A 140,303-nucleotide genomic window follows, 5' to 3' on the forward strand; every position below is an offset into this window, starting at 1 on the left:
AAGGGGGGTAAATTTTGGAAAAAAAAAAAAAAAAAAAAAAAAAAAAAAAAAAAAAAAAGAATTTCTTTCGATAACAAACTGGGACTTTGCTGAAAGCAAAGTCCCACAATAAACACATACTTACCATTTCTAAGGCACCTTTCAATACCCCTGTTAGGATATTGGAATAATTTAATGAACTATGACCTTCAGGTAACTCTACAAAATCTATTAGAGGATTATTTTCTATTAGTAGAGAAAATTCATCACCAGATGGACTCCAATTACTTATTACTGGAGTTATACCTAAATACATTTTGAATGCTACCTGAAATATATAAGAAATGCAATGTAATCTGTGATCAATCCATAGCTTAACATTAATCACTAGTTACATTTGTGTTATCTCAAATTGATGATTTGTAAAAAAAAAAAAAGTCCATGAACTTATCAAAAGAATATCATAATCAATGGAAAAAATGGATTGAGATAAGTACATATTTCTAATAAATCTAAATTTTAAAAGTGTTATAGTTCACCTTTGAGATAATATCAGCTGTTTCTCGGAAGTCATTACATCTATTAGAATTAGCTCTGGCTAAAAAATCTTCTATTAATCGCACACCAATATTATATCCCCTGAAAAAAACAGACCCTAAAAATTTAATATCAAGGGCTGAATTTGTTACCATTATACTTGTAGTCAGTATAGTATAACTTCATGCTTTTGTTTATTAGACACAAAATTTCTGAATTTTAGACAACTCATTCTGCCACATTTGTGTATTTGCATATATTTGTTTTGTAAAATCTGTCAACTTGTTTCACAATTTACATCAGCAAATCACTGCTTATTCTTTCCAGATAGTGGCAAATTGAACTAAGTGATACAAAAACCTCTTATCATTTTCAAGTTTACAAAGTAAAATACGGTAAATACTTTAATGTTGTTCCCAAAAAGGATTTTATGTTAAAAAATCTCTTTTGATAAGAGAAGTGAAACTTACATTTTTTCTAACTGTTTATTTACTTCTTCATCATTTTCATAATCTTTCATTAACTGTGACACAAGAGCACCATATGTCAAAGTGAATAATTCACCATTCTTAAAAAGTAAAAGATGATGGCAATGTAAATTGTTGAAATGTTGTGTACAAGAAAACTAAGGAGTAGTATATCAAGAAAATATATACAAAATATAAGCTCAAATTCGATCTATAGGCCTATGCTACTAAGTTCCATCTTATACCTTGACTGCAATAGCTACTATTCATGTATCACAGAATCCAGCAATAGACACTAGCAGATACAGCCAATCAGAGGTCTCGGCATGTGGCTAGGTAGCAGTCAAGGTATAAGACTAGGGTCGTAATAGGGGTCCATAATGAAGATGACGATACTATAAGGCTTAAGTAGTCTTTTGACTCTGATAGTCTAAACTTAAAGGGACAGGTGCACCATTTTGTGACCATTCATACTTTAGTCTCTGAAGGGACTTTTTAAGCTCAGCCAGTGTCCAAAATTATCCACGTCTTTTTTGAAGAAACTGCCATATACAGAAAAGACATCTATAGTAATAGGAAAGGAAGTTCCTAGTTTAAGATTATATTTATGAAGGAATTCATACATTTCTACCACTTCAGAAGACCATTTACATATATATTCAAGTGTCAAATCAATACCCAAAATGGCCCACCTGTGCCTTTAAACTCCTTAAATGAATTATAAAAGATGTGAAAAATTAGAATTTGGACTAGTGCACTTGATTTACTGACCATAGGAAAAAACAAAACAATCCCCTAACGTCAGAATTTTCGGACTATTATTATTGTAGGTCTTGATAATAATCTGTTTCGGTATTCTGAATCACATGATATAGTTCGAGCATTATTAGCATGTCGACAAAAACTCACCACTTTCCGGATGTCTGTACCACGGGCTGACTGTCTAGACATGATTAATTTGATGTTGAGCAAGAAGTTTCCAAAAAATACCTTTGACTTGCGACTCGAATTTCCAACAACACCGGAAGTCGTAAGGTTGAATGTAATAAGCCGCTTTTCCGATATGCGACTAGCCTAGTCCGAAACATCTGCATCTGATGGTATTTTTTATATAAATATGGTCCTAAATATCAGCACTTCGGCTGAACAGTAGTTATTAACGAAACACGGGAAAGATATCGATACAATAAGAATGGTCTGTGCCAAAAATCTATGGACAATAATTTGCGGCGAAGTTGCTGATCATGATTACCATGAAATAACAAAATAGATGACTATGCGCACAACTTTTCAATCGGTGGAAATGTTTTCATCTCATGTTATATTTCAATACCACGACCTAAACCTGTCAGCATACGTCTATATTAGACAAAAAAATATTTATGTATTTTATAGTACATCTATTCATTTCCAAATTAACTGTAACTTAGGATAAATTCTGATGAAGGATCAAACTCCTCGTGAGAATAGTCCAAATCCATCAAACCGGAAGCAGTATGGCAACCCTTTGGAAATTTTGACACATGGGTTACTTTATGAGAGCAAAAAAACAATAGTGTATTATTATGTTATATGAGAAGTTGTCACAAATCTAAGCACAATGACAGATTACAAAGAAGAACAGGCCAGTGAAATTGAGGCCTTGCAATCTATATATTCTGATGAACTGGAAAGTAAGTTATATATTCAATAAAACTTTTATCGGTCGGGTTAAAAGATAATGAAAAGAAATACCAAAATCAAGTACACATTGTCAGGATCTCCCACAAAAAATTTCAATTAAAATAAGAGATGTGAATCTTCACTCTATGGCAATGCAGAGATCAGTAAACGTTTGATATTAATTGCCCTGAGTCTGAGGTGGTTATATTCAGCTTGGCACTTTGAGACTGAAATGGCCTCAAAAGTCAAAATTAGTCAAATGGGCACAAATACAATAGTCAAAATGGCCCACAATATTTTACCTAGATGAGACCTTCTCAATTAAAAGATATAAAGACAGGTCTGACACTGGTGAAATTAGCCCAGTGCGTCTCTTACTACTGGTTGAGGAAGTACATGGGCCGGTTAAAGTAATAATGCGATACTGTGGTAAACTGATAAACCGGGTTCTCACAAAAACTATCAAGAAATTCAGGGAGCAATGATATCATTGAACTCAAATTGATTGGAATTAGGACTACATTGTAACTTTTTGTTTCAGTAACTGAAGTTGATCCATATCATGTGTTTTCTTTGGAGATATCGTCTGCTGCAGGAGATGAACACCAGGATGACACAAGTTAGTAGGGCATTCCTTCATAGAATAAATATTTTAGGAAACAATATACATGTAAAACAAGTATTTACTGTTTCTTTGAACTTCAAATTGCTGTTAATAAAATCTGTGACATTATGCCAACCCTGTATAGTGTATGTGGTCAATATACTCCTCATATTGACAATATTATGAGAGTGGATACCCAGTACCATTGAAGCTAATTGGTATTTTGTTGATATTGATGTCAATGTTGTATTCTTTTCAACCCCCTTGACTGGTATGATTCATTACATGATATCCATTGATGAGCAAAGAACTAGCATATTATATTGATATGAAAATGTAAGTAGGCTCTCTCTGTACATGAAGATTTGATTGAAATAAATTGTGATATATTCCTTTTTTTTAGTCACCTGTACCTTAGAATTCACTTACACAGAAAAATACCCAGATGAACCTCCTGTCATTGAAGTAACAGATAGTGAAAATTTAGATTTTGACCAAACAAAAGAATTAAACAAATTTATCAGGGAACAGGTAAGGGGCTGTATTAATAATTTATCTGCTGTGCCATATATATTCTTATTGTACTTCCAAATAGAAATTGAAAATACTTACCGGTACTTCGTTTTGAATTTCTTAGGTTGAAGAAAATCTAGGTATGGTAATGGTCTTTACAATAGTTTCTGCTGCTCAAGAAAAATTGGCATGTATGATAGAAGAAGCTAAAGAGTTAGAAGAAAGAGAAAAAGAGAGAAAATTAAAAGAAGAAGAAGAAGTAGCCTTTGTAAGAATATTCCCTTTAAACATAATAAGTTTTAGCTGAAAAAGGCAAGATATACCCAAATAAGGACTATGACGTTTATTTGACCTTTGACCATTTACCCCTCAGATTTGGATTCAATTAGCTCTAGAATGACCAGAAATGATTCACTTCTACCCCACATGTTTAGTGATTCCTCCCCTACACTACCTGGTCTATATCAGCTATATATGAAAGTGATAAGACTACTTTTATTATTACATTTGTACTTATGTCACCTATTGATGTAAGGTCCAAGATTTAAAATGATTTATTAAACTCTTGTCATAAAAATATTTGACTGTGAAATTTTGTGTGAGCTGGTTTTCCCTTAGGATTTTTTTGTCCAAATTTGATACTGTTTAGTTTTTATTGATAACTTAATTATCATGTCCAGCTACCATAACGAGATAATGTAACATCTGTAACAAATTAAGTTAACAAGCAACTGCAAATTTCTTATTGATTTTTATGACATTGTAGGAACATAGTAATTATGATAATTCTAACCATTGTTAAGATGTTTTAGCATATTGTTTATGTGAGAGACACAAAAAAGAAAATCTAATATTTTACATGATTCAGATTATAAATAATGACTTGAATTGAAACCCTATAAAAAATTGTTCTGAGCCCAAATATCAATTATCACTGACAGAAATTATCTAGCAGTTCATTGCAGGGATAGTTGTCATGCTCACCTTCAATGTATGACTATTTGAGGAATGCTTTGCCCATTTGTATCTAGACAAGAGGTTTGTTTATCATTGATCAGGATTATTATGTATTGCAGAAAAAATTTGAAGGAACCCGAGTGACAATAGAAAATTTCATAGCATGGAAAAAGAAATTTGATGCAGAGATGGCAGAATTAAAGAATTTAAAACAAAATTCAGAGCCAACATCAAAGAAAAAGACAGGTACATAGAGACATTTGGATTTCGTTACAAGGACAAATGTTCAGGATTACTGTCAAACTTCTGGAATGGCAATGGCCTTTCCTAATTTAATCTAATCCATTAATATTTAAGATAGGAATGATAAAGAAAGATGACATGTGGAATGTTATCAGACTTTGGTGTGCTGACAAAAATTTAGTACCAATAAACACCAGCTTTACCGCCAAGCACACCTCATAAAGTTTCATGAGCCTACATTCTACAGTGTCTCAAGACAATTTGCTTTTGTTTTGAAGACTTTTATTCTGACTGTTTTTTTTTTGTATGTAGGTAAACAATTATTTTTAGAAGACAAGTCACTGAACGATTCAGATGTCAACTTTTCAGGTAATTATAATTTGAGATAAATGGTATACATACCAATGCTATGTAGAATAATAGAAAGGCTTTCTAAAGATATGATATGTACATAAGATAATAACAAAATTGCAATATAGTCTAATGTAATGGATCGACCAAATTTACTACAGAATGAAATTCTTTTTTGAAAATATTGTCAATTTCTTAATTTATAAAGAGACTTTTATTAACCCATTAATTATTGCTACCTTATTTGTATTGCAGAAGATGCTGCAGTAGAAGTTGATGAATCATTATTTCAAGATATGGAAGATTTAGATATAGATGAGGAAGAATTAGAAATTGATAAGGATGATTAATGTATAGGTATTTTATATATTAATCTCTGTAAATAAAAATACTTTTATTTATGTCCTTGTATTCTATTATTCATCCCAAAACACATTTGTATAAACAGCAATCTGTAGTTGACTCGAAAATACCCAATTTGACTCCCCTTTGGTTCGATTTTAAATTCTTATTTGCTGGATGCTTCCATTCAGATCAATTCATTCAAAAAAAAAGATTCAAAGCCTATCAGTTGATGTCTGAAAATAGACTTTAACAATGCACATTTTAGGTTTCTCAAATCGCATTCATCATAAATTGTAACATAAATTAAGAGTGTTGACATTCCTTTTCTTTTAAAAAAGTGTCAAAAAATCAAAGGCCGTTCCAGGTGGATTTTTCTTTCTAGTTCAGATTGATTTTTTGGTATTCTTTTGTGGTCAACAAGTTGATTCATAACACAATAATTTCATGAGATTAATTTATTTTGAAAATGACAGTCAATAGTTGAAATTGACAAGATAAGTACAGGTTAGTTATTGCACAGACTAATTTGGTATGTTAAAGCCATTTTGATTTATTCTGCCATAGGTTGTGTTCAGTCACATTTAAATTCTTTGAGCATCCAGTTTATACTGACATATTTTGCATTGCTTGTGCTTTCAAATACTTATACAGTTAATTTCAGTCATTGGCAAATCCAAGTAATACTGATCCCCTTCTGAAAATTGAAGATCGTCTTCTTTGTCTTATATCCCTGGCAATAGCTAGATTCAGGGCTTCTTCAAAAACTTCAGTAATGCCTTTGTTTTCTAGGGCTGAGCACTCTAAATATTTATCTGCACCTATAATGGTAGACATAGTATGACCTATCCTTGAAACTAATTTACATTTTTCACATCTGTCCAATGAGGCGGACTCCGCTAAGTCTGACTTAGTACCCACAAGTATAATGGGTACATCTGTACAATATTTACTAACTTCATCTTTCCATTTGTCTTTTATATTGACTAAACTGCATGGATTGTCTACTGAGAAACAGACGATAATAACGTCACTGCGGTAATATAGAAATGGTCTAAGAGAGTCCAGATCTGTTTGCCCTGCTGTATCATGAATCACTAACATCATCTGAAAAATATTAGGGAAATAACTTATAGCTGCTTAATGTGCTCAAGTTACAATAAAGGACAATTGGACCTCTTCAGACTGAACATTTGATATACAGCAAAGAAAATAAATGTGAAACGTTGCTCCCCAGAACAATTTCTGGTACGAAATGTTTCACACTTATGAGAAAACCAATCTTAGCTTGCTTCGTTAGCAAGAAGCTTGTTATTCAATCTGTATTGCTGTGTACTCAAACATACTTCAGTTCAATTCAGTTCTTGGATAAAGGGGAATTACCGCTATTTGTTGGTACTCCCCCTTAGGTCATAGAATTCATCACGACGCTGACGAAAGAATAGGTGCATACACATCGTTCCAAATAGGAACACACAAAGTTCGGACATGGCCACAAACCAAACGCTATGGTCCATGGACTTAAGAACTTGTTTGATTTGGAAGCGATGATTGATCGCAGGTGATACAAAAATTGCAGCAAACAAAAAAGAGGACGAAAGAATAGGTGCATACACATCGTTCCAAATAGGAACACACAAAGTTCGGACATGGCCACAAACCAAACGCTATGGTCCATGGACTTAAGAACTTGTTTGATTTGGAAGCGATGATTGATCGCAGGTGATACAAAAATTGTAGCAAACAAAAAAGAGGACGAAAGAATAGATGCATACACATCGTTCCAAATAGGAACACACAAAGTTCGGACATGGCCACTAACCAAACGCTATGGTCCATGGACTTAAGAACTTGTTTGATTTGGAAGCGATGATTGATCGCAGGTGATACAAAAATTGCAACAACAAAAAAAGAGGATATTATATACGAATCTACATTTTATTCTGTACCTGGTCATTTTCGGTTTCAACTTGTTTTGTCGAGACATCAAATAAAGTTGGTATATAATGGTCTTGTAAAAACTCTTGTTGTATATATCGTCTGATTAAACTGGATTTACCACATTTCCCATCACCTACTATCACCAGTCTTTTCATTCTAGGTTTTATTATAATATCTTCTGTATCATTCCCCTCTATATTTTCTACAAAATAACAGAAATATAGAAACGTGTATCAATGGGCTTACTAGGAATCATCAGGTGGGTTGGCCAAATAAGGGCAACAGAATGGTTAAGACTTATATGCATCAAATAGAATATATATCTATTTGTACGGTACTTACACAGGGTCAATTGTTGGACTATGTGGTTGGGGCCCAAAAGGTCGCCCAGTGGTATTAGTAATGAATCACTTACAATAAAAAGATAGGTTGTCAGGCAAGGTAATATACGCCCACTGACAGCTTTGATTTTAAACAAAAATATTTGGCAGTACAGTAACAATCACCAGTATGAAATATTCAACCTTCAGACATACACTTCTTTTGAACTTTTTTGGGGCGATACTGTATAATATTACTAAGTTTCGTCAAAATCTGGGCCTTTTTGGGCCTTTTAGAGTTTTTAGAGGCGTTTTCAAGAACAAGGGCAATAACTCATACTTAATATTTTTAAATTTTTCTTATTTTCGATAGGGTTCATCCTCGGGTGATAACAAACATTCCCACACGTTCAAGAACACGTTTTCAAGTTTTGTCCACATTTCATGTGGGCGTATAAAAATGAAATGAATGGATAAGTCATTGTTCTGCAAAAACTTTCTATTGAATTTGTATTTTGTCAAAATATGTTGTGCGAATATGTATTATGAAATCACCATCCGTTTAACCAATCGTAGCCTACCCTATAGTCACAGAAGCGTGATTTTCTGAGCTACGTTAATCAGTAATAGTGTTGGCAGCTCACCGTCAAAATTTGAGCCTTGAAATTCGTGTGTGTCCAAAGTTAAAATGACAATTCGTCGTTTCTTTAAGCTCCACATTACATAGAAAAGACATGTACATGTATATAGAATTAGAACGTGAAATTTTTAGTTTGAGGTATATTGCAGGGATGGTGTGATTTAAGTACAGTTTTTATACTTCTGAAGACTAATAAAGACCCAAACCAACCACAGAAAATAGCGAACAATGACCTTTAACTTTCCGAAACGTCTATGCTTTTTATCCCAAAGGACTAATAGTGACTTTAACAGAATACAATTAGGTCCATATGCAGCGCTCGTACTTTACCTAAACTTTGACTAAAGTTTGACTTAAGTCGAACTTTAGGTATACACCGGTCGATCTTTACGAAAGTCGTCCTTAAATTTGACTATCAAATGGAGAAAATGAAAGCCTTAATCCTAACTTTTTAAAGTTCGACTTTAGCCAAAGTTCAACTTTAGTCAAGGTAAGAGCGCTGCATACGGCCCTTAGTACCAAATATATAGACTTACCTGCTTGTCGAAATCTTTTTAACAATTTTTTGAAAATTCCCATGTTATACGTAATATCAAGTGAGTTGAAATTTTTATATGGTCTTTTGAATAAAATTGATAACAATTGGCACTTGTTTTCAAAATTGGTATAAAAGCACCAGTTCCAGACAATGTTCCTGTAATCGGAAGTTTGTATTGTTAAAATAATGAACTATCATATTGATGTGATGTGTTAAAATGAAAGAAAAATGTATATAGTGAACGTTTTATAATATGTCTTTATATAGAAATATTACTCATACAAGTTGCCTCGTAACCAAACCATGTCTAAAGGTTTGACGCAGATGTTTGTTTGATATATCTCTCTTCAACAGATTAATATATCTTTCCTCAATCCAAAATCCTAATCCCAATTATAGTCTACATTAATATGATACCTCATAATGTTAGGTTTTTGAACCAGTTACTTTCTCGTTTCTCGCCCAGTATGCTTTACCAATACCAATTTTCATGTACAGAGCAATTGTGACGGGTTTGTATTTTAAGAGGCATTTTCCTTTCCGGAAATTTCTGTATAAATATTACTTTTGTCGATTACAATCATGTGACAATTTCAAAATTTCCCAACTACATTCTAAAAAGCAGTTTTCGCCTTCAGTTTATTGTGTGATTTAAAAAACCGAAAAAACCTTGTATTTGCACTGTTTACCCTTTCTAAATACCAATTGACCCACCAATTGACTTCGTTTTACTTGGAAAGATCGAAATGGTTTATTTGGTGTTTGAGAGAAAATCTGAGATAAAGAAAGGGAATTGAGGCAACAGAAGAATTTTACTTGTTGATTGACGTTTACTTTTTTTAACCTTGTGATTTACCTTGTACCTGTCAATCATCAGTGAATGCGCATAGGGGTAACGTAAGTCCACATGAAATAGGCTACATCCACATGAAGTAGGCTCATTCTACATATTTGCGTCCACATGATCTCATCTTCACAACGCCAAGCTATTACGAGCTTCGTCTTATACCTTGACTTGCCATCTTTCTTGTATCACGGAAGTTTGTGAATTCAACGATTTGATTGGATTGTACTCTAGCGTAAACAAGCAGTCAAAGTGGGTCAACAATAAGCCATTATGATTACAGTCTTTCTGTCGAGGGTTCTGATTTGCTATATTTGCTGACATAACCCAGCTTGACATTGTGACAGGTAAATGACAAGTTAACTTTAGCTTCCAGTGGATGTCAATTTCAGAAACTAGGTAGTTGTTGGTAGTCGTAGTTTGATTGGTTCAAATTGGGTGATTTTGTGCTGTTGGTTTGGTAGTTGATAATTCTTGAGATCCGGTCGGGTCGAATGACATTGCGAGGAAACTCGGCCCTGGTGTGAGTTACTCGTTCTTTTTCATTCTACCAATCTCGTTGTGATCGTGGTAATTCTTGTTGATTGGTAGTTAAATGGTAGACGCTGGTTTTGTTTGGATTATCTAATAACCGATGGAAAACTGGAAGAACACATCAGGGACTGCAGTTGTTATCTGAATTTTTTCAAGTGGTCATATATTGATGAGATCTTGTTTATATTGGACAATTTTTTTTTTTTTGGTGAACGGTTTTTTGAGTAATTGCCCGTGACTTAGTAAAACGCATCAAAATATGTTTGTGAACAAATATGAACACAATAGAGACTATTGTAATGAAATTTGTTGCTATCGATTATAATAATGAGATCTTCCAACTGAGCATCTTATTGCGGCCGCATGATTATATATCCATTATTATGTGTGATTATTATGATTAGTTTGAATAAAAATTATAGAATTAACAATATTTTAAATGTCCATTGTTTCGGGGGTGTGTGTGGGGGGGGGGGGGGGAGGGGTTCAAATGATTACTCCAGGGGTATGAAGGCTGAAAAGGGTAGACTGATCTATAGCAATGAAATCTTGATCATGTTTGAAGTTGACCATTTTCCGATGAACGGAATTTGATTTAATGTTCTTGACCTATAGTAAACACACGTCAAACTTTTTTTGTGAACACAATAGAGACTACAGTCTTTATCCGATTTTAATGATAACTAAATAATGTATAATGTGACTTGTGAATTTGAAAAAGGTGAAAGTTTATATCAGAATTCTATGAAACTTTGGGTGTTGATTTAAATGAACAATATCTTGGACAATCTAGATTTTTCAGATAGACGACCGCCCTTGATTTTCTGAAAATGTATCCGTGAAGTTAGCGATTTTACTATGCAACCACTTGTTTTATGTCCACATGAACTAGGCTATTTCCATTTCATCCACAAATAGTCCATTCTTTTAAGGGTTCGCCATCGGTTTGACCAATTCGACCTTAGTCTCAGTAATGGTGTTCACAGCTCATCATCGAAATGGGAGCCTTCCATGTGTTTCCAGAATTGAGAGCGTAAGTAGAAATGACGATCTTTTCTTGAACGGTTAAATGGCGTACCGCCCCTCTTTAATTGCTATATGCTAATCGTAATGCTTTATATTTTTCCATATCTAGGAATCTATATAGAACTACATGTATATAGCTAATCGTTTGAGTATTTTATTTAAAAAAAATCATTGTAAAACACATTAATCACAGACTAGAAAATAAATAAAAACATTAAAACCTTAATAAAATTTGCCATTTTTGATAATGAAATCTATGAACAGCACAAGATGCGATCGAGGCAACCGATCTGTGGTGGTCACCTGATGAACATATTTCTATTTGATCGCATTGATTATAAACAACCAATTGTGTTCCTTTAACCCGCCATCCCGTGTAAAATTGCACTGACCCGATAAAGGTTTGTTTTCTTAAAAGAATCGTTTCTTTTTCTGTTTTGTGATAGATGCCTTAATGGCTGCATGGAATACATCTTCAACACCTTTATCTAATTTTGATGAACACTCAACGTAAGATAGAGCATTAATTCTATAAGCCATCGCACAACCATCTTCAAATTTAACTGGTCCTACAGTACTATTACAGTTCACTCGTAAATCGGATTTAGTACCCACCAAGATAATTGGTACAGAACCACAAAAATGTCTGATTTCCGGTAACCAATTTAGAGAAACGTTTTCTAAACTTATTAAACTGTTAATAGAGAAACACAAGATAACCACGTCAGTTCCAGGATATGATTTTGGTCGAAATGTTCCATAATCTTCCTGTCCTGCTGTATCGTGAAGACATAACTCAATCTGTAAAGATAAAAATTATTCCAGAATGCTACAAATATCAAAACATCTTTAAGAACAACTGTCATTTTGGTGCGTATCACTCTTTCCATATATGGGGAAAAGTATTTATAGTGTTGACATCTTGCAAATAAAAAGCAATTTATGAAATCACGAATCACTCAATTAAAATGATAAATTACTATAATAAATGTATAGGTCTATTTATATACATTGGTTATATCAAAAAGCAATAATTATCGATTTTTCAATCAAGTATTTAATTATGTAATAAGATGAATAATTCGTCTATAATACGTAATCAATTCGCTATATAAAATATTGAATATGGCTATTAGATCATTACAAACTCATACACACAAATCAATATCTCGGTATGTTTGTTATTCAAAGTTTTGAAAAGTAAGTCAGTCAATGACTAAGGAGAAATACATCCAAGTATTGATTCAAAATGATGCATTTATAAAATAAATTCAGCTTTCATTTACATAACTGAAAGCAACTGCCTACAATTATATGATATGAAAACAAACTGCATTTAGTGGCAACGTCAGCCTCAAGAGACTTGGGGTACAAATAAGGGGCATATGGACAACTGTTAAGGTTGAAATTCAAGATTGAACTTACCGGTGTTTCACCATATTGTACATTTTCTACTGTAATGTGAGAAACAGTTGGTATGTTATTATCACTATAGTCACCATATGAAAATCTGTTTATTAAACAAGTTTTACCAGCATTCCCATCACCGATTACTAAAATTTTCTTTTTCGTCAAACATTTCTGAGGATCAATAACAGCCAGGCTGTCTGCAAAAGAGAAAAAAGAAATTATATCGAAACGCCCTCTTTGAGTCTATGAACTTTCTCGGCGTATAGCTTAAGTCTAACATTCTTCATTTTGGTAACTTTCGAATAAGAATATTCTTTTACCCTAAGATGGTGCAATTTTTGGTTTGCGTACGTACACGTGTATGAGGATCTAACTATAATAAGGAAGATCGCTCGACTTTTCTCGAAAGCATATCATTTATGATGGCAAAAAAGAAAAAAAAGCTGACTTTGTGACTTACCTTGTCTTGTTACACACTTAAACATGGTTTCACTTTCTATTAAATACGTATAATAACCGAATGTGTTATATAAGCGTTTGGAATCACATGTATGAACAATATAAAATTTATAACTCGTTTATATACCACCTTATGGACAATCTAAATATAACTTTCATTCCAATTGGCTTATATTACCTGTGGCTCTGCCTTCTTTTCATGTTAAATTGTAGGCGTTGTTTACAAAGGACTCAGTGGTTTGTAAAGGTGACTCATTTCTTTCGATGTATTGCCTTATGTTATGTTTGATTGTTTAATTCGAGTTAAAAATGACACAAAAAAGTTTTTAAAAATTATTCACGTAAATTGTGTACGTCACTGAATTCAGTCAACAATCCTACATTATTGTGAATTATTTGTTCAATGAAGCTTGGGATTGTTGAATAGATGTAAGCTGCATACTTTACAGAACTCGGTCATATGCATACCTTTTAGTGAAGTAGAGGCTCTACGAGTATCTCCAATGTCATCAGTGGGTCTCGGGTCTTTAGATGAACGTGTTATTTAAAAAGAATACTGTATACATGTCTGAGGATGGTTAAACTCTCCCAGGGAAATAAAGAAATCTGAAGTTACATTCAGAATATAAGGTCACATTCGTAAAAGTCGTTTAAAGATCTACAGTTATCTATATAATGATATTATGAAGCCATTGGTAATCGTGAAATATTTCGGCATTAAACTGATTTAAAACGATTTTATTGAATACTTGTAGTAGAACTGGACGTCGTTATTTGGCAATATTTTGGATAGCTGAAATTGAACTTTATCAGTTGGTAAAGGAAATATTTAGAACGGACTCTTTTTCAGGTTGAAAGACAAAGATGACGACAAAGAAGGTGTTAGTGACATTCTGCAGAAGAACTTCCGCAACAATAACATTAAGACATCTTCAGAAAGTCTGCAAACCATAAGCCATAATGTTTCTGTCAATGTTTCTGTGATTGCCTGTATTCCATAGCGTACAATCCAATCAAATTTCTGTATTCCGTGATGCAAGAGCAATTGTCATGGTATAAGTAAGAAGTTCGTAATAGCTTGACAATGTGAAGATGTTTGACTAACCTATCTGAGAGACTGGATTTTTGACGACTACTAGCAAGAGAATCTGAAGAATCGCAAGACGTACCCAAACTGATTGCAACACCAATTGCCACACATTTGCTCATGTTCTACTTTCTTGCAACAATAGAATCTTATCGTCTACATACGTGAATAGATTCTGCGACCATCGTATTATTACGTCATGCAACTGCAGTTGCTTGTAGACGGCCAATTTGTTGATAATATCTTGATAATAGAGTTTCGCGAGGAATCTGGTGAGATTCTTTGAATTGCCAGTCGACCTGAACAAAGATTATTTAAATATTCAAACTAAAACGAACCTTTTCATCAAATGGTTTATTAAAATATGCAAATATCACAGCAAATCATTTTCAATAATATACATATGGTAAAGAAAGGTAACGAAACAAATATTTTTAAGATAATGAAGATAAATCAATGAATTGCACGCATTCTCTTCAAGTGGACCTAAAACCACATTGGATGAAACCACGCTCGGATTGTCCATATCTGATGTTCATGTCAGTCTCAGTCAAGTCAGATTGTGTAACGACAAATCCTTAATAATGTTTCTCGAGTACCATGGATATCCTTATCAAAAAGGCTTGGGATAATGGTATGGTAGATTCAGGATTTGAGAATTGGTTTTCGCTTCTTGGATTTCTTGGTAAAGCAGTTCTTGACCGCTTCTTTAAACACTGTTTCAACACCAATATTTGTTTTAGCTGAGCATTCCAAATATGTCATTGCGCCTATTTCATTGGCCACTTTCACAGCATCATTGTACTTGACTGGCCCTTCCTTAATAAACACCGTAGATACGGCATCAATGTCACAATGTTCATCTCTAATATCACTTTTTGTACCAACTAATATTACTGGTGTTTTACAACAAAAATGTCTGATCTCTGGTGCCCAGTTTATAACCACATTAGTAAGACTGTCCGGGTTGTCTAGAGAGAAGACTATCAAAACGATATCAGTATCAGGGTAGAATATTGGTCGTAATCTATCATAACATTCTTGTCCAGCAGTATCATACAATAATAAATCTACCTGAAAAATAATATAACAATCAGTTAAACATATTGTATATTTTTCCATCTCTGAATAACAACTGACGATGTATATATACATATCTTCACAATGCCAAGGTACAAGTTTGCAAATGTAGCGATTTGGTTGTATTGTATGCTAGCGTATACAGTCAATCCCAGATGGATAGAATTTCTGTTCGCTTCTATAACGGTTAAGATCTATTTGACCACAATTCTCACATTTCTATGACGTAATTAATAATAATCTTACATGTGTTTTTCCATACATAACTTCAACAACATCGTTTTCAAAAACTGTTGGTAAATAACCATTTTCATTGAATTCATTTCTGACGAATCTGTGTAATAGACATGTTTTACCACATTCACCATCTCCTACTATCACTAACTTCTTTCTAGTAACTTTCTTACAACTACTGTCTGAAATAGTTTTAATAATACTTTAATAAATATAAAAAATAAAAACCCTCTTGAGTACAAACGATCATTGCAAAAAAAAGGAATAAAATAAAATAAAGTCTGGCAAAACAATGGAACAATTCATATGAGAAAGTTTATCAATTACAAATGACCATAAGCATTATATCGGTCTAATAAATTCAGATTTATTCTCTGTTCACTTAAGCGAAATGCATTTGATCGAGATAACTTACTAATTTGAAAAAGTCATTAGTCTTATTATCTTTCAATGAATAATTTTGATTGTTTTGAATTGCATATATCATAGGCCTACTAGAACTATAGAAAACTTTTAATTTATAGTAGACATACCTTGTCTTGTAATACACTGGAACATTTTGAACACTTTAATCATGAGCTTTCCATATAAGTTGGATCCAATATGAATCTGATTGATAATTATATACATGTACAGTTATAATATATAAACTATACCTATATCTAAATGTAGCTCTCGCATTCTATTGGTTAGAATGAAGTAACTATTTATAAATTCCATTCACAAACGTCTATTTTGAGCTAGTGTTCTACTTTCTATTTAAAGAAATTATAAGAATTTCAAAACTTAATTAAATAATGATAATAATTGTTCAGTGTTAATTTTTCAACAATTTTCCAACGTCTGGTCATATAGACTAGTACAAATTTTCGTTTGCAGTAACATACTATAAATATGTCTACACTTTTCTAATGTAAGTTGTTGTAAAAATAATTGTAATGTAATGACATTCAAGGATTATTGGAAAGGGGGTGGGGATGCTTTTGCTTGTTTTTATAAAGTTAAAATAAGTTTTATAAAATTGAAAGCTGTGCGCCTACAGGAATACAAATTTACACATAGCCTACATATCGAGCTTACCAGAGCATTTTATAGTTGAAGACAATAAAAAAGGTGATTTACAGTGACAGTGTGATATTTTCGGAAAATTTTTTGCCCCTATTTATGATAACTATAGGCCTAATCAAAAAATGTTGATTGATATAAAAAAAAATTCTAAATATTATGAACTTTTTCAGAGTTTTTCTCAGAGTTGTCAAATCTTACAATATTCAAGTATATTGAACGTGATTGTTACAGTATCACCCAATTATAAATACTATTAATAATAGACTGTGATAAATCACAACAATCACAAAGAAACAGAACGGATAACAATGACGTCATAATCAAATGAGGTATAAAAGTGGGGATAAAAACGAAAATGGCGAATTACAACGGCCCGTTGTACGAGAGAGCATGTTCTGTGTTTCAAAGACGAGTCAAGCAAGTCTATTTTCAACTGAATCCATTTCTAGAGAGAACTAATTTGAAAGACGAAGAAGCTGAATGTTATCAACCAAGTAGTAAATTCGTAATACCATTGTCCTCAATTGTTGTTTGTGAACAGTTTGATTCAGATGAAGCTCTAGATTGGAAAGTTTTAAATCCAGGTATGTTTGTCAGTCTCTGATTTGGAATTGATCCAGATTAATAAGGTGGTCTTCGAAACAAACCCTTGTGGCTAAGTTTAAGTTAGAAAAAGCATCTGAAGTCTGAATCATCTATGATATTGAGTTATCAACGTGCCAGTGACATTGAGAGACAGCTATGGTGAAATTGGTGCACCTTAACCATTAGGCCCCCATACCTCGTCCATGGAGATGACGAGAATCCACACGTAATCAAGCTTAATGTTTTTGATTGATTTTATAATCTAATCTCTGGGTCAAAATCCTGCAACATGTCCTTTTTCTGTATTTCAGAAGAATTTTGGGAATATCTCTATTCAGATGGTTGGGCAGACGACTGTTCTTTGCGAGTATTAGAAGGCGAACTTCTAGAGCTACTGAAAACGATATTATGTGTTTTGGAGAAAAATGAAGAGGTAACAAGTCACAATACGTTTGCATATGCGAAAAATAAAAGACGAGTCCACAGGTGTTATGTGAACTCTCAAGATGCTGTAAGTAGGCTATCTTTGATTTTTTTTTCTGGTTGAAACAGGGTTATCATACAGTAAACGTTTCTATCGCCGGCAAAAATTTTAGATATTTTTTTATAAAGCGTCCAAAGAAGAGAAAATTAAAAAAATCTTCCAACGGCTAGTGGTCATATTTTCATAATGCATCAATTCCAAATTACTATCAACGGACCATCTAAATTGTTCATTCAGGCAGATTGACACAGGTTTTGAATTTGAGTGCTTCCGTAGCTATCATGTGCCAACATCATCTTCGCATAATCAGCATTTAAGTGTTATCATTGTTGTTTTTCAGAAAGAAGAATTTACAGATCAAACATTACTGGTAGAATTTATATATTATGGTGTAAATCAGAAGATGAGTAATGAAAAGAAGAAAAGGGAAACATTAGTAAGTTGGAGAGATTATAAAGAAATGGCTGCTAAGGCTGCTGGACTTACCAGGTTGATAGATATAGTCGATCTTATGGAATCCAACAAGAAAAAGAAGAAAACAGGTGATTTTATGTCTTTGGTCCGTGCACCTAAATCAACATATATTGGAGCTCAGACAGAGAATAAAGATGTAAGGATGGAAACATTAACAGCTATGAGATGGGCTGAGGGGTTTCGAGCAATGAATAACTCAAGAAGACGTAGTCAATTGATGCAATCACCCCCAACCATTGGATCAGGTTCAACAATTCTACCTTCGTCGGATCAACTTAGCACTATTACAATCGAACAAAATGCATCCACAATATCGGGCAATGGCAGTGAACGTTTAGCTAAAATGGATGAAATATTATTTGATAAATCGAAAAAAGTAGGTCGATCCCGCCGCGCCAACACATTCTTTGGAGGTTTGGTCGGCAGAAGAGTACCGCCCGGTGATGAGTTTTATATCAATCAACTTACCCCAAAACATACAGAACCTTTTCAAGCTTCCGAATATCTACGAAAACTGAAGCAAGAAAGAATGACAGAAAGAGAAAGGGAAATAGAGGAGGTCAAACATCTTACTGATAAAATGAAAGAAAATAAACTAGAATGCATTGATGACTCCCGTCAATCATCTGATGGATCATACAAACCCCTCATGAGAATCTATGATAGAAGAGTGTCATTCGGGGAGTTCTATCGTTTTCTTCAAGATGAAAATAAATATGATCCACGATTTAAAAAGGGGGCTTCAAAGAAAAAGAAACTATCAGATGGTATAAAGGTCCGGAGATCTACAAGTATCGGAATAAAAAAGAGTTCCAGAGCAACCGCTGTCGTGGAAAAACCGTCCAAAAAGATCGTAACTGATAGACAAAGGTTTGCTAATATGGTTGGAGGTGTAACTGATAGTGATGCTGCAAAAAATCATTGTCTTAAAAATGTTAGCTCTGATCACAAAACTGAAGGACACGTGATTACCAAACCACCATCTTCAGTAGGACGGGGAAGACGTCAAAACTCGATGTTCTCTGATACAGTCCCAAAAACTTCCCACAGGCGTTTTGATGAACAGTTTTATACTACCTTACCCAAAATAACCTCGCCTATTTACGAAGGAGTTTCCCGAGTTGAGAGTATCGGTGAAAAATACACGCCAATGGGGAACGTTGGAGAACGACAAAATCGCGGATATAGAGGTGGATATAGCAAGAGAATACCAACAGCAACAACTGGAGATAGTGATTCCGATGTAGAATCTTTAGACTCGCCTGTTTACGATGAAGAAGATGATTTTGAAGATACCGTTTTTGATTCCAATAAACTTAACCGCAAGTACAGTATTGAGAAAATCAAAGCCATGAAATCTAAGAAGGAAAAGAAACCCCCAGTTTTAAATATCCTCAAAAAGTTTTGTCGAGTGAATAAGATGATGACCAATTTAGGTCCAAAACCTAGTAAAACCCCTCGTAAATCTGTTGCTGATGCAAATAAAGCAAAACAGTCTGCTAAAGCATTTGGTATGTTCCGTCGATTAAACAAAAAAGGCTTGCCAGAAGTTAAACCAAAAACAGAAATAGGTAAAATGAAGCATTTCGAATTTTTAAAACACAAAGATTATGAGCTAAAAATACCAGATGTAGTTAAACCTGATTTCAAAACTTCATCAATCGAGAACTTCAAAGACAATCTATTACAAGCAATGGATTATTTTGTTATACGTAAAGAAATGATAACTTCCAGTCATAATTATGAAACTGTTACTACTATAACATTCACCCGTCCAGAGGCTTATGTTAGATTACATCAAGTGCCTAAAGATTCCTGATAATATCATCTGTATTGTTTGTTGATCATATCTTGATAATAATAATAAAAAAATATTTTCGTAGATTTTCTGTTTTATATTATGCATAAATGAATAGAATTTGTATAAAACTGTATAAAAACTATTCTTGTAATTAAACTGAATGGATCATGAACTGAGAGTACACATCTTTATTTTTGTCTCACTTTTTTTAACGGTATTGCAACGTCTTAGGGTGACCAAAAATTTTAAATGTTTAAACGTGGCCAAAGTGAGTCTTTGTTCTTCAAAGGGCTTACTTTGTTTCATAACGATATAACATAATCCAAAAAAAAACATAATATAGTAATCCACTAAACTAAGTAATTTTGAAACATGTGTTTTAATAATTATTTAGTTTAGTGGATAAATCATCTTATGTAGAGATTTTTAGAAATGGCACCTGTTAAGTCCAACTGATGAGTATATACACTTGACCAAGTTTGAGACTAAAAATTGTATGTCCAAAAGGTAGTATTCCTTTAAAAACTTTTACCTATCAATGAACCGTTGAATGATGTATGAAATGACCCCAATGACAAAACCTGAGGCGAAACGTCTCTAAGATAAAACCGGAAGTAGATAGAGCCCTCTCTAAACAAAATACTTCTACTTCCGTTTTCTAAATATCACAGTTATCTTAGTCATTGAGATTGTTTCGAAATTTACCATTTTATTTTGTTTTTATTTGAAAACTATTTCGACTTGATTTTGTATTGAATCAGTATTCTCAAGATGTCTGGATTTTTCAAGAAGAAACCAACCATTGAACGTAAGTTAATGAAGTTTTCGTTGGTCCATTGCCTTCTTGCCGCTCTTACGTCTTAGATGACAGACACTAGTCCTATTGTCAACTGACGGTGGCAGCAGTAATGACAACCACATTGTAACTATTGAGTTTGACATGAGGTTGACCCTCTTTAAGGTTCTGACATACAATAAATTGAAACATCAACACATTCAAAATCCAATTCAATCACACTGTATGAACTGTTACTTAATAACTTAATAAGGTAATCATATACAAGCAAATTTTGAAAATTGAGATACTACCGGTATTTAAGAATTCACCACCAGCACTATACGAGCTAGATAGAACTGAGAGCCTTTCAGATGGCAAAATAAACAAAATTGTCAACCATTCAAATCATTTATTGCTAGGTTGTTAAGGCTATTAAATTGCTAGGCTGTATGTAGAGGCTACTAGATTCATTCGTGTTATCTAAATATTCTATTAATAGAACAAATTAGAGAAAATGACAGAACAACAAAAAGAACTCAGAGAGGTGTTGAAAGAGATAGAGCTAATTTAGAAAAAGAGGAGAAGAAAATTGTAAGTAGTATTGTATTTTATCTTTAACTTTCATTAATTCTAGGTCTGAAAAGTTCAAATTGCCAGTTAGAAGAACAACTATTATTGTATATTATAATGTAAAATGATTTACAATGAAAGCTGAATAGAACAAAAATTTCAGTTTATAAGAGTAAAGATGTATAATAGTGAACTTACATATGGCCTTTTGTCTTTCAAAACTGATTGTATTTGATAGAGTAAACTTACTCTCTTTTTGTAGGAAATGGAAATAAAGAAAGCTGCCAAACAGGGAAATAAACAGGTTAGTATGTTAGCTGCTATAAGACTCTGATACCCCTAACATTAGTCTACAAGCAAATAGTCTGAAGTAAATTTGATTGAATGTTTAAACATCTCTTGATGTAGCCTTTGGCTTGTTTTTTTTTATTTGTGTAGTAAGTAAATCAATCAATATAAGAAGGCATATTGATCAATGCATTGTTTTTGGGGTAAAAGGAAAAAAAAAGAAGAACTCAATTTAATAAGGAGATACAATTCAACTAAATTATTTGTAAATATTTTTTTCTCCATAATAGTCTGTAGACTTTGATATTTCAAACTCATTGTTTTTCTAGGCTGCCACCATATTAGCTAAACAGTTAGTTGCCTTAAGAAAACAGAAGACAAAAACATATGCAGTTAATTCAAAAATAGGTGCAATAGGTAATCAACAAAAGGTATGTATACTGATATCATTCTTGCTTTAGAAATGTTACTCAGAGTTTCATGCTATGTGGTCTTTAGACAACTGATGTATTTCAGCCTGCATTCCTACTGAAGTTAGACAGGTATAACTTATTCTCATGTCTACACTCTGAGACTAGTTCGGAATGTTTGTTAAAAGATTTTTAATTCTTGCTTTATGATAATTGACTATTCAGTTTTGAAAGACTTTTCTTTTTTTAAACTTTCGATTTTTGCAAGTTATGGATGTACATCACATATTTTATTTCCATGTCCCTTGATTTTATTTTTTGCTACATTTCTTTTTACAGTTAATGCATTCTAATATGAAAATGGCTAATGCAATGGGAACAACAACAAAGGTTTGTGTTTTTTTTATATCTGAATATTGCTGTCTCCTATTAGATGGGGGAAGCTATAGTGATTTTGAAAGAAAATATTCTTATTTTAGGCTCTAGATAAACTGTTCATGCTGTTGTTAATGTTTCTAAAATATATTTTGAAAGAGGTCAAACTACATTTAATTCAATTAAATTCTTTCTTTTAGTCAAAAGTATTCATGATTATTTTGTTTCACATGTTTAGACTATGGTAGAAATGAATAAAGTTATGGATCCACAAAAAACAATGAAAATGATGCAAGATTTTGAAAAAGAATCTACTAAAATGGGAATGACTGAAGAAATGAGTAAGTTAAATATAAAAGTTTAATATATATTTGTATCCTGTAGTTGATACAACTTGGTATTAATATGGAAATATATCTTGCAGTTGATTCATCTATTTATTAGTATAGATTTATATCTTGTAGTTGATGATACATTAGATACAATATTGATATAAATTTATATCTTGTAGTTGTTGATACATTAGATACAATATTAATATAAATTTATATCTTGTAGTTGATGATACATTAGATGATATATTTATAAATTGTTGATACATTAGATGATATATTGATATGAATTTATTTCTAGTACAAGCTGATGATACATTAGATGTAGTTGATGATACATGAGGTGATATATCAATATAAATTCATATCTGGCAGTTTATGATACATAGATGATGTATTAATATAAATCTACACTTTGTAGTTGATGATACAATAGATGATATATTGATATAAATTGATACCTTGTAGTTGATGATATATTAATATAAATTTATATCTTGCAGTTGATGATATATTAATAATAGCTGATGATACATTAGATAATAATATTAATTTATATCTTGTAGTTGATGATGCATTAATTGATATATTAATATTAATTTATATCTTGTAGTTGATGATGCATTAAATGATATATTAATATAAATTTATATCTTGTAGTTGATGATACATTAGATAATATATTGATATAAATTTATATCTTGTAGTTGATGATACATTAGATAATATATTAATATAAATTTATATCTTGTAGTTGATGATACATTAGATAATATATTGATATGAATTTATATCTTGTAGTTGATGATACATTAGATAATATATTGATATAAATTTATATCTTGTAGTTGATGATACATAAGATGATAAATAAATATAAAGATATAAAGATGATAATAAATACCTTGTTGATGATACAATATTAATATAAATTTATATCTTGTAGTTGATGATACATTAGATGATATATTAATATTAATTTATATCTTGTAGTTGATGAAACATTAGATGGTGTATTAATATGACTTCAAATCTTGTAGTTGATGGTACACTTTATATCTTGCAGTTGATGATACATTAATTGATATATTAATTTATATCTTGTAGTTGATATACATTAGATAATATATTAATATGACTTTATATCTTGTAGTTGATGATACATTAGATGATATATTAGCTGAATCTGGTGATGAAGAAGAACAAGATGCTATTGTCAGTCAAGTTTTAGATGAAATTGGTATTGAATTATCAGGAAAAGTGAGAAAACTTAGTTATTACATCCTTATACATGTAGATAGCACATTGTCTTGCAATAGTGATTAAATTATGACAAAAAGGAAACCTCACTGTGCAGGAAAAATGAACATGGCATCAATATTTACTCAGAAGAGTTCTTACTAGCTGCTGAGAAGAGTTTTGGATCAGTAATATAAATTTGAAATTTATATTTCCCATGAGAACAAGAATCCAACAATGTGAATATTCTATTGTTCAAAACACTCATCTCTATATGTTGTAAATAACTGGTTATTTTATTTTCTTTCAGATGGTGAATGCCCCATCAGCACATAGAGGACAATTAGGTGAATCATCTAAAGCCAAAGGTGTGTCAGATGATGATATAGAAAAACAGTTAGCAGCATTAAAAGACTTATAGTTCAACCCTCCTATGTTTTTAATTGTTAAGTTTATGTGTATATAATGCAATAAATGCTGGTTTTTGTATATATTCTTTATTTGACATTTGATATAAAGGTGATATTAAACTGTTACCAGAAATCTTCAGGATATAATGTGATTGTATTATAAAATTGTTTGTGTGTATACATGTATTATATTTATACAAAGAAATTGGGGTAAAATGGTCTGATAAATCAAGTACTGCCAATTTCAAAATCTTTCAAGTATTCATTAAATAAATTCACTTTCAAATGAATTTATTTAATGGTTGGTTGTAACTTATACTGCGAGTACAGACTGAAAATATCACATTATTTACAAGATATTTTCAATGTTCAATTCACAATTTATTTTCTAAATTGTATAAAGATCTTCTTTCGAATCATAGCGTACACTGTAATATGTAGGTGATTTTTTATATAAAGCCAGTTTTCATATGCATTCAACTTTGGTTTAAATTGTGCATCAGTTTTTTTGTGTAAAGAAATCTGCCTATTAGTTGTGAACTATTTATAATCTGTCCATATGACTTTATAAAATGTTTTTGATTTCTTATCATGTTTTTCTTACTCTTCCCACATTGTGTGGTTCCTTAAAGGAACAGATTCGCCTTAGTCTTAGAAACAGGAATTTTTTATTTTAGCTTGACTAATAATCTGGATTTGAAAGTCAAAAAGACAATATAGAAAATAAGATATAGAAAATAAAATTCCTGGTTTTTAGATTTTTTTATGGAATTATTAGTACTTGAAGACTATTTACATGTTTTACACCAAAATCACCCCCAGAACTGGTCCCTTTAATGCAATTAAACCAGAATTCCTTTATATTTGGAATGTTCAGACTGCCCTCTGTTATGACAGATAAATTTTAAGAGTGTTTTATGATTACATATAACTTCACAGATTAGTGGGTATATTACAATGTCGTAGACCCATGATCCAGGCCACGTATTCTGCTACTATGTTAATGCTAGGATATCCTAGAAACAGTATTAGAAGTTAATAAGTAAGGACATCCAAACCTTAATAATAATATGCAGCCTGGTTTGATCTGAGTGTTCTAGATCCTTAGACATAAGGTGAAGATGTATACATAACTATTTCACTAGTTTGGATTTCAAACTAGAATGAATTGAACAGTTTTGATTTTCATCTTCCGCTAAATAGAAAAAAAAAATCAAATTCAGATCATTAGTGTCACATTGGCTACAAAAATGACCTTATTTGTTGAGAAATACAGACCTCTAAATATTTACCACCTGATATTTTCAGAAAAGCACTGTAGATATGTTAAACTAAGCCCAGTCAGCTGGTTTAAAAACACAAAGCAAATACTAAGAGGAGATTTTATTATGTCAAATGGAGAAAAATTATATTTCACAACATAAAAAGCAAATAACTAAATTATTACTAAACTAAATAAAGTATATAAAACATACATATATTATTCATAGATTTAGAAGCATAGTGTAAAATACTATTAAAATAAGGATCAAACAAAGAGCATCTCCTTGCAGGCACTTCAGCCTTTTATGTTGCTTTGTGTATACAGTATATAAGGAAAAAATATCAAGAGAGGAAACACCACCTCAATTGCATATACAATAAATGTAAATGGACATTAGTTTTGTTGTGCCAAGCCCAACATTAAGCATGAGTTTTAAATTTCAAAAAGTTTCAAACTGAAAGAAATAAAATGCTTAATCAAATTGAAGTTTATTGAGGAACAGATATCCATTGTAAAGAAATATAGTATAAAAATAATAGGAGTATTCAACATGGTTAATATATTAATTACATAATGAAAGAATACAATACAGACTAGAGTCTAGGATTTATTTAAAATAGGATCTGAATAACCAAACTAATAGAACGTTATAACCACATAAAATGCATAAAGATCTTACAAACTAAGTGAAATTTGATAATCTAATGTTAATCCAATTTGAATTTGCAGAAGGCTTAGTCTGCAGGGTTTCTATGATCCTACAGCTGGCGCTTCCCTACAAACGGTCCATGAGTATATCAGCATTCAATAGATACAGGTTATTTAGATGTGTAATAATAAACATATTTGAAAATAGATGTAATACTTACAGTGAGTATATGATAAGTTATTATGTGTGAAATAATACTGATCTTTGACAGGAAAATACATTCTTATTTCATATAAAACAACATCCAAATTGTTGAGATTCTTTTGACTTCATACCGGTATCATAAATATTTCAAATTATTTTGTTAAAATCAAAATTTGACATGATTGTTTGATTTAGTACAATCTTTAGTTAATGAAATATAGCACTAATAGAATTAGACACAACGTTAAGTTAAAAGAACCAAAAAGAAAAAAATTGTAAAACTTAGCAGCCAAAATGTGAAAATCTTAAATAATATTGCACAACAATGAAGTGGTTTGAAAATAAAACAAAATTTTGCATTTCATTTGAGTTTATCACTTGGTTAAAAGTCTGTGGGTTTTTTCGTTAAATCTTTTCTTGTTTTCTTGTTGATCTGGATCATGTCTGATGAAATAAGATCTGGCTCCCATACATACCTGGCAAGAATGAAAGCATAATTCATTAATATATAAGCTATATAATATAGCTGCATATTCAAAGCTGTTTTATTTTCAAACATTGTTGTCAATATTAAGGCAAGTTATAAGTAAAAGGTAGGTAAGGTTAGCACATTAAAACATCTACATCTACAAATTAATAAGCTTAAGAAAAGATAAAAAAGATAGACTGTTAAAAAAACTATGTCACAACTTTAGTAGAGTAAGCTTATATAAAGCAAATATATAACAAAACTGTAAAAATACGCTTATGAAAATATCTCTAATTAGTAATGAATTGTAAGTACAATGTGTGCAGAATGAAAGCTCAAATTTTGAAGTTTGATTATAGGCTTCCTATTAACCAGCAATGAATTGTGTGCATGCTGAAGGAGCATAAGCGCTTTATACTGAAGAGCCAGCATTTATCTTAGTCTACTATCCATATGATGATTTCAAATCAGGACAAATCCATTACCATTCGTGAAGCTTCAATCTTACCCACAGCCAGTGAATTTGAGAGTCTGTGACGGCTTTCATCCCAAATTCCTAAACCAGTAAACAGAGGTTCAATACAATGTCACAACATGTAACAGTCGTTTAAAATACATTGCTCACCTCAGTAAGTTATGAGAAAAAAAAGAATATCAAAGAAGATACACCATTGATTTAAATGAATATTAACATGCATTATCAGATTAAACTTAAAGGTAAAACATGCAACAAAGTAACATAAAATGTGTATGAACAAAATAAAGAATTATAAAAAACAAAACTAAAACGTAAAGAAAACTAGAGTATATAATGATATGAACAGCTTTGTATATGCAGCTATAGGTAATGATAGTTAATTATTAATATCAATAAGCACTAACTTTTAAATTTAGTAAGTTTTCAAGAAAAAGGCAATAAAAATTTATGTAGTTCTTAAAAACATATATAAAATATAACAACAACCCTATTACTGTATATGCGAACACAATTTATCTCTAAAATATTGATATATATACATTATGTTAACATAGTTACACTATGAACTTAAGATACAAGAGAAATTCTTTTCTACAGATTTGTAAATTTGAGCAAATATTATATCAAAATATCAACTTCTCCCAGAGAGAAAATATCAGAATAGAATTTGAATTTTCATATTTGAGTATGCAGGTTGAAAATTTTACGCTGTCCATAAGTGAAGTATTTAACATGATAATTTATATCACCAAATCTGTAGAAATAACTTCCAAGACTAAATATCAGACAAATCACGTCTCCTTGGACTCATATTACTTGTTTCATAACTGTTAGCCTCTTCATCTGATATTACTTCCATCTTCTCTGCATCAATAGTCTCACCACGAGCTCGTAACAACTCCGTTTTCAATACTACTTCATTTGTTATATAGGCTTCTCGACGGATTTGTTCCTTTAGTATAGTAGGCACATCAGGTATCATCCATGCAATAAGGCTGGTCACAACAATCACCACATTCTGTAAAATACAAAGTTAAATATCAATCTGATCAGTTCATGTTCTAAAAATAAAAAAGATTATGTTCTTGATCTATTTGGTTACAAGATGAACTAGTTGATACTACAATAAGTAAAAGTGGAACTTGTATAAATGAAAGTTGAAAAGGAGTTTTATTGCTAAGATTTTCTACTCCATGTCAGGAAATCAGTATTGTAGTGGCATTGCTACTTTTCATCGCAAATTTAATGCAAAAATTAAAGACAAATAAAACAAAAAGTTGGAATATTATAATTATATTATTGAGAGTTCAATATTGCATTTTAATTCAAACTTAACATTATATCTACATACCTCAAAAACAACAACAAATGCTAATCTGGCAGCAAGATTATGCCAGAAAACATCAGAGAACGCATAAGCGTCTTTATGGTCTGGTGGATTACGGAAATCTCTATATCTATAATAAACAAACACAGAAACTTATCATAACGTCACAATGAACAAGGACCAATCAACATTGAATTAAATAAGGTTTAATAAGAGAGTATTGAACAAGAATTAAACCTAGTCATACATAATAAATCAATAATTACCTGCACAACTCAACATGTCCAAATGCTGGATCAGGCATGTGACTCATTGAAAAGTGGCTGGTATTAAAAATGGCTAAACTATGGTTTAGATAGCCTTGAGATGTTTTATTTTCACTGTATGCCATCTTATAGACTAATCTTGGTATAAAGTCTGAGGTTAAAGATATAATAAACGCCTGAAACAGAAAATATTGACATTTTTATCATTTTTTTTAATAGCATTTTGATGAAAAAATTATAACTGCTAAAGCAAACTTTTCTGCTGTATTTAAGCTCACTTTAATGGAATCTCAGCAAATATCATGTAAACTAACTTGAAACTATTAGAGGCTAAAACAATATGTATGAATATTAGAATATTAGAGTATATAAGTCTTACATTAGATATCACAGCTATTCTAGATATGCCATACAATACACTATACCAAATACCAATATCAGCAGCTCTTTCAGCCATCGGACGTCTTAATCCAGTGATTAACTTATTAGCATCCACTCGGATTTCAATCACATTATTCAATAATGCAAATAGTGGAGCAAGGGGGAAGGCTGAACAAAATATAGTCAAAAATCCAAACTGTAAAACTGGAATAAAAATTAACATTCTATATAAATATGGATGAAATAAATAATATGAAAAAAGAAAACAGATTAACAATACACAGACGAGAGAAAGCTTAAGGGTAATTAAACTATTATGAAGAAAATCATGTAATATATTAGCTAGTGGTTGACTAACAAGATACACCCACTTCCCTGATACATGTTTAGGGTGGTGCCCAATAACTTGACCAAGATCTCACCATTATGAATTATGATTTATAATCTAAATCAGATGAAAACTTTAGTCTCTATTCCCAAACAAATTTTTATGCCCTTGACTTACAAGGGCAAAAAACACCAAAATTTGATCTCATCATTACGGTCTCTATAGTGTTCACAAACAAATTTTGACGTGTTTTTCGTATGTCACGGGCAATAACTCAAAAACCGTTCATCGAAAGATCGTCAAATTCGAATTTGTCCAAGATCTCATCTATATAATTGATCACAGCAAGTTTGATTAAAATCAAGTAAAAACTTTAGTCTTTATTGTGTTCACAAGTCGACTAAATGTAATCAAATTCGATTCAGTGATGTTTTTAACAGATTAGGACACAAACAATTATTACTATATCATTAAATATATTAAGAATTACATACCCATTTCCAAATATTCATAAAACAGAGATGTATTTTCAGCAGAACCAAGTTTATAATCTTTCTCCCAAGGTGTTTTGGCTAATTTCTGGGCTCTTGTTTCTTTGGATATCTTTTTCTTTATCATCTTTATAATTTTCCTGCAATCCAAAATTAAAAATTCATTGAGGTATTAGATATAAAAATATTTAATCTTTGTTACTGTTTCTTCATTAGATATTTTTCAAGTTATGAGAAAGAATCTTTTTTAAATGTCATTATTATAATATTAACATCATAGTCATATAATACTGTGGTCTTAAGATATCAAGTCTGTAATAAGAGTTATCTCCCTTAAAGGTTGAAATAAAATTTAGTAATAAAAATATTGAGAAAGATGAATAAACTTACGGTACAACTATTTCTATAAAGTTATTCTGTATTAGCTGTTTACCAACCATAATAATAGCTAACTGTATACATAACTCAATTAAACATCCTCCTGGTTCACACTAATAAATAATACAGTAGTTTGTTACATCATGGTCAATTTATCATAATATTGTGGTCTTAAGATATCATATCTGTATTAAGAGTTATCTCCCTTTAGGGGATAGGTGGCTAACATATAATTATACTCCAAATATGACAGAAAGTGAAGTGTTGATTGGGTGTGTATCATATAATTATGTAGCTGGTAGTACTGGGTATCCCCAATCATGCCGCAATACAATACATATTCCAATATGGTTTAATTGGATAATTTTAATACTTTATCTATGCAGTTTCAATATTTATTAATTTATGATTTTATAACTGTGATATTTGGTAATGAAGTTGATAAGACTCAAGTCACTGAGAAAATTTTTTGATTCCATTCTCCCTGCTTTTCATGTAATGAGCGGTATCGTCAAGTATTGATACACGACCTTGCGATACAATTCACATAACAATTCACATAACGTGGCATGTCCTGTCTCAAAAAACAGATATATCGTATCGCAGGAAAAACATAACTTAAAGGCAAAAAAAATTACCAACCTCTTCTTGTCTAGCACCAAAGATGGTACTATAATCTCCAGGCCTGCCTACAAATCTGAAACAAAACATATTAATACATGAATGTTTCCTTAACAATTGTCAAACAAAGCATAATTTGAATTATGACATTTCAAAGATTTAGAATCTTAACCAATATTGCCCTCTAGACCATGTTAAAAAAAAGGAAATAGAATTTCTTCTAGAGTAATAATAAAAATTCTGCCAAATTTCATAAGAATCAAGCAAGAACTGTGCTTTCTGGAATATCCATGATCAAGTCAAGAGACATATTTTTTCCATTTCCTAAATTTTCACAAGAGTAAAAATAAGACATTTGATTAATAGATAATTTACTAGAAACTATATCTATACATCAAAACCTAAACATTAGAGAATTTAATTGCAACTTGTTGAATAATTGTACATACCTTCCTTTGAAGAAGGCAACATACACAATGGAAGCAAAGTAATTGACAAATTGGAGGGCGAATAATTTGAGAGTAATACTATTGTCATATTCTGATTGTGTTCTTAAACATTCCCAATCTGTTAACCAGAAGGCAAGATAACCATAGACCTGAAAATATAGTCATTATTGGTATATTTTAAAAGATCAGCACAATGATCAATATCTGAATCAAATTACAAAAGTTATTTTTATAAAGTATTATGTTGAGTTCAATTGAATGGTTCTTACACTTAAACTTTCACATAGAATTTTGCATAAGGAATGATAAAATTTAAAAAAAAAAAGAATTTATAGATGGTCTCCTTAAAAACAGATCCAATCTGCTTGTTTAATGAAAAACCAATTTTAAAAATTTGCATGAAAATAAAATAGTACTTACAATATTTAGTATTAAGATAATAACTAAATTAATCAAGGCAGCTGTAATAGTTGTAATTAAACCAGCATTTTGATACACTAATTTTACAGTAGTTACAGCAGCATCACTTGAATTACCCACTATAACCTTCTCTTGTAAAATATGTAATGCTGCTAACATGGATACCCTGTAGGCTATAACTCCTACCACTGCCCCTATGGCTACTGCTGCCTACAATTAATTAGGGTAAAAATCAAATTATAAGTAGGTTATCAAGAAAACAAAATTAGCAAAATTTGTCTACTGAGCAGTAAATATTATATATTTTTTCTTTTTCTTCATCTCTAGATTTTCCAAAATAATTAGTCTACCCAAATAGCATCACATTTCGAGAGAGTAGAATTGATCGAACTCGTATAGATGTGACGCTTGGTCTTGTAATTTCTGATGAAAAATTTGTGAAATAAAAAAATCCTTCAAATTATAAATACTTTACAATTCCGAAGCTGTGACAGAAGAATTGCAATACTATAAAATTCTCTTACCAAAAATATCATCACACCATATGAACACAAGAATACAGGAAAACGCCTCCGCCAAAATGGTAAATATGGTTCTTTTATCTGAAACAGAAATAGATCGAAAACTGAGTTACAATAATAATAACAAAGTCATCTTTTTCATATACAAACTAAAATAGAAAAAATCTGTCAAGAAAGCTGGCTAAGCAGGGTAACATACACCCATTGGTAGCTTTATTTCATAAGTATATCATCATACACATTAAATACTGTGATATTATATATTAATACTTACCCCAGTAACTGGATTGACTTTAAGAGTTGTCCAGGATTCTAATCTACTGAGATATTCTGGACGAGGTGGTTCCTATAATACAAACAACAAAAATTTTCATGTCAATGGTCATAAAATCATATTCCTTACTATAATTTTGATTTTCTTCAAAAACTATGAGAACACCATTTAAACAATGTACTAAATATTTAATATGTATATTTCATATTTACAGTCTTCACAAACTCTGTTTTATAAATGACCAACCTCTTCTGATACAAAGTTAGATAAATCCCACTTGTACTGGATAGTAGCTTCTTTACGCTTCCAAAACTCCAGAAATAATGTACCTGGAATTATTAATCAATAACCTTTAGAAGTATTAGATCTTAGATCATTATGTTGACTAATACAATCATGTATAGTAATTAGATTTATTTTTATCTTCTTATGTTGATTTTTTTATTAATATTTTTATTAATATCAAAATACAATAAACATTCAACACATGATATCAGATTTAAATTGGTTAAAAGATGAAATATTAATACACATAAATGTTTACCAATATTGGTAAAATCTGACATTGAAAAAAATAATGCCTACCCCATAAGGACATGAATACAGCAAAGAATACTGTGGCATCATTATCAAAGATTCTACTAGCTGACTGATGAGAACAAGCTTCATGTATCTTCCAGTATGGACATTGTTTATCACACAATGGACACATGGTCATATTATTTGCTGGATCACACAACTCCTTGCTAAAATAAAGGACATATATAAACAAATCAAGTGAGAGACATAAAGAATTTTAAGAAATATAACAAATTTAAGCCAATCATTTAACATTCATGTAATTATGCCAATCGTCTAATATCTCATAAAAAATCTTATATTAAATGGTTATTTAATTATCTGGCAGTATTTGACTATAAATAAGTATTTATAGTAATAATAGTAATACCATGATATTTACCTAGATGTACTCGCATGCATAATAAATAAACCATATATAAATACAAGGAACCCAACTATGGCTGCTGGTACCAACATAGTAGTATAAAAACCTAACCAAGCAAAATACATTCCTATCTTCTCACCAAAATAACGTCTGCAAAATATCAACGAAACATTTTTTAATGTAAGAATAGCCATGTTAATAGGACTATTGAAATCATTAACAAAGCAAATTATTATATACCTTTTCTTTTATATATCTTGACATTTTGAGACAAGAACTAACCTTAAATATATAAAATAACATCAACAAACCTGATATGATCTAGTGGTTGAAATTTTAACATATTTTTCCAATGAGCCCAGTAATCATACAACAGTTTTCTGGCATTCATTGCAGAACCTTTTTTCCAATGTCCCTGAATACATAAAATAATACCTTGGGTAAATGAAATGAAATGAATGGAGCATTACGTCCTACTTAAAGGTAAGCATGTTGGTTAGTAAAGGTATCATTTAGAACATTGCAAAACCAAGCATTTTGATTGACAAGAAAATAGTGAACATCCTGAGCCATCAAGATTTTCATAAAGATGTATTGAGAAATATACCTCATGTAAAGGATAAACAGCAGAATAAAATTCATCATTGATCATTTTCTTAACACCAAATGAAAAAGCTTTCTTTGTATCGTCTTTAAAAGCTTTTCTTCTTAAAATATAATCCACAATTCTACTTCTTGCTGAATTAGAGAATTCTAATTCACCATTTTCATCTGTTTCAAACCTGAATAAAATTCATTAATAAATTCTATCAAAAATCAGAATCCAAAAATACTTCAATTGAAATTCCATGAACAAGACAGGCATACTTTCTTCACCTTCTTCATGCTTTTGATTAAAAAATTGTCATGTTCATGCAACAACAGAATACAGTAAACTATAGTTCTCTAGTTTTGTCTGACAATACTGATAAAAATATTTAGGACATGGTCTTAGGACATTTACTTATCAACACTGTTGTTATATATTTCACTGAATTCATAACCCTTGAAACATTGGTCTGTAACAATTGCAAGCATGGGTGTTGCAAGAAACAATTATCAAGTCTGGTAGATCAAAGTTTAATAACAGCTCAGGGAAATTCAAAGACTGTATTAACTAGTTGCAATCTATAAACTTACAAGTAATTTTTATCTGTGCTGTAAGGACAAGTGTAGTTTCTCTTTATCTTGGGGACAGCATCTCTGTCCAGTAGAAATGGTTTCAGGAATGTCTTGCCAAGGTTAGAAACTCTATAACACATTTGAATAACCACTGATGTACCAGGATGCTACAAAATCATTTTATATAAATACAACATAATCTACTGTTGACACACTTATCCTTTGAAGCAAATAATAAATAAGGAAATAAGGAATAAATTTCAAAAAAAATTGTCCTTAAATTTCAAGGAATATTCAGACCAATAAGAATACATGAAATTGAATTATTTGTACTTACAAAGTAACTTTATTACATTTAGAATTTGTATGCAAAAATGTTCATTTCACTTTAAAAACACTCAATTTATTAGCAAAATATAATAGGATTATCTATTTATTAACAAAATTATTCATTACAGAATGCTATTTAATAACCAAATGAACTGTGATTTTAATTGAAATTATAATTAGCATTATGTCCATACTAATGAAAGATAAAAAAGCAAATAAAAAATTGCAAATTGTTAAAAGTCAATAACAACTACCAATACCCTCAATGAATTATCAATCACACCCTTTCTCCAAAATGTTTATTAAAAAAAATCTTTAGTAACTTATAGGACAAGAATGATAGCTGCGCAAGTACAAAAAGTTAAAGGAACAGATGCGCCATTTTGTGTGGATGATTTTAGTCTTGAATATTTGTAAATAGTCTTCAGAAGTACTAGAAATGTACAAAAATTGCAAAATTCCTTTAAAAAAAACTTCAAACTAGGAATTTCAAACACTATTTCTATATATGGCTTTTCTATATATCACACAGTATCTTAAATTGATGAGTCATTTTAACATTCATGCGTGGATAATTCCGGACACACATGGATTTGCACGCTCGAATTTCGACGGTGGTCACTATTACTTCATGGCTTAGCTAAAACAATCTCACTTCTGAGACTAAAATAGGATTGGTAAAAAAAATGGCGGATCTTAAATGATTAATCAGAGGTGAAAGGTGAGTATAAATAAGTAGTAGATTAAATAGATTAATGTGAAATAGCTGGAGACAATGTTACTGTATTAAAATATGATACAACTTGTGAAACAATGAGATAGACTAGGTTCTCTTAGATTATAAATAACAATCAGATAATCTGAAAGAAATATTTTATAAAATAATTTTTTTTTCTTTGAGTCACTTCACTCATTCTACAATTTGGGGACACTTTGAAGCAATCAAAAGTTCTGCTTCGTAAAAACTATAATCAAATTTGTAAAGAATACTTTAAATTCTTTATCACAAATCAACATTATTATATTACAGATTTTTGTGAACTATTACACTTGAAGCACACCCCAGAAATTTAATGAATTGAAATAACTGAGCTGCTATAATTTATTTTACAATTAAATACAGAATCATTTATAATAAGAAATTTTAAATTTGATAAATTAAAAAGTTATTTAACAGAAAATAGAGGACCTGATCTTATTTAACAATTTGATATCAGTGGATTAATAACATAAGTAATAATAAGATATATTGGGTATTGAATTCAGATAATTTGTTAGCCTTTCTTGTAACAATTGAAACTAAATAATCATCCATAAATTAAAACATGCTGTAATTTTGCCGTTTAGCCATTTTGACCCCACTATCAACAAGCCATAATGAAACATGTCTCCATTTTCAAAATACATGGCCATTAAATCAAAAGCAACAGACAAAATTCAATTGATCAATTATTCAAACAAAACCCCGGCCCAGACATTAAAATTGACACAAACTAATATCAAAAATTATATTCATTAGACCACACAAACATTAATTTCATATCACTGCAAAATTAAAAAACACCAACATAAAATGACATAATACAAAACACCCACTCTATAACTCAAAAACACTACAGACCTTATCTATATCTAGTTTTATCATAAACATATACGAACATGAATGTTCAACAATACGATGCAGAAAAAGAGGCTATAAAAGGCTTCTCTCATTGCATTCAGAAAACGACAACATCTAATTTTTTTTTTTTGCATTTGATTTAAAATAATTCTAGTTACTTTTCAATTGAAAGTCTGACTCCAGATTTGTTTTCATGAAAGCCATCAGAATGACAATCTCAAATATTCAAAATCTGTTAGTTGATAAAAAAGTGAAAAATAAGACGTTTCTATCTAATTCATTCTGAATTTTCCAAAAGAAATCTCTGAGAAACAAATCTTTTGTTTTGTATGAAGTCTGTGATACACTTTTTGAACCACAGAAAAAAAATTTGATTTGCTAGATATAGAATTAAGACTTAGCAATATTTTTAATCTATAATATATATTTTGCTAACATTCAAGCTTGCAAATGATAAGGAAGCAAATCTACTTCTAAGTTTGAAAATCATAACAATGACATCTGTTTAACCCCTCTATAAATATAATTAATCCCATGCCTGACAACCATTACACTCTTACAACAGATAAAATACCTCGTAACCAACTGGTAAATTCTGGTCTTCCTGTCCAAAACTTAAAAACTGATATCTCTAAAACACACAATACCCTTTAAGATGTTGTCGAGAGACAAGATTGTTAGTTCCCAGAAACCAAAACAATTGCGTCTGCCTTTCTCTAGGACACAAATATGCAATAAAAAAAGTTAACATACAAATTTTAACACACATAGCAAGTTGCTATCAACTATCTTACCTAAATAGGAGAAGCAAGTGAAGCAGGCTAACATTACATAAATGCGCACATTCTAAAAGAAGCCAAAACTATTCTACGAATAATAAAATGCAATAAGAAATATTTGAAAATAGAATAAACTCTAACCTCTATTTCGTCATACTTTTCCTTGATATTCTGTAGTACTAGTGACTATAATGATTTGTGTATTTATAATACGCCAGCAATGGGATAATGATGAAATGAAAAGATAAAACCAAACCATTAATGAAAGAAATGTAAGTTTAAGAAGACTTTAGGGGGAATAACTGTGATCGCTTTAGCAATAAGCTTGCATCATGCACACTGAAAATAATGTTAATTTAACAAGATTTGAATGAAACAATGAAAAGCTCAAAAAAAGTTTTTGAAATTACTTATTTGAGGTGAACAGTTATAAAAATAATAAAGAAAACTATAGATTGTCCGTTTCTGATTCACATTATCTTATACGTATCAGACATACAAGAATTTTCCGAATTCTTTTTAAGCTTTAATGATACAGGTCATGAAAAATGATCCATAAAGCTATCACAGCCGCAAAAAACACCACACATGTAATAACTTACAGGTTAGTCATGCTCAATAATAAATATACATAAACAACAATGTTTCAATTATTTGTTGCATTTGCTGGGTGTTGTAATTTAAATGTTTAATACTATAAAAGGTTGAATTAAGAAATTATGAATTAATATTCAGTGCTTTTTCAACATTTGTTTGCAAATAATAAAAATTCAAGTCATTACCTCTTTCATAGGCATCCTTATAGCCAAAATATCAGCATATCTTATCAATACTTTGTATGGGGCATGGACCTTCGCATAGTGAATTTCAGAACCTTTCTGTAATAGAAACAAATAGATGATAAATATCCTCGACGTCATTTGATTAACTTTATAAGACAGATCGGAACTATATGTGACCAGCAAGCTAATTCCCTACTTCTGTCTCAGGATAATCAACATTAACATTTAACATTGCAGTCTATGGCCAGCGATGAAAACAGATATAATGGTCGAACCACATTTAAGTGTCTTATGTTTTCAATATTGTATGAGGGGCTTTGCTTAGTGATACCACAAGTGTTTTTAAAAGCTGGCACTGCAGCTTTGAATTTCCTAAGCCAGATTATAAAAACAAAAATGGCGACCCAAAGGTAGTTCGACCCTATTCACCGTATGTGTGATATTGATTCAATTATAACATGGGCCTGATTTTCTTTGTATCTATATAGTAGGATTAGACATGTATGTAAAAGAAGGCTTTACTACATTGACAGTTATCCATTTATCATATAGAACATTATTGAAAGCAAGTTTTCTCAGTTCATGGTGTAAGCGTATATCATGAGTCTGACAATTGTAAATTTTAACTCTTTGTATTACATCCTTTTTCATTGATTGTTACATACAACATTGTTATACTGAGACGGAAGTAGGGAATGAGCATGATGCACATGCACACTTATAGTTCCCAACTGGCTTAATAGCTCCCGTTATAAAATGTACTTTCTGTAAAATTTCAATGCTAATTACCCAATAAAAAATATTTTATCATACTTACTGTATCATACTCTATTTCTAAACCTTCTTTTCTTAAATTCTTCTCAAAGATACTTCGAGCATTTTTACCCTCTTCTACTTTCTTCTGTTTTCCTTTAATCGACCAGGCTAAGATGTAGTCAATATGTCTCTTCCCATCATTAAATAGTAACTTTCTTGGCTACAAAATATCATTTTTACATAAAATTCGGATGTCGTTTTAATATACAAAGAGAAATCCCATAACACCTTTGAACTAAACCATTATTTTGAGGAGATTTGTTACTTAAAAAATAAAAGAGAAAAAAAGAGTGTTGTGAAGTTGTATAGATATGGGAATATTAAGATCTGAAAACCTCTTTTGATTTTCTTTATATATTACTTATCATTCACACTCTTTTCATTTAATATTTTAACAGATAGTGACAAATTAAATATCGAAAACATAAGTGACATAACAGAAGCATGGGATAGCTGAAGTTAGGGATTGTAAGTACACTGTATATGAGATGTACATGAACAGATAATATATGAAAGAGGAAAATCTTGTATCAAAATTTGGCATGATTTTTTTTAACTTGACAGCATACTTTATTAGAATGTAGTATGCCTGCAGGTCATGTATTGAAAGTATTTGAAAGACTATGAAATCTAAATGAAAATGCTAAATAAAAATCTATCTTTTAATTTCTCACTGAAAAAGCTCAAAAACTCATTTTAACTACTCTAGAAATTTACTGTAGATAATATTTTCTTCTATAAAAATGTTAATTCTATAATAAATCACACTATAAAAATTATATTAGTTTCATTCTATCAAACAATAACTTGACCATTCAATATCATCTTCATGAGTAAACTACTTTATTTCAACAATTTGCTCAAGATTGCTCATCAATCCAGTTTGAACTAGTTTGAAGAAATACTCAGCGGAGGAAGGCGTGCGCATTGTACATACTTGCATACCATTTTCGCAATAATATAGTATAATTTTGTATCTTTTTTTCAAGTTTACAGGTACTGGTATATATAGAAAGCACAAAATGGACATTTCAGGTAAGATATATTTGTTGATGAAAACATGCATTGCAACTTTGGGACATAGGACATGGATGTTCTTCTTTCAATTGGCATCTATTATTCATTTAATATTCATTTAATATTCATTTAATATTCATGCATAGCAACAATCCTTAATGAAAACATGTGATATTGTTAAAATTTCATAAAGTGATTCTTTTCTACACATGACACAAACACTTGGTGTGAAGATAGAACAAAGGCACGATTCAATCTCATTAAATACAGCCCTACCATTTTTTGGATGTGGGTTCCTTCATTCAGAACAACCTTTCAATATAATATATGGAATACTGAATATGCTATGAATACAAAATTACTGAACTCCTAGTAAACACATCATTTGATTGGACAAAACATGACTTTCTCTCTAGGTCATGGAATGAATGAAGTAACCCACAGAAAATGTATGAAATGAAATATTTTGAGCTGTATATTTTACTAGATTGATACATATTAGAATAAAACACACAGGCCAAGCTCAAATTGCAACAAAAAAAAATTGGCTGAAAATTGGTAGCAGTCTACTTTACTTACTTCAATTTCACCCTAAACAAATGAAAATAAGATATTGTGATATAACATAACAAAATAAAGCTTGGAAATAAAACTTAAACTGAGATTCGAAATAAGGCCAGAAAAGGTAATTGGTTAGAACAATTTTTAAATCAAATAATAATCATAACATAAGGTTTAGAGTGTAAAAACAATATGGCACTTTTTGATACTTTGGGTGGATTTCACTTCTACGCAATGCTGTTGGTAAAATAACGATTTACACTAACATTCAATTAACATCAAAGTGCATTTTGAAACATAAACAATATAGCCAATGAGTAGAAGCAGAAGTTCATTAAAAAAAAAAACTTGACCCAAATAAAATAATAAAGAATGCATTTTGTGCATACTTCTGCTATTATTGTGCAAATTTGGTTCTAGATGGGTCATTATCGATCACAATTATCTCCCCTACCTTTGGTTTATTTTGTCCTGGCTCTGTTGTCTGTCCATCAACATCACCTGACGAGTGGTTATCATCAACATGGACTTCATGAAATCCTCCATTACCGTCCTCTTTACCATCTTCTACAATAGATATACACTCTCATTATAATCTATACTGACTGATCTACTATATATCATTCTAGTCAACCCAGCTGTATATGGGTATGGATAATCCAATGCTAAGAGGTTTAGTCAGAGACCAGCAGGTAGCCACAGTCCTAGTAAACCGTAGTTGTTATCCTAGTAATTAAATGCTGTTTCTTTTCTTTGATTGAAACTTTGAGTTTAGCTGGCATAGTTTAATATCATATAGTATATAATACTATTGGTATTCTATACAGTATCATGTATATATTCCTAATATCACACATTTTAAGATATGATAAATAACTACAATTGTTTAAAATAAACTTTATATCTAGGTAAAGAATCAAAATAAAGAAAGAATAATGTGGTAGTGTGTTAGCTCAGTAATGAGTAGAATCATCATCTGACTCATGATAACGTTTGGTTAGGTTAGTGTTACCCTGAAAGTAAGACGCCATGAAAAGTATTTAAGAAAGCTGTACTGTTTTTGACTTTGAATTCTTCTCTAGGAAAAGGGAGAAAATGACATGCCAGAAGTCAAATGACAGAGATACACCCCTTAACCAAAAAATCCAATGAAAAACAAAAAGCAACACTTGTCCTCAATCTGTAAAACCTCTACAAATTATTTAAAAAATATATAAAGATGGCCAATTCAAATTGCCAAAAACAGAAAAAAATGACTAACAATTGTGAACCTCATTTCTAGAATATCCCAAGATATTTATTTAATAGTTATTTATCTAATATCTTAAAATCATCTCTTCATCCAGAATGTAATAACTTACTACCTGATTTTTTATAGATAAATGTCTTGAAATAAGATATATATGAACTCCCTTGTCCACTTTCATTTTGGGTGTCCATTTTGTCAGGTCACCTATATTACTAGCTTTATTTTAGTGGTTTACTTAAAATCTACAAAACTTTACAAACACTATGAAGTACCTATAAGTGACTATAAACCTATCAGATTTCAAATTTATGTTTCATATAGTACTATAAAGTGAATATGGTCAGTATTTAGGTAGATAATATGGTGAAAATCAAAGGAAAGTTATGTGAAAATAACATTAGTAAGTAGTTAATTGTTTATAGCAATACAATAATTTAAACTAAAGAAATTCACAATCACCTTTACCTCAGCTAGTAGTATAACTTTTTTATTAAAATTTACTCAATTATAACATTTGAAAGGTTCATAGGGAAAATTGCACATAAAACTTGTATAGGGATAAACAACTCAACTGATTTTAATAATATATCAAACATTCCCAGACAAACTAACATAATGAACCTTGAACTAATTTTAAATAGGTCTCTTTTAACAAGAGTACGGTTCTATTTTTATAAGCACTGTGGTTTGATATCAAGGTGTTTTACTTCCTTAAATTTAAACAGATCAACAACAGAAATCAAAACTAACTTGTAAACAAAATATCAAAACCTTGCCAGTAGGCCTACTTATTAAATCTAAGCTTATACTACATAAACTTTTAAATATAGGTCTAATTTGATTGAAATACTATAAAGGTTATTCATAAATATCATTTATAAAGGTATGTAGTTTGACATGATCAATGAAGTGAAAAGTTTATTGGTATACTGACTACTATCTCTACTACCAGTACTATATAATATATCTATGGGTCTTCTTGACCATTACGTTAATATCTAATTAGAATTTTGAAAAAAATCATCGAAAAATTTCATAAATTGACATATATTCATGATTCAGGTAATTATTTTCACTGCAATTGAAATTCAAGAGAAAAGAAAAATGAAAGGATTTTGATGGTCCAACCCTTAAGGTAAGACAATAATATCAATCTATGGAAACGCCTTAATTTAAATCACATCTAGGTTAATGTATTGCAGAAAACACTTTCTTATATTTACAAGCTAAAGAAAAGTGAACACCCTATAAACTAATGAGAAAGCATGATAATAAACCTGAAATGAAAACTTACGACCAGGTGGGCCCTGTAATCGACCATAGTGTTGTAACTGAATATCATCAGTGTCTGCCATTTTGTTCTATTTTTAACTTTCTACTCTATAGTAACCTGCCACATATTTTACAGCCTTCTATTTCCTATATCAATTTCAGTAGAAACAGCCTTGTTTTAACAACTTATAGTCCAGTTTTCCCACACCTCAATCTTCAAATACCAGTATATTCAATTTTAATAAAAAGAACTGGTAGATATAGTGTTCACGCATGTGCAGGTGTCAACCCACACTGTTAGAGTTCATCCGATATGCTTCAACAAGTTTCTATTGACAAACAGCTATAGGGCGATTCACATTCTACAACCTAAACAAAACACACAAGAGAACACTGTGTCGTGTACATTTATTAACTTATTTTTTGAGTGTTTTAATTTTCAAACAATGAGTAGGTAGACCCACAATGTGTCATTCTATTAATAGATATTTCTATGGAATTACATAAGGCATGGAAATGTGTTTATAATTTCATTGGGTAATAACTTTGCTGGATTTAATTTTCACAGATAAAGAAGAAAGTGAAATTGTGGTTAAAAGATTAAGAGGAAGAACCTGATAGTGTAAGATAACATAGTCAATGCAACATGAATCATCTATTGGACATACATTTCTATTTGATTGTGTTGTGCCACTATGGTAAAAAAAAAAATAGAATCTGGAGTATCTTCTTACCTGTTTCATCATTGCCATTTAGCATTTTCATCTTCACCTCATCTTCAATTTTAGTTGCCATGGCAAACACTTATTTCTGTAATAAAAAATAAAAATTTTATGAAATGTTATTAGGCTTATAAGTTTAAGGGAAAATACAGGCCTTCCAATAAATCAAGCTATATGTTTCAATTGAGCTCAAATTAAACTATCCATAGAATTCAGAATTCAAATCCACCATTCGGAACCAATACAAGAAAACAAAAATTTTTGGATCTTTTGATATTGTATATTTCTTTTATCATTGATGAGGTACTATAATATATAATAATATCTGCAAGGGAGACCTGATAAAATGACCTGGAACTGACATTGGCTTTGATTATGGTCTGTGTATTTAGGGAAACAAACATCGGACTTGAAAGTTTTTAAAAATCAGCTTATGGTATGTAATACAAAGACAATATTGGAATATTGTCATTAGCTTTATAGAAAAACAACAGAAACAAAAAAAGGAGGAAGTAAAACTCCATTTTAAGTTCTAAATGGAAGCAGAATGTTGTAAACAGTTGGAAACAATTATGGTACTCAAATGATAGTTTATAATGGTCTATTTGAGAGTTAATTTAACATAAACAATAGTAAGAGGGGGTAGCATGTTCCTGTCTGACTGAACACAGCTACAACAAAAACAGCACTGTAATCAATTTTAATTAATAAATTACACTCAGACTGGATTCCTACTTTTACAGGTCTATCTGCCAACATAGTAAAAATCTACCAATTGTTATTAGGTCAGCTTTATAAGTTTATGACCAAAACCTTTTCTAAATCTTAATGTTTAGAGGGATATAGGCTTATATAATCAGAAGGTGAGACACAAAATAAGGATGCCATGAAGTATATTTTGCGAAACTGGTGTTCTTGTCTCAAGTAGGACTATATTCATAGCATACCTATCTATTCAAGTGCCATTTTACAAATATTGGCATTGATGAAGATATGAAGTATTTTGCTGGTACTGCTATAAAAGGTGTCCCAGTGAGTAGTGAACACCCTTGATCATTTTTAAATGAAGCTTACTACTCCAAAAAAAATTGTCCTTGTGTTCAAAAAATTACCCATGTGTAGATAAATTTACCTCTAAGTAGATGGATTTAGTTACGCGCACACACAAGCATTTGTTCATTCATGGAAAAAATTGTCAAACACGTTTGATTTTCAACCTTTTGTCAAGAATGACATAATTCAACTGCACACGGAAGCTATTGCACAAGTGCACAAATGAATCTGCCTGAGCTGATAGCTTGTGTATGCACCAGACTTAAAATTCTCAGTGGTATTTTGGTGATCGTGGTCTGGTTAGTCTACTGGCATTAGGTATTTAATATATCATTAGGCCTACTTAGTTGAAATGGGTGTATACCCCTATTTAAACAATAGATCACAGGTACTTGTTTCTTTTTCTCCACAGTGTAAAAACATAAATATAACAGGGTTGAATTCACTTCAGTCAGCACTCAGCTTGACCAACAGGGCACTAAAACCGAAACATCTGTCTCTATTCCAGCCTCTGATAGCTATTCGGACAGATGTTAGCAAGTGTAGAGACAGAAAAATAGGTGCAATTAAATGGGGACATTTCACATCTCTGCAGGTGTGGGGAGTTTTAAACCTTTTTATATACCTCGGATCTGCATAACGCAGATATATTTAGAAAGATGGACATTTTTGTAGTTCAGCCATACCATAATTTTCTCCCTACACAATTCATGTCACGTCCCCAGTTCTATCAAAGTTTTTCTTAACGAAACTGATCTACCATCAGCCATTTAAAACTGTGTGCGAAGCCAAAAGCTCCAAGGTCATAGAGTCAAGTTATAGTAACAAAACGAAAGTTACGGTGATGCCCAACACTAATTTAGAACATTCGGAGGTGTGGAAAATCCCCATTTAACAGGATATTTTTTTTCTGACTCTACTCCAGCTAGCAACTGTCAAAATATCCATCAGAGGATCGAGGTAGATGTTTCGGACTAACAGGGCACAAACGGCAACATGAAAATACCAGTTCAGTGACGGGAAAGCTGTGTAAAATCATTAAAATAATGCAACACAATGTATACCTGTACCGGTATTTGAATTGAATTTCTTCTCGCTACAAACCTTATATATAGATTTTATACATTTTGTGGGAAATGAAAACAAATGCCTGTGATATAGACAATGAAATTTAAGACAAAAGATAATATTTTTTAACACTCGATTCAGCAAGAACTATATCAAACTATGCTTTTATAATGCTGATACTAATATACACTTTTGAGTATATAACATTTGTATTTGAGGACAAAGCATGGTCTAAATATGTTCCAAACATGTCTAGAACAATAGAAGGTAGGACAATAGAAGGTTATTCATGACGGGAGGCCATCATTTATGAAATCATAGGTTAGAGGTAGGAGGGGAACCTGCAAATTTCAAAAGGATCAATGTTACTGCTGAGTGATAAATCCACCAAGAAATTATAATAGGTCATGAATTAAACTATTTTACAAAATACCTGTACTTTTCTCTCACATCAAGGATGGAGCCAAGAGGATAATTTCCATCCACAAATTCTTGAAAAAAGGGATTGTTGCAGATGTTGGCTTTTTTCCCAATGTTCACCTACAAACCGGAAAGGGAATTATCCGATAAGATTTGTCTCCCCTTTAAAACTGTTGCAACTGTTGTGAAAGTGCGTTCGATTCAATGTTCTGTACTATTCTGAAACTAGATCATTACCACAGAGTAAAAAGAAGTCTTGATATAATATGATAATTTGATATAAATTGCAGGTTGTGATTTCGATTCATCATGTTGCTAGATCATATCACATAGTAAATGTAGAATGATAGCTAGTATGACATACAATACAAGTCATCTTACACTGTAGGCTACAGACCACATTTATTTCATATTATCCCCCTTTGACCACACAGAGAAATGAAAATACGAGACCCTATATATTCAAGTAGAAGTGGGTGTGGCCCCTTGGTTATTGCTCACCAACATGAAGATATTGGATTCGATAACGATATATTTGGATTTAATATCTTAGTATTCATTGATGCAGGTGGGAGTTAGTCAGGAGCTACTAGTCTTTCGAAAATTGATCATTCAGTTTAATTACATTAGACCTTCCGTTTTTTATTAGCTTTCAGTTTAATTTAGGCACAGTGAGGGTCTTACACCACCAGCTGATCAGATTTCCGACAAAATTTAGGCTTGGTCGGCCCTCTAACATAATTACATTTTTTGAGGGAGGCCTATAAAAGATGGATAGTGACCGCCTTTATCTCTCCCTGGCTTTCTTAACCTGATAAAAACTCGTCCTCGGTCATTATCCTATTATTCATCTTTTGAAAACATAGACATTGAAATTGATTGATATTGATTGGCTACTGTGAAAAGACACATGTAGAATTACCTCCCCCATGGAAAAGTGTGAGACCGGAATCATAGGATACAAAATAAAAAGAAAATCTAAGTATGGACTTGTAGTATTATCCCCATCATAAGAACACGTATAGGCTACTTTCGATTGAATACTACAGGGTTAAAAATCCCCACTATTTCTAGATTTGTTGTCTAGAAGCCCAGAAAAAGATTGAAGGAGACAAAACTTTTTGTTTGTTGAAAATAATCATTCTTTTATTATACCTTTGAGCTGAAAATTAATACTGCAATCGAAAAACATCATTACATGCAGGGAAGTGGGCTTAACTTTTATGATTAAAATATTAACTTTCAAGATTTACACATTGTTTTTAAAGAGAGGGGTTGCCAATCCTTTTGACGAATCCTCGATACGATAATTCAATTTAAAGCTACCATGCTTTGATTACACACTATCAAGTTTTTTAGACTATGAAATCTTTAATCAATTGGGTTGTAAATGGTTGATCCTGAATAATATCTTCTTCACAGATAGAGCACTTTTGCACTTTTCTTTTAAAGGTTTTCTTGTCATCACTGAATACTATGACAGAGACTACTTAAATATAATTGGTGATTATTGACAACTTTTTAGCTTTTGCTAACAATTAATGACAACTCACATAAATAAGATACATTGTTGGTTCTTAAATTTGTTCATGTGAGGTCAAGCTATAACGGGATAAAAAGTATTAAAGGCCAGGACTCGTCATTTTCGGGGATTGGTTTGAGTCTTAAAAAAAATGTAAATAGTCTTCAGAAGTAAAAGTACATAATTTTTATATAGTATAAAAAGAGTTTTGGAAACAAGCTGAGGTTTATGTTAATTCGTCACCAAATACAATGCACTAAAATATAGAAAAAATAAATGAATATAAATAAATGAATTAGCAAACTAATATAAATATATAATAAGTTAACAATTAAGTAGTTTGATTATTTAATCAATTAAATAGTTAATTATTATATAAACATATGAAAGAAAATTTGCACCAAGTATTCTGTCCGTCCACAACCACAAACGAAGCTACAGACAAAGACAGCTGGGCTGGTCAATTGGAGACTGTGTTGGCTTTCAATAAATAATTTGATCAAAGACGAATTTTGAGATTTGGAGGTAGAAAACAGATGTTGTTCATGGCGGTATACTTATAGATGTAATAGAAATCGAGTAAAACTTGGGGAGCAGAAAGTGATTTGAATTTAATTTAGGATCAAATATAAAGATAGGCCTACACTACTAAGGCAAATATACAAGATACACTACTAAGGCAAATATACAAGATACACTACTAAGGCAAATATACAAGGTTAGTATACAGGATTCGCCAAATAGATGAAATATACGTTATCAACTAAAAGGGTTAATTTTATATAAGATGATGAGTATACACGATCAACAAGAAAGTATACAATACCATCAACAAATGTAAGTAATAAAGACCTACATTTAGAGTAAGTAGGTACGCCCAGCAAACTAGGGTAAACATACCAGATTCACAACTATATACGGTAGGTAAACAAGATCTGCGGTCAGTAAACACAATCAACAAACTTGGGTATGCATTTGCTGATTCAAATTTCGACAGTGAGCTTTGAACACTATTACTGATTAGATTAGCTAGAAGAAATTCCAGTTTCTGAGACTAAAGTACGATTGGTCAAACAGACATGGCTCTTTAAAGATGGAGGAACCAACTATAGTTTAGTAACTTTTCCATGCCATTGTTTTTTAAAGTCGTTGATATTTCTACATAATATAATACACCCCACATTGTTTCCTAGCAAACACTAAATTTAAAACTAAATGATATTGAAAATCATTGAATGATTGTTTGAGATTTCAAATTGTGAAAATTCTTCTCACTTAAAGTGATAGCATGTCTTAGAATGAACATAATTTATTTTCTGGAAAAGGTCAATATGAGTATATATTCATCAGTTAGCTTACCTGGTATCAATCCCAAATATTAAGCGTTTTTCAATAGTTAATTGCATATTTATGGATACTTACTAATTTGTTTGGATTTATTGGATTATTTTAAGGATCCTGTTATGTTATTTATGACACAAGGTATATCTACTGGCCAATTTAAAATTCTTAAATTTTATGTTACTTCTAATATTTATAGCTTACTTATCGATTCTTAAGAAATATAATTTACATATAAAAACAGGTTTTAGTCAAGAAATAAGTAGTTTAGATCTTAGATAGTCAACTGATTAGTGGTTTACACAGAACGAAATTCTTAAAGATGGCAACGAGTGGAGCGCATGTTGTGATCTTCGTGATAAGTATACTATAATAGTAAATATTTGTATTGGAAACCAATGTATTAAACCAGGTACCGATTTATCGTTATCAAACAACTTGAGAATTAACACCGTGTCGTTTCGTACTATCTCGTCTTTAGAACCTGTGGATTGTGTTAGAATATGTTACATTCATTGTGTAATTATGTGAATTTTAATAAACGGAAATTAGACTGTTCACTTCTGGCAATAAAGGGGCAATTGATTTCCGATAATGAATATTTTTATATTGAAGTCACCAAATGGAATGATTATATGCTAGACGGGTGTACAAATCACATTTGGACTAATAATACAATATGTATGGTAGAAAAGGGTGGATATTATTGTCAGCCAATAAGATGTAACGCTATATATGTTAACAATATCAACTTTGCCTCTTTTTCCAATAAACCATTGTGGAACTTTGGTGAAACGGTAGAATATGCGTGTACTCGAGGTTATTTTACAGTAACCAATGCTACTTGTTTAACATCTGGGACGTGAAGTTCTTTTACATGTAAAAGATTTGTGCAGTGTGGTGATAATAAAGTTTGTTCTGTGATAGAAAATAAACATTACTGGATTTACTTGAACGGAACTCAAAAACTACAAAAGGTACATTGCAAAATTGGAGTTGGTGCATATATAACACTAACTGAATACAATACGGCGTCCAAACCTGCATTCATACGAAACAACGGTTCCTGTGATTTGATTGACGACATTTCAAATGGTCAAGGGTACACAAATTACCAAAAAGTGAACTTAAATTGTTCCCTGCTAACATCAAAATTAAATTACGTCATTGCACTAATTCAACATACACAGAACAAAATTATGGCCATGCTGGAGACTGTTATGCCAGAACGAACAGCAGTGAATGTAGTGTTCTTGGTAGATTTATCATCAACACTCGCGGTACAGGGTTAAGAGTTAAGGCATCAATTAATTGGACGACTATTGGTACAAACGGAGTCATTGCATATATTACTAGATCCCCAGATGGTAATGTTATAGGGGGCTATTGTGGTGGTAATTGTGGGGGATGTGCACCCGACGGCGTCCTTTACATAGAGGCCGGCCCCAACTATACTCCACCACTTGACAGTTTTTATGTGAAGACATGTATACATGTACTTGTATAAAAATGCTGTCAAACATTTGACTATCGGACATCTATCATTGGAGTTGGTGATGTTTCATTTGAATTTAAATTGTGATATGTTCGTACCTTATCAGTGTGCTACATACTGTCCTAGAAAATATAAGGAAAAGACAGATTTATTTTATAGCATCTTTATTGCATTAAAAACCATTTTAAGGGTAGATATCATAATGTATATCATATTGATAAGTATGTGAAAATTTACGTATGTTATACGATTGTTTAGTTATAGAACACAAGAATTTGACATCTCCGGAGTCTAATATTAAGGAAACTGGCAAAGGGACAGTTGATATCATCTGGAATAATTCCAAGTTGAACATAACACGATATTGCCGAGATTCACAGAAATTACCAATAATATAAGTTACACTGTCCCCATAGTTTCTTACCACTAACATAAGACATTGCTGATGAAGTGGCACAATCTCGGGATCCACACCGAAGCCTTTTAAATTAGCATAATCTAAATTCAATGGATACGAAACATCCACACCACTAAGAGACGTACAACCAAATTGCGAAAATTCTGATAAAATTTTCTTGTCTTTGAAATCCAATTCTTTCATTTTGATATCAAAATTCCTGAGAGAACTGAAACCATTAAAAGCAATCTCCAGATCATTTATTTGGTAAATGGTCCCATAACGATCTAAATTGACATCTAAATCAAATTTCATTAATCGAGATCCACGATTATGAGCTATTCTTATATTACTAAACATCACCCCACTTATAAAACTACAGGTTGCGTTGTTTTCACTGAGCTCTTTATTTATAGTCCCGATAGCAAATTCCACAAAAGCAGTCTGAATAGAGTCGTTAGGATAAGAAGCGAAGACACCCTCACAGATACATAATAATGGTGGCGCGATATTTAATTGAGAACAACTTCGTGATTTCGTCAAGGGATCTAGCATAGAGTGTCCGGAACTAGCATCCTTACCAATGTATTCGCTACCAGATTTCTGAATCCTTGCCGACTTTTCCATCAAATCTATAATGGTTTCTTGTATATCTGCGGTTGATATGAGCCTAAAACTATTCATCTTTAAAATAGACGTCAAATCTTCACCCAAGCTTAATCTCAGTCGCTTTGGTAGTAAGATAAAGAACATAGGGTTACTATTCTCAACATGGAAGAACTCTTTACTTTTTAATGATAAAGTAGATGGTCTGCCAGCATCACTTGCTAAAATCACGATACTGTTCTGTTTAGCCAATAGTTCTGAAACTATATTAGTTAATGCTTTGTCCATATGTTCAATTTGATGCGAGCGAACTTCGGAAAGATTCACCATGGATGTACTGAGAAGCGTTTGTTCAAATGTATTAGTTATATGTGCCATTGTAAATAATGAATAAAAATCATAATAATATGAAACTCCTCCTTTAGTATTTGGTCCCTTTTGAGAATTTGAAATTCTGTTACAAAAACTTTGTACTAATTCGCGATTCTCAGCTAAAACGCCAATGAATTTTCTACAAGGACCATTCGAGTTGATCAAAAATTTGTGAAAGAATTTATGTCTTGGATAGGAAATATTACAAGCTAAATCCACAATATTAAAGCAAATGTTATTCAGTTTTGAATGTTGATCAGTATATATAATATCGGGTAGAACTCGACCCAACATTTTCTGTTCATCCCAATGTTCAGCCTGAACTCGTTTAAAATCAATCACTTCCACTTTCTCATTGACCAAACTCAAATGAACAGATGCGAAATTGTTGAATTTAGAAATGAACTCATTCCTGGAAATATGGGTGAAATGGAAAACACGGGCATCCAATGGAAACAGTTCTTGTGAGTTGTGTATATTTTGCAAAATTTGGTCGTTATCATAACAGAACTTGTTTTCAGAGTACTCAATATCTAAACTGAGTCGAACAGGTTGAAGAACTTTACTGAGGTACGTTTTCTCACAGAATACTTGTATTTTACTACCAATATCACCATCATGATCTCTATCACCAAATATCTGATCAAATATAATCTTCTCTAATAAATCCATAGTGATATTCGATTTGGAACTTTTATTCAAGGTAAAATCCACGCGATATTGCCCACATTCAGTTGTTCGACATTGCACCGTGTATGAAAACCGATCACACATTTTGATGACGTCACAGATGAGTTTGTTATCCTGTGTAGACAAATGTGAAGTTTTTCGATGCATTCGTCCTTGCAGAATAATTAAATCATTTTCACTGGGTTCTAATAAAGGACATAAACCCTCTATTTCTCGTTGTAATGATGATGATATAAATATAGTTGTATTTCTGCTATAACTTCTTTTCATAGTTACATGGTTATCACTGTGATGACGTAATAGTGTAGAATATATGAATAAGAACAGGCACGTTGATATGATGAATGGAGACTTAATAAATCTCAATAATTTGGTAGTTGGTACCATCTTGTATAAACCAATCTGAAGAAAATTAAATTTACAGTTACAATTATAGCACCAAGGGTGTCCGAAGGTCCAAAATAGACGCTCCCCTACGCTTATAATGTAAATAATAAATACATAATTGAGTTGGGGGAAATAGGGCTAAATGAAGATTCCAGCAGGCATACGATTAAATTATTCAAAGATTCTCCTTTACTTCATCAAAATGTCGATTTTTGTCTAATATTAGTCATAGATGTAATGTACAGAGATATCAGCCATAAGCACGAAAACATGACACGAATCTATGGGAATGGAATACCAGGTTCGAATGTTATAGGCCTATACTTTCAGGAGACGCTGGCACATTTCAAATCATAGGTATCCTTTAGGATTTAAAGAATTAGTGATATATCGTGTAACTCGATTCATCAAAAATTGAAACATTATTTTGTGCAATTTCATAAACATGTTACCTATAATGTTACATTATAATATTATTTTATCTATTCTATTGCTTGAAAGAAGTCCCAAATTGTCAGCTCCATTTCCGTACCAAACACTTAATATTAACCAATATAAAACTTACCACTGGACAGTTTGACGAATACATGAAGAAATAAATTGGGGTGAGGTTATCATGTTGAAAACTGTACCAGGTGTGAACAATAGTAATTGTAACCTTGGATATAGTCGAGTTTGTCACAAATTAACACCAACTATTACACCTGTTCACTTAAAGGACGACAATCCAAAAATATATAAAAAAAAAATATAATATATTTTATTTCTTTCAAAAACAGCCTTTAATGAATTATAATGGATAATAATGATGCCTAAGAAATTTTTTTGTGAAAATAAACTCTTATCATATCATTAGAAAAAAAATCATGTCATGAGCTCACAATAATCCTTTTTGCCATCTAATTTTTCTTATAATTAGCCAAAAACAAAATTTGTAACAGTGATCGGCGGCTTACAAGTCTAAGTAAGATTACGCAACTATAAACTTTGAAGAACTATGGAATGTTTTGCTGGATCTTATCTTTCAATAATTGATTATTAAATTATAACATGTATTATTATACTATTTTAGATGTCATTGACGAGATCGATTTGAAATCTACAACCAGAGCATTTTGAATTGTTACCGAATTTTTGTGAAATGAAATTTTTTTTATTTAGATATCAACGTTTTTCATACGTTCTATTTCAAGGGAAGTAATTCTTTGCAATTTTGTTTGACCACTGAGGCTTCTTATGAAAATGATTTAAATAGAATTTTAGTCGAAATTCACAGATAGTGTCGTCTCGGTTACAGAAATGACCAATAGAAAGCCTTCGGAGTACTGTAATTCGAAGCATTGCACAGAGATACAATAAGTATCTCTCAATATAAGAGAATACCCCCTCCCCCCGAATACACTTCTACAGCTCTACTCCCAACAAACGGCCTCACTACCATATCTTCACCTATCATCTTCTCACTCTGGTACACCGTTCTGACCTTGTCAATCGCATCTTTTCCCTCTGATTACCAATCTTGGGTATTAACCTTTAATTCCCAACCTCTCTACTTCCAGTTGACCCTTCTTCCCCGTGGTAATAGTACATCTTTAGTCGTTACCTTAGAACTGCTTCTTTCCATACTGTCCGATACTCTTAACTCCAGAGTCGTCCAGTACCTTACCCCTATACTCAACTTCCCTATAACCCGTATTTTCAACTGCCCATTCTTTTACCGTATTAATTCACTTCCACGTGTCCTTTGCCATTCTTCTTTCTCTCTACCTGTCCTCACCACTCTCTCCTTTTCAGTTTGTGAGTACAAATAATCTCTTGGCATTCATCTTTCCCGGATTTAACGTACTCATAGGAGCTCAATCGACGATAATTATGACTGAGGGTGATTTATTCAAATAAACTAACTCACGCATGTTTACTGTGACTTTAAAGCATGTCGTGTCCATTTTGAATTAGGTTTTATTTTCACATGCTCATGTTATAATGACGTCGTTGAGACTTCCATAATTTCCCAGACAGATGGACATGACCTATTCATCGACTTCATTGTGGAAAAATATTGAAATTTCTTCTGAAGGTATGGAAGTGACTCTTTAAAACATGGGTTTTCAATTTTTTTCTTTTGTATTTTGTCTTCCAGGGTCCTTGATCGATTGTATTACCCCTTCACCCTATAAATCCTTACTATTTCATGATTAGGTTTTCCCTAAAATCATGTCGGAGAATATAGCCTGGCCGAATAGAACGACTCAAATTAGGCATACAATTGTCCAAACATTTTATTATAGACTCATTACTGCTCAAAAATTCCCCAAAATTACTACCTTAGGGGTAATACAAGGTTGAAAACCCCTTCTTTCAAGACTCACATGAAGATATATTCTATCGGTTGTTTTTTTCTGTTTTCCATAACCTGTTCACCTGAACACTCTCAATGAGCAACACTTTTTTGAAAATAAACATCCAGGCGAGTTGTTTTATCTGTGGAGGTTTTGTTGGGTGAATTCAATAGTTTTCTGTAGGTTGTAAAGTGTCTATCATCTAATTATTTATGGCTGGGATTTGCCTTCTTTTTAACTGCCCACTCAAAAACCAAATGAAATTCTGACAACAGATTTCTAGAAGCTCCCGCTTACACAAATTATAATCACAATAGTTATTGAATAAACGTTTCTTATCAGCGAATTTCGTGAGAAAGCAGCATATTTTCTAGACTGAAAACTGAATCATTTTGTCACCTGTTATCAAGTTCGAAATGAAAAGGTGTCATTCGTTCCTGGCATGCATATTATATGTACTTGTACTACTAGTTGAAGGTATGTTATAACATTTAAGAGGTACAATTAACACTATGCACTGAGCGGAGAATGCAGAGATATTTTAACGTTGTCTATTCAGTCTTTACAAATATGATTGATATGGATATAATATTTTTAGTGAACGTTCTCTTTTGGAGGTTCTATTAATTCGAGATGGGATCCTATTATGATTAGTAGTAAGGGTAAAAGGAATTGTAACCTGATATATCTTTGCAGATTTTAGTGGCGTACATACAGTGGCATTTCAATTCGCCTTGGATCTCTAGATACTATGGACGACGTTAACTCCTTAAGAACAATTTTTATACGCCCACATGAAATGGGGGGCGTATATTGCCGTCACCCATATCCGTCCGCCCGTCGGTCCGTCCACAATTGCTCGTAAACAATCTACAAGACACAATTCTTGATGGATTTTAACGAAACTTGGCATGAGTGTTCGTAATCACCCAAGGATGAACCCTATTGAAAATCAGAAGAATCAAAAAAAATATTTAGTATGAGTTATTGCCATTGGTCTTGAAAACGCGTTCAATTTTTAGCTCGTAAACACTCTAGAAGGCACAATTCTTGGTGCATATTGACGAAACTTGACATGAGTGTTTGTTATAATCCAAGGATAAACCCTATTGAAAATCAGAAAAATCGAATAATAATTAGTTATTGAGTTATTGCCCTTGCTACTGAAAACTCGTTCAATTTTTCAGATCGTAAACACTCCAGAAGGCACAATTCTTGACGGATTTTGATGAACCCTATTGTATATCAGAAGAATTTTTAGTATGAGTTATTGCCCTTGTTCTTGAAAACGCTTTCAAATTTAGCTCTTAAACACTAAAAGGCATGATTCTTGCTGGATTTTGACAAAACTTGGTTTTATTATTCAGCCCCGCGCTGAAGATTGAATATTTGCCTTCTAGAGTTTTCACGAGCTAAAAATTGAACACGTTTTCAAGAACAAGGGCAATAACTCATACTCAATATTATTCAGTATCGCCCTAGAGAGTTCAAAAGAAGTGTATGACTGAAGGTTGAATATTTCATACTGGTGATTGTTACTGTACTGCTAAATATTTTTATTCAAAATCAAAGCTGCCAGTGGGCGTATATTAACTTGCCTGGCAAGCTATCTTAATATATGCTTAAAGATTGATCACATTACCTCACAACATTGATCTCTGTTGGCTTAGATAAGCATTTCATATGAGGATTTAGGTTCGACTCCGTGGTGTAGAATGTCTGTGGGTAGGCTAGGACAAAGAAACTGATGCTCTTTGTGTTTCAAAACTACAATTCCTATAATACTGTCCATAATCGGCAAAACAGGATTTCAGACGTGTATTTCGGATAAATGTATAACTGATCACAACTTAAGTCCTTAATAACTGCAGTTTTGGAAAGTAGTTAATTTTCCAAGAGATATATTTACATTAATATACTTCAGTTAAAGCCAACAGTAAACGTATTGTTGGTGGAACCAATGCTGTACCACATAGTCATCCTTGGCAGATATCATTAAGATCCACAATTAATGGTGTTACTGATCATATCTGTGGTGGTGTTATATTGAACAGTACATGGGTTCTTACTGCTGCGCATTGCGTGGATGGAATGTAAGTATACACGTGAAGTCTTTTGACCTAGAAATTTAATTCCTTGACAGCCAAATAAAGCAATCAAATCAAAAAGACAACACTGAATAATGGTATTCTTAATGGGATTGTGTGTTCGGAGAAATGAGAGCATCTATTTGCACCATTTCAATTTTCAATCAGACGTCTGTGGTTCTTGCAATACCACAATAACTAGGTTTTTACTAAGTGATTTTACTAATTGAAAAATATGCTGTATCACATAAGGTCGTTTTTGGTGATTATTGATTATCAATCACTCAGTTTTAGTGGAATTGCAATACACATACAAAAGCTCCTTACAATCCGTTTAAGAGGTTTTACATAAATGCTATCCGCGTGTGACTGAGAACAGAATTTCACGAGATAATCTTATATGGAATTTATCAGTTATGACTATAAAGCTTCATATACTTATCTAGTTCAATTGACAAAACATTCGCATGGTGTAACTCAAACTGATGTTAAGATATCTTATATTGATCATTTTAGACGAGAGCTTGATCTTCATATTACTGCTGGTGGTCATTTCTTGCAAACTCCATCGGAGCACCAAGTAACTTCAAATGTTCTTCAGAAATTTATGGTAATTTTTCTACTGCTTAATTATTAAGATTTAAAAAAAAACAAAGGACAAGGTTTCTTGTAAACATTTTCGATTGCTTTGCATTTTCATAAAGTTCTTTATGTTGTTACTGGGTGATGAAGCGCCCAGGCCGATAACATATTCCATCACAATAGGTTGTATCTTTTAATGATTTCATTATAATGACTTTTCTTGAAAAACCGCTTCGCTTAGAATTCTGGATCCAAGTATGAAAAAGAAAACGGCGTCTAGCAAAAAAACAAAAAAAAAAAAAAAAAAAAAAAAAAAAACAAAAAAAAAACAAGAAACATTTCGACCCCCTGAAGAAAAACTAAAACCGATCACATGTTTAGGCCTACAAGTTATATCAGAATCCATGGTCATACCCTATCTTGCGGGCCAAGTCATTGTATTTGTAATAGCCATCTTAATACGACTTATACCAAAACTTTTTTTGACAGCATCCAAGTTACGATCCGAATTTCACTGGTTATCCCAATGATTTAGCTTTACTGCGATTAGAAACTGCAGTGCTGGAGAATGTTGGAATAAAGTATGGAAGTCTTCCAGTTGATGACACTAATGATTTTATTGTTAACAATGGGTGTTATATTACTGGCTGGGGAGACACGGAAGGTAAGGCTCATCATTAATATGGATTACAGCTTTTTTAACTGAACATCTACTAATCAAATGGAATTGAATCGACACAAGGTAATGAAAACTTAACTATGGGAATTCTGTCACAGTTCATAAAGGACCTGAAGCTTCTAATTTGTAATTTTTGCCTCAATTATTTTTCAATACGCATTTGATTTTCATCTTGTAAATTCTCGAGGCACAAGTCTTGATGTATTTGGATGAAACCTTTTTATAATCCGAGGATTCAACCCTTTCATAATCAAAATATATTTTGCACTTGTTCAGCAGCATGTAAACACCCAAAAATGACTGAGTCGGGTATCTGGGGAAAATTAACCGTTTTCTGTTTTGCGTACAACATAAGCCAAGATGTCTGCTCAATTTTTAAAAACAATTTCTACTATCTACTGAAATAAATATTGTAATGACATGTCAGGTTTTACTAATTCCTAAAATAAGTAATGTAATGACATGTCAAGTTCTACTATCTACTGAAATAAGTATTGTAATGACATGTCAGATTGTACTAACTACTGAAATATCGTAATGTCATGTTGATTTTAATAACTCCTGAACTATATAATGAGATGTCAAGTTTTACGGACTCCTGAAATAAGTAATGTAACGGCATATCAAATTCTACTATCTACTGAAAGAAGTATTGTAACAAATTGTCAATTTTTTTTATTCTCTATTGTAATGACATGTCAGAAATATTGAAACTAATGAAATGAATATTGTAATGATTTGTCACTTTTTAATGAAGTAAATTTGTGTTATGTTTATATCAACCCGTCTCTTTTAGAAACCATGGAACACATTCGATCACTAGAAAGGAATAATCTATTATAAATCAATGACAATGTAATGATGAAGACTAGGTGTTATACTCTATAAGGGGACAGAATTATGAAATCAATTAAAATGCGCGTTACTTGTTAAAATAATCAATCAATTTGTTTTTAAAAATATAACTATGAAGACGCTTTTATATCTTATTATTAACGTTTTTTTTTAAAGTACTTCTATGTTGTTTTCTCTGGTTTGGAAGGTTACATGAGTAAGTTATTAAGTCATTTTGACATTCACTCAGTTATTCTCAGTAGCATAATATATAGATTTTGTATCTAATCATTTAAGACGCCCATCCTGTAGAACAAAGTGGCAGGTAAGGCTATTGATTTGAATCTCACTTCAGTTCCTTCCTAACATTGATTAAACTAAGGATAAATTATTGTTTGAAAGTTTACAAAAATTAATAATGAACCAGGTGACTAAATGCGATGATTTCTTTAGCGCATGAGAATATTTGTATCTGACAAAGTTACCATACGTGCCATACTTTGTTTCTGTCCTGGAAGTCATTTCCACATTAGTCGTGCATAAATAACCAACAGAAACGGGGCTGAAAAATCACAATATTTACAAATTAGAAAAAAGGAGCAGTTTGGTTATTTTGTTTTGTGATTGGTGTAATTAATATTACTAATTTCCACCATTTTTGGTAGTACCTTTTTGAGACGATAAAATAGTCCATGACCTATATATTTAAAACATTAATATGTATACATCAAGATCAGGATGTTTCGTTACTAGCTTCGTCATTTATGATCTAACGAAGTAAAGTGTGACCAATTACTGTCAAAATTGTGATTAACGTCACAATATTAAAGCAGAATTTAATTTTTGTTACCTTAAAAACAGTAAGAGCTACTTGTTGCTTTCATTGTTGTATACCTTTCAATATTTTCAATATAATGATTTATTTTATACCCGAATACACCTACAGCGTCTCTTCTAAGTAAATGTAAAGAATAAAGCTCTCAAAGGTTTGTTTGATACAATCAGATTCCATAATATCTAAATGTATTTTTTTAAATGTTTATAAAATCAAATTTCATATACGATCACCATTACAGGTATTTTCTTGTTTTGAAGGCTCTGGACAACATTCAAACGCACTGCAAGTTGGCTCTACCAATGTAGTATCAAACCCAGATTGTATATCTGCTCATGGTTTAACTGGCACCTTCGGTATAAGAGAGACTAATATATGTTTTGGTTTGAGTCTCAGCACATCGTGTAATGTAAGTATACTTAAAAACTTTAAATTCATTATCCATTAATACCTCAAAAACAGAAAATGTTTTTAGCTAAGCTAATCATTGAAAGTGAATTATTCGCGCTTGTTATATTTTTCAGGGAGATAGTGGTGGCCCAGCTGTTTGTAATGTTACTGATACTATGTATGTTGTTGGTATAGATTCCTGGAGAAGAACAGGTTGCCCTACAGATTATCCTAGTATATATACCCGAGTTAGTAAATACATAGATTGGATACTCAATACTATTAATGCAAATTAAATTTAAATGAATCCATTTTTTGTTAAATAAGCGAAACGCTGACAAATGTTTGTTGAGTTTTGTTTTCCACTGTAGGCAAGGCAATATGTTTTTCAAACAAAACAAATGAGTTCTCATCGATGATAAGTCAGATGAAACATTTTGGTATTGATATAGTGATATTAGAACATTTTCCCACTGCGGGTTTTAAAAGGCATGGTTCAAGTGGACTTTCTCCCCACTGCACAAAATCAATTCGCTTTTTGAAAACTAAAGTTAAAAGACGATTCACTTTTCCGAGACTCTAAATTTTGAAGAACGGTTAATAACACAGAAAACTCAATCACCTTGACCCACTTCGTCAACACACAGCTGCTACGAAAAGTGTCTTTTCACCATGAAATGCTTTTTTATTGATGCGGTCGTTTGCAAGAATTTTCTTATAATATAAAAACTATTGTGATCAGTTCGCTCCCTTTACTATTGAAATTTAAGAAATATATGCTCACAGTTACGTCCCTTGCAATTTCAAAACGGACAGAACCAGGGCGATCACTCTACGTGATGACCTGATTTTTTTTACCTTACATCTATTTTTCTGAATGACCTTCACAACGAACTGAGGTCACATTGTTAGTTCAACATCATCGTCTGAGATTAGGATGGGCACAAACTGTACGACGGTGGAAACGACCTGACTGGTTGAGGTTCGTCTTCAGTGATGAAAGTCGGTTCTGAGGTGACAGAGGCAGAGTTTATCGCCAAAAGGGTGAATGGACGGCGGCATGTTCAAAAGGTGGTGCTAGGGAGTTTCATGGATCTGTAGGTAAGAGAAGACTTCACTGGTTATCGTTAATGGCAACCTGGTGACCCAGCGTTACATCGGTGACAGTCTTCGCTCGACAGTCTTACCATTTCGCCAACAACAGTCACATTTATCCGAATGACGACGCAAGACCGCATACAGGCAGATTCGTAAATATTCAAATCAAAATTAGACCAAACTTTCGATCCGTATTTTTTTTTCTTAGCACAGGGGGCCTCAGTTTATTGACGATTTTTCCATGTCAGCCCCTCTTACCTGCATCAAAAGTGTTTCCGTGGCCTCAGACATGTACGGTGCCACACATGTACGGTGCCACACATGTATAGTGCCACACATATTTTTTTTTCAAACTCTTAGTAACTCGAAAATCCGACTTAGTAACTCGAAAAATCCGACTTATTAACTCGAAAATAGGCCACATATATTTTTTTTTTTCAAATCCGACTTAGTAACTCGAAAATCTCCGACTTACTACTAGAAACAGTGTATGGCACATTGATGGGTATGATAAACTCAAGCCATATGGTATTTGTATCCATTGCTCTATCGATGGATTTTCCAGAAAGATAATTTGGATGGAAGCATGGTCATCATTAATGATGCAAAATATTTCACGGAAGCAGTTAGAAAATTAAGAGGCTGTCCTAAAGAATCCGATCAGACGAGGGTACGGAAAACAAGGTTATTGAACAACTACAATATCTTTTTCTTAGAAGTTACATTTATGGTGCTAGTTATTTGCTAGTTTATGTATTCAAATAGTTTTTTTTTCTGTATTTTAGGCTTCTTCCATTGTAAAGTCAAATCTCCAAATGGAGAAATTCCAGCTTGAATCTAGATATACCAAACAATATTAGCGGTGTGCACTTTCTGAAAGGTTTGCCGAGTTGCTGCATGGCGTCGTGTTACGGTGAGCATGGTCTATCTCGCTGTCTCAAGACATAATAGAGGCCCCAACTTTAAGTCTGAGGCCAATTGGAAAAACCTTTTGTAAGCTCCATTACGATATATATTGTAGCGGGTGTCTCTAGCGAAGCAGGGTGTGGGGGCATATTCGCCCTTCCTTCCATTATTAATATACACCACTCAACGTCATCTTTTATTAATACACACCACTCAACATCATCTTCTATTAATATACACCACTTTACAACATCTATTATAAATATACACCACTCAACATCATCTTCTATTAATATACACCAATCTACATCATCTACAATTAATATACACCAATCGACACCATCTACCATCAATATATACCAATATACACCATCTATCTTTAACATACACCAATATACACCATCAACTTTAATATATACCAATATACACCATCTACTAATAATATACACCACTCTACACCATCTACCATTAATATATACCCATCTACACCATTTACTATCAATATACACTATCAATATACTAATAATATACACCAACAGTGCAAATGCAAGTAGTTACATAGACGAACAGTGTATATCTACAATGAATATCGAACTAGAAATTCAGTTAGTTCGGCAAATATGGGAGATTTTTAGGGTCTCCATTTCTCGTCATAATAAGTCATCATGTCGACTTAATATGTCGATTTAACGTGTTTAATCGTAATATATCGACTAAAAAATATGTAGACTTGGCGTCATAATATTCCGGGAAGAGTTAATCAGGGAGATGTGGAGAGTGAATCAGGAAGATGATGAGAGTGAACCAGGAGGATGAGGAGAGTGAATCGGGAAGATGAGGAGAATAAATCAGGATGATGAGGAGAGGGAATCAGGAAGATGAGGAGAATAAATCAGGATATTGAAGAGAGGGAATCGGGAAGATGAGGAGAATAAATCAGGATGATGAAGAGAGGGAATCAGGATGATGAGGAGAATAAATCAGGATGATGAGGAGAGGGAATCAGGAAGATGAGGAGATTAAATCAGGATGATGAAGAGGGGGAATCAGGAAGATGAGGAGAATAAATCAGGATGATGAAGAGAGGGAATCAGGAAGATGAGGAGAATAAATCAGGACGATCAGGAGAGGGAATCAGGAAGATGAGAAGAATAAATCAGGATGATGAAGAGAGGGAATCAGGAAGATGAGGAGAATACATCAGGATGATGAGGAGAGGGAATCAGGAAGATGAGGAGAATAAATCAGAATGATGAAGAGAGGGAATCAGGAAGATGAGGAGAATAAATCAGGATGATGAAGAGAGGGAATCAGGAAGATGAGGAGAATAAATCAGGATGATGAGGAGAGGGAATCAGGAAGATGAGAGAATAAATCAGAATGATGAAGAGAGGGAATCAGGAAGATGAGGAGAATAAATCAGAATGATGAAGAGAGGGAATCAGGAAGATGAGGAGAATAAATCAGGACGATGAGGAGAATAAATCAGGATGATGAAGAGAGGGAATCAGGAAGCTGAGGAGAATAAATCAGAATGATGAAGAGAGGGAATCAGGAAGATGAGGAGAATAAATCAGGATGATGAAGAGAGGGAATCAGGAAGCTGAGGAGAAAGAATCAGTAAGATGATAAGAGTGAATTAGTAAGATGATGAGAGTGAATCAATAGGCTGAGGAGAGTGAATCAGGAAGATGAGGAGAATCAATCAGGATGATGAAGAGAGGGAATCAGGAAGCTGAGGAAAAGGAATCAGGAAGATGAGGAGAGTGAATTAGTAAGATGAGGAGAGTGAATTAGCAAGATGAGATGTATTGAAGCTCTGGGTGGTCACACACGCTACCATTTCGAATGATATTGGACTTGCAGAGGTTTTCCGTTTGGATTGTAAAGTTGTAAAGTTTTTGTACCCCATCGTACTTTGCGCGACACTGACGCCAACATAACCATTTGTTGTGCTGGTATTGTTGACTGATCAATCTGATTTGAACTGTTGAAAAATTTGCGATTCTATGTCTTCGGTTATGGTGTGGTCCATGCACAACTTCCATTATTAAACTTGATGAGCCTTGCCAGTCTTCATTTACATTTTTAAAAAAAAGGCATAGAAGAGCACTTAATATAATACATCATTTAAAATTGATATTGGGGCAGCTGATGGTCAAACTAACTAATCAAGATGTCTTCGGTCTTGTTTCTCAATAATTTATCCCCAGTCTTGGTAGTTATCTCCCTTTAATAAGTTACACCATTTGAATTGGCCCCGATAATTAATTGCGCAGTTGCATAAAATAACTCAAATCGGATGTCGATTGCCTTGAAACCAGCTGCCTAATACAATCCTTTATCAGAGCATTGTTATTGCGGTTACCTAAAATCACCCCAAAAAAATGAGAAGTGTGTTAAATCAGGTATTGTAGAGCCTAAATATCTTCAAGAACATAACGATCGCACCCATATTTCTTGAAAGAAATCGGAAGTTATTTCCTATAGTATTATATTATCATAAACACTACTTGAATGGAAATTCACAATAAATATTTATAAAGTGATGTCTCCGTTCGTCGCAGTGAAAACTTCAAAAAAAGAACTGATGCAGAGTCTCAATAATTAAGCATCGACAGCTGTCAACAGGAAACAATCATTTATTACCATTTTTTATCCTTTATTAAAATAACATGATGGTTGACAGTAAAATAATAAGTTTCTCATATTACATAGTACAAATGGAACAACTGCTTTTAACGACGTAGGTCGTAAGTGACGACAATCGGATGTCGAACTGCTCGTCTGTTCAATATGCATTTATTTATTAACATTATTTATCCTGACATAGTGGAACACGTAATTTGTTATAATGCTAAATCAATATTCAACTTTGACTATCTGTCATGGAAATATATCCACATGGTAACATATATACATCCACTGGCAGCCGTCGGAAATGATAATTGAATCTTTCTCATTTTAAGGATCTTCATCATGCATTTGCAGTTTGAATTTATTCATATATATATTTACTGTCAGTTATTTATACTGAGTTTTTCACAACACATAGCTCAAAAACTGTTCATCGAAAAATCTTCAAATTCGTACTAGACCAAGATCTCATCAATATAAATGATCACAGCAAATTTCATTAATCTCCGATAAAAATTGTAGCCTCTATTGTGTTCACAGACAAATTTTGACGCGTTTACCTTAGACAAAATCAATAACTCAAAAACCTTTCATCGATCAAATTTGAATGAGTCCAAGATCTCATCAATATAAATGATCACACCATATATAATTAAATCCGATGAAAACTGTAGTCTCCATTGTATTCACAAACATATTTTGATGCGTTTTTTCTAAGTCTAGGGCAATAATTCAAAAACCGTTGATCAAAAAATCCTTAAATTTGAATCAATCCAAGATCTCATCCATATAAATGATCACAACAATTTCATTCAAAACGGATGAAAACTGTAGTCTCTATTGTGTTCACAAGAAATGTTGACGGACCGACGGACAGACCGGGCGATGACAATATACGTCCATATTTCAATGTGGGCGTATACAAAGTCCTAAATGTAGATATTTGGTTTGACAAAATATCAAAGCCTCGACTGGGAATCCATAGGATCACACGTAACATTTGCTTGATACATCATCCTCAACTATGTCGGCTAAGTATGGTCGTTTCGTATCAGAAACAGATATTTCGCACCTTTGCGATGCAAATGCTTTGATAGGCATATCGTTTGATACTAATATCGGTTTGAAGTGGTTGAAGACAATGCGTTAGATTCGACCTTTTTACGGCCCGTTTCGTCCAACATTAAGATGTTCCAACAAACCTAAGCCAACTGGTCCTGGGGTATCCATGCTGACATAAATTATCGGTCTGATTGCTGTATGTACAGGTTACGCATAGTTCATTAGGGTTTCGTTTTGCATTTCGGATCGTCAGTACTTGGTTTATTCATTCGAAGATACCAGAATTGATAGGTATAAGTAGCAGCCATCTTTTGCCTCGCGAACCTCACACCGTGGTATATCTCAGGACTACGACAAATACCAAACGCATCCCTCAAATAATGGCATCAACTGGAAATGTTGGTGATAATGTCATTAAATTATATGCCTTAAAATGGAAATTAGCTAATGGAAGCATATGCCTCTAAACTGTCTTTGTCAATTTAGTTGATCAAACTTTTTTCAATGAGTCCAGGCATCAAGAAGCTCACCCTGAACAAGTTTAGCTTTATTGCCACCATAATTGTATCTTCCCGAGAATACATGAATGAATAGATAAGTAGATAAAGTTTTCAAATTCAGTCACTGTTTGCAGCGATTTTCAGTTGTTTTAGCTATGTAGTCATCAGAACATTGACAAATGCTGTGATCATAATATAAAAGTGTCTTTTTGTAAAAAAAAAAACAAATAAAAAAACATTTTCCGCCCTTAAAACTTTTTTTTTGTGTAGTGTCTCATGTTGTGTTGTGTTTTCAATGCAATACAGTAAACTTACAACGTATTATTATAATGAACTTTCTGGACGTTCTTTCAGTTTTCTGTCTTTCCACGTGTTTTTCTTGCATGTGGTATTGTAGTGTTCCAAATGAAATACGCGTTTAAAGCTTAAACATCATATGGAGCTTTGTTTTCTCAGTGTTTGGCACGTGAAATGCACGCGACCGGAGTTTGACCCTTACCTTAACACCTGTTTAAATAAAGAAAATATTTATAGAGTTTTAAAACTCATGGTGTGAGTGTTAATATCTATATATTTCAATTTCCGACAATAATAGAAATATATCATTTCAAACTCTACTTTCACTTTACAACATTCTTTTTAAAATTAATTATTAAAGCCATCCATTTGTAGAGTAGAAAAATGTTTTTGCCGATCTAAACATTACGAATTCGATTTTTCTCCATATTTAAAATGCAAACACTTTCTTTAACCGATGGGTTTACTTTCATTTTAAGTGTCCAAGACTTTTATTTGTAGCATTATACATTTAAAATAACAGCAGAATTCGTCTGAAAATATTTGGAATATATAAGACGTTCCTTCAGAAATCTCATCGGAATGACTGTATAGTAGAAACTCCATTTGAAAATTAATATATGAAGCTTTCTATTGATTTTCACGGTATGGTCTGTAGGGTGTGATTGTTATTTGTACTGACCTTAAGGTACATTCATATTATTGGTAATTTCTTTCAATCTGATGGGAAATAATTAAATATTATTAGTAACATTATTCATTCTCAACATTTTAATTCCTTTACAACTTATCATAACTAATTGAAATTGAATAAAGCATTTCGTGGCAAGTTCGTGGCATGACGTTAGATGTGTGGAAAAATTCGTAAATCGTAATATTCGGTAGTTTAAAGTCGCATGTAAAATCTGAACAATTGAATTGCGCTACTTTATATAAGGCATAATTTAATGAAGAAAAGTCTCACTAAAAAAAAGAATAAAAATATATTTTAAAATTGCAGCAAACACATTCCGGCACCGAAATTTATTGTAAACCTTCTCACTCATTGGGACAATCGTAAAAACTATATAAATATAGGCCCCTATCGTGAAAATGCCGATTCGTAGAAATAAATTATTTCGGTGTTTGGCACCGCAGATTAATCATTTCTATAATGATTATCAATATATCAAGAGACGTTCACCTTTGTCTACAATATCACTAACTATATAGCCTTCTTCTGTTTCATTTCATCAGATGAAATATCGATTATTACTGGAACTTGTGGTCAAACAATTGGGTCAAACGGTCAATATGGCATCCATATTTCTACAATGACCTCTTCATCATACTATCCTTATCGAATTTCTACTTTATTTAGCTGAATGAGTAAAGCAGATTCATTGTTCCTTCCAGATGGTTCTAAATCGATAAAAAAAATTCTTTCCTTGAATCCTGTGAATGTCTATGAATTTGATAATATAATTGTTTTATTTACTTACTCCCATGCTATTCCATAATCGACAAAAAGTCGAATTTCCATTCGATTTTAATGAAAATCGGTACGCTTATTCATTCATATTGTTGAGATCTCCGGAAGATATTGAAGTGATCTTGGATGAGTTGGATTCGTCGCAATTTTTCGATGAACAGTTTTTCAAATATTGCCCTTGTCATGATGAACCTTGGTATACATGATTTCTGCATATTACCATTTGTAAGTTGAGATAAGTAAGAAAACTTTACAAAATATTCAATCTGCCATGAAATTTTCTGCAGCACGGGCTTGTAGTTTTTTCAAATAATAACTTTCAATTTATTATAAGAATGTTAAAAACATTTGCTATATTGCGGATATCGAAAGTGCAAAAATAACCGATATGAACAATGGAAGCTTATTCATGGTAGGTGTAGGTTGTTTCACAATCTTTCTTTTAAGTTCGTCTATACCTACGCACTATCTGCAATTTGGAATTAAGTCGGTCAGGTAAACAGATTCCTTAGAAAGGTGACATGTGAATCAACGTGTATTGATTACCTATCATTGTTCAAACTATAAGTCGAACATATTAAAATGTACTGACATACGACAACTTGTATGGCTGCACTCTGTGGTTACAAACATGATTTACAGATAACAATATTGTCTGAGAAATGAAAATTACAAATTATCTCTGTGTAGAACGTATGGACAGCACATAAAAAGCGTAACATGGCAAAAGCCGTATCGATCGAGGTAAGTCGTGCATTTTCAAGTTTTATATACTGCATTGAAGTTGTCATGATAGGAAGCCAATTCTTGTTGTCTCTGTTGTGATAAACGTCCATTTAGCCATCAGAAATGACCAGAAATCAATAATATTGCTATAACGGATGTCCATACATCGTACAACTGAATTGGGAAGGATAATTGATGAGATCAACAACATTATGAAAGATCTTGTATGCTTTTTATACACTCATGTCCGGCTTTAGAGGGAAATACAGTTTTTATTCAATCTTGATGAAACTTAGTATGCATGTGTATATTGGTGATATCTCGGTAAAGTTCGAATTTAGTAATAATCAGATGAATGCTTTTGAAGTTATTGCCCTTGACTTTCTGAAACGTGTCAAATGTGTTTTGAGGACACGATATATATAGGCTACAGTTTTTATTCGATATTGGTGAAACTTGGTGTACATGTATCTGTTGATAAGTTCAAATTTGGTAATCGTCAGATGAAAGGTTTCGGAGTGATTTAGTAAATGCTTGAACTTTGGCTTGAAGACGCAATAGGTTGAGACCTTGTTCATGTTTGAAATTTGCGAAACTCTTTTGAGGCATTGCCTTGACTTATAAGAGGTAAAATTTACTATTTTAATAATTTAGTTTATGTGGGTTATTTAAGTAGATTTTGTGGAAAAACTCAGCATAAATAATGCGCAGTAAATTGATGAGATATTAATTCAATATTTTTGAACTACAGATGCATTATGAAGATCGTATTCTTATATATTTGTACTTTAGTGACTAAGGACTCGTTGTCGTTTCTGACAGCCGTCAGTTGCGTATGCTATCTTGCCTTGCAAGCTATCTTTTTGTAGAAATTGTAGAGACTCAAAGATTTTATTAATAATAAAAACTGTTTGGTTCTAGCATTATGGTTATTATTTGATGATGAAAAATGGGAAACCAGTAATGAAGATATATCTGCGGTAAGATATCTCCCATTCGTCTTCTAGAAAAATAATAATAACTAAATATAGTAACAATACGAGTAAGTTCTACTGATCAAAGTAGCTCAGTTAAGGAATGTCAATGATCTTAAAAAAAAACAGAATGATAAATCATATAAAAGGTCTAATCGAACATTTACAGGGGCGTCCTACTTAACATAAACTTACAATAAATTTGTCTCAGTCAATTACAATTAAACCCAACTTTCCTTTGTTTTTTTTTTATTAGTTTTTAATTTAGTATAGCCACTTCAGAGTAGGGACCAAACTCTTGAACATTACTTGAACAAATAACCTTTTGACCTAACTTGCTTTAACCAATCATATCTACACCCTCTCCAACGTTGGCGTTTTGTAAAAGAATGAAGGAATTTGATTTGTTAAAGTAAATGTCATCACATAAGGTCAAATGGTAATTTTGACGAATGTTCAAGAGTCCAGTCTTTAGACCATACTCTGAAATGACTATACCAAAAGCTAATAAGAAAGGAAACGACATTTGGACTGAATTTATCCATCAGCTATTTTGTTTGAGCAGCCAAATGTGAGAAATTTTTTCAAAATGGGGTCTCGGATGGGATCAAAGTTAAACGAAAGATGTTGGTGAGATCGTCCCAATGCCACACTAGAAAAATCCCCTAATTGCCAACTGTAGCGTGTTACAGTCTGTGTTTTCCTTACATACGTACATTTTTAATAAATGTTAAGTGAAATCATATTGAATTTTGACATAGACAAATACTAGGTAAACCTTATACCTACTATATATTTGACCACGACAATCGACAAATTGTTCACCAGGAACTTAAAGTAGGTTTTAAAATGTTTAAGAAAATGTTTAATCATTTCTTGCATAGAACATGTCCATTGAGCTACGAGTTAACATGATTACAAGTTAATGTCAACCTTGACTAAAAGGCAGTCAAGGCAATAGAAACTCCAAAAACGCGATTAAACCATTATATTTGCCAATATCCACTCTACAGATCTACCATAGCAAACAATCTTTAAGTGGTATAAAAAATATAATTCATTCAACTGTGTATTTTTATCTTTCGATTCCAGTTTAGGTACACACAAAGTTAGTGATGTCATTACATATTCTGCAGGTACAGTCTTTTTTTGTCACAAACAGGTGGTGTAAGCTTGTTGAGTTATCATTACAAGTTGTGTAGGCTTGTAGTGTATGTTTGAAGAGTTGGCTTAACAAAGGATGTACATATTCGCCTATCTGGTGGAGTTACCATAACAAGAGATGTACTTTTGTAGAGTTGCCATACAAGGCATTTGCATGTATTACATCGTTTGCGAAAAAAGCCGTACAAAGGTCAAGCGGGTTTATATATCACTGTCAAAATACACTGTTTTCAGATAGGTGCTCTATTCCAGAAATATTCTGTTGATAATACGGACTTGAGCATATACATAATTTGTTCAATAACAACAACATTTCTATCATACACTTTAATAGACAACTCGCATTTTGTTTAAAATATACAACCAATATGCATCAGTAGAAGACAAGGGTGGGGATCTTTAACTACATTTCATTTTTTATCTACCAAAATCCAATAATTAAAATTTTGATTTCATATCATTAAAGTTTTTTTTCAAAGTTTTCTGTGACACTAAGCCATCATGCATTGATTAACATGTAGATATATAATATGTAATTTATAATATAAATTTCATTCAATAGTTAAACATATAATTATGATATAAATTGCAACATCTCTCAATAATAAACCTATAAAGTACTTTACTCGATTACTTGCACATAAAAAACTAAGCTGTTCTGAACAATCATATAACATTCAAGCACACTGAGAAGCTAACCTTTACCATATCAAAGTTTCGTGTTTTGGTCCTTAAACATCTTTCAAACGTCATATGATATAATAGAAATTTGTTAAGAAAATTACCTCCTTCAAGTACAAAACCGAGACACAATCTAAAGCATATTGCAAACGACCCATCTTAATGAAAAGAACCACTATTGCATCGCTCTCGATCAAAGTTAACCAAATGACAAAGTTAGAAGAAAAATGCTAAAAATTGTGTAAGAATAAAGATTATTACATAGTAAATAAATATTATTAGGAATATGCATTGAATTGCATGAAATACAAAGTAAATTATGAAACTAGGTTGATCATAAACATGATTTCAATATGATGTATGTTTTGTCAAAGCATAATGTGGGATCCCCACCTTAGTTTCTAGTGACATGGAAATGTACATATACTTAATGCTCCCTGAGGTGTGGTTTCGCCTAGACAACAAGCAACATAACCTCTCAAATTAACAACGTTACTGTTTTGTTGTAGACAAAGATATTGATAAATCCTACCAATTCACACAATTTAATGTTATACATGCGAATTCGTTCCTAATTTCTAGATTCATTGATTTCCATAATATTTCAACTAACATTCAGACGTCTTATATAAACTTTTTGAAATTTTTAAACTAGTTTTATTTTATAAAATGAAAATTTTGATTGGAGACTAATGATCACAACCAATTTATCAATCTGAACTTCTGTTTCAATCAACAAGATAAAGGAATTGTGTATCTCTATATTGAGATATTGATGTTATTTGATAAACATTTCTCTCAGTTTTACTGATTTTTGATAAATGATCTATGATATAGTTATGAAACTGACAACTTATACTATATCCTTCATGTCGTTTGGTAGTCGAAATGATAATTAAATTTTGATATAAAATGTGTTAAATGAGGATTAACTAAAATAATGAACCAATTTTCAAATTATTTCCGATACAAGTCTCCAGATCATACAATCGAGCGCGTCCGTCCCTATAGCATAGCCTACATATAAAAATATCAAGATGTCCATATATGGAGGTAGCTTGCACTTGAGAGGTAGCTGTGCAATATAACAAACTTGAAAAACAAAGAACAAAAACTTAAATGACTTATTACTAAAGTGATGATTTTATTGTTGGTATAATACCTCTATAATATAATAGAATTAATTAGATACTAACAATGATATAAAGAGAGAGACAAACACACTGATAATTAGTGATAATAATAAAGATAATTTCATGGTATTTCCATCCTATAAATCACCTTTAATACCAACATTTACTAGTCTTTTCTTTTTCTTTTCAACAAAATACGTTTATTTTAGGAAAGTAATCTGAAGCGTTGAAACCTTTTAAGTGATAAGCAATCCGTCATAAGCTAATTCATCGTAACCGGTGGCAACGTATTGGAAATATCCTATATATTTTAACTCTCGTTTTATATCATTGTTCTACAGAATCAATTCTTATATAAAATGACTCAAAATTATTCTTCTCTATGTTTAATGTATAAAAAAACCGTCTTCAAAAGACTCAAATGAACGTAAGAATTTTTTAAAATCTCCATAAATTTAGTTATTATGAATTAGTGAGATAACTTACTCAGTTTATCTCCACTTTTTTCTTTTATTTGTGAGATAATCTTCTCAATTTATCTCAATGTTCACCGAGATAGATTCATAGTTGCTCCGAAATATAGTCAAGACGAATTATGATGAAAATTGTTTGAGATCAAGATTAAATAAAAGATAGTTTACGATAGACGGAAGACGAAGAATAAAGGACGCGCAATCGGGACTAATATTATTTCTTGGCGATTTTTGTTCTGTGATTCCTTTTTTTGGTTTGAAGCTTAGTGGGTTCCTGAAACTACGAGTATATACTACCAACTAAAATAAATTCCTATATATAACTCATCGCTATGTCTTTTATCATTAAAATCATTCAAATATACCACAAACAAATCAATTAAAAAGCATTAAGACACCAATAATGATCTGAAACTATTACCAATGCAGTAGAAGAAGGGAATCGCCCAGTAGAAACTTTTTTAGGGGGTAGTAGACCGAAAAGAGACGCCAGTTTCGGTTGGGTTTTTGATTATGAATCTAATTTTTTCCAATCCCCAAAATTTCTACTAAGAAGTCCCTGTTCAATACCCACAATATTATGTCTAATGGGTTATCTTATCAAAAATATACAAACAAAACAATTTGACTATTTTAGATTGGTTACACGGTTTTCAGGTGCAAGAGGTAGGGCCGCAGAGGTACAACAATAAACTAAAGGCTGATTCACATTAAACGCATTGACACGTTGATAAAATACCTGACGTTCCATGCTACGCTTTACTGGCCAAATCTCCATCAGTAACACTGCTGACCAGAGAATGCTGCATGGTCTCGCGTTAATCGAGAATCTATCTTAAGGCGGACAAAACATTGTCCAGTCGTGTGAAATGATTTTTCAATGGTAGAAATATTGACTAGCGAAATTATAAACAATTTCAAAATTAAAGCGACACACCACATGACGTCACTACTAGTATCACTATAGGCCTATCATAATAACGATATTAATAATTGATAATAATGAAATAATGAGAACATTATAATTTGAAAATGAACAAAACATGGTGATTAATTTCCTAAAATAATTTTGAATTTGATATTTGACCTGATCATTAATTCGAGGTATTCTGTGGTATACGTGTGTGGCAAATATACATTAACTAACGCTCGTTCACCATACGTTCAAAACTGAAGAAAAAAAAACAAGAATAAATGCGAAAAACAATGGCAAACCATTAAAAATATCACTTGATCGGTGCTGAGCTTTAGTGAGGTAGATTGCCATCTCGTAGCTCTAGGCTAGCGAGACAATGAGGAAGTGACGTCACTATTAGTTAAGGTCTCTGTAAGTAAAGCCCGCGAAGGACGATACGCTGATTCGTTCCACCAATGATAAACAGGAAGACAGCTAAGTTCCATTACATAAAATAACACCATGTCAAGAGAAAAAAAAATCCAACAAAACTATCTCTAAAATGATAATCACACGAACGTTTTGTGACGTTACACGTCGCACCTAGAAAACACCATGACACATGAAGATGACGTCGAAGCAGGCTGCAATCTCATTGCAAATGTCCAAAATCGTGCCTTTTATCCTGCCTAAGTTTATCCCTTTCCATTTATCTTCATATTGGGCCAAGACCTCCGTTTTCATTCGATTCGTCGTCTTTGCTGCCGTTACTGCTATCATTGCGACTCTTACGCATTGGACAATCTGCTATGAGATGACCGGATGATTTACAGCTATGACATCGTTTCGGTAAAGGTCCATGAGGACATTTTACAGCGAGATGAGTTCCGAAATCTCCACAATTATAACATCTAGAAAATAAATTATTTATTATTACGGAATTTGGATAAAAAATAGCAAATCATAATAGGGATTATCTGGAAAGCATTGGATGTATAGTATTGAGGGGTAAAATCTACAGGAATATCATTAAAATATACAGCCGCCATCTTTGACTAAGAAAATAGAGTCGACAGTAAGACATCGATTAAATGACGACCCAGCTTCATTATATTGCCATGGTTACCATGGATATTTACATCTTGGTCATTACTACACGCTTTCTTTGTTTGACCCATGGTCAGCTAAGGCGGTCAATTATATGACTGTATGGTAATGAGACGTCCAGGTGCTAGGTTAACATTCAGTTATTAACTCGGAAAGTCAAATAAAGTGTGCAGAGAAACAAGCTTACTGACGTGACTTCATACATTGATATAATATAAGCTGACTAACACAAAACAAATCAACTCAATGGACAATTGTTTTGAACAAGAGAAAGCTGTTGGAACATATTTAATTACCTTATTTTACGAAATTTCTTTCTCGACATCGGTCTTCTATCGCTTCCTTTACATTCTAATCCACTTGGTCCAGTACAGTAGGTGGCTTCAACACCTTTACCAGACGGCTTGGACTCGAACTCTACCTCTTCACCTTCTGCAAGACTTCGAAAGCCTTGTTTGTAGATAACAGACTGTAACACAACAATATCCATAGGAAATTAATTTCATCATTTATAGGACACAATTTAATTCCATAAGGAAGATTTTCAATTTTTTTCTCACAATCAATTACAATTTCACACAAAAGAGTAATATGTTTTGATTTTTTTAAAAGTTTTCAGGAATTAAATCAAAATAAAGTGCCTATGAAACATTATAGAAATTATTTACAATGTTTGCCTGGTCAATAACCAAAATAAATACAGCCTTGATAATTTTTTATAAAAACATTTTAAATCTATCAGTAATTATTTAAATAAATATATTTTTCTATATTTAAATTCATTTTATAACAATCAGATTTCAAAAATTATAATTGTTTTGGGCTATATTTTATTTAAAAATTATTCCAAATTTGATATTTTAATCTTATTTCGTATATAATTATACTATCTTTTAATTCCAAAAATATTACATTGTATATAAAATATTCCATCATATATATCATTTTAATCTAATAATTATGCAAAAATATCTCCTGGAATTTGAATTCTTAAGAATTATTTAATTATCATTACAGCAAAATATATTGGCTTTGAAAATATTATGCAAATATTCGTAAATATATATAAAAAGAAAAATTTGCAAAAAATAAGAAAAATAATTATCTGTAATTTTCTGTAAACGTAAAAATTAAATATGTCGTTAATTTTCTGCAGGATTTAAACGCACAGATATACATGCAAATTTTACTAAACTATATAAAAAACTAGTTCGATACTTTGCTATGTGGTATGTGTAATTAAATTTTGATAATTAAAAATGCTTACCTGATGAACGAATACATCTTGTGATCCGTCATCTGGAGTTAAAAATCCCCACCCTTTAGCTACATTAAACCACTTACAATGTCCTCTCTTTCGGCCGCCTCCCCCACCTGAAATTTAAATAAAAAGTCACAATTTATTTCAATCAAAACCAACTATACAAATTTCATACTTTGCAAACACTAGGCTTGGCGGGAATTTTTTTTAAAATGGTTATACGACATGTTCGACTTTTCATTTTACCTTTTTGCATCTTAATATGATATATATAATAATATTTTATGATTATAAAATTATCTACTGGAAGGTTTTCGTGTTAATAATAATATTATTTCAAAACATTTCATTTCAAAATTACGACAATAGGCCTGCATAATATTACAGATGGCGCGAAAAAATACTTTCAACAATATAGCACTTAACACACACACATATTTAATATGGATAATAATTTTATCTACCATTTTCTCAATAATTGATTCATTCAAAAATTTTCTGAGCACTGAGTTCTGCATGTTTTTGTTTACACACATGTTTCAATATCCAGAAATAATTTGAGGCTAAGTAAGTCTATTAAAGTAAGAATTTGGTATCATATCAAAGAACACACGTGGAATGTCTTTTATACAGACACCCAATGTGGACCATATACTCAATATATCGGTGAACGGAAATTGTACAGCGACTACAAAACGCCGGAAATGTAACATATAGTTTTCCAGTGATAAAAATAAACAATAGCTAACCAGTTGACCGGAGAATAACCTCTGAAACATCAAACTGACGCTGTTTTGGCTATTGTCCACCACTGACCTTTTAAATTACCATGGGCAATAATAATGTAAAGAGTAATCACAAGTTTCTCTTCAACATAATGAATTAAAAATCAGTGACATTCTATCCCGCATATATAAAACATGTTCAATTATTCCTAAATTCATTCGATATCACATTTTTAATCCGAACCATTATCAAGGGTATAATCAACTTTTTTCTCACAATAAGAGGACAAGAAATACATGGACACCTTGAGCTTTTGAGCCACCATACAAACCTAATATAAACATAGCATATCAACATAAATTTTTTTAAAATTTATCAGTGGTTTATATCGATAAGTATGTTAAAATTATCGATCATGTATTTTATCATAACGACGACAAATAAAACAATTATTAATTATACTGATGTAAATTTAAGGCGCACATCAAAATATTAACGAATTTATTTGATTAACGTTAATACGGTAATGCATGTTCACCTTTCCAGAAAATTTAATTGAGATTAAATTGAAGTTTAGTAGACAAAATTGGTCTGGTAAAGTAAAGTTAATATTGTCAGAATACTGAAATAATTGCCAACTTACTGATATTACCATTAAAGTTATCCATAAAGTTAGAAAGTAAGACTATACTAGTTATATAGTTATATACCTATTGTCAAACCAACTATATACTTGATTACTTTATCTTCACTAAATAAATTGAAAATGGCTCTCGTGGGAGTCTCCTCGCCTTCAAACGTATTCACTTCTTCTTGCTGTCTTCTCAAAATATGGAATCGACAATACATAACTCTTTTAATGTCAGACAATAAAGAAAGAAATAAGAAAACTACTAAAATTTACATAATTCTCTTGACAATATACAGACAGTTTCAATATTTCTGAATGCAATAAACAGGGTTGTCTTTAATCAGAATATTCCAATAAATTGTAAAATTCATAAAATCATTAGTAATAAATATCAAAATTAAATCATTTGCAAACATAAAGTTATACATAAAAATTATCATTAAGATAAAGTTAACAAACCCATTTCAAATGCAAATATCAAATGTTATATCTGTAATGACATATTATGTTTTATGACTACAAAGATACAAAGAATTGATATTTCATTGGAATTTATCTTTAAGATGTTGGTCTTAATATATGAAATATTCAAACAAGCAATATACAGAAGGATCAATGAAATCTTTGACATTCTAAAGAGTGGCGAGTGGCAATATAAAAATATTTCCATAAGGCAGAATCTTAATATCAAAAACAATTTTCTTAACCATCAAAAAGATAATCCAGGGAAGAAAATTCTCCAGGCACCGTTACAGCGTATTGATTTTTTTAGTTCGCCGTCTACACAGAGTCTACTGATATACAATTGTATATAGTTTCAGGACTTGCTTTTTCATTTAGAAATAGCATTCATCATTTGAGAATATCATGGTCTATTTAATTTTCATTTGGTTCAATATACAATCAGTCGCAACATTACAATAGGAATCATTAATGTGGCATCTAACAATGGAAGATGCCGACTGTTGTCCTCAATTGTAACTATCATTGTTATAGAAATACAGACCGACGTCCACAGGCTATTATCATTCATTTGGTCATTGTCCTTTTTCCCATTCTTCAAAACTGGACCTTCAGATAAACCGATTTTGAAAGGAAATACCATCGTGGACATTTCAACAATTCACGAAGTCTTCACATTATCCAATAGAATTATTTCCAACAAAATCCTCAACAAATCATACATGATGATTTCTACACTTGATACTTGGCTGTTTTCCATGGTATCCAGAATCGTACTATACCATTGTAAAACAATCTTAATATACTATTGTCAAACAATCTTAATATACCATTGCCAAACCATCTTAATATACCATTGTCGAGATCAAAATCTTACCATAATATTGTCATTTAATCTTACTATAAAATTATCAAACAATCGTACTATACACCAGTGTCAAATAACCTTAATAATACTATTGTCAATCAATCTTATTCTACCTTTGTTAAACCATTATCAAACAATATTAATATACTATTGTCAAACAATTTTAATATACCATTGCCAAATTATCTTAATTTATGCCATTCTTAAACAATCTTAATATACATGTACCATTGTCAAGATTTAATAAATTTTACCATAATATTGTCACATAATCTTACTATAGATCTTTCATTTTTCACCTTTCATATTATCTATATGATATTTTACCGGGCCATTGTCAAATAAGCGTATTACAGCATTGTCAATCAATCTTATAAAGCAAATGTCAATTAATTTTACTCTAATGTCAAATAAACTAAAATAGATCAGTTATCAAATATTGCTCATTTTTATCAATATGCTTATCTGTAATTTAAAAAAATAATGACCTATAACATTGTCAACGAACCTGACAATGGTAATCTGTGACTAATTATTTTTTATGTATTTTAACATGACATAGTCAATGAGTTGACGGGAAATGTTACCACAATATTAACACAAAATGTCTCTACAATATTGACACATTATTACATACTCTCTATAACCTAACAACAGATGTTGTCAACTATTTCATTGGAATGATTCCTTAGCATATTTTCAAAACTCTGAAGGTATTGATAATAACATTGGTAATAAATGCTACTATAAAATCGCTATAACAAGAACAATTGATAATAAATCTTACTATTGTCAACGAATCTCACAATGATATTGTCAACATATCTCACACAATATTGTCAACATATCTTCCTTAAAATATTGCCTACAAATTTTAATATAATATAGTGAATATTGTAAACAAATTCTACTGTAATATTGTAAATAAACCTTACTATAACATTATCAACAAATCTTACCATAATATTGTCAACAAATCTTACCATAATATTGTCAACAAATCTTACTAAAATATTGTTAACAAATTTTAATATAATATTGTGAATAACTGCAGACAGTATTCTTTCGGTCTTCTGGACCTCATCAGTGCAGTGCGGGTGCTGGAGTTGAGGTTTGGCTATATCGCCACCTCAGATGATCTCGCACATATGGTTTCATCGTACCATACCAGGGTGCGAAAACTAGTAAACTAGTGAGCTAAGCATACACGCTAGAGACAATGGTACACTCCAAAAAGCGTGCTCAACAAGACATGAGCCAATATATTGTGAATATCGCAAACAAATCTTACTGTAATATTGTAAACAAATCTTACTGTAATATTGTAAACAAATCTTACTGTAATATTGTAAACAAATCTTACTGTAATATTGTAAACAAATCTTACCATAATATTGTCTACAAATTCAGGTACAACCTAAATATGATATAGGAAACACATTTCATTTTAATGATATTATTTCTCATTTTTTCCCATACTACTCATAGCAGGTCAAATATTTGCTTCATCCACTTGGTAGTATGTTTACATGAATATATGCAGTAAAAACGGAATTCGTAGAGTTATAATTGATGGAGCAATGATAATGAACTATAAATTCTTCCTATACATGATGGTTAAGATAACGTCATTTTTTAAAATTGTGCAGATCATTTATAAAGAGGCCACTTCCATGCTACTAAATAAATATAATCAATTTACAGGTAAAAATAGTACAGCTAATTCATCTCAGGGGCAAAAGCAATCGCTTGAAGATAATTAAATAACAAAGCATATGGAAAGGTAAATTCAATTTCATATTTTCAAAGTACCACTTTCATCAGTAGATAAACAATAGTAGACGTCGAGTGGTCTAATAGTCAATATATTAAAGTCTGTTTTCTGGTGAATTACTCGAAAATCTCAGATATTTTGATTTCATACGAACGATTAAAGAATTATTAATATAATTATCAGAGATCATTTTTACGTCTATTTAGAAGCGTTTTCATCGACTTATATCAAATATTATGTAGTAGTAGGTCCGCTAGGTTCCATGTTGTTGTCTGTTGTTAGCGTATAATCAAAGCGCCACCTGAGTATCAAGCAATCGTTAGATCGAAATAGTAACAAAAATAATCTTCCCTAGTTTCATTACGAGTAATCTGATATTGAGTATTGGTTGATAGTCTACATTACCTTTCATATTATCTATATTGTTCTTTTCACTGACCCACAATGATTATAATGTAAAACTGTACAAGATAATAATAATCTATGCTTATTATGGCATTCCTGATATACCACTGGAAAGAATGCTAACATCATCTCTTAGCGTGATGCTTCCATGCACGTGATGTTATTAATGGCGTAATACAGACAAATTTAAATATAAATAAAATCATAATGGCTTCTTATCATAAATTAAGATACTGGGTCACTGACCGGACGTTAATAAACAATACCCAAGACAAAATCATTTCCAATAGAATAATATACAAGTTTGAAAACATTAGTACATGTCTGGTCATTGATTTTCTTGCGGTGCTTCTCTATCATGATTATGTTAAGTTTACCGTTAAAGACAGTTATATATACATAGAGAGTAGAATATATAATGACGAGACAGTATATAATCACCATAGAATCAACCCGTATGGAAGAATGGAGTTGTATGTTGCCCCATATTTCAAAGAACCTTGACTCTAATATTTTGTAAAAAGAGTAGAGTAAAGAGTAATAGCACTGAGGTCTATATGTTATATTGTTCTAGTTTAAAATAAACAATTCACAATCACATCACAATATAAAAACTGTTTCAGAACTGATAAAATTGTTCCCACCAATAGATAATAACAAATTTACATGGCGTCATATGTCAATGTACAATTTTAAAGAAAACATTAATTTTGTCATTAAAATAGATATGGATACTGTAAAAGGTTGCACATCTAAGTGGGTGTCCTAGACTATTATGATTTTGTAAGCTCCTCTTTGTAAAAAGATTGTGCTTTGAGATTTAAAATGGTTGCAGAAGTCTTTGTAAATGTTGTGTTGTTGTTTCAGACTATGTGGATTTGTGTTGTTGTTTCAGACTAAGTGGATGTGTGTTGTTATATGAGACTGTACAAATTGTATGATTGTTGGGACAGTAAGTATTGTATGAATGTTTGTACTGCAAGTATCATGGTGATGTTTGAGACTGTGAGTATTGTATTGAGACTATAGGTATAATGTGGTTGTTAGGGACCAGAGGTGTTGTTTTCTTGCATGGGACTGGAAGCATTGTTCTGTTGTTGCGACTGGAGTATTTTTTTTGGTTGTTCGGGACTGGAAGTATTGTGTGGTTGTTTAAGACTGTAAGAATTGTGTGATTGTTTGAGACTGGAAGTATTATGTGGTTGTTTGAGACTGGAAGTATTGTGTGTTTTTTGAGACTGATACTATTGTGTGGTTATTTAAGACATTTTGTGGTTGTTTGAAACTGTAAGAATTGTATGGTTGTTTGAGACGGGGAGTAATTTGTGGTTGTTTAAGACATTGTGTGGTTGTTTGAGACAATGTCTGGATGTTTGAGACTAGAAGTATTGTATGGTTGTTTGAAGACGGGAAGTATTGTGTGGTTGTTTGAGACATTGTGTGGTTGTTTGAGACTGGAAGTATTGTGTGGTTGTTTGAGACTGAAAGACTTGTATGGTGGTTTGAAGGCGGGAAGTATTGTGTGGTTGTTTGAGACATTGTGTGGTTGTTTGAGACTGGAAGTATAGTGTGGTTGTTTGAGACTTGATGTATTGTGTGGTTGTTTGAGACTGTAAGAATTGTGTGTTATTTTGAGACTGTAAGAATTGTGTGGTTGTTGGAGACATTGTGTGATTGCTTGAGACTGTAAGAATTGTATGGTTGTTAAGGACTGTAAGAATTGTATGGTTGTTTGGTACTGGAAGTATTGTGTGGTTGTTTGAGAGTGTAAGAATTATGTGGCTGTTTGAGACTGTAAGAATTGTATGGTTGTTTGAGACTGTAAGAATTGTATGGTTGTTTGGGACTGGAAGTATTGTGTGGTTGTTTGGGACTGGAAGTATTGTGTAGTTGTTTGAGACTGTAAGAATTGTATGGTTGTTTGAGACTGTAAGAATTGTAGTTGTTTGAGACTGGAAGTATGTGTGGATGTTTGAGACTGTAAGAACTGTGTGAATGTTTGAGACTGTAAGAACTGTGTGGTTGTTTGAGACTGAAAGTATTGTGTGGTTGTTTGAGTCTGTAAGAATTGTGTGCTCTTTTGAAACTGAGCGTACTGTCTGGTTGTTTGAGACATTGTGTGGTTGTTTGAAACTGGAAGTATTGTGTGGTTGTTTGAGACTGTAAGAATTGTATGGTTGTTTGAGACTGTAAGAATTGTGTGGCTGTTGGAGACAGTAAGAATTGTGTGGTTATTTGAAACTGGAATATTGTGTGGTTGTTTGAGACTGGAGAAATTGTGTGGCTGTTTGAGACTGTAAGAATTGTATGGTTGTTTGAAACTGGAAGTAATGTGTGGATGTTTGAGACTGTAAGAACTGTGTGGTTGTTTGAGACTGGAAGTAATGTGTGAATGTTTGAGAATATAATTATCGTGTGGTTGTTTGAGACTATAGGTATTGTGTGATTAATTGTAACTGGAAGTATTGCGTGGTTGTTTGAGACTGTATGGTTTGAGACTGTGCGTATGGTGTATCTGGTTGAGACTGGAAGTATTGTTTGGATGTTTGAGAATATTATTATTTGTGTGGTTGTTTGAATCTCTCAGTATCGAGTAATTTATTGAAACTGTGAGTATGGTTAAGGCTGGAAGTATTGTGTGGATGCTTGAGACTGGAAGTATTGTGTGGATGCTTGAGACTGTGATTATTGTGTGGTTGCTTGAGATTATATAAACTATTGTGTGGTTGCTTGAGATTATATAAACTATTTTAAGGTTATTTGAGACTGAAAGTATCGTTTGGCTGCTAAAGGCTGTAAGTATGATAAGGCTAAACATTTGAACAGATACCACAAAGATTCTCTTGAAGTATTATCAAAACAATGCAATGCAATGTGCAATTAATTTCTAATAATCAGAGTAGTATCACATAGATTGCCAGTAGATGTGTACATTGTTCCACATTACAAATCATTCTCTATTACAGTGAAACAATATATAATTTATTCCTTGCAGAGATAGCACAAACCAACTGTTAAATGTATCACCAAACAGTTGTGCTATATGCTAGAGCTAATGTGCAATATACAAAGTACAAACTCCCCTTTATCTGTAAAACATACTGAAGAGAAATTGCTCAATATTTGAGCAAAACGGTATCTTTAAAAAACTAGGAAACGCTCTCTAAATATAAGATCACTTTGTGATCAGGTAAATCTTTAAATAGGAAACAGAGAAAATGTACAGAGTAATATCTTTAAAATGCAGAGCATCTTTACAATATGATAGCTTTAGGAAGCAAAGCATTGCAGTACAACATGCTAAGTAAAGATAACAGGGTAGCCTTATCAATATCAACAACTGATGTGATAGAAAGGTAGAAAATCAATTATCAATCATCTGTATAAAATAGTACATCTACACAGAAAATCTTTAGATGACAGAAAACTTATAGTACAGATTTAGATAATAATGAAGCTGTACAACATGTTTAGTAAGATGACAGAGCAGCCTTATCAATATCATCATCTTTTGTGATAATAGTTTAAAATGCAACCACATATAGTATTTTCACATCAAAAAGCAATTACATACAATTGATCATAGATAACAGATCATCTGGGCACTATAATTTCATTGGATAGCAGAGTATTTGTAGAGAATGATATCTTTGAATAACAGAACATGTTAAAGAATGATATCTTTGGATAACAGAGCATCTGTACAAAATGATATCTTTGGATAACAGAGCATCTCTACAAAATGATACCTTTGGATAACAAAGAATCTATGCAGAGTGATATCTTGGATAACAAAACGTCTGTACAGAATGATATCTTTGGTTAACTAAACATCAGTACAGAATGATTGACAAAGATTGACATTTGGTTGACAAAGAATCTGTAAATTATGGTTTATGTTGTCCAAAGGCATCTATAAGAAATAACCTTAAAAGATCCAAAATACATAATTAAAAAACAAAACAGTTTACATACAAAATATTGAGAAGTGAATCAATCACAAACAATTCACAAGAAAAGTTGCAAATTAATGATCATAATGACATATACATTATATATATATTTGAATAAAGTGTTAATCACTATATCAATATCTAGATTATTTAGGTAAATATCAAAATATATAATCCACGGGGACAAAATGTTTCGGAATTCGGCTGATTATTGATCAAGATTATAATCAATTATTTAACCAAAGATACGATGAAAAAGAACACTGTTAACCAATTTGGTAATTCTACGATTTTCATAAACACATGGGTTCTTCGTTTTTAATGAAACAGATGAAAGAAATACTGGGAAAATAACTGGCCCTTCCTATCTTGGGATAAAGGTCACCTAGAAGCAACGATGCATGACCTGATCTTTTAAAAGTTAACAATGGACACGAGAGTAATGGCGGACAACAGTTTCCGGACATCTCCGTTATTACATTCTGCGCATGTGATGGCATAGTTTTCACTATTGAACTGCTTGCAGGACACAATATATCGATCTAATATAGCTTACATAATTTTTTAATTATCAAAAAGTCTGGGTTAAAACAACCTATTTTTAAATATTTGATTAGAGAGTATAACTAATAGACGATTGTCTTGGTCAAACATTATTCAATTAACCCACTGAATTATTATTTCCTAATCAAAGAAATTTGTTTTTTAATAGTTTAATCAACTAGTCCATTCTGCAATCTTACAGATACATTTTTGTTAACACTTTACCACTTATAAACCATATGTTTATCAATAAATCTTTATTGATATTTAGAATATGCCTTTTTAAACAAGTTTAAACTAAATGTTAATTTTCTTAATAATTTATAGTAATAAAAGATATCTTATGTGACAATTTGCCTTCTGATGTTCTTTCACAATTATCATAAATTATTGATTTTAAAAAATGAAATGAATATAGTTATGAATAACTACAATCAAACATCAAAGAAACTCAATAATTAATTGAATAAATTGCATTAAAGAGTTCTAGTAAAATATTGCAAAATTGGTAGTAAATGTAAACATATTATACTCACAACAATGAAGTACCAAAGAAAGAAGGTGACACTGGTCAGGTGTATAAAATAGACCAACTTATAACCTTTAAACTTTATATTTAAAAATAGAATGAGCCTCATCCAATGATCTGAGAGTATTTTAAATTATATTTTGGAATTATATAGGGTATGCCTTTAAAAAGTTTGTCATCTGTAGCTCTTTGTTCCACTTTTGTATTTCAATTAAAATATAATCATTAATCAAAAAATACAAATTGAAACATGTGTACAGAAATAAGTACGCCTCTAAACTGCAATTCAAATTTCCAGATCAAACTGGAGGAATTGGACTGTAATTAATTATGTTAAATATATGTTAAAAACAGGCTTGACTCATCAATACCTTCATTGAATACATCAAAGCATTTAATTGAGTAGTCTATGTAATTAAAAAAATTGAATAATGCTTCAATGGATAACATCTGTAATCACTTTTCATTTTCATTTTATGAAGTATTATATTTCATAAGTACGGTTTGATTACAAGTTATATACATGTAATTGTAATTTGAATTATGTTGCATATTCCTTTCTTGTAAGTTTGATTTATTGCATACTTAATTTAGTAAGGTCAACATAGATATTTGAACTTGCATAATCTTGCATAAAGACTGTTATTAATAATGACTTATTTTGTTATGATCTTGTTGCATAATCATTTCAAAAGTCTTTCTTATATTTAATAGTGGGTTATCATATGTTCCATATAAAAAAATTGAATAATTTCTGAATAGAGTTATTTATTCTTTGAGTCCCTATATTCATGTATGATTTGATTTATGAATATTTAGAAACATGTCAATCTATCATACACCAATAGATTCACAATAAATTGCATATTTCTAATTACTAGTAAATCTTAATAATGACATATATTGTATATCCGGTTCCTGTGTAGTAAATAAATTACATAAATGCATATTCCTTTCCATTTTATGTGTATCTATCAATAATTTATTAGTATGATTTGGATTATAATAGTTTAGTTTCATTTGTAAATAAATAACAACACAGTTGGTAATCATTATTATCTTAAGCAATAACAAGAAAGAATTAGATTTCAGGAAGCTGTTAAAATATAGTAATACTTATTCATTAGTTCTGGTCTAGGTACCAATTAATTCATTTATACTAATATACTTTTACTATTGTAAGTACTTTTATTAAATTCAATAGTAAACAGCATGGTACATATCACATTATCTTTAGGTAAATTACTGATTGAACACTAATTACAATATTTCTATACATAATTAACAATAGCATAGATGCATATACTAAATACAATCTTTGAGTTTGGTCTATTAAGTTTAGAAACTGATTTGCAGAGTATATTTAGACAAAGATAAGAATGAAAATTATAAACAAGTATGAAGAAATATTTGACCTATTACCTTACACCTGAGTTGTTTATATAAATATTAAATTAAGTTCTGTTTATAATATTTTTTGTCTTATTCTACATATAAAGAAACTGACAATATTATAGCCCCATTTTTTTAGGACAATTTGAGAAAACCAGATGGCAAATGGTAGTGTGTCAATACCAGGTATGAAGTGGTATAGTACTTTTTTAGTACTTGTGTTTCTATTGTTATACCATAACAATGATCTGGACACAAACTAACGATGCTAAGTCCATCACCTATTGTAGCAGATAGTTAAATTAAACCTAGGGACAGATGTCGATGGACACAAGATCTTGAACAAAGAAACCTTCCAACTTCTTAATCTTCGAATTTTTTATGTTTCTGGGTCTTATATTATTAACCTAATCTAGGATATTTGGCTAACAAATTTGGGTATTGGCCAAAATAGGTTAACAAACGGTCAGCAGGTCATGTTTACGAACCGAAAATAGCCATTTAACATAATGTAACGAACATAACAAATATATTAGACAGCACGTAAACAAAATTAGAAATGGGGTTTTCAAGCATCCGAAACTTGAGGGAGGTGGCCTACTAAAAAAAAAAAGATGGATGCATTAGATATTTGTGCGAGTTAGTTTTAGAAGGAAGCACGTGATCTGGGGTGTTAAAAGATCAAGTCGAGGATAAATAGAGACTACTAGTGAAAATGTAGTAGTAACTGACTATAATTTACATGTACTATACGGGGGTGAAGAATGGGATGAGTTAAATACTAGCACACCGTTTGATTAGAACTACTATAGCGCCATCATTAGACGTGAATTCGTACCTCGGGACGAACTGGCCATGAAGGACTGGGTAGACGTCCACTATCGTCAGTCTCACGTACAATCAACACTGTGTAGTACTTGTTGGTATGTTGACAAAATGTAGGGGAACAGCTATCCTCATCGTTCGTTAAACACAGCGAGAATGGCGTCGCATCACTTCGGAGCTTGTCCATGTGCTAGTCTTTATTTCCGTTTTACCGTTTTGTTGTACAATGGCTGAGGTTATCCGTGCTATTTTATTTTTTATGTTGATTGAGGTATACACACAGTGCAATAATAGTTTAGTACTTTAAGCAGTTATCATTACATTGCTGTTCATATCTGTACGATTCTGATAATCTTTGTAATAAAAGCACGTTTTTTTATATATGTACACACTTGCACAACACATACACTAGATCTATATACAAGTTAATAGACTGAACCCGGCATCAGCTGACTAGATGAAAGCCGATCTCTGCTCTCTTGACTGTCGTTCCTGTAAGCACATTCACTCCTGACATTGTATTCACATCTTACATACCCTACTTACATCTTACACATATAGTCTGGCCTTTAAAATGCCATTGTTTATATCCTACATACTGTTTCGTTGCTAGAGAAGAAAATCAATCGGGTGCTATTTAATATTCATTAAAAGGTAACATTATAATTTCAGTGTCAATATCCTTAGTAGATAACGTGGACACCGCGTGCGATATAAATCCTAGATGGAACCGAAGACTGCTAGGATGCTATTATATACAAATCAGTTCCTAATTGGGTGTGATACAGCCTAGGAATAACTAAAACACAGAAGCTAAAACAACCTAATAAACATATTGACCTACTATTGAAATTATGTGAAATCGCAAGTAGGTTATTGTTCTACCGCAATACCCCTGACCTGTATGACGTACATACGATTATATGCCTCAAAATGGTGACGTTGGGTATCAGAGAAGGTGTTAATAAGTTGTTGAAAGGTATTATCTATCTGGACGTTAAAACTAAAGCTTCTATCATCAGCTGATTGAAAGGAGGTCACGTATTTTACCCCCATACACGCATCCGGTCTCAGAAAAAAAAGAGGTCACAACTATATAGAGCGTGGTAGGTCGTTTCCCATGCAAGCATAAAATATGGTCAGTTACAACCAGAGTCCAGGCTTAGGACCTGGAGTAATTGGATTGAAAGCAAATACCAGTGATGTACGTTTGTACAATGCACTGCTTAATATAGCATCAGTATCTTGCAGTGTGGCCTATATTGTTAAATAAGACGTGATAGTTAGCTATACAGCCAGTTCAGTTTAAATTATAGATTTTCTTCTTCACATCAGCTCCATGCTAATATATAGAATACTCCAAACTGCTGCATATGTTTGGAAAAGAAGGAAATATTCAAAACTTGGTAATCCATCTTTTAATGAGAAAGGTGTCAGTATGTGGGTGGTATCCAGTACTCTTGTGGGTTGTATGCCGTACTTGTATTGTCCTGCGACCCACACAAATGGGTAGCTTTACTTGCTTTAGCTGCTGTCCTTGTGAACCCACTAAAAGCAAGTGACAGTGACCTATTGAGATACCTGTAATCTTTTCCCAATGTGTGATATCGATTTATTTCATGTAAAGCAAAATTATATTCAAAATCATTTAAAAATGTGAAGATATTCATCATACCCTTGTCCTAAATACATGTGATAAAAAGTAAGCATGGACTAACCTGAGGCCATTATACACCTAATTTACTTGGCTATGTGCCTATTTACTCCTCCACTACATTTACACTCATATCTTACATTATACTGGACGCTGCTTTTGGACATACACTTCCAAAAAACGGGCCAGAGTGGGCACAACCACGTGACCTGAATTACACGACTCTCAACTAATGACAATAATCCACTCTTTATCTCCAAAATTTGAACCAATAGTTATTCAGCATCTCGCGACAATTGTTACATACGTAGAATAATTTATTTCAGAATATTCCTTATCTGAAAATTTACAAATAAACGTCCATTCGATTGTATATTACTTACAATATATTTTAAAATATGAAATGAGCTGGTATATATCGATTACAATTTTATATTATTGATATATAATATTTATATATACTCCATCTATAGGCGTGGCTTCTTCAATGTAATAGGCGGAGTTATGTTATGTTTACTACTGTTGTATATGGGAAACATGTAGGTCATAGGTCATGTACATATCAAAGGCTTTAAAATGTTCTAAGAATTGGACAACCCGTTGACAAAACTACCCAGCACGTGGTAGGAAATAAAACTATACAAGTATCCCAATAGTATAAATCGTAAATGATGGATGTAAAGTATAGTTAGACTATACGATGACTACTGTTTGTATTGCGGGGTGCGGCACAATGTTACAGATGCCAGCGAAAACTGGGGTATCCACGGCACATGTACTTCACCATTTAGAGAAACAGTGGTATGAAATGAGTAATATGGGATCGGCTTGATCTCATGAAAACCATTTACAGAAATGAACGAAAACAAATATGTGAAGCAGAACTATGTACGAGTATGACAACTGTTAGCTTGTTGCAGTCAAAATCATCGAACCCGTAACAGTTGGTTTTCCAAACACGACGTGTAGATTAACTTACTTTTTGTTTGCCAAAAGGATGTCATTCACTTTCCAGTCATTCACAATTTCAAACTAAAGCAGACCTTTCTTTCATTGACTGATAGAACACATGAGTTTTATTTCCAAATTTATCTCACACAAATTTGTGGAACGTTTGGTAAAATAAGTTAAATACGGAATGGAAGATATCGTTTTCAATTTGATATGCAACAAGCTTAGTCACCTATTGTGATTCACCTTTTCTTTAAATTGAACTACGCAATTTGTTTCTGATTTTCAGAGAAATATTTGACACTATCCTAATCGAAGAGTTTCCGAGCAGTGATGATTTTTTTATAATTTCAGTTTTAGCGTGTGGGCCATATACTAATGCTTGTCGAGGTATAAATAGTAATCTATACTATTTATTGCGTATGATTGCACATACTCATTATTATTGGTGCATGATGCCTTTTTGTATTAAATAAGTAGCTTAGTAATGATTACTAGATGTCGGGTTATCCAGTGCTAGTGACAGACACATTCCAATCGATTCAGTATTCAGTACATCGTAATTTATTCGCAAGGGAGGTAACTCATTGTAGTTCCAGACTATTTATCCCTAGGTCAAGTGACGGGAGTGAGTTAACACTTGCCTTAAGGTATGGTCCACTATTAAATATAAATTCCACACGAAGCATCACAACTTGAGTCAGTGTGAAATTGATCCGATATTTGTGAATTTTCTCAATCAGAGAATGTAACTTCCGGTTTAACTTTACATCAATAAGAATAATAACAATCATCCATTAGTTTAGCCACCTACACAAAAGCTGTCTTTGAAGAAAGAAAATAAATAGGGGAAAATTTATAATGTTTAAGTAGATTTTAATAATCAGTTATTTGTGTGCGCCCATTATGTGTATTATTTTGTTCTCTTATCTTGTTTTTTTTTTTATCTAATTTAAATTTCTAAATTTTAACAAATTTAATATTTGTCCATTATGTGTTGGTATACTAGTGATATGAAAATGTTCTTGACATGATTATTATTTGCAATGTTTCTCAGTTTTAAAATGATGAATGTTTGTTCTTATGTAAACTGGAAAAATCCTTGTATACTTTTAGTCAATTGTCAATAAGCATGTTTGTAAACTGTAGTGTTTTTATGCTCTGAAATTGTACTTTTTGATATTATCTTGTTTATAATTTGCCAGTTTTGAATAAAGCATGTGTGTATATTGTAGTGTTTTTGTACACTGAAAATATACTTTTTGATATTATCTTGTTTATAATTTGTCAGTTTTGAATAAATCATGTGTGTATATTGTAGTGTTTTTGTGCTCTGAAAATATACTTTTTGATATTATCTTGTTTATAATTTGTCAGTTTTGAATAAATCATGTGTGTATATTGTAGTGTTTTTGTGCTCTGAAAATATACTTTTTGATATTATCTTGTTTATAATTTGTCAGTTTTGAATAAATCATGTGTGTATATTATAATGTTTTTGTGCTCTGAAAATGTACATTTTGATATTATCTTGTTTATAATTTGTCAGGTTTGAATAAAGCATGTTTGTATATTGTAGTGTTTTTGTGCTCTGAAAATGTACATTTTGATATTATCTTGTTTATAATTTGTCAGGTTTGAATAAAGCATGTTTGTATATTGTAGTGTTTTTGTGCTCTGAAAATGTACTTTTTGATATGATCTTGTTTATAATTTGTCAGTTTTGAATAAAGCATGTGTGTATATTGTAGTGTTTTTGTGCTCTGAAAATGTACATTTTGATATTATCTTGTTTATAATTTGTCAGGTTTGAATAAAGCATGTTTGTATATTGTAGTGTTTTTGTGCTCTGAAAATGTACATTATGATATTATCTTCTTTATAATTTGCCAGTTTAGAATAAAGCATGTGTGTATATTGTAGTGTTTTTGGGCTAAGAACTTTTTTATGGTTTACCTTGTTTATTTTATTTTAAACTTTATGTCATTTCTAAGTTTGTTTTTACATTATGTGTTCATGTTCTTGTGATCTGAAAAATTTGCTCTTGTATTGTCAAATTGTACAATTTTGTATATTATCCGCACATGTTCTTGTTGCTCTGACAAAACAATATAACCAGTGCCAGACAAAATCCTGGAGGGTAACCAACTTTTCAAGCGTAATGTAGCGGTTCAGTTGAGCGAACCAGGTGTTACATATGAACTGAAACCTGTCTAACGATAAAGATATTCTATTTACCTGTATGTATATATTAATATCTATATCACAATGCCCTCAAGGTGTAAAATATTAGTTTTTATTAAATAAAGTACCATATGTCAAATAAGAAAAAGGAAATAATTTCAAGAATGTGACGAATACACCTTGACTTCTATCATTGTATATGAGTCAGAAATTTTTAACATCATAATAATTAAGGCTTTATGACACAGTCGACCTGTTTGGTGGACTTGTTGACAAAATTGATGATTGAAGATGCAGCCTTTTGCATGATACTGCAGCTGGTAGATAGTGTGTTAAAGATTGAATAAGGCAAACAAGCCTTCAAATGTATAGAAATCCATGTGAATCAACTGCATCAAATGAAAATAAGCATTATTTTTTATGGAGAGAGGACAAGAAATTGCCAACTGCGCTAAAACTATTATAGAGTTAAAGAATAACTTTCCCATTATATTGTAATAAAAATATATTTTTTTGAGTGTTATAGAAGTAATAAATGTCATAAGGAAGAATGTGAAACTAGCCAGGTGTAGATATAGTAAATGGTAGGTATAAAGGTAGTAAGCTGGCTGAAGTATTGTTGATAGTTTACAACATATATTATGATTGGCTAGCAGCCAAAGTTCTAGTATAGATTTACGATATAGAAAACGTACGATAGGCTGGCACGAGGTCTGTGGCTCGATAGCCTACTCGATAGCCAATATGGCCGTAACGACTAGATGAGATATAAGAATTTATGAGGTGAATGTACTGACAGATAGTGTCGATTTCTAGACTCTCTGCTGCTTATCTAACCAAAATGACTTTATTAAAGACAAAAACGTATTGTTGGGAAGAATAATTGAAGATGAGTTGAAAATAAATCAAGTTGAGATGCTCATTAATCAGACAGTTATCCTTCAATCTATTGGCGAATCAAAGAAGAGGCTTTATTAGCTCACTCGTCTTGAAGAAGCTTGTTAAATTTAATAAACGAAAAATCCTTCAACTCATTTCAACTTCATTCTGCCTGATTGCAATTTATAAAAAGTTCAGACCAAACTTGGCACTAAAATAGACTTTGAATAATGTCTACTGCCATCTTGAATCCTCTTCGCACCGAATTTTCACCTCGGTGCAAAACCATCTTCAGAAATGTAAACGGAATAGGACAGAATTATTACTGTTGCAAATAAAACCAACATAAGGAACAAGAGAGGTGGATTTCAGAAGAGAAAGTGGGTGATACAATGAATTGAGAGTAAAATTCTCAAAAAGGTTCACTTGCCTACGGGTCAATCTTTTTTTAACAGGAAGGTCCCTTAATAAAAATGTAAATAATTCATAATATAATAGACTAAAGTTTCTATTGATCAACAAAAAATAGGGTTTGTAGGTCAACGTAACCTAAATATTTATTTACTTCTCATCACTTGAAAATTTTGGGAGGGTTAATGGAAGGAAAACTTAATCTGCGAAATGATTCGTATGTATGAAGAGATTCCTAATTCAAATACCGATACAAGTGCCAATATCCTTAAAGCAAAAGCTGCACCCCTGTGCTATGTTCCAGAAAATAAATATATTCCTTGTTGGAAAAATTATCAATAGCACTCACTCGAAATACCATGGGTTGAACTTAAAACAAAGCTTAATTTTTTAACAATTTTCATTATAGTTTTAAGAATAAAGGCCTTTATCTAGATTCAAAGTAAATATCAGCGACAATTCGAGCTTCAGTGACTGGTGCTACTAACATCATAATTTGAGCACGTCCAAAGATGCCTCAACGCTTGAAATAACAAAAAAAGAACATCTGTCTTTTTGAAAATGTTCAAAAAATGTGATGCACCTACAGATTCTAAAAGTGGTATACACTGACTTATTTCAATATAAATGCTTTCCTGCCATATCAAATATAGTCAGATTCAAAATATTTTTTTAATTTTTCTCACAACTGCTCGACAACCGTAGATGGTTAACAATTAGAGTTCTAACGAAGACAGAGGAAGGGTCAATGATTCGTGAAAGAAATGATATCTTAAATTCAGTTTTCAAAACATTTCTGTACGAAAACCTAGGTATTCGGCTCTCAGGATCTAGGGAATTTGGGTTGTACATGCGTATAAAAATCCATAAATTTAAGAAATGAACATAGTTTGGTTCTACAAATTATTCACCAGGGTAATCTTATGTTTTGAGATTTTCTTCTATTGAAGCCATCATGGAATATCAACTTTATATTGGAAAGATTCATATTTGATACAGCTGCGGAAAATTATGAATTATTTACCCTTGTTATATTATTCATTTACTTTCAAGTAAATAACATGGGTAATTTTCATTTAATTGTTTATTTATCTAAAAATTAATTTTAAATATTAGCAAATTAAAATATGTACTTCAAAATATAGTACCTCTTTTGAATTGTACAGTCCACATTAATAACGGTGTAACAAAATTATTAATTGAATAAACAAAATTTACATTTTATGTAACAAAATTTATTCCTCTAAGCTAGAGGTTATTAGATCAACAAATCTTTAGTAATTTTAAGTAAATTTCAACAAAGTAAACATTTTTTTCTTTTGAAGAGTAAGGAAAATTGACTTTGAGACAAGGTCCACGTATAAAACAGCTTCTTATAATTTTGTTTTCTTATTTGGTGATTTTAAAGATATTTAAAAAATATGATGCAAATTTTGTAGACTGTATTTAATAATTTATTTTGTTAAAAAAAACTAATACCTTAAATGGTCAGCAAGTCATTTGTATCGTAAAACATGTACTAGATGGTAACCTATCACTTTTTAATCCCAATGATGTGTTTCTAATACTTTAATAGGATTATTTTACAACCGTAAAAAAACATCAAACTTTATATCTAAATAGTTCATCAAATGGTAATAAATATGTTGGAAAGTTCAAAGAAAACTAAACACAAATCAATACAAGTGAACCAATGTTATGTGATTTTTTTTTACCTATTCGTGGAGGTTCTAAAAAAAGGTTAAATCGTGTTGGACGGAGAATTTGCAAAAAAAATCGTAAAATGATAAAAAGTGAAAAAAAGCAAATTTGATTTTACTATTCAATATTGGATATTTTGATGATAATGTGCCAACTTGATTAAAAAATTGTGTTTTAATAATTTTAATAAAATACTGATACAAATCAATTCCAGATTGAAAAAAGCTACAATAGTTAAAAACAGTGGCTTTTCTAGACAATTCCAGTGCGTGGTATATACATGTAATTTTTCATTATAAGAAATTTATTATATAAGTACGAAATTTTTGCAATTCACGTCATATGCCACAGAAATTAATTTTACATGCATAATTTTATTTTTCGAATAAGTTGGAAACTTGGAAGAAAAGCTGAGAAGATGGTACCATAATGAATAATTTTTCTGTAGAACCTGGTTTTACCTGAACAAAGCTGTTAAAAAACATACTTAAAAATAACAAACGACAAAGAAAAAGTCAAATGAAATGTTAATTACCCATGTTCATCATTTTGGTTAATTCCACGTTTCGTTTGATAACTTTTCTCCGTAGATGTTGTACTGAAGGGAATATTCCCAATAACTCCTGTGTTCAAGATGGAGTCTTCGATTTAAAGTACAGTCAGTCAGAATCTGTTAACACGAGACGTTCAAATCCACCTTCCGATACATACTTATTTTACATGCATTATGCTAGAGATCCAATTTTCGCATCCTCTTATCTATTGAATGCAAAGAGTTATTTGCTTGATATATATTGGTTTGCGAGTTAATGCAATGGTAAAAAATGGTGCACTGATTTTATAAGAGTTTAATGAACACAATAGGTATTATTACAGTGTATCTTCTAATTATCTACATAAATTATTTATCTACTTAGATATCAATTGATTACATCTCACAATCACGTGACAATATCAACAACTAGCATAATAACAATATTTTCGACTGAATTGAGCAATGATAACTGATGCAATTAGGCATTATTTGAATGTCGAATGCTTCCTTACCTCCGCAAACAGGCTAAAATGAAAACCCGGTTAATGCAAGATTCCAGTATAAAGTATAACTGCATAGCGTTTCAAAGTGCAATTTTAAATGGAATTGGAAGTATATTAAACTATTGATTAGTAAAGGATATCTTATTTAATAAGCTGCTGTAGAATAATATAGATATCGATGAGATTGGCACCTCGTCAAATAGAATATACTATAACCTATAAAAGTATTGACTTTCTCTTCGTCAATAAACCTATTTTCTTCTTATTGTTTTTCTAACTGTTGGTGGGTATATTTCGCAAACCTCCAAAACTTCAAGGTCACATATAGCAAAATAATGTAGTATAGTATAAAATGCTCAGTACATGACCAAATTTATGTTTTTCTTGTAAACGTGTGATCGTAAAGTTGGTATTTGTAGGTTCAAAGTCTTGACCATTGCAAAGTTCAACAGTCCTATCTCAAGTAGCGTGGTTTTCTACATAACACAAGGGGTGAAAGGCAGGTTAGGTCAGTTTGACCTTCCACTAGAAATTGCGCACTTTACTTTCAAAATTCGTTGAAAAATATGGCGGTAAACTGAAAATTTTCACTCTAGATCGTCAAATTTGTTAAACCTCCACAAAAATATAATTTATAACGATGCTTACCAGTGCTTTGCGCCATTTTTACACTAAAAATATAATAATCCAACCCTTTACACCTAATCCGAACAAAGACACATGTCTAACGCTTGACCACTGCAAACTAAATAACCCCTATGGGTTTCGTAGAAAGCGGGCCAACCAATGGACAAAGGCAACATTCTCACGCTCGCTGAAATGGCGGAGTGCGGTCAGTTAGTGGTCAGTTGGTGGTCAGTGTTATATAATTCTAGACGTTTTATTTGTTGACTTTGTGGTCTTAATAAAATTTTGGTTTAATTAGGAGATTTTCAATAGAGAGTATGGTATAGTAATTAAACTGTTTTGCTACTCTTACTTTAGCTAACAGGGTAGCCACTACAATCTATAATTATCCTATGTTTTAATTTTCATTGTACGTAAATCAACCATTACAATTAAATTGTTGAAATGAACTTATTTGCATTAAAAGACAAAAAATAGTTATTGAAATGGTTAAAACTTTCAATGCCTGACAAAATTATCGATCGAAATATAGATAATGAACCTTGTTAAGTCGATCTACTATGTACATTATGTTGAACAATGGGTTTATGTTGATGGTTTTGTAAATTAGTATTTGACTTTCAATATACTGGCAAATGCACGTTATCAAATCAGCTTCGAGGAAGGGCTCGGTGAAAATACTCAAATTTGTTGGGAATTTCTGTTGAATAACAAGATAGCTTGCTAGGCACGATATCATACGCCTATCGGTTGTTTTTTTTTTTAACTCAAATACATTTGTTCTCTTATCATAATGCATTGTAGTGCAAAATTTTGAATTTATTGAGAAATCCGAAAAAGCGAAACCCGAAATCCAAAACAAGAATCCCAATACAATACATTTTATTCCATATCATTTTGAATCAATAGATGAACTGAAAAAACGTTCTTCCAATTTTTATTTAATTCTAACTTAACCGATATCTCATCTATATACATACACACCAAGTTCGAACAAGATCGGCTAAATTAAATGTAGCCTCTATCGTGTCTATGAGCAACTTCAAAACCTTTTTTTAAAAGGTAGTGACAATAACTCAATATCAATATCATCATTATTTTAATTCAGAATAATTTTCATTAAAAACATATAAAAATGTAGCCTCATTTGATGCGTTTTGCTTAGTCAAGGCAATAACTCAAATACTGATCAACAAACAAGTGTAACGTTTGAATTAAACCGAAATCTTATCACATGTATGAACATGACGTATACCAAGTTTCAACAAGATCGAATTAAAACTGTAGCGGCTAAATAGTTTAATCTGATAGTTTGAAACCGAACAATCATCATCATCATCATCAGTTGTCATATATCATCTATGAGAATCATTAGTTCCTCTTTTATGAAATATCATCATCACATTTAGTTTTTTCTCCTTACAATGGTATATCATTGAAATAACGTCATCTTCCAGTATCATCAGCATATTTACATGTCATCATCAAACATATTTTCTCTTCTTATATAATATATATTATCACATCATCATCATTATTATATTACTTTTCTCTCCTTTTATATCATCATAAACATTAATTTATCTTCTTATGTATCATCGTCATCTTATTTCATTTCCCTTCATATATCAGCATTACAGTAAGTTTCTCCCTTATATATCATCATTATCATAATTAGTTTATCTTCTTGCACAACATTATTATAATGATTAGTTTCTCTTCTTTAATCACCATCGCCCTAATTACAATCGGTTTCTCGTCTTATGTATTATCCTCATCATCAAAATTAGTTTCTCTTCTTGTACAAGACCATCACCATAATCCGTTACCTATTGTACATCATTAACATAAGCCGTTTCTCTCCTTATATATCATTATGATTATAATTAGTTTCTCTTCTTATATATTATATCATCATAATAATTACTTTCTCTTCTTATATATTATCATCATCATCATAATAAGTTTCTCTTCTTACCATCGCCATAATCAGTTATAATTGATTTGTGTTCTTAAATATCATCATAATCAGTTTTTATACTTAATATCATCATCATATCCAGTTTTCTACGTCTATATCATCATCATTATTAGTTTATCTCACTTTATAACTTTATTTTTTTTCATTTTCAGTTATTGTTCTTCAGTTTCTCACTATATATATCCTCATCATCGTTATCAAAATTAATTTCTCTACTTATGCAGCATCACCATCTTAGTTAATTTTTTCATTATTAGTTTCTATCATCATCATTATAATTAGTTTCTTTCATTATATATCATCAACCCCATAACCATCATCATCAAAATTAAATTCCTCTTCTTATACTTGTATATCATTTTCATCATAACCAGTTTCTCTCCGTGTACATTATAATTAGTGTCTCTTCTTATACATCATCTTCATCATAAGTAGTTTCTCTCGTCAAAATTAAATTTCTCTTCTCGTGCATCATCGCCAACTTAATTTATATCAGCATCATAAGTAGTTTCTCTGCTTGTACATCATAATTAGTTTCTCTTTTTGTACATTATCTTCATCATAATTAGTTTCTCTGTTTACCACTGAATAAGTTTCTCACCTTATAAATCATCACTATTATAATCAGTTTCCCTCCTTATATTATATCATCATTATAATGATTACATTCTCTCCGTGTACATTGTAGTTTGTCACCTTAGATCACCATCCAAAAGTCATTTCTCTTATTGTGTATTATAATGATTAGTTATTATAAGTTATTATATTAAGTTTATTTCCTTATATATATCATCATTAGAATAATAAGTTTCTCGCCTTAGGTTTCATAAACATCAAGACCAGTTTCTCTTCTTGTACATTAAAGGGATAGATTCGCTGTTTTCGAGTGTTTATTTGGGTCTTGAATATATGTAAATAGTCTCTAGAAGTACTAGAAATGTATGCAAATAGCATTATTTCTTCAAAATATCTCAAACTAGGAATTTACTCTTTATTTCTATATGTCTTTTGTTTATAAGGCAGGTTTTAAAAAGTCGTCTTTTTAACTTTCAAACGCTGAAAATGCTGGACACACATGGATTTGAAGGCTCAAATTTCGACGGTGAACTGTGAGCATTATTACTGATTGGCTTAACCTAAAAAAAAAAACGTTTCTCAGACTGAAGTTTGATTGGTCAAAAAGTATGGCGCATCTGTCCCTTTAAGTCAGAGTGGTTAAAAGACGATGCATTAGTTTTAGAATTTTGAAACTAAAAGATATTTTTTTTCCTTTTGCACTATTAACAGGATTGCTAATTAGCTTAGCTACAAAAATTCTCGATTCTGAGACTAAGGTATGATTGGTCTAAAAAAAAAAGGTTAACCTGTCTCTTTAACACTTGAACATCCTCATCAGTTTCTCTTGGTGTACATCATAATTCATTTCTCTTCTATATCGTCATCATATTCACAATACGTTTTTCCTCTTATATATATCATCATCATCATCAAAATCTAATTTTATTGTTACGTCTCATAGTCATCCTAATTCATTTCCCTTCTTAAATATCATCATCATAACACGTTTCTCTCTTGATGTATCAACATCACCAAAACCAGTTTCTTCTTTTCTTGTATATCTTTTATATCATCATAACGTGTTTCTATTCTTGAACATCATTATCACTCCATATACAATTCACTTCATTTTTTTAACATTATTATCATAACAATCATTTTCTATTCTTGTACATTATAATTGGTTTATATTCGCTGATATTGTTTGTTGCATATCATATTCAAAGTATCATCAGAAGAATTCTTTCTCGTATTATTTATCAAGTAAAAGAACGTTTATCTCTTAGATAACAAAACTGGTTGGCAATTCTCCGAAATACAGAATTATATATTGCGCGTTGAGACAACCTAAGCAGTTAATAATCAAAGACTGCACCATATTTCTACTCCATTATAAAAATTTAAATCTTATCCACATTTTCAAAATCAGATGCTTGCAAGATGCAAAGGTAAAAATAGAACTTTTGACTTGTAAAATGTTTTAAAAATAAGAAACTTTGCTGGCCACCATTCCTTAAGTCATGTTTTCTGGAACGAGCGGCGCCATTGTGCAGCAAAATAATGTTGACGTTTTTCATACCGAAACGATGTATTTCTTATACCTATTTCGACAGAATAGTTAGTGAGCGCTTGATTGATAGGCTGCATACTGAAGGAGCCCTGAAGGAGCTCGATGGCATATATATAAATGGTCTTAAAAATTTTGAATGGTTAACATATAATTTTTTTTGGAAAAAGCATTGTCTTCACGATTTGAAAACGGAATACTGATATATAAATTGTAAACCACGAGGTAAAAAATGCCTTGTTATATACCTCGAGTAGCTTAAACAGAACATCAATTTAGATATGGACCACCAAATGTTGGTAGTTGATTGATGGAAATATGGCAGATGGCTGACAATTGTTTAAAAAACGTGAATTTGATCTATTGGTCAAGTCTTCAATTTCCATGTCAGTTAAACCCAAAGTATCAATAGCTAGTAGTTACAATATTCATTATCCTTTCTCTGAGAATTAACTTGACTTTCAGAACAAATTCATTATTCATTTATCATCATTCACATTTCAAATTAGAATTGATAAAAAGTATATGTATTCAAATTTCACTAAAACGCTATATAATTATACCATTTGTCACTTATACTTTAATAATCCTCTCAGTGTTATAACAAGCTTAATCGAAGTAAAATTTTAACCCCAAATTGAAATTTACCAACAGCAATATTGTTCGAGATAGAAACTACACAAGATGTAAATCGTAATCTAGCACATGTTACGCCCATTTGCTTCTAATCATTACGTCATTGAGTGTTAACCAATGCTAGATAATGGCATGCTGAGGGCCCCGCCCCTCATGAATATTGATCTAACACAAAACACATCACACTTTCTTTGTTCGTATTTTTAGAATTAGGGATGGGAAGTCAACGAGCTGTTGTGTAATTTAACTTCTCTTATTATTTAAATTTGTTGGCACTATTTTCGTAATATTTAGCAGTAATGGAAGGAAATTGTAATTTAAACTGATTCTATGAATTCCTCTGATATATACTTCACATAATGAATAGCGGGCTTAATTTTTAAAATATCATATAGTAGGGTTTTAAGTGCATTTACATTGACGAAAAGTAAGTTATATATAGGTCAGAGAAAAAATGTAAAGGATAAAAAGGGTTAGTAGGCTAATGTTAAAATAAATGTAATCAGTGTGCATTAGCACTGAGTAACAAATAACAAGTTCAGATTTGGTTTACAATTGTTATTATTATCTGAGTCCATTATATTATAAATGAGTAAATATTAAAATTTAGGCCAACAACCTCTTTTAAGATGATAAACTTTAAAATACTCAAGTTTAGGAATGTGACCTGGTCCACATTTCCAACCAATCAAACGTCATGACCTAAAAATACAATCATTCACGTTGCTGGAAATCATTCATTCAGTAACAGTGACGCAAACATTGCATCCTAATTTACATGAGAACGTGTAGGATTTAGGCGGGTTTTTCAAGCTTCCCTTTGTCTGTTGAATCATACTTACTTCTTAACCATTATGGTTGGCAGTTATTTTCAGACGCTCTTATACCTTTTTACATTAATAATATTATATTTAGTGAAATATTTTTAATTATTTAGTTCTACCTACATAGAATGGTTCTTGTCTATCATTACTGTGATATAAAATTCATAACAAAAAATTTCCGTGACACTATTTTACCCATTCTACTATTTCTTTTCATTGTACAAAATCATTCACTTTGGTTTGTTCTATTGGTGGGTGGGGTGAAAAATTGTCCTTTAAATGGAGCATCATATATTTGGGTATTGCCAGATTGGTAAAACTGACATAATATTTCATCTTGGATGACAAAAGTAACAATGATAACCATGCCGATATCTTTGGAACAAATACCTTATGATTAAATAAAGGGGAGCTTACTACAGTTTCGGACGTCGAACAACGCAGCACAACGCGACAGTGAATTGCATTATCAAGACACGAATTAATAGAACACGAAACAGGTACAGAGCGAGCGCGTGCACTTTATATATTGCCTTTACACTGACTTGCATCATTGTCGTAAGTGAGATTTTGTTGGCGTTATCTAACAGAAATCCACCATTTAGTCCTGGAGTGGTCGGCGTACTATAAATCTTGCAGAGTTGTGTCCCTTTTGTAGCATTTTTCGGTTTTTGACATGCGCATTGAACAGAAAAATCTTTACATTGTATCACTAATGTAAACATTGTAAAATGTAAATAACTGTTTTGATTTGAGTTTTTCATCGATGTCGGTTTGAAAAACGTGAAATAATTACACAGTTAATATGGGGAATGGCGCTTCTACTACTAAGAACCGAAACAGTAAGTGTAGAGTTAACTGAAATACCGTCCTAAAATTGCCCAGCCAAAGTCCAAGGACTCTTATTTGATTCATTGTGTCCCTACTGAACATTTTTGTCGAGTTACTGATACTGTAGCCTACAACTAGTGCTTCAAAATAACTGTATATTTAGAAATATGTTTTATATTGCATTATGTTTATCAGTTATTTATCACTTATTAATACAATGTTCTTGTTAACTTGTGTAGTAACCTATTCTCTGGTAAATACATTTTTCAGTCATATTTAGAAAAGATCTACTTTAATTGGATTCAGGTCCATGAGGGCTACTGAACTGTGAATCTGATACTAAGTATTACACTATCATATTTTATACTTTCAGAATCTAATCGAGCTCAACAACTACCATGTTTAAAAATAGCTATAATAGGTAAATTAATTAGTAGGCCTACCAATGCCAAAAGTCTTTCTTTCTCTGAAATTTTTTAAAAAATTTGATTTTATACCTGCCATGATGAGAATATTATATTGGAAACACGGTATGGCAGAAGAAGATTATAGCTTGTTGAAGTATTTGTTTTTCATTAATAGCAACTCGTTGATCTTTTTAGTCTTGTTTAGAGAGTCCTATATTTGATATTAGAAAATTAATACCATGTTAAAAATTAGTTGTTTTGATTAAGATCTTAAATGTGAAGCATTTATTGTTGGTAGGATAAACTCTCGTCTATTGAAATTGTTTTTGTCAAATTTGTTAGTAAAGTATTTGTTAGTAAAAATTAGATAAGTTTTGTTTCCAAAGAAATCAATCTTAACTTTATTTCATCAAGATTTTATGAAAATGTTTTAAGGTGACTGTGGTGTTGGTAAAACTAGTATATTAGTAAGATATGTACATAATCAGTTTAGTCCAGTGTATAGCCCTACTCATAAGGTGGCCATAGGTAAGCCTAATTTTCTTTCCAACAATGGTATTTGTGGACAACAGTGAAACTCCAACAAAACTATCTTCTATTTAATGAACAGTGTAGTGTAGTAGTTAAATATGTTCTAAACAAACAATAGTATTTTGTCAACTTGAAAAACTCAGTTGCCAAGTATTCCAAAAGCGTGAGCATGCCCTGCCTTGATAGTACTAATATAAGTGAAGCTCGAATTGAGTTCTTTGGTTTCAAGAGTTAAAGGCTAATAGGATGGAGAATTACTTCAGGGGGATCTTGCAAGAGCGATATTAAGAGCTGTATATGTTTTCACTGATGGGTTTCAATTATTTCTATCCGTAGCAGATGTGACATCTTTGACAGAATATACATGTACATCCAAGTGAAGTACCATTGGGAGTAATAATTCTGAATAAGAATAGAATGGAGATATGTCTATTATGTCTTTATAATTAAAAGCTGTTTTTGTTTTGTAGAAAATATAGTAAGGAAAGTAAATATACCGAACCATGCCTTAGCTTCTATAACATTCTGGGATATTCCTGGTAGAGAAGAGTTTGACCTCTATAAATCTTATTTTACTAATTTAGATGCTGCAATAGGTAATGTGTAATATAATTTTTAATGATAGCTTAATACAGCCCATTTAAAAATATTTTTATGTTATAGTCCGTTATATTTTATTTGCAATTGAGACAATATATTATGTGCAAAATGTTATGATATATATCTGGACAAGCCATATGGATTCTACAAAAGTATCAGCTTGACCTCTGGATCAGTATTTAAAGATGGGTTCCCTTATTTTCATTTATGAAAATGAAAATGCTAATACTTATATGAATAGAAAGTAGAGGTGTTCTAATGACTAACCAGTTTGTCTAATATGCCCATAATTAATTCATAATTAGCTAAATTAGAAGAGATTTACCAGCAGAATTCCAATGAGTGACTGATCAAAAAATGTCAAAAAGTCTTTTTTGGGTTTATCCAGACTGTACTTACATGGACATTTATAATTGGTTAAAACTATTAATCATATGCATGATAATTCATTAGAAACATCAATTAATCAAACAGTTTCCTTAATTTGACACTAAAAAATAACAAACTAAATGTTGGCTTCAAAACAGCACAAATTATTCTACATAGTTCAGTTCTCCAATATTTTCTTTTTCTATTTTTTCTAAGTTGTTGTTGATCTAAGTGAGAAAGACTCATTAGAAATGGCTTTAGTATGGAAACAGTTGTTAGTAAACAATATGTACACATCAACCCTTATTGATAGTACACCAGGTGTCAAACAACCATCAGATACTTATAAAATACAACCATCAACAGACAAATATACAGTACCTATATTATTACTAGCAAACAAGTTAGATATTGTAAGTATTATTGAAAGTAATGACATCTTGTATTTGATTATTAAGTTGTATCAGTCAGCTGATAAATTTATAGTATTTTAGTTAGATTTTGAAGAACATCTGCATTTAGTCTATCATGATCTTATGAAAATATTACAGGATGATTTTACCAATGATCCTTGGACAGTTTTTATCCCCATTAAGTCAATCTGCCCCTATTGGTTACCCTAAATACAAAGCCTCTCGAGAGGCTTGAGCTGCTCTCTGAAACATATTTTGTTCTATATCAGGTAGAGGAATTGAATAAAGAAGAAGAAGGTTGTGACAAGTTGACAGCTTGTGTTAATAAGGTAGAGGAATATGGATCCAAGCATAACTTCACGGCAAGGTAATGTCTATTGATGTTTCAATATATTGATCAATTTTCAATTTACTTAAATGGGGCAAAAAGACATAAATGCTCAATAATCTTATTAAAATTTTGAAATATATACCTGAAAAATATCGTATCGTGACATATTGATATTGTTGACTTCAATTGAACCTCTGTGGTCAAGCTACAGTTAATGGTGAAATTATGTATTATTCTCAACTTGAGAAAATATTTCATTTTAGTTTTGAAGTTGTGACTTTAGAACCCTGAGTAAAACCCCGTAAAGCTCCAGTCTACCCTACCATACTCAAAGGCAATGTCAGTGAGGGTACAGGCATTTGTTCACTTCATGAACCATATTAATTTGAATTTTCAAAATTTCAGAACCTCCTGAGACCCTTCATGACAAGCTTACTCTTACTATGAGCTTGTACAGTTGATATCTCAGCAGTTATCCCTTCCTTAAGTCAGTCTACCTAGTATTTGTACTTCCAGTTCCAGAAGGCTGACACAATTATTTTACATTATAGTGTATGTGTATCAGCTCGTAATGGTGATGACAGTGTACATCAAGCTATACAGAGTTTTATAAGATTGATATTAGAGAAATATTATAAACCAACTGTAAAAGTAAATAAAGATATTAATACACATACTGCTTCTACTCGAACACCGTCATCTAAAAAACCTCTCTTTCAATCTTGTGGCATTAAACAAGTAAGTTAGCTATACATGTGTCTTTATATTTATCACAATATTCTCAAATGTAGACTATGTTTGACTTTGAATATTTATCACAATATTCTCAAATGTAGATTATGTTTGACTTTGAATATTTATCACAATATTCTCAAATGTAGATTATGTTTGACTTTGAATATTTATCACAATATTCTCAAATGTAGATTATGTTTGACTTTGATTATTCATCACAATATTCTCCAATGTAGATTATGTTTGACTTTGAATATTCATCACAATATTCTAAAATGTAGACTATGTTTGACTTTGAATATTTATCACAATATTCTCAAATGTAGATTATGTTTGCTTTGAATATTTATCACAATAATATTCTCAAATGTAGATTATGTTGGACTTTGAATATTTATCACAATATTCTAAAATGCAGACTATGTTTGACATTGAATTTTTATCACAATATTCTCAAACTACTCTCAGACTATGTTTGACTTTGAATATTTACGAAAATATTCTCAAATGTAGGCAATGTTTGACTTTGAATATTTATGACAATATTCTCAAATGTAGATTATGTTTGATTTTGAATATTTATCACAATATTCTCAAATGTAGACTATGTTTGACTTTGAATATTTATCACAATATTTTCAAATGTAGATTATGCTTGACTTCGAATATTTAACACAATATTCTCAAATGTAGACTATGTTTGACTTTGAATATTTATGACAATATTCTCAAATGTAGATTATGTTTGACTTTGAATATTTATCACAATATTCTCAAATGTAGACTATGTTTGACTTTGAATATTTATCACAATATTCTCAAATGTAGATTATGTTTGACTTTGAATATTTATCACAATATTCTCAAATGTAGACTATGTTTGACTTTGAATATTTATGACAATATTCTCAAATGTAGATTATGTTTGACATTGAATATTTATCACAATATTCTCAAATGTAGACTATGTTTGACTTTGAATATCAATGACAATATTCTAAAATGTAGGCAATGTTTTTTTTTGAATATTCATTCCAATAAAACGATGGTATAGTATTACTTTAAGTATAGTAGTATAATTTTATGAGACAATAATGATGTTTTATTGTTTAACTTTGAAATTTATTATAAAATGTCTTGCATTTGTTTTTTGACATTGATTATTTATCATTGAAATTAAAAGATTTGAAATTGTAGATAGATGAAGAATTTGAAAGAGGAGAAAAATGTTTAAGAAGAATTCAGCTATTGATTAAGCTAAATGAAAATAGTTTAAATAAGTTTAAGAAAAAATGCATCAAATCTGAGTTAGCTCATAAAGATGAAGCTAGCCTAGAGTCTTGTGTTGTTGCATTGAAGAAATATTTTTGTTCTCCAGATACAGAAATTACAGTAGGTGCAATATCATTATCGCCTGATGATGGAAATGTAAATTGTTGAAATTGTTGGTTGTGTAGAATAGAACTAGTAAATTAGGAGTAGTAAACTATAAAATTGTGTGCCATTATTTAATGTGACGTCTACACCTGAATATCCATAATGAGGATAAATAATTACAAAAAATTCTCTTTTGGTTTTTGATACATATATCTAATTTATAGAATAAATAAGTAAAAAAAATTTATCAATATCAATTCTCTTTATTACAGTTTGAAGAAAGTGGTGGATTCTGCACAATACAACCTTATTGTAGTAAAGGAGAGTTTAAAATGGCTACATGTTATGAGAAAATATTTCAGACCTTCAATAACGAGGTATTAATTAATTATATTTTGATATATTATTGATAGTATCAATCAATGATAGAATCTATTTAATTTCAATGGAAATATTCTTAAGCCAGAAAATCTAAATCTAGACTCTCTGAAAGTGAAAAGATTTTTTAATTTTTTCAAGATTGCTTTTAGGTTTTTATATCACTATACCCCTTAAAATTTAGATTTTATAAACTTTTGATTGGAATTAGTTAATAAGAAGTTGCAGGTTGGTGTGAGATATTTCAGAAGAGTCAAGAAAAAAGATAAAATTCTAATGATCTTTTGTATTGAACATATTTCAGTATTCTGTCAGTGTGAAGACTATCTTAAATGAATTTCCAGAATTAGACAGATCATTAAGCTCTATAGACACAAGAATATCTCAGTTATGTGAAGAATATTCTAACAATACAGAAACCAGCAATACCATGGATACACAAACAGATTATGATCAAGCCAAATCCACCGTCGAATTCAACAGAGCAACAATTGTATTTTATCAAAACCAAATAAAAGACAAACTTCAGAGCTCATCCAAGGCATTGTCTAAAATTAAAACAGCCTTTTTATGGTGATTGTGTGCTTAAATACATGTGTAATCTAATTAAGATTTATGTCATCCACTTGAAAAATCATATTTTGATTCAGTTCATTTTGAAAGTCAATTTAGCATTATAAACAAATTGATTAATGCCTTTATAATATAAACTAATTCTATATTTTTTAACCGGTCAGATTCCTTTCCATCATCCAAATAGTGATGAGAATTCTCTTAAACTTCAGGAATTATAGAATGAACATGGATAATATTTAAGGAGAATTATTTTGAATCCTAATTTTACTAAATATCTGGGGACGGTTTCATTAATTTTAAACTGAAAATGATTTTGATTTTCCAGTGATCTGATTGGTCTTTAACTAAAAAAAAATAATTAAATTAAAAAATTTCTTAAAAATGTCTGTTAATGAGGAAGCAAATGCATTAATCAAAAATCAACAATGAGATCTAATAAAGTTGCTATTTACGCCTTATTGAATAAAATGCAATAATATATATTATATATATATTTCATTTGCTGCAATGATTTGTTAATGGTGGCCTTTAAATATATTTTTATCTGTGATATGCTTTTTGAGCACTGTTTGTTTTACAATCATATAAATTTGCAATTTACACCATATAATAAAATTACGATATTATATTCTGTCACTAGTTTCATTTACAAAAAATTTCCCTTCTATGGCATTTATTTCCTAAAACTTAGTATGCATGTATATATTGATGAGATATCGGTCAAGTTTGATGTTGGTAATAATTGGATGAACGATTTCAGGGTTATTGCCCTTGACTTAGTAAAATTTGGCTTTTAGGCAGGCTATAGACTACAGTTTTTATCCGATATTGATGAAACTTAGTATGCATGTATACATTGATGAGATATCGGTCAAGTTTGAATTTTGTCATTATCAGATGATTGGTTTTGGAGTAATTGCCCGTGATTTTGTAAAAACCCTACAAATTTGTCTTGAAGTCATGATATGGACAAGATCTGTCAAGTTGAAATTGGTAACAATCGGGTGAACGGTTTTGGAGTTATAGCCCTTGAATTAATTCAATGCTTGTAGTCCTGATAGAGACTACATTTTTATACGATCTTGATGAAACTTGGTAAGAGATCTCTGTAGTAAAAATAGGATGATTGGTTTCACATATTAAACCACTACAGACTTTGTTATCATTTCTGACAGATGGTAGTGGGCGTATGTTACCTGCCTGGCAAGCTATCTTTCTATTGTTTTTTAACATTTTGAAATTTGGGGCAACTGCACAATTTCTCAGTTATTTCCCTTGTAACTGACCATTGAAAATGCAGTAGTTGCCAAAGTTCTTTGATGTTGAAATTGGAGCATTTGCGTGGATTTTATTGCTTTTCGGAAGTGGGTGCTCTGTAAATGTTGGTAACCTTGTGACTTAAGCGGTGAGCATTGGCGGATGTAGTATTTTGTATTCATTTTGGGAAAATTAAGGAGCACTAAAGCAATGATGTTTCAATAACAAAAAGATTTATTTAGACAACCTCAATATCAGTGGCGCTCCCACCCCCAATTCTATTAATTGTTATACACCCACATGAAATGGGGGGCGTATATTGCCGTCATCCATGTCCGTCCGTCCGTTCACAATTGCTCGTAAACACTCTAGAAGGCACAATTCTTGATGGATTTTGACAAAACCTGGTATGACTGTTCGTTATCACCCAAGGATGAACCCTATTGAAAATCAGAAGAATCGAAAAATATTGAGTATGAGTTATTGCCTTTGTTCTTGAAAACGCGTTCAATTTTTTAGCTCGTAAACACTCTAGAAGGAACAATTCTTGATGGATTTTGACGGAACTTGGCATGAATGTTCGTAATCACCCAAGGTTGAACCCTATTGAAAATCAGAAGAATTGAAAAATATTTAGTATGAATTACTGCCATTTGTTCTTGAAAACGCTTTCAAATTTTGCTCTTAACCACTAAAAGGCATGATTGTTGCTGGATTTTGACAAAACTTGCTTTTATTATTCAGTCCCGCGCTGAAGATTGAATATTTGCCTTCTAAAGTTTTCATGGGCTAAAAATTGAACACGTTTTCAAGAACAAGGGCAATAACTCATAATCAATATTATTCATTATCGCCCTGAAGAGTTCAAAAGAAGTGTATGATTGAAGGTTGAATATTTCATACTGGTGATTGTTACTGTACTGCTAAATATTTTTAATCAAAATCAAAGCTGCCAGTGGGCGTATATTACCTTGCCTGGCAAGCTATCTTTTTTTTATCAACTTACATAGTGAAAGCATAGCCTGTGCTAGCTTTAGATATGTGAACTATTTCATATGACATCGCATATCAAGATCTTACGTAGGGCTCTAAATACGCCACTGATTATTCTGTTTAGATGCCTGAGACATGCCAAAGGATACATCTTTAGTGAATTCTCAAATAGCGACAAGACTTTTGTGAGAAACTGTCTCAGAAAATAAGAAACATTGTTTATATGCATGATTATAATTTTAATAATATGATTAATAATTAATTACTCAAAACGCTTCGGTGCCATTCCATTTTTAGCACAAGCCACACTTGTGTGGACATTCTTCAGGTATATTAGCATATACAGTACACCAGTCTGTTTGGTACAAAGGACAGCTCGCTTCATCAGCTTTACAGTTCACTGTAAAAAAAAAGACAATTTAATGTATGTGGTTTAGGTTTAGATAATTTTATATGTTTGAGCTAATTATGTTAGTCAATATTATTCTATTTGACCCATTTTGCCTTGGCAAGTCTTTTTCAATTGTTATAATCTACAAAGTTAAATGCGCCGCCGCGGCGTCGATGATTTTTCTGCTATTTCCGCTTACCGACCGATAGAAACTAGTTTCTTAAGGTACTGCCTCAACTTGGAACTTATATAACCTCAAAGTATAGTAGTAAACTGAAACCCACCTTGAGTACAATCAGCACCAGTGTAGAGTGCAGAACATTTACAAGTACAAGTATCGTACTGCATAGTACCATCATTCTGGCATATCTTACCACCACAATCTGAAATCATTTAATCCCTATTTGAACAATATTTTATTTCAAAAGCAACATGGGTCTAACACCATTGTTATGAAATACAATTTTTATATACACAAAATAACTCCACTGATCAAAGTCTAGGTTGAATAAGAGCTTTTATTGGCTCCATTTGGACAACAAACATGCTCACTAAGAAAACATGAACCTTCGAATTTTTAGTGTTACCATAATTATATTTACAAAAAATATTTTAAATAAAATTGGGTATTAGGTGTATGTAAATCTAGTTGAAGAAATATATTTACCACAAAGTTTGAGACTCTGGTCACAGTTCCCGGAACAACTAGAACATGGTGTGCCCAGTGAATACGGATTGGGAAATTCGCTGGTGAGTTGCCTGAAACGTATCAGTAGATATTTATTATCAATCTAATGATCATTATTTCTCAACGAAAACATATCAAGTAGACAATCACAATAATTTTAAGAGAAATAAAACTAGTAAATGTTACATACCCTCTGGCATAGTTACAGAACCATGTAGTTTTTTGGAAATTTTCGTCACTTCCAGGTGGGCAATCGGCTCGTCCACACCCAACTCTAACAGCATTATCGTTTACTACCTTAAATATAATAATTTTACCATGACTTTACTGTCTAAAGCACGGCAAAAGTATACAATGAGTTATCAGAAAAAATTAATATTCTCATATCGGAAGTCTGCAAGTGGTAAATACAATGTGTACAAATGTTTAAATTCAAACTCATCCGTCCCATAAAACATTTGTCTAAATGCAAATCTACAAGTTAAGAATCACAATATGACTACTGTCTCAAGTAAATCTACATGTAAAGACTTGCAGCATTGCTATTGTCTCATGTAAATCTACATGTAAAGACTTGCAGCATTGCTATTGTCTCAAGTAAATCTACATGTAAAGACTTGCAGCATTGCTATTGTCTCATGTAAATCTACATGTAAGTACTTGCAGCATTGCTATTGTCTCATATAAATCTACATGTAAAGACTCGCAGCATTGCTATTGTCTCATGTAAATTTACATATAAAGACTTGCAGCATTGCTATTGTCTCATGTAAATCTACATGTAAAGACTTGCAGCATTGCTATTGTCTCATGTAAATTTACATATAAAGACTTGCAGCATTGCTATTGTCTCAAGTAAATCTACATGTAAAGACTTGCAGCATTGCTATTGTCTCAAGTAAATCTACATGTAAAGACTTGCAGCATTGCTATTGTCTCAAGTAAATCTACATGTAAAGACTTGCAGCATTGCTATTGTCTCAAGTAAATCTACATGTAAAGACTTGCAGCATTGCTATTGTCTCATGTAAATCTACATGTAAAGACTTGCAGCATTGCTATTGTCTCATATAAATCTACATGTAAAGACTCGCAGCATTGCTATTGTCTCATATAAATTTACATATAAAGACTCGCAGCATTGCTATTGTCTCATGTAAATTTACATATAAAGACTTGCAGCATTGCTATTGTCTCATGTAAATTTACATATAAAGACTTGCAGCATTGCTATTGTCTCAAGTAAATCTACATGTAAAGACTTGCAGCATTGCTATTGTCTCATGTAAATCTACATGTAAAGACTTGCAGCATTGCTATTGTCTCAAGTAAATCTACATGTAAAGACTTGCAGCATTGCTATTGTCTCATGTAAATCTACATGTAAGTACTTGCAGCATTGCTATTGTCTCATATAAATCTACATGTAAAGACTCGCAGCATTGCTATTGTCTCATGTAAATCTACATGTAAAGACTCGCAGCATTGAAATTATCTACATGTAAATTTACATATAAAGACCCACAGCATGTCATTGTCTACATGTAAATCTACCTACAAGACGTTAAGCTTGAGTTGAGCGATATTACTGTAAAAAAAAAAAACGGTATGAGAAAAAAAAAACGGACGATAGATATGAATTTTTTTGGCGCTACTTCACATGTACCTCTTTATGATTTTAATTGTTTATCTACTAAAATACGACAGGATGCTGTTCTAGACTCTATTCTGAGTATTCTCACCAAATTATTTTTTCTGCTTTAAATCGATTTTTTGTTCGTAAAAATATCGCACTCTTCAAAGAAGATATTCGAATGTTGAAAAAAAGTGTAACTTCAATAGTTAACTGATAGACGGCTTTTTCTATACCGCGGTATACCGTTGCGATATTATCGTGACGATATTTGGCGATATACGTAAACATTAAATATTTAACCAACCTCAGCTATTTATTTTCAATTTCAGTCGGTAATTTTATGCTGATCAGTTTTCGAAACAATTTCGGGATTTTTTTTCATAAAATAATCCAAAATGACTGTTTAGACACCATTTAAAAATATGTAACATAGCTTCTTAAATGCTTGCCATAAGACAATTACTTTCCATGACGCTGGGCTATTTAGTTACAGTTGAATCGTAGCTTACTTGTTCAACTAAGCCTATAGCCAATTGGTGAACCTCATTATGACAGTTTTGTGGAGGTTGGTCAGAGTTCAGATATTCAACCTCTTTCAGCCCATGAATTCCCTACCTACAATGTATTGGTTCTTCCGAGAGGTGTGTTCTGTACATGTTCGAGCACCTAACTCATACTCGTGCATTTTTGTGAATGCTAGCGGCTTGAATATGATAAGGGAATGTTATCACAATGTGCATTATATACAATATTACAACGGTAATGCGGTCTTGATAGACAAAAATATAAATGTGTCCGACGGAGAATAACACAACCTCATCAGCCTCATGGCCAAAGTGCTTATCTTATTTTTGCCCTGTCAACATCCAAATTATATAATGTGTCTTCTTAGATCTATGGCCTCATGCGGCAGTTTTCAATACTTTTAAGCAGAAACAATAAACGAGATACTTGATAACATTTCGAAGAGTTTATTTCTGGAAATTTTCTATATTGCTATATTTGAACCTATCGTGATAAAAAAAAATTGTCTGAATCGCGATATAACTGCCGATACACAAAAGAACGCATATCGCCCAAGTTAAGACGTGGCTATTGTCTACATGCAAATCTACATGTAAATGAACATGTGAAGAACCACAACATGGCCATTGTCTATAAAGCTGACATAAATATCATTTGAAACAAACAAAAATGGTACCTGAGTATAATGACCAATTACTCCGCCATCTTTTGAACCTTTACCATGAACAAAACTTTTCTTTTCGCTATACCACTCATCTATTGCCTCGGTCCATGTAACAGTGTCAAATGCACCATTTTGACCAATAAATACACTAGGGTAGGCTGAGAAAAGAATAAATAAGATAAACATTTACTAATTCGGCAGACTACATTCTGAAATTCACAATTATGAATCGTTGTCAACGAAAATACTTGACAAAACTTTGAATATGTTATTTTACACCAAAAGCAGTGATTTGTCCTGTGACATCAAGCACTACAGATCGGTTTTCCTTATATTGACTGACTTTGAGAAGGCTTGAGATTGAATATTCAATACAATGTGCTCAATCAAAGAGCCAATCAGCATCAATGCTTACCTTTGGTGGCTCTTTTCTTATAATTATCATGTCCAAATTTACACTGTTTTGCCCACTTTTCTGCAATTTTAGCTAATTCATCATCCCAAACCTGGAATTAATCATGACACTATTGGGCTTCAAGTTTTTATAATAATATTATTATAAATGTGACCTTCTGAATATTATAATTTAACAGAAGCTAATGGCCATAATGTGAGGGGTTCCTTTTTTATGTGTTTCTTTTTTATGTTATTCAATTCTGATCAAACCAATAGACTTTGCGCTATAATCTCTAGCTACTATTAGCACAGGTATGAAATTTCAAATTTTCCACTAACGTTGATAGGTTAAAATAATGTAATAAGAAAGAAATTGCGACAGAAAAAATGTTATTATGATAGATTCGCAAAATATAGGGCAAATGAAACGAATTTGTAATATCATTTTAACTATTTTTTCGTCGACCCTACGTACACATGTTCAATTATTATACTTACCATCTTGACCATACCACTAGCAGCTGGTGTGACTTCAGAACGAAGTTTATTATGACGGTCAACTATTTCTTTCTTAGCACTGGCATCAACTGCTACAGCTTTACCAACATCCGAAGAAATACACATTGTATGATCAGCTGATATTTCAGCATAACTGCAGACCTAATCATACGGTAAGCAATGCAATGAACTCAAAACCAAAGGTTGGAATGTCTAAAAGTAACATTCACAATTTTACCAATCTGCCCTGATGTTTGTTGTACATAACAAATGTACAATTTTATATCAGAAATATGAACTGAAGTGGCCGTCTGGATCGATTGCATGTTTTGAAAATGAAATATTTAAAGAAGAGTCTTAATGAAGAGTAAATATTAAGAATAAAATTTTACAAGGACGTTTTCAAAAACATTACATACAAGCAAATCAGATGCATAAAACAATGATTACTTCTTCTACAGAAATTAATAAAACAGCTAAATCTGTCTTCAAAAAGAGAGAAATATAATATTTTGGGGTTTTTTTTGTATAAGTTTGTGCATACTCCGCTTTTATTAATGCTATAGAGGGCTCTATGAGAACAGTCTAAGAAAAGATATCCCAATTATCAAGATGATGATTTGTTCAGAAAGATCAGAAAATAAATTAAGTAGCCTACTCGTTTACCATGACGCGTTAGTATATATGACGAAAAATTGTGATCTTTTGAGATTTTCAATCTAATCAAGCGTATCTTGTTTTTGACTTAGAATGAATTGTCCTTACCTGTCTTTTATGTAAGACACTGCTAAGTAAAAAACCATAGCAACACACTGGAATTTAAAATACAACACAAGTCAATGAATCCTTAGAATGCAACTCAAAAATCACATTTTCCTGTTATTCATTAGAAAGATTATACGATCTGAATATGTCTCGTACAAACACGAGCAGAGGATTTGGGTAACTTGGAAACGGTTTTAGTATAATGGTTGTTGTACAGTGTTACTGAGGATCATTACATGAAGAATTTTTAAACTTACCGGCGATTTCAATCAAAATGGCTGCCTTCAAATATATCATTTTGATTTCAATTCCTGTGCCAAACTTCTGTCAAAATGAAAGTGACTTGTTGTTCAGTTACTTATATTGCAAAAAGAATCTATTCAAATCAATTTTGAATAATTGAATAACTAAATTGAATTGAATGTAAGATACTACTTTCCACGTGATAACCAATAAATACTAATAATCTAAACTAACAACAAGGGTGTGTTTTTCAGAAAATATACTCATTAAATCTGGATACGTTTATTAGAAAATTATCAATAAAATGAAGAATGGATCGTTTTCATTAAACAGACTACACCTGCAGCAATTTATCATTTTACTATTCTATTGTAGTTCTTAGGTCTATGTCCTTAACAAGGGATATGGACCTCTAATTTCTTTGCTCCGTATGTCAAAAAAGAAATCAACTGAATAAAAACGAATTTCAACGAATTTCTCACGAAATTCTAAAAATTGGATGTAATGCAACGAGTGGACACTACTTCTATGTTATCTGTTCTGTTGCCAGTGTGAGTACACTAACATTCTCTAATTCCTTTCAACTACTGTTCAACAACATTGGTTTCAGAACCGCATATCCTAATCATATGATGGTAAATACAAATGACATTTCGAAAATAGTACTAAGAGTTTGTCTTGTGTTGATGAAAACCCTACTAATGATGAAATTACATATCGAATGTAGGCCTATGATTTAAAGGTAAACTAACTCTTAGGAAGACAAAAAATTAAAAAAGTTAAACTTGGTCAAAAGGAGTCTTAGTTCATCAGTAGACTGATGTAATAACTATACAACATAATCCCTCTAAAATCCAATTTAAATACATCAGTAATGATTATTCATTAAACTAAGTAATTTTGTAAAATGCTTAGAAGTGTGTTTTAATAATCATTTAGTTTAATGGATATATCGTCTTATACATAGAGATTATTTTCTTTAGTCATTGCACCTGGTAAGTACAACTGATGAATATTATATTCTAAAGACTGATTTTTTTTTTTTTTTTAGATCAAGAGACAATCTAAGACCAATTATATGCATTTGAAAATGTTATTTTGAATATTAAATATAGTAATAAGTTTCGTATGTATTGAACATGCGATATTTGATATGGAATGTTTGTTAGAGATAACACTTAAACAAAGGGAGCTTTTTCCTCAATATACCAGCATTTAAGTATAAAAACTTTAATAAGTCCACGTCCACGATAAAGAATGAATCGTTCACGGTGTTAAACATTGAGGTATGCACTCTAAAACTACTGTCTCTGGGATTGATTAGGGGGTGATTTTAGTCACTGAGTAATTTTCCAGATAGGAAAGATATTTAGAGCCCGTTTCTCTTGAGTTGAGAAAGCAATGACAAACCCTAAACATGTCTTGACTATTGTTTGAAATCCCGGCTTAGCTGTGAGCTTTAATCAGGGGCAATCATAGAAATCCACCCGTATACAACGGTGCACATTCAGAGGTCTTACTCTGAGGTACTTTGTTATGCTGGGAGACACTAAGATTGTATATGGGCTAAATGCATATTGGAGCTTGCATTAAATACATGGAAATATGGAATTAAAAGAGGTAAGAAAACGCCAAAAGGCATGGAGTTTGAGATATAATATGGTATATTTGTATGTAATGTTATCTTTATTTCGATTGTATTATTATTATTATTTCATTAAATGTCACTCAGGTCGACAATCTCCTTCAATTTGAAATCAAAACAATTAACGGTAATCAGCAACTGCTCAAGTCGAGCAAGTAATCAGATTTTCCAATTGCCGCTTATATCGTCCTTTCGTTGAAAATGTAGTTGCTCTCGAAAAGGTCGATCTGAGCACTGTTTCTCGCACATAAATAACACACTACACCCTTCTTAAACAGTGGACCTAGCCCCTCATTCTAAATTGAAGGCATTGTTTTGAATAAATTGAATACGTTGAGATCATAATCATACTCCAAGATCTTTACAAACGTAACCCTTAGAAAAATAACATTGAAGCCGGGCTCTGACTATTGCTGAAGATTGACTGTATGATGTGGTTTTTCAGAATCAATTATTGCAAAGCGAGGCTTGTGCGTAATTCCGGAAATTATTGCAAAGCGAGGCTTGTGCGTAATTCCGGAGCATCTCAAATCAACTCCGTCTACTACAGGTAGGTAATAATGACCGAGGACTAAAAATGGCCTTCACTAAAAAATCTGTGTCGCTAGCCATTAATGACATGCTCACCCTTTCGAAATACCTGATACAAACGGGTACGTCAATTCAACATTCCTTTCGTAAAGTCCACTATGCTATATATTTAATATAAGACAGTTCAACATAAGCATATCTTTTAATAACAGTAACACGTTATGGGAAGACAAAACCTCGTTTTCTCATATAAGCCACAGCTTTCTTATCAACTTTAGATCTACTTTCGGATGGTAATTTTGGTTTCACATGAAGAGACTCAATTTTAGTTACAACAGAATAAATATCAATGTTTGCTTGTTTTTTAACTATAGGGCTCAGTCTTTGCTGTAATTCTGAATATCGAGGATCTTCCTGAAATTTTGGAAAATGTGACTTTCTGTGTTTCCGTCGAACTAATAGATCTTTGTGATGTGGTATAGTTGGGGTGTCTTTTCTTACAGTGACAGATGGTAGATTATCAGTCGTATCTATACAAGATCGTGGTATACGTGTATCCGTTTCAGATCTGGGATCTGGGGGTAAAGATGCTGGAGTTGATGATGATGATGATGGTGGTGGTGGTAAAGATGTAACAAATTGTCCCCCAGAATGACTCGAAGACATCCCTAACCACTTCTCTTCTCTATTAGTAGGATCAAGTCTTTCTAATAAAGCATGTCGAATACTAGAAGATTTAATTCTGGAGTAAGTGACACAAGGTTTATCATCATTGGCTGACAGTATCCTACGAATGGCTGAAGATTTCTTCATCATCCTGTCCAAAAAGATTTTCTGTTCATAAGAATTTTGAGCAATGAATTTATAACGTTCTTTAGAAAGTTCCCACAATTTAGCTTTGAGCATCCTTTCCTCTGTAATATTATCTGTTAGTTGACCTGCCATTCGAGATGTTTCATGGCTTCCAGTTAATGGATCGTCATCTTTCTTCACCCAAGCTTCTATTTCCTTCATAGCATTTGTCCTGTTACTAATCCTTTTACTGTTCATTCGAGGAGGAGCACTTTTCGGTTTTGGAAACATATTGATTTCTTTAGTAGATAAGAAACAATCCCAGTTCCATTCGAATTCCTTTATATCACTACATTTCAATCTATCCAACTGAATTTAAAAACGACTGTTCAACGTTTTCCCATGGTGTATAATGTTTATTGAAGAACATTGTAAACAATAAATCCAACAAGAAAAGTTATGTTTTTTATTGACATGTTATTGTTAATACGTCTTAGCAATTAAACCTATTATTTTATATCGGCTTATACAAAAAATATTCCGTAATATAAGTAGTTCCCACTATCATACATTAAGTATATTAATCCAAATGGCGTATGCACGAAATATACTGTTTTAAAGGACGATTGCCTCTTTGCAAAAATTGAAAATATTCAAGCATAAGACTTGAACATTGAGCTCTTGATTTAATAAGAAAATACTATGCTACACTAGTATCAAAAAAAAAACGTGGACGTTTTGATATCTCGATGTAATAGTTTCGTCAATATGAGCATTTTATTCTCTAAGGATTAGATTTGGGATTAGTAAAAATTACAGGCAATCATACTTTGATTAACACATGGTATGATATTGTAATCCTGTACGTGATGGCCATGCTTGAATTGCTAACATTTATTATATTATCTATGTGTATCTACAATCTAATATTACATAAAGCCTTATAAACGTATCACATTGCCTATAATGGTTTACAATTTATAAAACATAATTGTTTCTTATTATAAACAATAAATGTACTTATTCAGCGGCGGCTAAAAGGGGCCCCACGCCAAAGGCCCAAATTTACAAATTTTCATTGCTAAAATGTTGTAATATTGGAATCAGATATCATTCATTCGTTTTTATTAAATTGCTGCCATTTCATGGCAAGATAACTGCATATTGAAGAATGTAAGCTTGGCTAAGTACTCAAAAATTAATTTAGCATTTTAAATCCACGAGAGGATCATACCATATAGAGGCACCAGCAACGTTACCTCATTACAAATCACGGATCACATAATGGAGATAAGACTAGTGAACACCAGATTGTTCGTTTTCAAGATACTTCTACTTTGATACTGACAACTTCACGAGAAACAACTGAGCCTATACGACTTACTAGCAGGCACCTCGACTATCAGATACAAATTCAAGAACTACTTGACACATTGAGTGGCCTGTCTAAAGTGAACACCATAATGCTATACCACCATTTGGTATCGTCAGCAGTAGAGAAGTTGCATTCTTCGGGTAAACGTGATTATGACTTAATGGACTCCGTGACACCAGTGATCTATCCCGGTTTAAATTGGGCCGAACTGCATCCCTTTCTATTTAAGAGCATGTTAACATTGTTTGGAATATTATTTTTACGTTTCTTTTCTTGTCTAGTTTTTGTGCGTTTCTTAGCATTCGAGAAGGCAAGACCTATATAAAGTTTATTTTTTATGTAAAAGTAACGTGTAAACCAAGGCCTTATAAAACCAAGATAGAAATTTTAAGTTGAAGTGTGTGGTGTGTAGAAATTTGGTTTCATAGTTCAGGTTTAGTCTTTATGGGCCTTAGCTTAAAAAGAACATTCATTCTTTCATTTAAAGGATCATTTAACCGAGTGTCCCTTTAAACGTCTATGAATGATAAACGAATGAGATATTAATTAATGAGGTCATATACAAACATACCATAGTTACCGATCTTAATCACCTCTATTGTACCTGGTATACTTATAGCAATGACTTAAATCTTAATTTCTTAATCCTCTTGCTGACTAGATCTAACACACTTCAGAGTTCGAGGTGCTGCACGTCACATATACATTGTAGCTTCTAAGAAAAAACTGGTGGAACTGTTGCAGTAGTCGACGATCAACATGGCAACTAGAGCAGCCAGTGCTGGAGCTGGTTCTACTGGAAGTAGCAATGGCGATATTCCTGTTTTCACTTCACAAAATCAAAATAAACCTCTACCAGAAGAATGGACTTTGCCTCATGAATGGAGTATAGAAAAGCGAGAAATGTTTCAGGTAAGGATTGCAAAATATTGTTCTCAGCTAGTCGTTATATTTCAAATATTCCAAAGTAGCTTTGTATTCCGAATTTTGAAGGTACCAATGTTTGTGCTCACAGGTGCGATACATATTGAAAATAAACGTCGACATTTTATACAGCTAGCTTAATAATTGGTACTATAATTGTATAACATATATAACATAAGAATAACGAAACGCGAATTTGTACATCTATATTGTTCGGAGGATTGCATCAAGAGGATAGTAGACATTGAGTCTATCGTATTTGGTTAACTTGAAATTTCGCTATATTGAGCCCGCAGATTTTCATTTACTTAATAGTAGAACCTGGTTTGGTTTTGAGTTGACATGCAAAATACGATTACATGTATTCGGATGACACCATAGAACCACAACCCAGTGTGTTACAGGTTTGTTCAAGATCCCTGGACAGTTGAACATTGACAAAGTAGGCTAATAGCACTGTCCTTACAAAATTATTTCAGTGCACATTAACTGGGTTGCATGCCTTCATCAATTCAATTATATTGAGGGAAGTAACAGCTCCGCTTTATATCATTAAGATATTTTTTTCATTTTCTGCAGAATTGGAAAATGGACATTCAAAATCAGATCGCAAATTTGGCAGGAAATTTGGTAAGTATTATTTTACATTCCTAGCTGATCAAAAGGAGCCAAAGTTAACTGTGCTTAACTTCTAAAGGAACATAGAAGAAAAGAAGCGGATTATCACCGTATGTCGATCTGTTGAAAAACATCGTGAGGGCAAGTATTTTGTGGATAGGGATAAGTAATTAGGCTTATATTGTCTCTTTTACAGGAAAAATCATTGTGCAGTAATCCTCATCCTAGTGTTGGTGATGAATTTGACTATTCAGATACTTATTCTAAAGCTGAATTGGAGACCTTCTTACAGCGTAAAGAGCGGGAAGCCGGCAATACTCTTTTATTTGGACTAGCTCGAGTTCAACATCCACAAAAACAATGATATCTGCGATGAACAATAGCTTTAGAAATATGAATCACTATCGCATGCTGTATAAGGTACCTGAGGATTACCATTTAAACATTCTGCTTTGTGAAACTTCCTCTCCTTTGAACATTTTGGTAAATTCCGAACCCTGTACACATGTATATCGTTATATTTTTATAAATCGCTCGTCGTTGTAATTATCATATATCGATCTAAGTAAAATTTCGGTCAATTTTTGTCAAAAAAACATAGATAGTTAGTTATGCAACAATGTAATTAACAAACAAATTTATTAGGAAATATATCATTTTAGTACAATCAGACTTGTCACTCTGGACATTTCTTATTCATTGTATTGTTTTATACTTATTGGAATTAAATTTATTAAACAATAGTGATTCAAATGATTTAAAGTCAGAATGATTTATTGCTGGAAACAATCATTATTAGTAAGCATTCATTCCAATTCCATATTGGCCTAACGTCCACAAAGTATTTAACTTCAAAGCTTTGCTCTGGCTTTAACTGCTAAATCATACATTCGCTTACTAGCGGTAAAATCGTTTGAACCAATAAGCCAAGCACCACCATCAGCTACTATAGTAGTTCCTGTTAGTAAGTCAGCCATACCACTTACTAAATATAGACATATATTACCAATTTCAACCCTTTCACCAATTCTTCCAATAGGTATATATCTGGCTAGATCTCGTGCCATCGGATCTCCGGGTGCTAAATTTCAAAAATATAAAATCATTTTGAAAGAGTACAAACAGCAAGTGTATAAAATAAATCAAATTCAAACTAAATACATTATTGGAAGATATCGCTCGAACACCGTATCGGCTGTCTTTTTTAATCATAAAAATACGGTTCTTCAGTTGAAATTGAAACTGTTGTATTCTTGGAAAAGTATGGTCGGTAACGTGGTAGCGTCCTTGATATAACTATCTTGAATATATACCACTCTTGGAGTGACGACAACTGCTTAATTTCAAAAGGATCAGACGTTGAATGTTGGTTCTAAACCATGACACATATGGCTGCAATTGAAGACTATCCTCAAGTACAACAATAAATTATACTATTCTACCCTTTATATAAATAAACTGAAGAAAAATCTGGTTTGTGAACTGTGGTGATAAATAAATACAAGTAAGGCTAATTGAAGTCCTGGCTTTCAGTCAATTACTTAAAACTGGAGAAAGGTTAATTTAGGATGATGAATATAAGAGTTCCCTTGTAACAAATGGTTCCCTTTATTTCATACGCTTTACATGCTGAATCACTGGGCTGGCTGATAAATTCGGCTATAATCATCAGTTCAATTAAAGGAATTATAAAGAGTTTTTCTGAAAGAAATATTACGTGCATTGGAGACAAATGGAGCTATCAATGTCTCCGATACACATAAAAAAAAATTAGAAGACCTCTTTACAATCCCCTTAATATTATTATTATACTACTTACATAATCTCCTCATTCCCTCTGTATTACCAATAGGACCTGGTGCAACACACATAACTCTTACATTGTTACCACCCCATTCTACAGCCATGTGTCTTGTTAAAGCCTCTAAATAACAAACCAACCAGTCATCAGTAACATTTAATTCTTCTAACTCTCTGCCATTATTAGAAAACTTTCAGATCTTTGAATATGATTGTGAATTTTTGAATGCGAAAGCAAATAAAACTTCAAGGAACTTACCAATAGCCGCTTTAGCAGATCCAGCATGTGCTTGCAATGCCTGGCCTCGAAAATGCAAAGTTGCTGTAATATTTATGATAACTCCGCCATTATTCTGAAAAGATCAATTATTCTTTAAAAGATATACATGTACTCGACTACTTCCTGAACGAATTGGTAGACAGAAATTGAGAATCTTGAATATCGCATGGAATCTTAAAGGAAGAAAAAGTCTTTTTTAGTTTCAAAATTCTAAAACAAATGCATCGTCGTTTTAACCACTCCGACAAGGGACAACAGGCCTGCGACTCGTCATTTTAAGATACTCTGTGATATATAGTAAAGACATAATACAGAAATGGTGGATAAAATTCCTAGTTTTAAGTTTTTTTATTTTTTTTATTTTCGTACATTTCTAGCACTTCTGAAGATTGTATATTTACATATATTCAAAACTCAAATAAACCCCCAAAAATGGTGCATCTGTTCCTTTAATAAAAATAGTTTCAGACCTGTTGAAGAGACGTTGGAACCAATGATACCCACCTTAAAATACCTGTCAAATACAGCTTTACTGGTGTTGAGCGTTCCCATAGTATCAATTTCCATAACTGTTTTAAATGCATTGTAAGACATGCTTTCCAAAGGACACAAAAAGTTACCAGCAGCACCTGAATCAAAACAAAAACCGCGAGGAATACATAGTTCTAATGCCGCCGAATATCATTGTTGTTTGGAATTTTATTAATAATATTTCTATTATATTAACTTAACCGATTTAGCTGAGTAACATCAGAAACTAGCAAATAAATCCGATCCAGGTCACAATATCTTACGAATATACTGGCACGTTTCAGAATTGAAGTCAGACGTTCACGCGAGAACAGCAATAATAAGACGAGCGTTCTGTTTGGATTTGAATTGGAATCCTATGTAAAGCTATGTAAAGTTCGGACCAGTGTTACTTCAAACGCGAAATAATCTTTTCCTTTCTATGTTATAAATCCCAGAAAAAGTAGACAGTGTAATAACCCACGGTATTTATTATTATTTTTTTAAATGTAGGGAAACGGGACGTCGGACTTTGGTTTCGAAAGGCGATTCGGATAGCTGAAATTAAACTCTCTATCAGCTCTGTATGCGATAAAGCAAATGCTTCTACGATACTTCTTTTAAATCAATAACATAAAATACACAAACCATTAATCAAATAATCTATTCGACCAAATTCCTTTAACGTTTCATCGATTGCATTTAATATATCTTGTGGCTGAAACAATAGTTTGCATTACATAATGAAAGTATTTGAAGAACATAAACACCATCAGTGAGTCATAACTTGACAATTTATTAAATGTACTGTACATTCAAACTTGTACGAAAGGTCACTCGAATTAAGCGTAATGATTCACGACCAATTTCACATTTTAGAAAAAATGAAATGAATGGAGTGTTACGTCCTTCTCACATTTTAGTCATAAGTAACCTGTTACATGATGACTTGATACAACCAGAGCCAAGTTCTTGCTCACAGTAAACCGTTCACTTGCTCTAAATTTGCATGGAACTTTTTGCCTCTTTTGTTGTGGTCTGTCTTTAATACGGGTACATAAAACAATGAAGTCTGTTAATAAGCCTACCTTCTTCACATCCACTTGATAACTAAGACATCTTTGGCCAGTAGCCTTGGTTAATGTTTCAGTCGATTTCTTCAATCTATCTAAATTTCTACCAACAATAACTCCCTTACATCCATGTCTGAAGCCAAAAGTGTGCAGTATGCTTAACGTTAGGTCAGTAATGATAATGCTAAAAGGGGAAAATTTCCTAATCTAATTATAGTGTTTTATTCTGAAGAATGTCGTCTGGGAGGATTATGAAAAAGTGAAAAGTTATGTAGCACTACGTCATGCATTGGGAGAATGGAGGTCGATAGGAAACCAATGGCTATTACCAGTAATATAAGTGACGAATATGCACTGTGGTCGTCTTTAATGTAGGAGCTTATTCTGCCTTTATATAGTTGAGAAAGAAAATAAATGTGCATATTATACTCATCGGGCGTTAAATACGTACCGCAGAAAGACTTCTGTAATAGTGAAACATATTCCAGAACCACCACCAGTAACGAATACAACCTTATCTCTGAAATAGGTGTGTCTATTTTAAAACTTTGAGTAACATGTGTTCCATCATCATAATATTACGGTTCTCGGGTAAAAAATCGTTTTTATTCAAAGCGGATAAGCGTCTTCACTAACACTGATAACAGGTTTGCAAATAAACTGAAGTCCGATTTGACATCTGGACGATTTGGTGAAAGTATTCAATTTTTACTCGTCATAGAAAAAACATACGTCAACATCCCCCAAATATAGTCGCTTTATGATCTTCATACCTTAATAAATCTGGTACAAACAGTTGCTTGTACGAATTTAGGCACTTTTCCACGAAAACCTTTTCTCCAGCAGACATTTTAGCAGTGTTTAAAAACGACCTTTGGTCTGTACGATCTGGTACTCTGCTTTGCTTTCGAGGTATTGCCCCTATATTGTCCAAATTGGACTTATCTTATCTGATAAAGAACTAAAGTCTAAAGTTGGATATTTTCAGTCTTTTCAATGACGTATAAATTAAACATCTTTATTAAAAATTTCAATAATGTGCATAAAAAAAACAAGCATATTTTCCATCTTATTGGCGATTTCATAGCATTTGAACATTGCTTGCAAGATTGCTAAGAGGCGATATTGTCAAAGCAAATAATTATTTGGGGCGAATGGTCTTCATCACGTGACAGTCTCGTGACTTAAAATGGCGATAGAATTTTTGGAGAAAACAAGCGACAATGAGAAGTTTACCATAACTTGATTTTTCATCACAGATTCAATACGAAAAAGACAAAATGCTTCCAAAATTCTGTATGTTATTTTGTATTTTTATGACATTGCTACAATAACTTGTCAGAGAGAAAGACACTGGCAGAGTGTGATCATAATTAAAAAAAAAAAAAACAAATTGAAAGTGAAATGTCACTATTTCTACTTTGTTACTAGGCCTTGTTTTCAAACTGAAATCAAATCTATTAAGTTTTATATGCCTTAGTCATAAACAAACATCAGATGAGGAAATACATTATCAATCAGCAATTGCAGATGATCACATGCCAGTAACATTCCAATAATGGTATAAGTTTATAACAAATCTGCAGATATGCAAATTTCCTTGATAAAAAAAGACTTAATGAAATTGTAACCATTTTGTAACACCTTGATATTGTGAAAATATGCAATTCATTGCTTGACCACATATTTCATTTTAATCGTTTTATTAAGACTTCTGTAATATTTTGATTAATTTTAGGCCCTTCCATCTTATTTCTGTTGGCAGTAACTGTGCTATTAGCCAGATGTGACAGTATGAAGCACATATGCAGTCACACACAATCTGATATCAAGATGGACACTGCATTATTGTCAGTTATAAATGATAAAACCAAAAATATTACATTATCAATATACCAACAAAGTTCTGAGTGTTATTTGGTATGTATCCTATAATCATGTTATTAATAGATAGATGCTGCCTATGAGGGATAAAATTTCAAATTGGTGATTCAGAAAGATAACATAACAAGGGAAATAATTGCACAATTTCAGTTATCCCTATCACTTTTCAGAATTAATACCTGACTCTATGTAAATATTAGAAAAGATTGTGATATTATTTTATATTTTTAGTGCAATTTAACCTATATTAGTAAAGTAAGTTCTAAAGATAACTGTTCTTGGTTGGTTGATACAAGATGGAAAACTAGACTTGAAATACGTGCTGATAGTGGTAAACTTACTAAATCATGTTTGTGAGTATTTTCATCTTTATCAATAATAATTGTTATTTTAAATTGAAAAGTTACAATCCAGTATAAAGCTTTCATCTTTAAAGTGTGTTTGTAGAGTTTAGTGTTCTGATGAACAAATATCGAATAGTAGACAAAAAGCCACAAAGCCATGAACTGGTTTAATATTAATGTAAATTTTTTACAACACTCCGTGTAGAAATGTTGAATTATTTTTGACTATGAATCATTTGTTGTTCATCACAGCTATTGGCTTTAGGAATGTGATTCATATTATAACAATGTATAATGTCAGTCCAAAATGATGTAAAGACTATGTAAATTTCAGAGAATCAGAACTGACATCAGAGTTTTTGGAGGATGGAATCTATAATATATTTATTACTATTAATGCTGATAATCATGTAACATGTACACTACCACAGTTAATGAATGACCCACCTGATGCTAATATTCGTAAGTTTGTCTGAGTCTTCGATAATCTTTTACTATGAGTTCTGAAGGTTTACAACAGGGTTCTTGTTTTTGGCAGATGTGTCAGAATGTTCAGGATTGACATACTGCCACTGATGGACATCAAGTGCATGAAAATGGGAAATATGAACAATACAAATGTGATAAATGACTGACGTGATACTTGTAACAATTGTAAATCACAAGCTTTTTGGATAAGGAATATCTGGTAAATATATAATATAGTCAATCATGTATTTTGGTAAAAAAATTCCATCATGAGACCAGTTGATATGTTATCAACCAAACTGATGGCGTAACCCAACTTATACAGCAAAAAGTTTTCTACAAAAATAACACAAAAGACTACAGTTAAAAGACTAATATTTGTTCTGGAATAGAAAAGGATAATGAATTTTTTTTTATTCCAGCTATATATGTTGCTATTGGTATTGGTGTTGGACTGGCATTACTTTGGATATTTTTTAAAGATTTATACAGGTAAATAAATTGTGTCAAATTGTAAATGCTAGGGTGATCTAAATGCAATGAGTTTCTATTTGTTTCTATTTCTGTAATGTACAGTGGTGTAACCTATTTTCGTGGATATAAGGATTCAACACCGAATTTCGTCAAAATTAAAAAAACAAAAAAAGTTTTTATGTCTTAGATGTTTCCTCAGATATTCTACAAAATAATTAAAATTGGTTTGTTTCGATTTTCTTTATGAATCCTTCACTTTGACCCATATTTCATGAGCAACCAACTCGGCAACGGCGACAGAATGTGTCACCTATTTTCGTGTACAATGTTTGAACTATAAATAAGTCGAGAAAAACACGTTGTATGGATACCGGGTGGTATAATTAACTTCTCTTAGTATTTATCTTCAATATCAATTCATTATAACTAGTGACAATTCCTCCAAAGAACCACGATTTTAAAATAAAATAGTGACTGACAAAACAAGATATGTAGCGTGATTTATTGATAAAATTCACTGAAAAAACATAAGAATATGGTCCACTTTGTGTTTCATAGAAATTTTCTGCTGACACGGAATCCTCTAGTTGATCACGTGACTTCATTCGTTGGACTATATTCTAGCAGACGACACTTGGAATTCCGATTACGGCTAGGGATTATAAGGAAATTCGGCTGATAAAAAATGGTGACGTTTGGTAATAAGTGAAATCCGCCATTTTGTATTTGTCAAAGTATACATTAATACATTTTACCTTGCTTGAAACTATTGGATTCATTCTACTAGCTGATATTGTAGAGAAAACCCATGTTTATTAAAACAAACTAATGCTGAGGTCGCGCAAGGTCGCTCATGTAAATTATTAATCATTTCCGGAAATCCACGAATAATAGGTTTCCACGAAATTAGGTTACTCGACTATATGAATTCCTCAACAAAAGGATTGAAAGAAAGTGCCATGTTGTATATTTCAGACGAGGTACATTACACCGGTTGTTTTGTTGTTGTTGTTATTACACTGATGGTATGATGGTGGTAAGTATTATGTATGGTAACAAAATTCTATTTCTGAAGAGTAAAGAAAAATATAAGTGTAAAAGACCCAGATTACAGAAATTGAATTACTGTGAATGGGAACCTGTCAACCTTTGATAAATTTCTATAAATGGCTTAAGTATTCAAAGTTGTTGTAGATTCATTATACATTATTTATTTGCCTATCTGATTTTGAATATTACCAACATTCTCTACCTCTGATACCTACCTTGAATCACATTTCTAGATATTTTGTTTTTTTCATCAATGTTTATATACTGTTTATTTGTGTTTTTCATCAGGATGGGGTGCACATTATTTAAGTAGTATATGTCTTTTCGGATATGACGCATTTCACTTCTGCGCATGCGCAGCTTTTTCAATGCATCATATCCGAAAAGACACAACTGTTAAAATGTATTATAACAGACTCCCCAAACTGTATTATAACAGACTCCTTCCAAACTGTATTATAACAGACTCCATATAAATTACCCAAAAGCACAGACAAGAATCACTAAAATAATACAGTATAAAATAACCGCATTAAAAATGTCTTTAATTTTAAAACACGAGCAAAAAAAATTCGAAGGAGACGGTTTCTTCTCTGCGCTAACATCTCTCATCCCCAAAGTGGCCAATTTTGTATCAAACAACAAATTTCCTCCTTGTATTAAATCTTTCGTATTAAAAATATATGTTGAACAAATATGTCTTTAATAAATTTCCATCCTCCTAAAACGTATTTCGGTGCGGGAGACATTCAAAAGAACGTTCTCTTCCTGGATTCCCATGGGCAAAATATCCCGGAGAAAAACATCTCCCAGGCCACAATTATACAGGTCCAGGCACGAGATTAGATCTGCGTTTAGACGAAAATGATAATCCCAAACCAGGGGAAGAACCCGTTAATAGAGTTGACGCAGCAGCGCTCAAACACGACATACTGTACAGAAATAAAGACGTAACATTCAGACACCAAGCAGACAAACAAATGATAGATGAACTCGAAAATATTCCCAATCCCACTTTCAAGGAGAAATTAAAAGGGCTCTTATCGTAAAACTCTTGAAGGCAAAATTGAAATTGGGTATGGGCATAGCAGACGAGATTCACAAAGAATTTCGAAAAAACAAACATTACCTCAAAGTCAAAGTTTTTGATAAAGATGAAATTTGGTCAGCCGATTTAATCAACATGCCAGTCGAGAGAGGGTACAAGTATTGTTTGACGGTGATCGACATATACACGAGATACGCTTGGGTCTTTCCCTTGAAAAACAAATCGGGTCTGACTGTCAAACAAGCATTCGAAACCATAATGAAACAATCCGACAGACGACCCCTAAAGTTGTGGGTTGATAAAGGAAGCGAATTCTACAACAGAAATGTGAAATCTCTGGGGTTTGAAATTTACAGCACGCATAACGAAGGTAAAGCCGTAGTGATAGAAAGATTCAACATGACTCTTAAAAGCAAATTATTCAAGAAATTCACGGAATTGAAATCTCAAAAATGGCTTAAAATATTACCAGTTGTTGTCGACGAATACAATAACAAAATACATTCGTCTATAGGTGTGACGCCATCGCAAGCCTCTAATAACCCGAATATCATAAAGTCTGTCAACACTCAAAACAACTTAGAAAACGAGATTAGCAATTTGAATATTAAACCCAAATTCAAAGTTGGAGATCGAGTTCGTATTTTTAAATATAAATCATTGTTTCAGAAAGGTTACGTCGGCTATTGGACTAGCGAGATATTCATCGTTGATAAAGTAAACAACACATCACCTCCCACGTATGAATTGATCAATCAAGACAAAGAACAAATCATAGGAAGGTTTTATCAAAATACTTCAAAAAACTGACTTTTAAAAATGAATCTCGCAAATGAAGATTTAGATGAAAGGTTAAGAAATTTAGATGTCGACAAGCATTTACGCTCTCTTAAATTAAGATTTTTTAAATTTAAATGTAAATTTATCTTCAAAATATTATTGAATGTGTTTTATCGGAATGTTATACAAGTTTTTTCAAACACAAACTACGTATATATTTCGTCAATTGGGTCTTCAGCAATACTTTCCGCCTACTTCGAAAAACACCTAAAAAAAATCAACTTAAAAAATGAATGCATTTCTCGATAAATACAGAAAAGACACGACCACAAATTTTCAACTTGTGAAATGGGCAAAGGAGTTGAACTTCTCGCCGTTTTATTATTGCGTGCGAGATGAAATTGATGAACTGAAATACAAGAAAGGTAAATTTTACGCCATCACAAACATTCACACGTCGGATCAAAAAGGAGTTCATCACTCTGCTCTACACAAAGATTCTTCGAATAACTTTTATTTCTTTGATTCTTTCGGTCTAGAACCGACAGAAGAGATAACGAAATTGACTAGCAAACCAATCAAATGTTCTTCGTTTCAAATTCAAATACCAGGACAAAAGCTGTGTGGACAGCTGTCGCTTTGGGTTTTATATCGGTTGAGTTTGGGAGAAAAGTTTGAAGAAATTATAATAAATTTAACTCAATAAAAATGGCAAACAAGTTTGGATTAGGGTCTTTACCTCTAGAATCTAAAAATCCCATGAGTTCTACGGCGTTTATAAACAAAGCGAAACCTTTTTTCGTGGATCAAATCGGAGACACCTTACAAGGGGATATTGATATGAACAATTTCAAAATAACTAATTTAAAGTTTCCAGGAAACGATAATGATGCCGTGAACAAGAAATATTTACTGGATCAAATAAACGCAATTCAAATAGATAAGAACCATGTTGAAAATAGAATCACTGACGTGAAAAAATTCATCAGACGAAATATTAAAAATCTTGTGGACAAACCCAAACTACAACAAGAGTTAACGAGTTTGAAACGTCTTATTCAAGTGGATAAAACAAGTCAGTTGCAAAATTTAATATCTAAATTAGACAATAAGATTATGAAGGTAAAAATAGACGTCCAACGTTTAATAGACAACCCAAATGTAAACGAGGATAGATTGAAATGAAAACCAACCGCTTTGGAAAGAAAACTTGGCGAATTGCTAGCAGAACTAGACAAGACTGCGGACAAAACCGAGTTTCAAAATTCGATATCCAATTTGAACGAAAAGATCGTGAAGCAAAAATCAGATGTTCAAGATATAATTAACACACTTCCCATTGACAAAGATACGTTGAAACGACAATTGACTGCTTTGGATACTAAAATCACGGACGAATTAGAAAAAGAAATGGGTGTGATTAAAAACTTTCTTCAAAATAAATTTCGAGATGATATGAAAAATTATATTAAAGAACAGGTCAATCTTTTGGTATCTAGAATTCATGACGATTTTTTGAGACTAGAGAGAAAGTTGAGCAAATTAGAAGCTATTGTCACGGACAAATCGTATTATTTCAATCTTCCATTCGAAAGTGACACTGTCTTCGATAGAAAAGACCAAATTTATAAATCAAACAAATACAGATTCAAAGCAGAAATAAAAGTGGGTACTCTCGCATACGGAGAACCTAAAAACGTATTTGATATCGGCGAAACGGAAGCGTTAACTTTTCGAGGTAATTGTCTGATTCAAATAGAGTTTCCCATGAAGGTTAAAGTCAATAAAGTAGTCTTCAAACAAAGCGGTAAGGGCGTCAAACATATTTCATTATTCAATGATGGTAATTTGGAAGAGAATATACGTTTGATTGATAAAAGGGATCAGGAAATTGAAACGAAAAATGGTAAATATGTAGACACCTTTAAAATGGAAGTAGAAAATGATAAGGATATCATTGGAATCAAAGATTTGGATATGATATTGGAGACGGAAAATCCACCATTAACCAACATTGTCAAAATTCCATTTATAATGCCCGTATACGTACCCGGACCAATAGAATTGAGCAGTCACGAGTTTTTACGAACAACAGACTTTGAATACGTAAAACTGTATTTCGCTTTAGGTGGAAAATACACCTCGATCGATGTTCATAAAAGTCAACAAGAAAGAGAGTTTATAGTACATTTAACATTTGCCGAAGATTCCGACTCCATCCTTAATGGTGGTGGTTTTATTTCTAGAGCCAAGATAAACATCGAAAAAGAAAAAATAAAATATTCCTATCATCTTAAAGAGGACCATACGAAAAAAGAAATGTCGTTAGTACGCGTAAATGTTTTTACTTTTAATACCCGCAAATATAATAATGCTAGGCCAAACAAGGAGGCTCTATACGATATTCCGTGGTTCCATTTATCGGAAATTAACTTAATTTAACGACTTAAAAAAAAGGAACTCGAAAGCAGACAACAATTCATGATAGACAAACAAGAAGAGTTGAAAATAAAGTTGAGACAGTGCAATTCATGCAGGAAAACATGGAGTAGAATCGATTCTTTTTTCAAAACAGCGAGCACAGTTCTAACGGTAGGAGTAACGGTGGCAACGGCCGTGACTGGTGGATTAATGCTTCTGGTCATCGTCCCAACCGTATTGGCTGCATTAACAGCCGTTCAAACGACTTCTTGCGGTCTCATCACTTTAGGTTTCACGAGCAAAAAGAAAGCTCATTATAAAAAGAAAACGGATATCTTGAATATGTATCTTAATCAATTGTACATCTTTTTCGAAAGATCGAGAGAAGACAAGAACATAACAGTTGAAGAATTACAAGAATTCAATGAAATTTTGGACAAATTCCATACAGAAATATCAGCGGTCAAAATAAAGAAATAATCAAAAATATACACTTAAAAAAATATGAATAAAATCGAACTTGATGAAACATTGATAGAAAACGCCCTATTTTCCGATGTTATCAAGGCTATCTCTGATAAATTTAAAACATTCAAAGGACAAATTAAAATAGATGGAGAAATAGTCGAGGAAGGGAATCACAGACAATACATGTCACTCCTCGGTTTCAATGCCAAAACCTTTCACAATATCTTTTCAAATATGGACAAAAAATCTGATGCTTCCGATTGGTATTTTACAGGAAAAATAATTTTAATGAAAGACAATTTCCAAGAAATAAAAAGATCGAGAGTTGGTAGAGGAGGAACTGATCTACTTAAAAAGATAAATGAATACGAAGGCGAAAATTGTTACATACCTACAGATGGTTATTGTTTTATCAAATGCGTTAATCGTGTTTTGAACAAAGATTTAACGTGTAAATTTCAAGAATACATCAACGGGTTTTCAAAAGCAAATAGAAAAGGGGTGATGACTTGTGCTAGAAGGAAGGAATTCAACAAGAAATTCACCACTTCGTTTCAAATTTATAATCCCAAAAACAGACATTTTCACCCCAGAGACGTTCACGATGAATTAGATTGGGTTTTTTACTTACACAACTCGCATTTCTGTTTGATTAGAAGAAGCCAAAAAAGTTTGGGAATTCAAGAAATAGAAAGCAATTACGAACAGGTGTGGAAAACGTGTAGAGACGACAACGCAGTAACACAGGTTTCACCCCTCAAACTAAACGTGCTTTCGAGTATGAGTGATGATGCGTTATTCGCTTGGGATGGCGAAACGTATTCAGAAAAAGACACGCGAAGAGCAATTCCATATTGTTGCACTTTGGTCAATTTGGAAAAACTAAGAAAAATGTTAAACAGAATAAATAATCTATTTCCAGATTTAAAGCCTACAGATCCCATTCCAGAAGAATTTTACAACAAACTCATGACTAATATAGTAGAAATATTTGTAGGTACAGATTGCATCGATCAAATGTTGAAATATTTAGGTCAATATGATAGAAAGAGATTAATATTAATTTGGATTCGACAAGTGGATCGTGCTTAAAAATGCAAAAAAACTAACGCATTGCCCTTTAAAAACACCCAGAGGAATTCTATCTTTTCCTTTATCTAATCCATACACGGATGAAGATTTACAGAAAAAATGGAAAAGACAGAAAGAAATAAAGGGTAATTATTTACAACATATTAATTTCACGTGTTCCTATCAACACGAATCCTCTAGTTTGGCTGCATGGGGAAATTCTTCCAATCTCCCCGCGAATTTGAGAAAGATTGCCGACGTAGATATCGCAAAATACACGCAAGACAACTGGGAGGAATTGAGACACTCTCTGTTTGGGAGCTTGTTTGATAAAATACAACCAAGTCACGAAAGAAGTTGTAAACCAGAATATGTCCAATAATCTAACGGCTCCATCTTTATCTTTAAAGGGTTGGTATTATTTATATCATTACGATAAAAAAATAGTGGAAGAAGAATGGTATGAAACTACTAGAATGGTTGCGAAACATACCGAAAAAGAAAACGTAGAAAAAGTTTATTCGCACACTAATCCTTTTATAAGAAATTTTATCAGACGATCTATTAAAGGAGGAAGAGTTTCGGCAAATAGAAAATCATTTGAAACGAACAAAATGGATGAAATTTGTAACGTATTAAAGGAATATATTTCACAAAGTGAAAGTAATAACATAATTGATTTATTCAAAGAATACAGCGCAAGCACAAAAGACAAAACGGAGGTTCATTCGAGACTTAAAAAAATAGAATGTACTAAACTAATGGCATTTGATGCTAACGGTTTATACGCTTCCGCCATGTCGGATTTAGACAGTGAATATCCGAGAGCGGAAAGTGGAAGACCGTTTCTACCAGAAGAAGAAAAAGAATTTGTAAAACTCTTCAATAAACAAAAATTCAGACCTAGAACAGCTATTTTAACAGTGTGGTTCGACTATCCCAAAAACATGTTCTTCCAACCGATACCAGCTAAAGATAAAATCACTTTCACGAATAAAGAAGGTAAAAAGGAAACTGGTAACAAAATCAGGTTCAGAAATGGTTTCTGTCACGACGTTTTAACATCGGTCGATATTCAAGAAATAGTGAAAGCCGGTGGACGAATTATTAGAATATTAGATGGTATAGTTTACGAAGAAAATTTTAAAACTCCACCCTATAGAGATTATATTTTAATTTTGAGA

General features: G+C 31.9%; 19 protein-coding genes across 19 annotated transcripts in view; 8 read left to right on the plus strand and 11 right to left on the minus strand.

The window, feature by feature from the left end:
- The window catches only part of LOTGIDRAFT_155494 (hypothetical protein), a gene marked incomplete at both ends in the record, with an annotated part of 2,822 nt that extends 888 nt beyond the window's left edge, over positions 1 to 1,934 (minus strand). Inside the window, 4 exons of the mRNA XM_009067045.1 lie at positions 125 to 307; positions 519 to 618; positions 987 to 1,084; positions 1,893 to 1,934. Coding sequence (XP_009065293.1) covers positions 125 to 307; positions 519 to 618; positions 987 to 1,084; positions 1,893 to 1,934 — 423 coding nt within the window. The remainder of the gene's footprint in view (positions 1 to 124; positions 308 to 518; positions 619 to 986; positions 1,085 to 1,892) is intronic.
- A 649-nt stretch (positions 1,935 to 2,583) lies between these two features.
- LOTGIDRAFT_66926 (hypothetical protein) lies at positions 2,584 to 5,639 on the plus strand (the record flags this gene model as incomplete). Its single annotated transcript, XM_009066786.1, has 7 exons — positions 2,584 to 2,656; positions 3,187 to 3,264; positions 3,653 to 3,780; positions 3,887 to 4,030; positions 4,839 to 4,965; positions 5,275 to 5,331; positions 5,569 to 5,639. Coding segments are annotated over 7 exons (678 nt in total), but the record flags the coding sequence as incomplete, so codon positions are not given.
- A 676-nt stretch (positions 5,640 to 6,315) lies between these two features.
- Positions 6,316 to 7,751, minus strand: LOTGIDRAFT_108535 (hypothetical protein; the record flags this gene model as incomplete). The annotated part of the gene is made up of 2 exons (XM_009067046.1): positions 6,316 to 6,762; positions 7,605 to 7,751. 2 exons carry the CDS (start codon positions 7,749 to 7,751, stop codon positions 6,316 to 6,318), a joined length of 594 nt encoding a protein of 197 aa, XP_009065294.1.
- Positions 7,752 to 11,909: 4,158 nt separating this feature from the next.
- LOTGIDRAFT_108011 (hypothetical protein) lies at positions 11,910 to 15,927 on the minus strand (the record flags this gene model as incomplete). Its single annotated transcript, XM_009067047.1, has 3 exons — positions 11,910 to 12,075; positions 15,284 to 15,528; positions 15,781 to 15,927. Coding segments are annotated over 3 exons (558 nt in total), but the record flags the coding sequence as incomplete, so codon positions are not given.
- A 1,261-nt stretch (positions 15,928 to 17,188) lies between these two features.
- Positions 17,189 to 20,261, plus strand: LOTGIDRAFT_229644 (hypothetical protein; the record flags this gene model as incomplete). The annotated part of the gene is made up of 3 exons (XM_009067048.1): positions 17,189 to 17,420; positions 17,733 to 17,932; positions 18,246 to 20,261. 3 exons carry the CDS (start codon positions 17,192 to 17,194, stop codon positions 20,196 to 20,198), a joined length of 2,382 nt encoding a protein of 793 aa, XP_009065296.1. The 3' UTR covers positions 20,199 to 20,261.
- Positions 20,262 to 20,840: 579 nt separating this feature from the next.
- On the plus strand, positions 20,841 to 25,170 carry LOTGIDRAFT_203267 (hypothetical protein). Its single transcript, XM_009067049.1, has 8 exons — positions 20,841 to 20,988; positions 21,458 to 21,549; positions 21,791 to 21,832; positions 22,146 to 22,247; positions 22,566 to 22,616; positions 22,840 to 22,942; positions 24,087 to 24,193; positions 24,483 to 25,170. Exons 1-8 carry the CDS (start codon positions 20,952 to 20,954, stop codon positions 24,591 to 24,593), a joined length of 645 nt encoding a protein of 214 aa, XP_009065297.1. The 5' UTR covers positions 20,841 to 20,951; the 3' UTR covers positions 24,594 to 25,170.
- Positions 25,171 to 28,421: 3,251 nt separating this feature from the next.
- On the minus strand, positions 28,422 to 39,688 carry LOTGIDRAFT_108628 (hypothetical protein; the record flags this gene model as incomplete). Its single annotated transcript, XM_009067050.1, has 20 exons — positions 28,422 to 28,664; positions 28,998 to 29,103; positions 29,240 to 29,415; positions 29,619 to 29,824; positions 30,443 to 30,579; positions 30,830 to 30,930; positions 31,460 to 31,514; positions 31,888 to 32,036; positions 32,308 to 32,384; positions 32,424 to 32,517; positions 32,832 to 32,909; positions 33,103 to 33,174; positions 33,349 to 33,431; positions 33,688 to 33,848; positions 34,064 to 34,198; positions 34,360 to 34,463; positions 34,656 to 34,830; positions 35,228 to 35,376; positions 38,722 to 38,817; positions 39,539 to 39,688. Coding segments are annotated over 20 exons (2,547 nt in total), but the record flags the coding sequence as incomplete, so codon positions are not given.
- Positions 39,689 to 51,441: 11,753 nt separating this feature from the next.
- LOTGIDRAFT_155503 (hypothetical protein) lies at positions 51,442 to 53,709 on the minus strand (the record flags this gene model as incomplete). Its single annotated transcript, XM_009067051.1, has 1 exon — positions 51,442 to 53,709. The coding sequence occupies one exon, from the start codon at positions 53,707 to 53,709 to the stop codon at positions 51,442 to 51,444; it is 2,268 nt and encodes a 755-aa protein (XP_009065299.1).
- A 4,277-nt stretch (positions 53,710 to 57,986) lies between these two features.
- LOTGIDRAFT_108162 (hypothetical protein) lies at positions 57,987 to 61,751 on the plus strand (the record flags this gene model as incomplete). The annotated part of the gene is made up of 5 exons (XM_009067052.1): positions 57,987 to 58,141; positions 58,652 to 58,745; positions 59,207 to 59,381; positions 61,326 to 61,474; positions 61,590 to 61,751. Coding segments are annotated over 5 exons (735 nt in total), but the record flags the coding sequence as incomplete, so codon positions are not given.
- A 1,764-nt stretch (positions 61,752 to 63,515) lies between these two features.
- On the minus strand, positions 63,516 to 67,326 carry LOTGIDRAFT_155505 (hypothetical protein; the record flags this gene model as incomplete). Its single annotated transcript, XM_009067053.1, has 2 exons — positions 63,516 to 63,865; positions 67,299 to 67,326. 2 exons carry the CDS (start codon positions 67,324 to 67,326, stop codon positions 63,516 to 63,518), a joined length of 378 nt encoding a protein of 125 aa, XP_009065301.1.
- An 8,861-nt stretch (positions 67,327 to 76,187) lies between these two features.
- On the minus strand, positions 76,188 to 77,936 carry LOTGIDRAFT_108358 (hypothetical protein; the record flags this gene model as incomplete). Its single annotated transcript, XM_009067054.1, has 3 exons — positions 76,188 to 76,383; positions 76,876 to 77,048; positions 77,847 to 77,936. Coding segments are annotated over 3 exons (459 nt in total), but the record flags the coding sequence as incomplete, so codon positions are not given.
- A 6,446-nt stretch (positions 77,937 to 84,382) lies between these two features.
- LOTGIDRAFT_95596 (hypothetical protein) lies at positions 84,383 to 85,256 on the minus strand (the record flags this gene model as incomplete). The annotated part of the gene is made up of 2 exons (XM_009067055.1): positions 84,383 to 84,866; positions 84,949 to 85,256. Coding segments are annotated over 2 exons (792 nt in total), but the record flags the coding sequence as incomplete, so codon positions are not given.
- Positions 85,257 to 105,647: 20,391 nt separating this feature from the next.
- On the plus strand, positions 105,648 to 112,138 carry LOTGIDRAFT_229648 (hypothetical protein). Its single transcript, XM_009067056.1, has 10 exons — positions 105,648 to 105,801; positions 106,164 to 106,211; positions 106,633 to 106,725; positions 107,199 to 107,324; positions 107,914 to 108,110; positions 108,380 to 108,477; positions 108,993 to 109,179; positions 110,374 to 110,568; positions 110,826 to 110,930; positions 111,236 to 112,138. Exons 1-10 carry the CDS (start codon positions 105,765 to 105,767, stop codon positions 111,506 to 111,508), a joined length of 1,359 nt encoding a protein of 452 aa, XP_009065304.1. The 5' UTR covers positions 105,648 to 105,764; the 3' UTR covers positions 111,509 to 112,138.
- A 1,837-nt stretch (positions 112,139 to 113,975) lies between these two features.
- Positions 113,976 to 119,636, minus strand: LOTGIDRAFT_203268 (hypothetical protein). Its single transcript, XM_009067057.1, has 9 exons — positions 119,578 to 119,636; positions 119,321 to 119,367; positions 118,556 to 118,717; positions 118,077 to 118,167; positions 117,674 to 117,819; positions 115,027 to 115,133; positions 114,816 to 114,907; positions 114,433 to 114,531; positions 113,976 to 114,157 (listed from the first exon to the last, which is right to left on the minus strand). The coding sequence occupies exons 1-9, from the start codon at positions 119,615 to 119,617 to the stop codon at positions 114,051 to 114,053; spliced, it is 891 nt and encodes a 296-aa protein (XP_009065305.1). The 5' UTR covers positions 119,618 to 119,636; the 3' UTR covers positions 113,976 to 114,050.
- Positions 119,637 to 121,958: 2,322 nt separating this feature from the next.
- On the minus strand, positions 121,959 to 122,822 carry LOTGIDRAFT_155509 (hypothetical protein; the record flags this gene model as incomplete). The annotated part of the gene is made up of 1 exon (XM_009067058.1): positions 121,959 to 122,822. The coding sequence occupies one exon, from the start codon at positions 122,820 to 122,822 to the stop codon at positions 121,959 to 121,961; it is 864 nt and encodes a 287-aa protein (XP_009065306.1).
- A 1,716-nt stretch (positions 122,823 to 124,538) lies between these two features.
- On the minus strand, positions 124,539 to 130,016 carry LOTGIDRAFT_229651 (hypothetical protein). The gene is made up of 10 exons (XM_009067059.1): positions 129,885 to 130,016; positions 129,563 to 129,631; positions 129,127 to 129,244; positions 128,687 to 128,756; positions 128,033 to 128,157; positions 127,508 to 127,601; positions 127,268 to 127,372; positions 125,645 to 126,529; positions 125,410 to 125,460; positions 124,539 to 124,818 (listed from the first exon to the last, which is right to left on the minus strand). Exons 1-8 carry the CDS (start codon positions 129,959 to 129,961, stop codon positions 126,300 to 126,302), a joined length of 888 nt encoding a protein of 295 aa, XP_009065307.1. The 5' UTR covers positions 129,962 to 130,016; the 3' UTR covers positions 124,539 to 124,818; positions 125,410 to 125,460; positions 125,645 to 126,299.
- A 928-nt stretch (positions 130,017 to 130,944) lies between these two features.
- On the plus strand, positions 130,945 to 133,640 carry LOTGIDRAFT_155512 (hypothetical protein; the record flags this gene model as incomplete). Its single annotated transcript, XM_009067060.1, has 6 exons — positions 130,945 to 131,031; positions 131,227 to 131,348; positions 131,674 to 131,801; positions 132,230 to 132,299; positions 133,257 to 133,317; positions 133,620 to 133,640. The coding sequence occupies 6 exons, from the start codon at positions 130,945 to 130,947 to the stop codon at positions 133,638 to 133,640; spliced, it is 489 nt and encodes a 162-aa protein (XP_009065308.1).
- Positions 133,641 to 135,867: 2,227 nt separating this feature from the next.
- Positions 135,868 to 137,601, plus strand: LOTGIDRAFT_155513 (hypothetical protein; the record flags this gene model as incomplete). Its single annotated transcript, XM_009067061.1, has 2 exons — positions 135,868 to 136,281; positions 136,450 to 137,601. The coding sequence occupies 2 exons, from the start codon at positions 135,868 to 135,870 to the stop codon at positions 137,599 to 137,601; spliced, it is 1,566 nt and encodes a 521-aa protein (XP_009065309.1).
- Positions 137,602 to 138,084: 483 nt separating this feature from the next.
- On the plus strand, positions 138,085 to 139,140 carry LOTGIDRAFT_155514 (hypothetical protein; the record flags this gene model as incomplete). Its single annotated transcript, XM_009067062.1, has 1 exon — positions 138,085 to 139,140. The coding sequence occupies one exon, from the start codon at positions 138,085 to 138,087 to the stop codon at positions 139,138 to 139,140; it is 1,056 nt and encodes a 351-aa protein (XP_009065310.1).
- Positions 139,141 to 140,303: the final 1,163 nt, after the last annotated feature.

Source organism: Lottia gigantea (genome assembly GCF_000327385.1).
Source record: "Lottia gigantea unplaced genomic scaffold LOTGIsca_8, whole genome shotgun sequence".
Classification (NCBI taxonomy): Eukaryota; Metazoa; Mollusca; class Gastropoda; family Lottiidae; genus Lottia; species Lottia gigantea.

What these genes read in the sequence shown, in the direction of transcription:
- LOTGIDRAFT_229648 (XM_009067056.1), top strand. Translation starts at nt 105,765, where the DNA reads ATGGGGAATGGCGCTTCTACTACTAAGAACCGAAACA. An exon ending in TAGCAAACAAGTTAGATATT is followed by an intron (nt 108,111 to 108,379) that starts GTAAGTATTATT and finishes GTTCTATATCAG; the next exon opens with GTAGAGGAATTGAATAAAGA. An exon ending in TTCAGACCTTCAATAACGAG is followed by an intron (nt 110,931 to 111,235) that starts GTATTAATTAAT and finishes AACATATTTCAG; the next exon opens with TATTCTGTCAGTGTGAAGAC.
- LOTGIDRAFT_229651 (XM_009067059.1), bottom strand. Translation starts at nt 129,961, where the DNA reads ATGTCTGCTGGAGAAAAGGTTTTCGTGGAAAAGTGCCTAAATTCGTAC. An exon ending in TTTGTACCAGATTTATTAAG is followed by an intron (nt 129,632 to 129,884) that starts GTATGAAGATCA and finishes CACCTATTTCAG; the next exon opens with AGATAAGGTTGTATTCGTTA. An exon ending in ATCTGCTAAAGCGGCTATTG is followed by an intron (nt 127,373 to 127,507) that starts GTAAGTTCCTTG and finishes TTTGTTATTTAG; the next exon opens with AGGCTTTAACAAGACACATG.
- LOTGIDRAFT_203268 (XM_009067057.1), bottom strand. Translation starts at nt 119,617, where the DNA reads ATGATATATTTGAAGGCAGCCATTTTGATTGAAATCGCCG. An exon ending in CTAGTGGTATGGTCAAGATG is followed by an intron (nt 118,168 to 118,555) that starts GTAAGTATAATA and finishes GATTAATTCCAG; the next exon opens with GTTTGGGATGATGAATTAGC. An exon ending in TAATTGGTCATTATACTCAG is followed by an intron (nt 115,134 to 117,673) that starts GTACCATTTTTG and finishes ATTATATTTAAG; the next exon opens with GTAGTAAACGATAATGCTGT.
- LOTGIDRAFT_203267 (XM_009067049.1), top strand. Translation starts at nt 20,952, where the DNA reads ATGTCTGGATTTTTCAAGAAGAAACCAACCATTGAAC. An exon ending in AAAAAGAGGAGAAGAAAATT is followed by an intron (nt 21,550 to 21,790) that starts GTAAGTAGTATT and finishes CTCTTTTTGTAG; the next exon opens with GAAATGGAAATAAAGAAAGC. An exon ending in CAATGGGAACAACAACAAAG is followed by an intron (nt 22,617 to 22,839) that starts GTTTGTGTTTTT and finishes TCACATGTTTAG; the next exon opens with ACTATGGTAGAAATGAATAA.